The sequence below is a fragment of the Muscardinus avellanarius genome (genome assembly GCF_963383645.1).
Source record: "Muscardinus avellanarius genome assembly, chromosome: 11".
Lineage (NCBI taxonomy): Eukaryota > Metazoa > Chordata > Mammalia > Rodentia > Gliridae > Muscardinus > Muscardinus avellanarius.
In genome coordinates this window covers 106,519,349-106,663,527 of record NC_137797.1, presented here as the reverse complement: position 1 = coordinate 106,663,527, position 144,179 = coordinate 106,519,349, and the positions used below count along the sequence as shown (strand labels likewise).

Here is a 144,179-nt window from a genome sequence, read left to right as displayed (position 1 = left end):
AGTTTGGTCAGCTCTCAGTATAAGGTGAAACTTTTAATAATCTTTAATACACTTGCTCTGGTTCTAGCATTGAGGAGATGAAAATGATGAATAATCTAATCTACGCTTCATAATAAGGGATTCCTGAGGCCAATGTGTCTGGGCAGAGATCTGAGGAAATACGGCAAGGATGTAGTTGTGGGGTTGTTTTTGTTTTGTTTTGTTTCGTTTAGGAAGTTTATCAAGTAGGAAATGTTGCTACTTAATAATTTTAAAATTTTCTTCACTTGTTCCCAGAGTGAAATAAATTTGGTGATAGAGCAAAAGACCAGGGAACTTGTTGTTGTTGTTGTTGTTGTTGTTGTTGTTGTTGTTGTTGTTGTTGTTTCAGTAAAAATCAGTATTGAAAGAGCTGAGGGAAAGTGGAAGCTTTCCAAAACTGTGAGTGGGAAGATTATACAAATACATCAGCAGCTGGGGGAAGGGACAATAGGACGCTGTTTTCTTTAGATGTGAACAGTGCAAAGAAAACTCACTTTACACAATGGGCAGTTTCTCAATCACCAGGAATGTGGCTAAGCTCCCCAACCCTGTGGCTTTGGGAGACAAGCCAAGATGGGGCCTCTGATACCACAGGTTATGGGGTTTCAGAGCCACCTTCGCAGACAACATCTTTCTTTTTCTGGGTAAAAGGGGGCCATGAGTCGTAAGGACAAGAAGATTAAGAAATTGGAGTCATGACTTGAGTATCTGGCAGGCTGAAACATGAAGATTGCACGTTGGAGGTCAGCCTCTGCAACTTAGCGAGGCTCTCAGCAACTTAGTGGGACCCTGTTTCAAAATAAATTTAAAGGGGGTGGGGGGCTGAGGGTGTAGCTTAAAGGTCGATTACCTTGGGAGTTCCATCCCTAGTACAGAACAAGAGAAATGAGGGAGGAAGGAGAAAAAAAATTTGGAGTCACTGGTAGCATGAACTAGGGAGATACTGGCTGGACTTTTTTTGATCGTTTGATTTTTAAAACTAATTTGATGTTAAATTGCCATGAACCTACTCCTTAAACCTTGAGCCATTATCATGGTTAAGCACTGCAGTACAAACAAAAGTATGGAAAACTTTTTTTCCCCCCCAGGTAATGTCTCTGCAAAGGGAGAGAGCAATGGGGTAATAGAAAAAATAAGAAGGTAAAGTATTAGATGATTTAAATATTCTAGGAATGAGGAAGAATCATTTAAGTAAGCAGAGAAAAACCAGAACACTTGGTGATAAATTACATAAAACATATGGCTGCGTTGATACATTGGGATCTTCCCAGGTCTTCCCTGCCCAATCCCAGCCCATCCCGTCTTTCCCTCCCACGTATCTACCACAGAGGAATCTTCCCCGCTCAGCTGAGGACTGCTCTCTCTTACCCTTTTGGCTCTTGGCCAAAGAGAGCAAAGTCCTTTCAGTATCATTTGGCTTCTCTAAATCCATGTTGCAAAACACAGAAAATTTGGCAGACGGCCGCAGGACTATGACACTTCAGTTTTGTGCTTTCAGAAACTAATTCTACTCAACATGAGGGGTACAGAAGAAAAGTAGCTCTGTGGCCATGCTGCTGTGGGTTCTAGAGTTTTCTGAAGGGACTGTGACCGTTGCAGGCTCCGTCTCCTTTGAGGTTTCATGCACAGGAGTCTCGGAGCAGATGCCGGGGGCTCTGGGGATGTGGTGGAGTGAGCCGTTCCAGTGGACTGTGCCCATTCCCTGGCCAGCCTCAAAGATTAACAAGTTCCACCCTAAAACAAACCCTTAGAAAAATTCCACTTCTCTTCCACAGAAGGGAATATACAAACATGGAACGTTTGGTCGTTTTAAAAAATGGCCAGAAGTAGTCAGCACACAAGTCCTCTTACTTTGAAAACTACAGAGACAGCCAAGCATCATGCTGCCCGGACTCCCAGAAGGGCCTGGCGTCCAGGACACACAAAAAGGAAGGTCCAGCCTGGGCTTCACAGGTGACCGGGGCCTGAGAACGGTGGGCTTAAAGATTGTTAGCTGCGGCCTGGCGCAGTTTCCATCCAGGCCCGCAGCAACGTTTGATGAACACTCCTGTGGCACTCATTTGGAGGGAAAACAGAGAGAGGAAAATGGAAACTATAAATATAGTACTCAGGTTATCAAGAGTTATAGAAAGGAAAGGGAAAGACTGGACGGGTCATACACACCTTCTCTCTACCACCCGGCCAGAGCAGTATCTGAGGGCTTCTCTCCCAAAGAAGAATCCATTTCTCCTTTTTACCTCGGGTCAATGGCTTCTTCCTCCTCCAGAGTGGAGGTGGGTGGGCACCATGGGCTGAGGCTGGCACACCGAGACCCCAATAGGGGCTCGGTCCTCAGCTCCCCAGTCACCTGACTATAAATAACATCGCATTCACGTCTTCTTGCGCTATCAATCAATATTCCTATTTTTAAATCTCGCTGCTGCTCCTCGTGCTTATCAAAAGCGAACCAAGACAAGCAAATCCTGTCCCTCCACAGGTATGAAGACTTTAGCCCAATCAGAGACGCCGCAGGATTTTACAAGCTGTTTCCAACCCTCCGCTACTTCCCAGGACTGACAGGCACTCTTTACTCCACCCCCCAAAGATCTCGGGGACCCTTTCAGAGGAGAGGCTGTGTTGACTCACGAATGCCAAGTGAGAAAAACATCCCTTAAACTTGAAAGACTTTTTTCAAGTTTCTTTCCTAGAGTTGGAGAAACGGGAAAACTTAAGCGCCCTGGGAAAAACGGGAAGCAGAATTCATTCCCTTTCGGGAGCCCAGTGTTGAGAGCTCCGGGGCTCCGCGCATCCTCTGGGTACCTACCCCGAGTCCGCGGAGCTGCAGGCGCAGACCTGTCCCTGGCAGCGAGCGGCTGAGCTCTGCAGAGGCTTCTCCCAGGGGGCGGGACAGGCACCGCCCCTTCTCGGCTACTTTACATGTTAATTGGCTCACGTGACCAGAGCCCCGCCCCCTCCACGACCACGCCCCCTGGCCCCACTTTCTTTGGCCCAGGCGCCCTCTCTGTAGCTGCGGTGAGGAAGGGGACAGAAGCCATGCTATGGGGGAGCTTGGTATGAGCAAACATTGCAGGACTGGGATAGAGCGGAAAGAAAGGGAAAAGTCTGCCCACTTTTATGTCGCTGGAAGAACTTAAAAGCACTTCATGTCGGACTTAAAAAGCTTAGAAAAACTTTGTGGAGGATTAAAGTCTCCAGAGGGAGGGAGGAGGAAACCAGATGAGAAGTCATTGGCAGACGCCTTCCCTTGGACGTCACCTCTCCCGCAGCACCTGCCCCAGGCTTCCTCAGAAGGCTGAAGACAGACCACCAGTGAACCCCCATCTCAGGACAGCAGGCCCCGTGTTCTGTCACTCCGCCCCCCCCCCCAGGGTGTAAAGTGGAGCTGCAGGAGATTAAATTTTGTCAGTTCATTACACAAGCAGCTCAGTTAGTGTGTGTTTCACCAGCGTATTTGGAGAAGTGCTTCAGGAAGGAGAGTTATTTATCAGGATCTAGATGGGGAAGTTGCAGGCTTCCTACAATCCCGTTACCGTTAAGATTCGTCTCCAGTGGTTTATCTGAAAACTCTGACGGATTTGTGTTTTCTGACTATGTTATTTCCCTCGCAGGAATACATTTCACCCATTTCCCACATATTAGATTTTAAGGGATGTCTTCTTCGGGGACTTGCTTTCTAGGATTTGATGAGCAAGTCCATGTTCTACAGGAGGAGGAAGAAGAGGAGGAGGAAGAGGAGGAGGAGGAGGAGGAGGAGGAGGAGGAGGAGGAGGAGGGGAGAGAGAGAAGGAGTAGAAAGAGAAGAAGGAGGAAAAGAAGAAGAAGGAGGAGGAGGGGTGAAGGGGGGCGAGGAGGAGGAGGAGGAGGAGGAGGAGGAGGAGGAGGAGGAGGAGGAGGAGGAGGAGGACCTGCCAGTTTGCTGTGGGTAACAGAGATTAGTCACAGGCAGACCCAAGAACAATTTCTCCAGAACCACCGTAATCTGAGCTGGGGAATCTGGCATCTGAAGAACATGGGTGTTTTATTTTTTTTCTGTACTTTTAAAAAACTGTACTTATCCCCCTGTCTCTGTAAACTACACTGGAATCTGGCAATAACACTAACTGGAATGTAACACTAACTGGACAGAATTTGAGATGAGGTAAGCCGACTCTTCCTGACACTACAACTACTTGAACTAGTAGTTTATTCTTCATTTATTATAAGACAGTCCCAATCCTGTGAATACAATGACAGAAGAAAAAGAACTGTGTGTGTGTGTGTGTGTGTGTGTGTGTGTGTGTGTGTGTGTGTTGTTGGGGATGCAAGCCAGGGGATTCTACCTCTGAGCTATACTTCTAGCCCTATTTTATTTTATTTTTTGAAACAGGGTCTTACTAAGTTAGGGTAGACCTCATCAATTTGCTGAGGACTGGCTGCAAACCTGGCTTCCTCCTGTCTCAGACACCGCCCATGTACTAGGATTACAAGTGTGTGCACCACACCTGCCTCAGAGAGTTATTCTATAGAGAATTTCACCTGCAAAATATAAGTAGAGACGTCTAATGTGTTTTTGAAAAGAAAGGGATGGCTGCCTTTTGGAGAGATCGAATCAAATTCCTAGATGAACAAAGCATTATAAGTCCAGCAGTTTTTACTCTTAAACACACACACACACATGCACACACACACACACACACACACACACACACACACACACACAAGAACTATCAGAAAGGTTAGCCATCCCCACTAGACTAGGTCTCCTGCAAATGGGTGGAAAACAGGTGCCTAGTCCCCTTTCGATTGTCTCTTATCTTGGTGTTTCCCTAAATTCAGAGAGTTAAGTTCCCCCACAAACTCATAGTATAGATCCTACTTGGAGATTTCAGTAAAAAAAAAATGCAAGGATATTTCTTCAGCTTAAGAGAATGAAAAAGAGAACTAAAAATATAAGCATCATTCTAAATAGGCAAATGTTAGTTTAGAAGTAGAATATATCTTTAACATGTACATTGAATTGTTTATTTCTCCCAATAACCCTATAAGGAAATTGTTGCCTTGTCTGCTACGGTCATGAGAACCAGAGCAATGTGAGAGTTGTGCTAAATCCTGAAATAAACTCTGAACCTAATACTCACAAGAGGCAAGGTAGCTATAAGGAGAGCAGCAGACTAAAACACAAGACGATTCTGAAAGCTGATCAAGAGAACATGGTAAAGGTGGACACACGGGTCAAAAAGAGTAGACTGGAATCTGGAAATAGAACCACTCTTAATTGGGCAGTTGTTTTTTTAAAAAAAACTCACGAACTTTATGAAAGGTGTCAGTAAACTCAGACTAAAGGAATGATGCGTTTCCCACTTGTCACCTACTTGAACACTGGATTGGAAGTGCGGAGGGTAAATAAGTCAGAGAGGAGGCTGCGAAATCCTAGTTCATTGCCTTGTTTCTGCCTCTTCTAGGCAAACAAGAGATATTGTTGTCTATTTACTTTTTTTCCCCAGAAGGGGGATATTTTTTAGAGCAGTTATCTAGGAAGGGTTAAGCAGGGGATTATTCTTTTTATTCAAACAGTTGGCAGCCCTCAATCATGCCAGGTTGCTGATTCATTGCACCGTATTAAAAAGCCAGGAAAAAGGATAGTATCCTCCCACTACAGATCAGTCCCAAATAACACACACACACACACACACACACACACACACACACACACACACCTTTGATATGGAGCTGTAGGTGATGTAGCAGTGGCTTTAAAACACTGAATTCGCCGTGCATGGTGGTGCACGCTTGTAATCCCCGCGCTTGGGAGGCGGAGACAGGAGGATCGCGCAGGTTCGAAGCCAGCCTCGCTGGCTTAAGAGACCCTGTTTCCAAAAATAAGAAGTATAAAAATAGGTCTGGGAGTATAGCCCGGACGTAGAAGTGTTTCCAGGAACCCCAGTACCACCAAAAATAAATAAATAAATAAATAAATAAATAAATAAATAAGTAAATAAATAAATAGTGAATTCACAGAAGCAACCATGAAAGTAGTATTTTAAGTCTAGAAAACAGGCACTGCACATTATTTGTTCTCTTGATAGTCTTTGGCTTCATTGACATCCCAAAGATAACCGACTACAATTATCAGAATGTACTAATAAATATGACCATCTTTTCTCTGACAGAGTTCCTCCGAGAAAAATTACAGCCTTTCACCGATGGGGAGAAGTCACATGGTAAATCTTTATGGAACCTATGTTGTTGTTGTTGTTTTCCCCCACCAAACTTGTTTAAAATTCTTCTTTTTCTCAGTTTTGATTTAGGAGCTTTAGATCTCCGCATTATGTTGTATTTTTCCGGGGAGTTATTGACTTCAGCAAAGGAACCGTGAACGGTAATTATTTTGCATGACTAAGCACTGGTACACCATTGTCAGACAGACACTTTATGGTACCACTAGTTTTCAAAATTTAGAACATCACTGCCAACGAGCACATGCTCACACCAAAGACTTCTATTCCCAGCCACAGGCATGAGTTCTGTGATGTGCAGCAATACAGTGAATCTGTGTGTTCTGGGGAAAGCTCCTGGTTTGACAGTCCTAAAAAACAAAGCCTGTTTCTTTCCAGAACAAACACATCGGTGGTAGTGATGGGACACTGCTACCTGTTTTCAAGGACTGCTGAGGTCTGACATCAGTACAGAGACACAGAAATGATTAAATGTCACGAAGGAGAATTGTGCTTGCGAGGCACAGAGGACCCTACCTGGAGAACTTCTGATCTGGAATGCCTCAGTTTGACATCTTCCAGGCATTCAGGAGAGTTTATATGAAGTTACCAATTTATACTCTGTTGAGATTTCTATCCCAGTGCTTTGCAAAACATTTTGCAAATTTATTTCTTCCTTCCTTCCTTCCTTTCTTTTTTCTTTCTTTCTTTCTTTCTTTCTTTCTTTCTTTCTTTCTTTCTTTCTTTCTTTCTCTTTTTGTTCTTTCTTCCTCCCTCCCTCCCTCCCTCCCTCTCTCTCTCCCTTCCTTCCTTCCTTTCTTTCTTTCTTTCTTTCTTTCTTTCTTTCTTTCTTTCTTTCTTTCTTTCTTTCTTTCTTTCTTTCTTTCTTTCCAGTAATGGGGATGGAACCCCGGGGCATTCTACCTCCGAGCTACGCCCTCGGTCCTAATTTTTTATTCTTTTCTTTTCTTTTTCTTTTTTTTTTTTTTTTGGTGGTACTGGGGTTCCTGGAAGCCCTTCTACCTCTGGGCTACACTCCCAGACCTATTTTCACATTTTTTATTTGGAAACAGGGTCTCCTAAGCCAGTGCGCGCGGCTGGCTTCGAACCTGCGCGATCCTCCTGTTTCTGCCTCCCAAGCGCGGGGATTACAAGCGTGCGCCACCACACCCGGCTATTCTTTATTTTTGAAACAGGGTCTCACTGAGTTGCAAAGGGCTTCACTAAGTAGCTGAGACTGTCCGCGAACCATGATCCTCCAGTCTCTGCCTCCCAAATGCTGGGATGACAAGTGTGTGCCACCACGCCCAGCACATTTTACAAATTCTAATGCTTCACCAGATGGTAAATATTAATAGGTAGGAACATGTATCTTATAAAAGTTAAATGTCTTTTCTTTTCTGCACTGCTGGGGATGACCCACCCAGAAGCACAACGTTTAAACAATGTTTATCCTAAAGTTGACCTCGTATCCCTTTAAAATTTTAACTTTATTTTAAAAAATTTTTTGTGTGGTGTTGGGGATTGAGCCCAGGGGCATTTTACCTCTGAGCTAGACCCTCAGCCTGATTTTTTTTATTCTTTATTTAGAAATAGGGTCTCACTAAGTTGCAAAGGGCCTCACTAAGTAGCTGAGGCTGGCTGAGAACCGCGATCCTCCTGTCTCAGCCTCCCAAATGCTGGGGTTACAAGCGTGCGCAACCACCCTTCCGTAGAATAAGATGCTAAAGAACAAAGATTAAATGACCTTGAAATAACACGTGACAATTAAAAAGAAAGCGGAGGGTACCAGATGCAATAGCAAATGCCTGGGATCCCAGCACTCGGGAGAATGATAATTGCAGGTTCAAGGGCAGTCTCAGCAACTTGACAAGACTCAGCAAACTGGTGAGACCCGGTGTCAAAACAAAACAAATTTAAAGAAGGGCTGAGAGCTTACCTTGAAGGTAAAATGTCCCTAGGTTCAATCCCCAGTACAACAAAATAGAGGAGGGGGGAACGGGAATAAGCATGGCTAGTGAAGGGGCGGTGTTCCAAGCCAGATGTGGTGGCGCATGCTTGTCATCCCAGCCTCTGGGAGGCTGAGACAGGAGTATCCGTTTCGTGAACAGCCTCAGGTACTTAATGAGGCCAATTGCAACTTAGTGAGAGTGTTTCAAAATAAAGAATAAAAATCAGGCTGGGAATATAGCTCAGAGGTAGAATAGTCCTAGGTTTCATCCTCAGTACCATTATATAAATAATTACATAAATAAATAAATAAATAAATAAATAAATAAATAAATAAAGGCCCCAGCCCCCAGATAAGAGGATTATAGTTTCATGGCCAGCCTCAGCAACATAGTGAGATTCTCAGCAACCTAGAAAGACCCTGTTTAAAAAAAAAAAAAAAAAAGCCAGGCATGGTGGTACACGCTTGTAATCACCGTGCTTGGGAGGCTGAGACAGGAGGATTGCACAGGTTCGAAGCCAGTCTCAGCTTCTTAGTAAAGCTCTCAGTATCATAGTGAGACCCTGTTTCCAAATAAAATACAAAATAGGTCTGGGAGTATAGCCTGGAGGTAGAAAAGCAACTGGGTTCTACCCCAAGTACCAAAAAGAAAAAAAAAAAAAGCCAGGCATAGTGGTGCACACTTATAATCCCAGAATTTGGGAGGCTGAGACAGGAGGATTGCGGTTCAAGGGTACCCTCAGCTACTTAGTGAGGCCCTTTGCAACTCAGTGAGACCCTGTTTCAAAATAAAGAATAAAGTGCCGGGCGTGGTGATACACGCTTGTAATCCCCGCGCTTGGGAGGCGGAGACAGCCGTGCTGGCTTAAGAGACCCTGTTTCCAAATAAAAATATAAAAAATAGGTCTGGGAGTGTAGCCTGGAGGTAGAACGGCTTCCAGGAACCCAAGTACCACCAAAAAAAAAAAAAAGAGAAAAGAATAAAAAATAGGGCTGGGGTTGTAGTGCAGCTCAGGGGTAGAATGCCCCTGGGTTTCTCCTCTAGCACCACAAAAAATAAAAATAAAAATATAAAGAGGTGGTGTTCTAGAAGAATCTAGTCCCGGTGAGTGAGAACTGGCCCAAAGGTACTGTAAAACTGAAAAGGCGGACAGACAGATCCTAGATCACACAGATTACAATTTATTGGGAAACTAGTGACAGAAATGTGGCCCTGGGTGGCAGTAGGACCAGGTGGATCCTGCACTTTGGATGAGAGGGTGAGGGCTTACACAGTGGTCAGAATAAAAGTGGCATTATCCAAGCCAACTGGGTTTAGTTCCCAGTAGTGAAAGTTGAACCAAGGTGCATTCGACCACTGAGCTGTGCCCTAGTTCTTTTTAGTTTTTATCTTAAAACAGCAGTAAAACTTTATCAGAACCAAATCAGACAATATTATTTATTCTAGAGTACCTTTTTCCCAGTAGTGGAAACTGAACCAAGGTACATGTCTACCACCGGTTATGTCAAGTAGTACTAAGGAGTCAGGCACACCCCTGGCGCTGGAGTCAATTGCAAAGCTCCTCATGCCACTTGAATAGAGTAGTCTTCTTGTAGTAGCCTGCGAGACAAAGTGAGGGAAATGGGCCAAGTCTATGCGGGGCAAAGGGTCAACATGGCTACCACCACGTCAAGCTGAACTCACATAGGCAGGCAGCTGTAAATGCTGAGACTCACCGATGTCTCTGTCTTTAAACATTAAACTATCTTAAATAAGCTAGGCGTGGTGGTGCACGCTTGTAATCCTGGTATTTGGGAGCCCGAGACTGGACGATCTCAGGTTTGTAGCCAGTCTCAGCAAACTAGTGAGTCCCTCTGCAAAGGACTGAGGCCCTGTTTCCAAATTAATAATAATAATATTAATAATAATAATAATAATAATACTTAATAATAAAATAGGCATTGGAGTGTAGATCAGGGGTAGAATGTCCCTGGGTTAAAAAAAAATTAAAAGGGTTGAGGCATATAGCTCGGTGGTAGAATGCACCTTGGTTCAGTTTCCACTACTGGGAAAAAAATACTCTAGAATAAATAATATTGTCTGATTGGGTTCTGATAAAGTTATATTACTGTTTTAAAATAAAAAATAAAAAGAACTGGGGCATAGCTCAGTGGTAGAATGCACCTTGGTTCAATTTTCACTACTGGGGGAAAAAACAAATAATATTGTCTGATGGGGTGCTGATAAAGTTATGCTACTAAGTAAAATTTTTTGCAATTTAAAACAGTCTTCAAAGAATGGAGACTTCATAATAATAAAACAGCTGGACATGGTGGTACATGCCTATAATCCTAGTTACTTGGGAGGCTGAGACGGGAGGACTGTAGGTTCAAGACCAGCCTCAGCAACTTAAGATACTCAGCAACCTAGCAGAACCCTGTTTCAACAAATAAAGAAAATAAAATAAAGAAAATAAAAGGATGGTGGTGTAACTTGGAGGGAGAATGCCCCTGAGTTCAACTCCCACTACTAGAGAGAGAGAGAGAGAGAGACAGAGACAGAGACAGAGACAGAGACAGAGACAGACAGAGACAAAGAGAGAGAGAACAAGAAAGAGACAGAGAGAGAAAGAGACAGTGAGAGAGAGAACAAGAAAGAGAGAGAATGAGAAAGAGAGAGAGAGAAAGAGACAGAGAGATAGAACAAGAGACAGAGAGAGAGAGAGAGAGAGTGAGAGAGAGATGCAAGTCTCACAGTACACTGGTGCCTGAGCCACGCAGGGAAGGGCCTTCTTTGGCATCCTTCCCCCAGCTCCATACCAGTGGGTCAACATTAGAGTCGGCCCCAGTATACTCTATTCCAGGAATTTCGGGGCAGTAATCTGTTTGGAAAGAAAGAAAACAAACAAACCAAAAACCCAGGGACTGGTTCTAAAACCGGTTGCATAGTAAATACACTGTTTACTTTGATTTGTGTTAATTTGAATAAATCTTTCCAGGGGCCCTTTCGATTGCACCCCTCCCCTCCAACACTGGGTGTTACCACTGGTTGTCACACACGCCTGAATTCCTAGCCTCCTGGTCTTTCCATTCCTTCTCAAAATCCTATGCAAACAATAATAAATCCCTTCACATTCATCCGCGCTCAAAACAGCCACTATACTATGCGAACGGTTTGCTTCCAACTTGATAAGTCTCCCCGTCCCTAAATCAAAACTAATTAGCTTTGTTTTTCAAATTGCTGACGCTGAGGGTCCTCCCTCTAACAAACCCGCGTGTGATTAGTGATATAACGGCTGGTGCTGAGCTTGGGCAAATATTTATAGAGTAATCATATTGGATAGGGTTGAATAACCTCTTGGATTAAGTGTGAGCGTCTGCCAGGCGAGCTGCAAAATTGTGCTAATTTAAGGGTACAGTCCATTGTTCCGTCTGCTGATACAACCTCTGTAGACACTGACACAAATATCATCAGAGCTATCGGGGCACAGTATGGCTCCTTTATTGGCCCTCCTGGCTGCGAGGCGCCGGAAGAATCCAAATATCACTTTGGAAATATAAATGATGTGATGGGTAAATAGAAGCTCATACAGAGAGCAAATCAAATATAGACACACGGGGATGAGCCTAACGTAAGTAGTCACTGGATAAATAGCTGTTGGGTTATTAGGATATTAGCGATGAGAGGAACAGTTTTGCTTTTGTTTACTTTCAAGGAGAGTAAACAGATTTTAATTAGGCAAGTCGGTTTTAGTGTTAAGGGAGGATTTCTTCTATATCAAGCTGTATTGATAGGAACTCCAGCTTCTGCCAGAGGTGCAGAAAATAAATCTGGAAATACAGTTGAGTCTTTGTTTTGGTTTTTTGTTTTGCTTTGGTGCTAAGGAATGAACTCCAGGCCTTGCGCATGCGGGGAAGCGGCTGTACCACCGAGCCGGTACCTCAGGCTCCAGCTAGTTCTTAATATTTAGTTTTTAACCTGTAGTCACTGAGACCTTGGGGAAGAGATGAAGGCCGGCGTGTGCCCAGATCAGGCAATTATGCAATGGCCAACGGAGACAGAAATCCCATCTATGCACATCCTGCCCAGCACTTCTTCAACCAGGGGAAGGGGACCTATAAAAGGAAAATACTGTCGTATTGATATACACATGACTTTAAGAGCCTGGGTCATTTTATTATACATAGCCCTTGCTCATATTGTTATAAAATTTGTAATGTAATAAAGATTATTTATTTGATATGTATCAATAAAAGAGCTTTTTATTTTCGTTGTTTAGCTGCCATCATACCATTTTTGAAACACAGCTTAGTTATCTTTCTGAGCTACTCCAGCCAGTTAGCTATATTTAGGTATGAGGAGGAGGCAGGGTAATTCTTAAAGAGTTCTCTGTTTCTTACAACTATCTTGACTGACAGTCCTTAAGTGCTATTTCTTTCAAAGCAAATATGACTCACAGCCCTTCGGTCGAGTGTGTGCACAGGCTAGAAATATTGATCTGTCCACATCCTAGAAACATTAAAACACAATAAAAAAGAATTTTTAACTTAGTTCTAAATAATACAATAGCAAAAAAAAAATGAACAGCACACAATCGACAATGGTAATGTGCCTATAATGTTTTACAATGTCAAGGATATGATTTCACCTTGGCAAACAGGAACTGTCTTCCCAGTGCAAACCCACCTTTTTGAGCATCTCTGTGACAGTTCTAAGAACAGGAGGTGCCTGAGAAGCCTATTTAAAGATATAAATATGCATGCATTATTTAAATCAGAATACAAGGTACCCATCTTGTAGGTAACTCCAGTCATCAGCTCAAAATTTAGAAATGAGAGCAGGCAGGAGGCAGTTGGGTATGACTCCCTTTTGGAGTTGACTCCTGATAGAAAGAAGAATTGTTCCTCCCAACTCTACACCAATACCAGCCAGAGTCTGTGGAGCAGAGAAAAGACAGGTTGCAAAAGGTTGCCTAGACTCCTCTAAAGTCCTAGCGGATAGACGCTTGTGCTTGAAACGATTAAGAAACCCTTTTTCTATTTGCCCCTGGCCAGTCTTCTTGCTGCAATTAATTCCGGTTCCCATAGGAGGCAGCAGAAAATAATCAATATCGCTGTAGGTTACATTACAAAAAAAAAAAAATTTAAAAAGTAAAGTTTTCTTCATTTGGGTCCTGGTGTCTCCCACAGGCCTCCCCAGAGGTGGCTACAAATAGATTCCTCTTTCTTCCAGCAGTGGTTCAATGACAAGTTTGCTGACAACAAACTTACTTAACATGTATATTAAGAGTAAAACATATATTATGTGCACATATTATATATATATTAAGAGTAATGTGTATATCTTTTTCAAAATTTTTAGTTTTCTACAATTAGCGGTTTTCATTGATAAATGTATAGCACCCTTTTTTGGGGTGATACAGATACACTTTTTCATGATTACATTAGAGGGGGGCGGGTGAGAGTGGAGGGGAAGGAAGTGGGCGCTGGGCAGAGAGAGCTGTGGCATGAGACAGCCTGTGAGCAGGGGCCTGTCCCAGGCCTGCTCCTGTGAACCCTGCTACAGTCTCCTACCCACTCTTTTCCCCATCTCTCCAGAGCTTGCTTGGCTCCTCCATAGAGATCAGAGGATTGATTAGAAAAACATCTGTTTAGCCTCCATGTATAAGCTAAGACTTGTCCTACATGGAAAAATCAGCCTGGTCCTTAGGCACGGGTAATTTAAGGGTCCATACTCCAAAAGCTCAATCTCCATAGTAAATAAGTCTGTTCATAATGGTGACATTGTGACTCCTGTGAGCGTGTTTTCCTGAGGCTGGGTTCTGCGTTAGGAATCACCCATATTCCCTGGGATCATGGATTATGTCCAGGTCCCACTAAGATCCATACATTGAATTCTAATCTTCGATGTTCTTGCATTTAGGCTGGAGACATTTAGGTTCAAGGGGTAAGGCTCTTGTGATGGAATCAGTGCCCTTATAAAAGGAGATATAAGAAAGGTGATTTCTTGTTCCTCCATGTGAGAATTCAGCAAGAAAGCCCTCATTTGGGGACTGGGGAAAAGACCCTAACCATAACCCAAGTTAGCGGGCTCCTCAGTTTAGGACGTAGACTCAGGAACCATGAGCAATAGGTGTCTGTTGCTTAAGCCAACCAGTCCATGATACTTGTCACAGCAGCTCAACTGAGACTTCTTCCTCTTTTATTTTTTTTAAACAGTACTGGGGATTGAACCCAGGGGCATTCTACTTTCAAGCTACACCCCCAGCCCGATTTTTTATCCTTTATTTTGAAACAGCGTCTCACTGAGTTGCAAAGGGCCTCAATAAGTAGCTGAAGCTGTCCTCAAACTATAATCATCCTGTCTCAGCCTCCCGAATGCTGGGATTACAATCATGCACCACCATGCCCGGTCCAACTAAAACTTCTAATCTGTGCCCCATTTCTACCTCTGGGGTCTTGACCTCAACTGCTGAGTATCTGAATTCGTGGCAGCCAGCTTCTCACTTGGCACATTCCCAGAATGACCCACTCTGTCTCTGCCAAAGTTGACGTAGGAGATTCACTCTAATCCTGGTTTATATCTTACCTGTTCTTCCTCTTTGAGCCAATCTCTCAACTTCAGATTCTCATTTGTTATTTCCATTCTTAATCTTCCATGTTTACCTGGCTACAATCCCATTTTAGGAGCTCTGGGGGTATCTCTACACTCTTGGACCTGACCTTCTTAAGTCTGTTCAGCTCTCTGTCCCAAGTGTAACAGGTACCACAGGAGCAATAAAATAAAAATCATGAATGATCATAGTGACTGCTTCTTGTTGACTTCCTGAATTTGAGCAGTATTTTTATAGGTATAACCATATTTTCATGGATGCCGGGATGAGAATAAGCTGGCAGACATGGCTATCCTTGTTGGGAAACCAACTACTTAACCAGCTCATGAGTTGGTGAGTAGCCATGGGTGTCCCAGCTGTCACCACCCTGACTCAGAGCTTTCCAGATTCTTTTGCAGCTGCCTCGACTCCGAAAACCACCAATTTCCCCAAATAACACTCTCAGATATACTCTGCAGAACAATACACTGAATAAAGAACTTGAATGCATGGCGCTATCTGAGGGGGGCTGCTGGGGCTTTGTACCTGCACACCCCTACTGTTCTGCCATGTCTGACAATATGGCTTGTCACACAAAGTGTTTTGTGTATCTTCTCTCTCTAGATGTTTTTTTTTTTTTTCTTCCATTTCCCAATGTTTGAAAAAGCTCATCATAAGCCGGGCGTGGTGGCGCACGCTTGTAATCCCCGCTCTTGGGAGGCGGAGACAGGAGGATTGCGCTGGTTTAAAGCCAGCGTGCTGGCTTAAGAGAACCTGTTTCCAAATAAAAAATACAAAATAGATCTGGGAGTGTAACCCAGAGGTAGAAGGGTTTCCAGGAACCCCAGTACCACCAAAAAATAAAAAATGAAAAAGAAAGAAAGAAAGAAAGAAAGAACTCATTATGAAACATTAAAAAAAGTGTCCAGAAAAAGAGAAGCATCACAGATAAATTACATATAGCAGGTTTGTGATGCAGAGAAAAAAAAAAAAGAAGGATAAAAAGAGTAAATTAGAGGAGCCATTGTCTCTATCCTGGGCTTATAATGGAAACTGATCTGTTAACTCTTTCTGAGGCAGGAGGGTCCTCTAGCGCCACAGGACCTCCTGGATTCTCTTCCTGACACCTAAGCCATCCATGAGCCGGGGAGGCCTACAGCGGACTTGAATTTACTGCCCCGGGCCGTAGCCCAGGCTCTCTTCCAAATGACAGACCTTGCCAAAGCTTAAACACCTGCTGCAGTTATCCAGACACACATTCCCTTAGACAACCCAGAAATAACCCATGGGATAAACCAATAAGTAACGGACAGTGCCAAGAAACACTCTCCGCAAAGGCTGACAAAAATAAAACATTTAAATGAATTTAGTCGATGCTTCCAAATGGCACACCTGACACTGGGGCGGTGGCTCAGGACTGGGAACCTGGGGGAGGAACAGAAATCCTTCTTTTCCTATAATTCTAGAAATTTCAGCCTATCCCTCTCCGCAACAACACCCGCAAATAACGCGACTTTCTAACCCAAAGCGAAGAAAAATCAAATCAAATCAAATAGCACCAACATCGATGACAATCCCGAAAACTGCACAGGATGAGGGTCTTGGAACCCGGAACTCTGTCCACCCTTACTTATTTGGATACATTTTATTTTTTCTTCGTTTACCTGTTAGCTTTAGTTTTTTACATTTATTGTTATTTTCTTCCAGTGCTTAACACTTAGGTGAAAGTTCCTGACTTCAGAGGTAGAGCTTACTTAGCTAATGAGGTATGGCAAGAGAATTGGAAACCCATTTCCGAATGAAAATTGCCCAGTGCTGTGAGCACAATCCCTCCAGGCTGAAGAGCGCCTTTGTAAAGCGGCAGGGGCTTCGCCGGGGCTTCCTCTTGGAGAAGGGGCCTGTCGGTTACCACAGCTGGGGGAGACAGAAGTCTGACCCGAAGCCAAGGGCTAACGTGATAATTCTCCTCTAAAATGAGTCCGGTTTCTCCAGGTTACCTTCCTGATAGTGAGCAAAGGCCGCTCTAATCCCTTTCCTAATTGTAAACCAGCACCAGCCTAATTATAATCCCATTTACCCCAGATACTCGAAAATCATGGGCTTTCTGTTTGCTAATTTCTCTTATTCATGGTTTTATGACTCCAGAGGAGGCTTCGGGGAGTATGAATTGAAAAACAGCACAGTTAGTTCCACACAGACAGTAACTACGGAAAAGTAATGGCTTGGAGGAGAGAGGGGTGGAGAGAACGGATAAAAAGCTTCATAGTTAAGAGCGATTTCAGTCCGGCTTTGGAGGAGTGTTGGGAGCCTCGCCTAGGAAGCACAGCGGCAAAAGTGCGGCTTCAAGAGCACCAGGTGAGGGGTAGCCATTGCCAGCCAGCCCGCGTTCCTTACAGAGAACCCCGTCCCTCTGTCCCAGGATGCCCCTGCCCTCTACCCGAGATGATATTAAGACCCACGTCACCTCAAATGTGTTTTAGGTCCCGTCCATCAAAACTTATTGGGGGAATGCTAACGACTATTCCAACATAAAGATTTGACAAAGGGAAAAGCTCAGAGTGGCAAATAAGCTCTTGCCTGTCGCTTTAACTTGTGTGTGTTTATTTATTTATTTTCGCTCACAGTGGCAAACAAATCCATTCAAGGTTTTTTAGTTGTTTATTTTGTTACTTCACCCACAGATATTCTAGCTCTGAGCTACCCCTCCAGCCCTGTTTGTTTGTTTGTTTGTTTTCTTTTTAATTTTGAAATGAGATCTAAGTTTCCGAGGCTAGCCGCCAACCTCCGATCCTCCTGTCCCGGCCTCTGGGTCCTTTGTGACGATGTTTATCCTATGTTTCTTTCACGTATCTTTGTATTAGATGATACCCGTGGTTCTGGTCTGTGTTAAGAGAAAGATAATTTAGAAGGTGACTGTAAGAAATAAAGTGCGGCGGGTCCCATCGGCGCACAGATAAACGCGGGAGTCCGATATAAGTATGCCAAAAGCCTTTATTCGTGGAGAGTCAGCCTCCAGGCCCGCGGCCCGTGGGGGCGAGTGGGGGAGAGCACGCCTCTCTGTCTCTGTCTGTGTGTCTCTATCGGGCTTCTGTGTCTCTCTGAGGTGGCAGCATCTACCTTAAATCGAGGGGAGTGGTCTCCTCTGTGGGAATCATGGAGCTCTGCCTCCTGGCTTCCCCTCCTGCTCTGGCCAGTGGGGGGGGGGGGGCTCAGACCTTTCAGTGACATGCTGGGAGAACATTGTGTGTGTGTGTGTGTGTGTGTGTGTGTGTGTGTGTGTGTGTGTGAAAACTGCATAATTTTTTTTGTTACTGGGGATGGAACCCAGGGGCCTTCTACCTCCAGGCTACACTTCCAGACCTATTTTATATTTTATTTGGAAACAGGGTCTCTTAAACCAGCTGAGGCTGGCTTCGAACCTGCACCGATCCTCCTGTCTCCGCCTCCCAAGCGCGGGGATTACAAGCGTGCGCTACCATGCCTGGATGCATAATTCTTAATTTAAAACATATGCTCTTATTTTTGTGATCTGGGGATGGAACCCAAGGGTATTCTACCTCTGAGCTACACCCCCAGCCCTATTTTTTATTCTTTACTTTGAAACGGGGTCTCGATGAGTTGCAGAGGGCCTCACTAAGTAGCTGAGGCTGTCAGCAAACTGCGATCCTCCGTCTCAGCCTCCCGAATGCTGGGATTATAAGCGTGCGCCGCCACGCCCGGCTTCATTCATATGCACTTCATATAGGCTTAGAATGCTTTTTTGATTCTGTGGCTTTCAGGCATAAGTAAGTAATAAAAAACCCACTCCATTTATTGCTAAAATCGCAGGGCCTTTGCCTGTACATTTTCACAAAGCCACAATTTTTTTTTTTTTAAATGGAGGTTATGGTACCCGTGTTACAAAGTCACTGCCATGAAAGCCAAGTAGCATTCTCTCAGTCTTCAGCTGGGGAAATGTCCAGTGCTGGCTCACCAGGCTAGTGCCAGCGCAGGGAGAGACGGAGGAATAGCAGTCGAAGTTGAACAAGTACCAAGATACCAAGAGACCAAGAACTAGCCGGGCGCGGTGGGCACGCTTGTAATCTCAGCACTCAGGAGGCTGAGACAGGAGGATCGCGGTTCGCGGACAGCGTCAGCTACTTAGTGAGGCCCTCTGCAACTCAGTGAGACCCGGTTTCAAAATAAAGAATAAAAAATAGGGCTGGGGGTGGAGCTCGGAGGTAGAATGGCTCTGGGTTCCATCCCCAGTACCGAGAGAGAGTGTGTGTGGAGGGGGAGTGCTTTTCTAGAAAAAGTCCAGTCCTTCCTGGAAAAGCGGACCTTGCAGGTGGCAACGCATCCCACCAAAGCCGCGCCTTGAACCTCCTCTCCTACAGACTGAGGAATTAAGGGCTGCTTTTCCAACAGGAGGGCCGCATTTCACTAAAGTCCAGCGGGTGCCCCCAGGAGGACACATAAGCAGGCTGAGAACAGGGTACCGCTCCTTCCTTCTCTTGGTGGTCCTCACCAAGAGCCGGAGCCCCTGGCGTGTGGTTCCCAGGCAGCACTCCTTGACTGGGTAACAGACCGCAAATTCAATAATTTCCTACCAAAAATCTTGCTTTCTGGCAGACAGGGTTGTTTGTATTTTCTGAGTGTTTGTTTCTCGTGTGTCTTCCTTCTCCAGGTCAAGAAACATCAAGAAATTAAATTTAAATTCAAAAGTTGCTTGGCAAATATGGAGTCAGAGAAGCAGAAATTTCAGGGCCTCTGGAGACGATGCTGTCGTCAAGCAGGGAAGCCTGGTGAGTCGCTGCTCTCCACCGAAGGGCTGTGTTTGCCAATCTAATCGCGGATTTGTGCTGTCTTGTCAAGGTCCCCTCTTGCTTTTGAATGCCGCTCTTTCCCCCAAATATTCATTCTCACCCAGCTGGTTATTTTTATAGATGAAAGTGTGACACTATTATTTTCCTGTATCACCATAACCCTCATATTTTTATTTAATCTTCATCATATTTTTATTTAATCTTCATCCTTTGTTTTCCTGTCCATCTCTAGAACATTTTGCCACTCACTCTTTTTTTTTTTTTTTTTTTTTTTTTCAGTACTGGGAATGGAACCCAGGGGCATTCTACCTCCGAGCTCCACCCCCAGCCCTATTTTTTATTCTTTATTTTGAAACAGGGACTCACTGAGTTGCAGAGGGCCTCGCTAAGTAGCTGAGGCTGTCCTCAAGCCACGATCCTCCTGTCTCAGCCTCCCGAATGCTGGAATCACAAGCGCGCGTTTTGCCTGAGGACATTTCTTTCCCTGCTTACCCTCCTGCTGACATTCTCAGGGACTTGAATATCTTGTACAGTTTGATACACAGCTATCACAGGAAAGGAAACACTTGGTGCTAAGCCGATTCGGACATGGTTATACGATATGGTTCTTTCTTCGCCTAGGATTAGGGCTGCATGGATGGGTCTGCTTGGCTCCTTTGGAAGAACTGCCCAAATGCACAGGTTCTGAACACTTGGAGTCGCACCTGCCCTGACCTTGGCCAGCCGTGTGACCTTGAGTAAGAACCTAACTCCACTGTGACCATTTCCTTGTGTATAAAATAGGAAAGTTAATGATCGCCTCTTCTCGGGAGGGTTGGGTGTAGATTGAATTAACATGGTTAAATTTCTTAGACTCTCTCTCCCTTCATCTGGAGTCCCTCTTGCTTCTCTCGTGCTTCTATATGTGAGAGAAAAACGTATGACCCTTGACTTTCTGAGACTGGCCGAACTCACTTAGCAAATTAATCTCCAGTTCCATCTTTGTTCCTGCCGATATCGTCATTTTGTTCTTTATAGCTGAGTAAAACGCCATTGTGTATGGCTGCCACCGTTTCATAATCCATTAATCTCTGATGGATGCATAGGCTGGTTTCGTAATTTTTTCCAATGCGAACGGTGCTGTTCTAAACACCGATATGCCCAGCTCATGATGATATTCTGACTTCGATTATTTTGGAAAGATAACCAGAAGTGGTACAGTTGGGTCATATGGCGGGAGACATTTGGGTCGAATGATGGAGGGGGCTTGGGGGAGGGAGGTTGGGAGGAGGAAAATGAGACTTCATGAAGGAAAGAGTTCAAATACTGTTATGTAAATATATGAAATGGCCAGTCCAATCTCAATAACGTGTATGGAGAATAGGAGCAAGTGGCGGTAGGACACGGAGGGAAACACACTAAGTACTATGGGCATGCATGTCTCTATCACATCGGAACTCATTATGATATCTAATTGCTGCAGTGCACCAATAAAATAGATATTTAAAATATTGCTTGAAATAATCCTTGGCCAACAACAACAATAAAAAAAATAGAACCCAAAAGTTTTGTCTTTTTCTGTACTGCTTCTCCTATTAAATTTTCTATAATTTGAGCCTGGCGTGGTGGCGCACACTTGTAATCCCAGCATTTGGGAGGCTGAGACAGGAGGATCACGGATCGCAGACAGCCTCAGCTACTTGTTGAAGCCCTCCACCACTCAGTGAGAGCCTGTTTCAAATTAGAGAATAAAACATAGAAATGGGGGTATAGCTCAGAGGTCGAATGCTCCTGGATTCAATCCCTAACACCACACACAAAAAAAATAGATTTTCTATAATTGTATTGTGCCTTGTATTACACATCATAGTGAGACTCAAAATGACACGGTCGTGCCCGCAGCATCCATCAGTTGGTGGACTTTAATCTGCATCCCGCCCTGGTCTCCCTCCCTCCTTCCTATGCCTTTAGTGAGATTGGTAGTGTTTCTTTCATATATAGACATAGTAGTATTTGAGCTGTTTTCTTCCTTAACTCTCCTCTTCCATCTAACCACCTACTGCCCTCAACCCACATCCACTGTTCTAGTGAGACCCTTCATATTTCTATATTTACTTTTTTCTCAGTTTTTCATAGGCACAGAGATGATACCTTGTACACTGTCATTGTGGGGATGCTCTTTATCCCCGCAGTCTTTGGCTCTGTCAATCACGGGGATGTGGATACACGCTAATACTATTTATATTCACTCATTCACTCAACAAGCACAAGTGTTTTGAGTGCCTCCCCCGCCCCAGGCTCTGTTAACACGAGGGATGGAAACATGAACAAGACATCAAGATGGCGTCTGGCCTCACGTAACTCCTAGACGGAGAAGCATCTACAAATATAAGAATAAGAGCAGGTGGTTCAAAATTGTGATCCTGGAAACTACGTGCCTTTTCTCCTCTAACTCATACAACGGTGCTATAGGTGTTTACTACGATTCTACCCCATTTTAAAGATGAAGTAAGGTTGAATGTCAGTCAAAGAGCTTTTCCACGGTGACAGAGATGAAGCAGGAAACCCAGAGGTGGGATAGAATGGAGGGAAAGCCTGAATTCTTAATCACTACACAGAACACTGTTCTGTTCTGCACCATTGAGGCACCCCCTAAAACACACACACACACACACACACACACACACACACACACTCATCCCCAGTGCTGTATAGATTTCTTATGATTTACATCTCCCATTTCCACGGCAGGACCAACCACTCCCGGTGAAAACCCAGTTGAAAGGAGGCAGCAGGAGAGAGGCTTCCGAGACAGAATGGTTTTCCTGGTGTTTCCAACAGCTCGATATAGCAGGGCCCGTGGATATATGCAGCCTTAGCTGGGAAGGGATAAATGATAGATGATTTGAACGGAGTGTATGACAGGAGTGTTAAAATGGTTTAGAGCAAGGGACATTCAAATAAACGCTGTTGGATGATTTATTTTTCCAAACGGTGTTATATCCACCGCTGAAACACACCTACACGTCTGCCAGAAATGTAGCTGTAAAAAAAAATCTGTGTATAAAAAATGTACACTGGAGTGAGCTGACCCTAACCTGCCATTTTCTAAAACTCTAAGCCCCAAGCACACATTTTCAACTTCCTCCTAGGCTTCAACACCGGCTGTCCCACTGCTACCTCGGGTGGGGAGCATTTTCAAAATTCAGCTCATTACCTTTCCTCCAAACATTTAATATTTGAGATCTCAGTTCATGCATCATTTCAGCAGTGGCCAATGCTATGTGCTTTAAGTTTTCATAGCTGCTTCTGTTACCAGTCCTCTGCTCTCCAAGTCCAACCCCTCTCAATAGGAAATAGGGAAATCATTCTCTCTGACGATTCCATGCCTCTACCTCCCCTCTTGACCACCTGCGTTGTTCTCAGGCTTGAAGTTCAAATCTTTTTTTTTTATTGGTACATTGTAGTCAGACATCTTAATGGAGTACAAGATGGTAGAGGCGTACATGCACACATCGCCCAAATAGCCCTTACCCAATTCCCACCCCCATCCCTCCTTCTCATGTATAGCTTTGTGATTGATATGTTTGTGAATGTACATCACGCACATTACAGAATTTTCCTCTTCCCTCTCCCATCCCCTCAGTTAGGTCACCTTATTTGCTCATCTATGGTTTCTCCTTTATCTAGAGTTCTTCCTATGACCCGTTTTCTCCCTAGCTTCCTGTATGACCCAGCAATACCACTTCTGGGTATCTACCCAAAAGAATGGAAATCAAACTACCAAACCAATGCATGCATATGTATGTTCATAGCTGCATAATTCTCCATTGCCAAAGTATGGAACCAGCCACGGTACCCATCAACAGATGAGTGGATTACAAAACTATGGGATTTGTACACAATGGAATTTTACTCAGCCATAAAGAAGAAAAAAATTTGCAGCATTTACAGGGAAATGGATGGAGCTGGAGAAATTACGCTAAGTGAGATTAGTCAGTCACAAAAAATAAGAAATTGGATGCTCTCCTTAATATGCGAAAGCTAGGGAGTTCAAGTCTTTAATGCAAGTGTAGCATCTTAGCCAGAGCATTCTGAGAAAATCAGAGTTTCAGATAAGCTTAAGGGCTAACATTTTATAGAAGGGGAAGAGGAAGAGAAACAAGCGGGGCAGGGAAAGAGAGAAAGCAAATCCAAGATGATCTGTTAATGAACTGGCCGCAGCTTGACCGGGACACCCAAGCCATGGCTCTGTTCCACAGGCAGTATAGAGGCACTGCTAGGAAAAACCCTTATATTGTCTCCCATTGCTGCTGGGTACAATCGGGCATCTACTTCCTGTCTATCCTCTGTGCATTGCTATTTACTCCACATCTTTCACCAGTTCTGTTAATTCACCTGCTGTCTAGCCACAAGAGTTCTTACTTCCCACCTGGATGCGCAAAGCTCAGATCAGCAGGTAGATGGAGTCAGTCAAGCTAAATCTGCAGTATCCATTGTGATGCTAAAGCAGGTTTGTTATCTATCTTCCCTCTATCTTTCAACGTGTCTATTTTCTTCCTTTCCTCCCTTTGACTTTGCTCTAAAGGGTAGTCATGATGCTTTACCCACGTGCCTAAGACCTGGCCAGACACTTAGCATACCTCAGGTATTTAATAAAGTATTTTGATGAGTAAAATCTTAGCACAGAACTCAGACAAGAAAAAATATATTAGAACCTTCCCTGACCTCTGATTCAGCCTCCTGATTGTGTGCAATTAGTGAGGCTTTGGTCTGCATTTTCTAGAATAACTGCACTCTGAAATAATTTAAAATTACCTAATATGATGGGATGCAGCTGGGCGTGGTGGTGCATGCTTGTAATCCCAGCATTCTGGAGGCAGAGACCAGAGGATTGCGGTTTGTGGACAGCCTCAGCTACTTAGTGAGGCCCTTTGCAACTCAGTGAGACTCTGTTTCAAAAACAAAGAAACTATCCCCAATACTCCCTAGTTTGGGCATATTAGAGAAAACACGTGTCCCTTCTCTTTCTGTGCTTGGCTGATCTCACTTGACATGATATTCTTCAGATCTTTCCATCTTCTTGTGAAAGACATGATTTTGTTCTTCTTTATAGCTGAGTAGAATTCCATTGTTTGTATTTCCCATAATTTTGCAATCCACTCATCTGTTGAGGGGAGACCTAGGTTAGTTCCATATTCTGGATATTACGAATTGTGCTGCTATGAACATAGGTATGCATATGTTACTGTAGTTTTCTGATTTCAACCCCTTTGGACAAATACCCAGGAGTGGTATAGCCGGATCATATGGTGGATCTATTCCCAGTTTTCTAAGGAATCCCCACACACATCTCCATAGAGGCTGAACTACTTTGCACTCCCACCAACCGTGTAAAAGAGTTCCTCTTTCCCCACACCCTTGCCAGCATTTGTTGTTATTTGATTTCCTTGTGTTTGCCAATCTGATTGGAGTTAGATCAAATCTTAGCATAGTTTTGATTTGCATCTCTCTGATGGCTAATGATGTTGAACATTTTTGAGGGAAAATCTCAGCAAAGCTAGAATGGAAGGATCGGAGAGGAAGAAGGCTGAGGTTGATTAATGGAGGAGCTACATCCGAATATGTGTAAAAGTATGAATATGAGCCAAATTTAGCACATCTTTTCAATTTTCCATAGGCTTCTCATGCACAATCATGGGTATGTATAAGTGCTCTATAGATATGTGTTTATTGATTTACTAGTTAAGTGTTTCCGAAATCTCAATTATCCATGAAACTGAGGGGAAGCCCGAGTCAAGCCTCCAGCTTCCCCTTCCTTTAGGAAGTTTCTTCTTTCAGTGTTCAGGGTCACCTTGCTAAGCGCCGCGGTCCCATCAGCTTTGCTGCAAACACTTCTCACCTACGAGTCATGGTGTGAACAGTTGAGAAAGTTGTTTTTCAGGACCTTGGAGGAAGCTCAAAACTGCTTGAAGCCACCAACCCTTGACTTGGATCTGCGCAAGTGTCTAGCGGGTGACCTCAGCGTCAGAGGCCCAAACACCATCTTTGGAGCAGGCAAATGCTGCCATTTTCTGAATATATATTCTAGAAAGAGCCATAAGCCTTGATTACACAGCCACAAGCCACTAATTACTTGTCTTGGCTTCCATCTCTCACCACCCTGTATATGTGTTCCCATAAAAACCCCTAAACCCTATCCTCAGAGAGGCAGAATTGAGGCTTGTTCTCCAGTCTCCACACACTGGCCATCTCGTAAGTAAACTCTCTTTTACCAAACTCTCATTTCAGTGATTGACATCACGGGCAAAATAGGCCTGGTTCAATGAAGCCAGTAAACTCGAATTATTTTACAACATTTATCTAACATAACCACTGCACACCTACTACAGAACACTCCAGCTATAGGACTTGCCAAGGGAGCCACGCATCCCTGGACGGGACGAGGAACATTCCAGAATCCAAAAGAAATTCTTATTCCCATTTGGTCATTTGCATTTCCAAATAAAACTTAAAAATTGACCTAATGGGGTGATCTAAATGTCTCTTGAGGCTCATGTTTTTCCAAAGCTCCTTATAAAATTTTACATGAGAGACGCCCACTCTTTCGATCAAAAGTAATAAGCTAAAAACAAACTAAGAATATAAGCAATATTTAGATCACTGAAGGAAGATTTGTTCCCTCTCAGCTAACTGACTGAACCAAAAGCCTGATTAATACTACCTACAGTGTACCTTCGTGGCAGAAAGTACTCACCGTACAGTAGATAAGCGAACACAGCGCATTAAACCTACATCAGGCTCCCTATCAAGGATATCATTTTTAATGGAAACAACTCAGTTTTAGTGTTCTGTAATGGGCCATCTATTAGTATACCAGAGGGTCAAAAGAACTAATTGGAGGCGGTTTGAGCAAGTGTAAGTGATACGGTTTTCCCAAGTTGCCAATCGGGACTCCAAATCCCAGAGCAGAATACTTAGATGAAGATATAGTGTCAGACTTTACACGCCCCTGGGATTAGTTTAGTGCCCCGAAGCTCAATTTCACTACCAGGTTGTAAAAACTTGCTTCTTTAAAGCAAGTGTGAGCCGTGTTTGTCCCTTTTAGTTTTATGGGATCTGAGCATCTCCTAGCCTGCTTAGTTTAAAAAAAAAAAAAAAAAAAAAAACTGTTCCAGGGCACCTTTTTCCACTTTGTGTGCCTCAGTATAAACGTTGAGAAGCAAAACTTCTCTTTCTTTCTTTTTTTTTTTTTTAGCATCATCCAGTGTGTGTCACAGTAATTATGTGGATTGCTTAATTCCTGCGTCCTTCCTGTTTTTATGTAACACCCTGGCCAAAACTTCTTGGACCTGAGACTGCCTTAATGGGTCCTTTTTTTCAGCAGTTGTAAGGAAAGCTGTCTGAGGAGAGGAAGGAATTTTGGAATTTGATAGCGAGACCCCTGAGGATAGGAAAAAGCTCAAAATGCAAAATGCCTCCTACAGCTGCCTCAGGCAAGGAAGGTATACCCCAGCTATGAACATCTGGCTTGCTACTATTATTTACATAATGAACTCCTTCTTTCCCACCCTCAGAATTTACCTCCAGATCCTCTGCTCTCTCCCTGGGGGGGATCCCACAGCTTATAGATGAGCCATCCCAAGCCAAGCTGGGCCATCTGCTGGACCTCTGCCTGCTGGCCTGGCTGAGAGGGGTCCAGGCACCTGCATGCTGCTTATTTTCCTTTGGAAGACTTTAATTTAATTATTTCCATCTAAGCTTATTTCTGTTCTTCAGTGTATAAATATGTTCTTTAAGGACTAGGGAAAATGTCTCTCTCTTTCTCTCCTCTCTTGCTCCCTCCCTCCCTTTCTTCTTTCTCCCTCCTTTCCTCTTTCTTCTCTCCTTTCTTCCTCCCTTCTGCCCTCCTCCTCTCTCCCTCTTCTCCTCTCTCTCTTCTCCCACTTTTCCCTTCTCTTTCTTCTTTATTTCTTCCTTCCTTCCTTTCTTTCCTTTTTCTTTTCTCTTCTCTTCTCTCCTTTTTTCTTTTTTTCTTTTTTTCTTTTGTTCTTTCTCTGCCTTCTGCAGATTAAACCCAGGGTCTCACACATCCCAGACAAGGACTCTACCACAACCACTGAACTACATCTTCAGCCCTGTTCCACTGAATCCACAAACACAGTGGAGCAACATAACGATGACATTTTAAAGTAAAGCTAGAGTAGCAAAGGAAAACAATATTACTAGAACAAGCTTTAAGAAAAACAAGGAATTGAGGATTTGTCCTGTTGACACTGAATTTTAAATGAAAGCCATAATAGGGTAATGTGGTATTTGCATGGGGCCAGATAAGCAGAATAATACACAGGAAATAGTTTTAGATATAATTTGGAGCATAAAGTAGAGATCAGTGGAGGACAGTGGGAAAAAGTATTCAAATAGCAAAACTTCGATAATTAGTTATCTACAAGGAAATAAATAGATTTGATCCCTAACCTATAAAATAACCAAAAATCAGTTGCTAGTTATAGATTTAAGACAAAAAAATGAAAGGTAGAATTAGACCATAGAATAACACAGAGAATGCCTTTATAACCTCAAAGGGCAGAAGGATATCTTTAGTAAACAGATAAAGTGTTAAAAAGGCAAATCACCAAATGAGAGAGTTTGCCGAACATAGTTCTAACAAAAGGTTCATATATGGAATCAGTAAGAAAAAGACAATCCAACAGAAAGTGAGTAAAAATGTGAATGGCTATTTTAAGGCAAAGCAAACTGAATGGCCTTGTGTACATGAAAATGTCCATTCTTACTGATAATCAGAAAGAAGGGATTAAAGCCACAGAAGGAAATAATTGTTTTTATATATTTCTGTCTTTATAAAAAACTAAAGCGATAACAAATTTTAAAATAAAAAAATTCAGCCAGAAAGAAATGAAGCTTCCCAACTCTCTGCTGGTGATGGTATAAATCTTTACAGCCACATGGAAGCAGAGTCCATCCTGACATTAAGAAGGAAAACTGACCATGGGCATATCTTATGATCTAGCAATTCCACTCCTATTCATGTCCCATAGAGAAGCTGTGACCTGTGAGGGAAGGGGTCTTATACAAGGATGCTCTTAGTGGCTCTAAACAGAGAATTATCTCATTGCCCATCAACAGAACAATGAATAAACTTTGACATATTTGCATGATAAAGTAAGACACAGGAGTAAAAATTAATTCTTGTTAGTGAATTAATGAATACATTACTAGGAAAGTATATATTTCTTGGTATTCTGAGGGACAAAGGTAATTTAATAAAGATAAGGCCCTGAGGGGCTCCTAATGTACTAGTAACATGATATTTCTTTATCCTAAGTCATGGTATCATGGGTATTCATTTTGTTATTATTAAACTATCTGGATGGTGTTTACACACTTTAATGTGCATGATATATTGCACAATAATAATCAAATGCCTTTTTAAGGAATCAGTATAGTTAAATTTTTAAGCTTTTGAAATTTCCCAGAAGGCCTCTTCAAAACCCTCATTCAAATTGTTCGAACCAGGTGGAGAGTCATTTGAAATCAAGACCCCTCTGGGGTATTCCTTCTGCTCCAATGAAGTGTCCGGCAGAAACACTGACAGAGGCTGCTCATAAGCCAATTCAGAGCTAGAGGATTTCTGAGCAAAAGCATGCTGCTTCAAGGTCTCTGACACATCCCTTTTGCTTACTACTGGAGTCCTAATACTCGACCTGGTTTAAGATGCGGAGTAGGTACCCAGTGAATATTTGTTGAGTGCATAAATGGATGAAAGTGATGCAGAAAGCGATATAGAAATGTACAGGGATCTATAATGGGACCTTAAATTCTATTTAGGTAACCTTCACAGGCAAAGAGTTGAGACTATACCATCAACAGCATACCCATATGTCAGCACCTGGAAAAGGGGACTAAGAAGACTGAAAGACAAGAAATTTTCTCTAAGGAAGCAAAAGGGAAGCATGAACATCACTTTCAATTGTACACTTTGCTTAGAATTTAATCACATGACCATACATAGCTGCAAGAGATGCTGGAAAACTTGATCTATCTAGGTAACTAACAGTGCATCCTTTTAAGCTCACCTGAAACTCTTTTCCCACAGAGACAAAAGGAAGTAACACAAGATTGTATATAGAAATGTAGCTTCTTCCATCTACCTCTACCTAATTCCATTGTTCCCTCCCTGAAGATACTCTTTATGTTAAATTTAGTGTTGCCGGGCATACCCCCCCCCCCCCCCGCGCGCGCTTGGGAGGCAGAGACAGGAGGATCGCGCAGGTTCGAAGCCAGCTGCACGCGCTGGCTTAGGAGACCCTGTTTCCAAATAAAAATGTAAAAATAGGTCTGGGAGTGTAGCCCAGAGGTAGAAGGGCTTCCAGGAACCCCAGTACCACCAATAATAATAATAATAATAATAAATAATAATAAATTTAGTGTTTATCGTTTCTTGAATGGAGAGATACGTATGATATTTGTTATTTTAGTTTTAACTTTTAGATGCATGGATGGTATCATGCTATATGTATCATTTAGCAAAATTTTCCCAATCAACATTGAGCTTTTGAGATACTACTCTTTGTTAACACATGTAACTCTAGTTCATTAGACTTACCTACTCTGTATTTTTAAGCAAATATCATACAAGCTGTTTATCAATTCTTCAGTTGGTGACAAAAGTTGCTTCCAAGTTTTCTGCAAAGTCCTAAGCCCAGAGACAAAGCTGTTGGTGATAGTCTAGGATGACGATATCCCTGCTCTGAGCCAAAGTTTGTAACATGAAAACTGAGAAAACAGGGAAAAACTGAAAGAAGGGAAACTTGTTTTTAATCTTTTTTACTGAAACTTCTTAAAATTTAATTTTCCCCGAGTCTTGTCATTTTCTTGTTCTACATTCTCTCCCTGTATGACATCACCTGTTCTGATGAATCAGAGTGAGTATTCAGCTGCTGTAGCCATGCACATTCCAGTCTCCATCTTCCTGGGTCCTTCTCTCCGTCCCTCTTCCCTCCCTCTCCTCCTTCCTCTATGGATCTCTTTGGAAAGCCATTTCCTCCACTGCTTACGTACAAGAGCAATTCACCGCTCTCCACCCTTTACCTCCACATTTAATTTCGCATCTTCTTTTTTGAGTCTGGGATATTTCTAAAACCTGAGCATTAAATCTGAAAAGCAATATGTGGAGGTGTAATTAGGTTTTGGATAAAAATCCTTCTGTATCCCCAGTCTGGGTTTATTTCTTCTTATCTGTGATGACTTTTCTTTTTTTGGGTAGTAAGGGGTGGGAGTAGTGGAAGAGAAGACCACTGTTTCCAGAACCTGACAACCTCTTTGTGTGTAAGTCTGAACATTTCCCTGGTGTGTCTCCTCTAAACGTGAATAAGCATTGATGAACTACTAGTGCGTCTCAGCCACTTTTATGTTTTGAATCTCAGGTTTGACTATAGTTGATAGACGTAGCACTAATTAATTAATATTTAATCTTGCATACCTAAAGTAGGGCCTTATGGATATTAATGCAGATTTATGTAAAAATAATCAAATTAATACTGCTCTGGCACTTCTTTTAATGGGACCAGAGCCCAATTTTAGAAAGAAATAAGTGAAAATATACACCTGGGTTTAAGAACTATTTTCTTCAACCAAAGTTTATTTCTATGTTACAGAGTTGTTAAAAAAAATTAGCCATGTCTTAAAAAATAATATACAATGAAAACCCTAAGGCAACAAAAATCTTTTTTTTTTCTATTTTTGGGGAAACAAATTAGTAGAAAAGGGCTGGATTCTTCTCGAGGAATCATAACAGCTTGAAACACAATTCAGAAATCCTTGTCTCTCTCAGATATTTTTTTAATTGGGGCATTGAAGTAATGATTCGAGAGTCAAAGCGATATATCATATATGCACACAACATCTCTTGGTGCGTCTCCCTCCATTTCTAGGCAGCCTGCAAATGACTACAGCCCACACAGAGCTCCAGCTTCTCCGGGGTATCCTTCCTGCACGACCCCGCTCAAGCTGTCTTCCCACAGGCAAGACCAGAAACCCATCAAGTGTGAGGGGCTGTGGCCCTCCTGACCACACCCCCTCCTCCACAACACATCCACATTCTCAGGTGCAACACTCCCTTGACTTCTATGGGCAACAAAGAAGAATACACAGTTATACAAAAACAAAACAGAAAGCTTTCAGCAAAGCCCGGAGAATCACAGAAGCTGGGGAAACAGAATGCACCCAATGGCAGGATGTTTCTGTCATTCTCTGATCAACAGTTATAACACATCCTATTCCTGTACCAACCCTTATCTTGTTCTAAAAACTTAATATTATTGATTGATTAGTTATACATAAGAAGGGAAGGCCTCCGGAATGTGCCTTAAATAACATTTGAAAATATAGTTAGATGCACTGGGGAAAAAAGAATGTTTAAAGGGCTTTATAGGTCAAGAGGGAGTTATTGAAGGGATGTGACTGATCCGTAAGTGTATAATAATATCAGCAGTGGCAGTGGCATCTTGAACTTATATGGACCTTTCTAGCTAATGCCATTCATGAAAATTTATTAATAATTAAATATAAAGTGCACCTTGGTTTCCTCGCTCCGTAAAATGCATGCTAAATTCATCCCAGATGTTCCTTTACATTTGCCAACAGGCCCTCATCAATTTGGGCAGTAGAACGATCGTCTTAACAAAAGGAAAAGGAAAAAGAAATCTACATTTTATTGAGTGCCTACCTTGTGCCAAGACATACTACACATACGTTCCGTCATTTAATCCCCACAACAACCATAGGAGTATCGTAATACTAGTCCCAATTTATAAATGAGGGATCAGAGATTTGAAAATGCCAAATAACATTTTAATGTTTCATGACTGGAAGTTGGAAAAATCTGTATATGAATTGGAGTCCATCTGGCTTCGAATCCCAGGAAGCTTTCTTTCTTTTGTGTTAAGTCCTCCCTCATGAATGTCGCCTGCAATTGTGAAGAGGCAGAATGGGGAATTTTTTTCCTTCTGCCCTTAGTCTAACTTTAAGGAGTATTTTAATGGGGACTACTGACATCAGTCCTGGTAGCAAAGTCTGCTGGTAATGAAAGCCTTTGGGAAAACTTTGGGAAACCCAGTCCTTGTATGTAGTTAGGCAACCTGGCTTTGTCTCCTACTATTAAGTTATTCACAGGCAAAGCCTTTACTAAAATGCTGCTGATTGCAAGTGACTTCCAAATCCAAACAAGCATTTGAACTCTATTTAATAGATCAATAGAGTAATTCGCTCCTGGGCCCCTGGAATCATTTGTTTGGACCTGATGTTGGAGCAGAAGCCAGACTGAGGTGTATACATTAGCATGTGCTGGGAATTACACAAATAACTTGCATTGAGAGATGTTAAACCAATTTAGAGTGTGCAGAGGAGGGAAGAGTTAACTCGTTTCTAAGTGACTGGGATTAAATGGGTCATTACAAAGGCAATGCCTTCAACGAGCATCAGAAAAGAAAATAAACCCTTCGGCCAAAGGACGCACTCCATCATGTAGAGACACCTCAGAATTCAACTGAGCAGATTCTAGGAAGAAAACAGGAGAGAAAACCCAATATAAGTTGAAGGCGGCTTTTTTTCTTCTTTTTCTTCCTTTTTTTTTTTTTTTTAAATCACTTTGATTTGACAGTGAAAGAGACTCTCAAGGGAAATAGGAGAGGACCTGTTGCTTGGTTCACTTAAACTCGGTGGACGAAACACCAGAGGGGAACAATTTTGCCTCTATCCCAGAGGGACAGGCTCTCTATGAAACTAATAATAATTTTCCATCTCTAATTTTGATGACACGAAAACCAGAGTCATGTACTTATTTGATCCGGGGTTGGATTGGATTCTAGCGGCAACATTTCTTACCAACTGAAGTCTGCTAATTGCGTGTGCTGGGAGCCCAGCCAGGAGGCCGTTGCAATATTCCAAAGGGAATAAAATGAAAAGTTGGAGCATGGATCCTTCCACCAGGAACAGAGACTTGGCAATATAAGGAAAATTCCATTACAGCTGAGGTGCGACTCATTGGGTAGATATCAAAGTAAAAGTGGATTCTCCGTGAGAAAGACAGCAGATTAATAAATAAAAATTAAAAATATGAAAAGGATGCTTTTAAAGAGAGTAAAAAGAAGTCCTTTGTTGGTGAATGAATGATATTGAGTTTTATAGACAGTCATCTGTTCATGTATTCATTCAACCAATCGACAGATGTTGTTAATATAGAGGATTAAGACTCAGTTCGTGTGATATGTGGTTAAATAGAGAATGGTCCCTTGAAGAGCTCATAAATTAGTGTCTGGAGCTGATATAATCGAGTCAGGAGAGTTGTAATTCCAGCAGTGGATAAATGCATTGCACTGAATTTATCTGGGTGATGACCCAGGCCAATAGGGTGTAGTTGGAGGTGGGCCCTTGTGGCTGGGGCTTTGGAGATTATATATTTAATTCCTCCTCCCCTGCCCTCTCTTGCATCTGGCCTCCATCATGTGAGGAGTACAGCCCATGTACCCTCCCTCTCTCCACCTCCTCCGGTGTCTAATGGACTGAACTCGAAACTGTAGGAAAATAAATCTTCTTTCCTCTAAGTTATGTGGTCAACCATTTAGATGACAGCTATGGAAAATGTTGACCAGTAATTCACGTATGCAAAGCAGAAAGACAGAGTAGGAAACAGAGACATATAGATAATTATAATGTAGAAGTAGGAGGCACGCTGTTCCAGAAACATAAAGAAAGGACATTTTACCTAGCAAGGACTGGGGTGCAGGGACATCTTTCTGGAGGCCAGGACACTGGAAATCAGTCTTGAAATGCAAATAAAACTTAGTCAAGTGGGAAGAGGGCAGCATTGGTGAAATAGGAGGCAGTGGGAGAAAAAGGAAGGAAAAGGACCCAGAGTTGTCTTGAGATCTGCACAGTGGTTCCGTGTTGAGGACACAGAGGATGCTGAGGAAGGAGGAGACAGAGAGGACAGACAGCAGACAACAGCAGCCTCCTCCAGGAGCACGGACCTGCGCAGTGAACAGCAAACAGGAGACCATGATGGCCAAGAAGAGAAGGGCTTGGGATCCTGTAAAGCTGGGGTCAGGATGATGACGGAGAGTTTCTTCTATCACTATAGCAGAGATGATAAGGAGAGACGTGAGTAAGGAGCAGAAAGGGTAAAAGAGACAGTAGCTTGCAAAATATTCAAAGATAAAATGGACAGGACCTGCTGATCGCTTAGCTGGTGAACGAGGATGCACACTTGCAATGTCAGACATTTGAAGGAAGAAGGAGAAGAGGGACAATGGAAGGATGGGACACTATCCGACTCAGCCTGGGTGAATCATGTCACACCGTTGACCTAATGTCCTCATATGTACTTTATTAGATGCCATCTAATAACCTTGCTAGTCTATTACATTGTTTTCTGGATTCTACTTCTTTACTAGCTAACTTAGTATTTGCATGTTCTACATAAAAGCACATAAGTACATTACGGTTGACTGAATTTCAATCTAAACCTGTCAGCACTGGCCAGGCCATGCCTACTTAAACATCAGATGCCAAGCTCGTTCCACAGAGCTCTCTTTAGACCCATCTTTTCCTTCTCTCGATTTTTCTATCAGTGTCTCCAACACACTGAGGCGCCACTGAAAGTTCCCGTCCAATCTGATCGGCCCCAGCACGATTCTGATACGAATCAGCATTTTCATTACATAAATCTCAGTTTTCCTTTCTCCAGGATATATGGCATCACATTTTCTGCTATTTAGAATCTCTGACTCATTCTGAGTTTACCTGTGAGGACCAGTCAGGAAAATGATAAGAATCAAAACATCATTTTGGTGGCTCTCTGTCTGGGGGCTACAATATTAGCATGACTTTTCTATTCTCATTTTTCCTTATACATCCTGACATATATATATATATATATTTTGTTGTTGTTGTTGTTGTTTGTTTGTTTGTTTTGTTTGTTTTTCATTTACTTGACAAATATTCATTAAGTAATTTGGGGGGTCTGAGAATGTTTTTAGAAGTGGGGACGAGGAAGGGATAACAACAATTTCTACCATTAGAGAACTTGATCTGGTACAGGAAAATATTCAATTAAATATGTATGGGGAGGGGAAGGAGAATGGATTGATATGAATGAGGGCATCGATTAACGGATGAGTAGACGAATTAAAAAAAAAACTTTGGGCATAATAAAAAATATTGGACTGAGTTTAGTGAAGTTCCTGGAATGTAGAATTCTCAGTGTTTAAACCCAGAAAACCATGGCATGTTGGTAACTATGGAGTGTGGTATGGGGCGTGGTCAGCTATTTTAAAGAGTAAAATTCACCTGGGCATGGTGGCACATGCTTGTAATTCTAGTACATGAGAGGCTGAGACAGGAGGATCACAGGTTCAAAGCCAGTCTCAGCTATGTGTGGTGAGACTCCCAGTAACCCATGGAGACCCAGTTTCAAGAGAAAAATAAAGAAAATTGTGTTGGGGGTATAGCTCTGATGTATAATGCCCCTAGTTTCAATTTCCATCACCACAAAATAGAAAGAAAGAAAGAAAGAAAGAAAGAAAGAAAGAAAGAAAGAAAGAAAGAAAGAGAGAAGTTCAGTGTAAACTTTTTCTATGTGTGTTGTATTGGGCATTCTATCTCCAATCTACACCACAATCTGTTTTTATTTTGAAATAGGGTCTTCCTAATTGCTGAGGTTGACCTCCAACCCGTGACCTTCCTGTTTCAGTCTCTTAAGTGCTGGGATTACAGGTGTGTACCACTACACCCAGCTTCAGTGCAAACTTGATTGAGATGGTACTTGAATAAAGTCTCCATGAAAGTGAGGAAATTTGACTTGTGGACATTTGGGTAAGAGCATTCAGAACCCAAGGAAGAGCTAAGAAAAATGCCTCAAGTTGGAGTAAGGCATACATATTGTGTGTCTATGCACAGAGCAAGTCTGTGTCACAGACAAACTTTGTACATCACAAAGTAAAAAACAATGAGTGTAAATAGCATTTGAATCTAGGATCTGATACTACCCAATTCTTTTATATTGGACCCCTCCAAATACTTTGACTACAGTTATATATTATAAGAAATAATAAAAATAACAGATATCAATAGTGGATAAAAAGGATTAAATAAAACTATATTTGCAGTGAGTCAATAAACCAGAGGAATTTGGACCTCAGATTCATTGTACTTTTTCTTTAGTGGTCTTTGAGTCATTCAGATTTTGTCAACATAAATAAAACCCACAAGCTGGGCGTGGTAGTGTACACCTATAATCCCAGTACTTGGGAGGCTGAGAAGGAAGAATAAAAATTTTAAGGACACCTCAGCAATTTAGCAAAACTCTGTTGCAAAATAAATATTTTTTTAGCCTGGCATGGTGGTGCAGGCTTGTAATCCCAGGACTTGGGAAGCTGAGACAGGAGGATCACAGGTTTACTGTCAGCCTCAGCTACTTAGTGAGGTTCTCTGCAACTTAGTGATATATTGTTTTGAAATAAAGAATAAAAAATAGGGCTGGTGCATAGCTCGAAGGTAGAATGCCCCTGGGTTCTATTTCCAGTGCTGCAAAAAAATTTTTTAATAAAAAAATTTTTAAAAGTAAGGAGTGTATCTGAGACATGAAATGTGCCTGGGTTCAATCTTCAGTACAAAACGAATAAATAAATAATCAAGTGAGCAAATAAGCAAACAAATCCAACATGAAGCCAATGAACATAATTTTCCTTCAACGTATTTCTGGCACGTGTGGCTACCTTAATGATAAAATACAGACACCACCCCCAAAAGAGACAAATGCATTAATAAATATTTGGCATGGCTTCAGTAACCCTAGTTTTCATCTTCACCAAGACAACATCAACATTTCATAGGAAAAAGAGAAAAACTTCTATTTCCCATCATTTTAATTCTTATTGATGGCTCAGCTGAATTATTCTCACCAAAGAAAATTGTGGGCTGAAATGTAGGCTCTTAGGATCAGAGCTATTATTTCAGTAACTCAGGCAGTTACATTCAATTTCATATTCATTTCGCGTGTTGTGGACAGAGTGTACCTTCGTTTAGAGTGACTGCACCAACAGCCGGGCTTAGAAAGCCCGGATCCTGGTAGTTTTCTACTGAAGGCTACCTTTTGGCCAGACACGTACCAAGTCACAACAGAAATCCTTTTCTTTTCTTTTTTTTTTTTTATATCACATTCTAAGCAATTCCTCCAAGGACTCCCTCAGACTTATCTGCAGATGGGAAAGGCAATTCGCAATGCAATAAAATTTATAGCTCATAAAATTATGAATAAGCCAAACGTTAAAGAAGAAAAGTTAAAGTAGATTTCAAATGATTTTTATAATATCAGCCACATGAATTGACACAGAAAATGAATTGCAAACGTGAGCGAACGCAGCAACTAAATGCTCCGGGCTCTCCGGGTGTCAAGTCTGGAGGCTGTCAGTACGGGACCAAGAGCGTCGGCAGATGCTCAGAGGTTTAGCTCTGCAGAGGTGGCCGAAGGCAGGCCCGAAGCAGGCTTTTCAACCCAGATTAACATTAACAAGGTCCGACCATAACAGAGGAGGGATCAGAAAACTAGGTGATGAAATAATAGGGGTCTGCCCAAATCATCACTGTGCTTTTGATTCAAGAAGAAAAATGGAAAATGGCAAATTAAAGAACTAAATAATCGCCTGGTATGGCGGTGCACTCCTGTAATCCCACTTCTTGGGAGGCTGAGACAGGAGGGTTGCAGATGTGAAGCCAGCCTCAGCCACGTAGCAGAATTCTGTTTAAAATAAAATAAAAGGAGCCAGGTGTGGTGGCACGCACACTCGTAATCCCAGTACTTGGGAGGCTGAGACAGGAGGATGGCAGGTTCTTGGCCAGCCTGAGCTACTAAGTGAGGCCCTTTGCAACTTAGTGAGACCCGGTTTCCAAATAAAGAATAAAAAATAGGGCTGGGGATGTAGCTCAGAGGCAGAATGCCCCTGGGTTCCATCCCCAGTACCAAAGAATAAATAAAAGGGGCTAGGGGTATTCAAAGTTAGAACATCATTGAGTTCAAGACCCCTCAAAAAAAAAAAAAAGAAGAAAGAAAAAGAGAGAGAAAAAGAGAAAAAGATTAAAATCCCCTAAAATACCATTTTGCCCAGTTCCATCTCTCCCTGACCCTGCCCCCACACCCAGAGTAGCCTCAAGGAGTCCTATGGCTCCCTCTATCGTCACTAAACAGACAACTCTTTATTTCTACACCTGTGGCCCTATTTTATTTTTATTTTTAAAACAAGGTCTTGCTAAGATGATGAGAGTCTCTGTACCGGCTGAGGCCATCCTCCAGCCTGTGATCCTCTCGTCTCAGCCTCCCAAAGACTAGGATTACAAGTGTGCATCACCACACCTGGCTCAGACAACTCAGAGTCCGTATCACTGGTCCAGGTTTGCGTCCTCAGCATCGTCTGGGCATCTCTGTTTGTACGGCCCGTGGGCCCCCGGAAGCCATACGTCAACACCTCTCTCTCTCTCTCTCAAGTCCTTCTTCTCTCCCGCTACCAACCTTCTCCTTGGGGCTGTCTCAGGGAACCACACTCTGACTTTTCACCAGCCAGAAGTCCAGGAAGCAACATTAATTGTCTTAACCCCTCCCCAGCATAGACATTTAAATCAGTCAGAAATTGTTGTAATTTTTTTCTCTCCTTAATGACGCATTAGTCTTTACCCCGTTTCTATCCACACTGTTACGTCCATTAACAAGGCTCTTGTCACATATTAAGATTAGTTCTGTGCCACCCAGCGTCTATGACCTCCTATCCATTTTCCCTATTGCTGCTGGAAAAAAAAAGAAATGGTCTCTCTTTTTTTCTTCTTCTTCTTTCTCTGACACCATTACTTCTAATTTGGAAATTTCTAATGGCTTTCCACTGAGTTCGGAATAAAATCGAAACTTCTCACTGTGACGTGTAGGGCTGGCCATGGTTTTGTTCCATGGGACTCATGTCTCACCACAGCCTTTTCACGGTTCTCTGCCTGGTGCTCCCAAGAAGTGTCCCAGTAGCCGGGTATGGTGGTGCACACTTGTAATCTCAGCATTTGTGAGGCTGAGACCGGAGGATCACAGATTCGTGGCCAGCCTCGGCTACTTAGTGAAGTCCTCCACAACTTAGTGAGATCCCGTCTCAAAATAAAGAATAAAAATAGGGCCGGGAGCGTATCTCAGAGGTAGAATGCCCCTGGGTTCAATCCTCAGTACCACAAAACCAACCAAACAAACAAAATACATGTCCCAAGTTCTCAAACTTTGTCCTATGCCAAACCACTGGGCAAATCAGTCAGTGTGTCTCGAGGACCCATTTGGGGCAGGACACTGTGAAAAGCTGAAAAAATGGTAGATGTGCTGGGCGTGGTGGCGCACACTTGTAATCTCAGTACTTGGGAGGCAGAGACAGGAGGATTGTGCAGGTTCGAAGCCAGCCTCAGCTACTTAGTGAGGCTCTCAGCGACTTAGTGAGATCCTGTTTCCAAATAAAATAGAAAATAGGTCTGGGAGTGTAGCCCAGAGTAGAAAGCCCCTGGGTTCCATCCCCAGTACCACAAAAAAAAAAAAAATATATATATATATATATATGTGTGTGTGTGTGTGTGTGTGTGTGTGTGTGTGTGTGTATGTATTTATATATGGTTCAATGCTAAGTTTTTGTTCCTTCAGAATTTCAGAATTTTACAGTACAAATATACACACAAATGCATTTTTACACATACTATCAGACTCCATCATGGGCCAGACAGTATCGGCTCTTACGAGGCCTACAAGACAGGCTGCCACCTCCCCTGAGTCTTCTGGGTTTAGAGAGAACGTGACTCCCATCCATACACGCTGCTTCTTAATACAAAAACTTTGTGAAAATCTGTTGTCAAGAGGTAGAAAGAAATGAGTTAGGGAAAGGTGTCTCGCTCTAATTTCCTCATTAGTGAAAACGACATCAGCATAAAGAATATCTGCCAACAATCTGATATAAAAATGTACATGCATCATGAAAAATAATTGCTGTTCAATTACTCCTGTATTATAAAGCCATCGTACAGGTGTAATAATGCAAGCTCCTTGCAAGTATGAGAAACTGCTTAGCTCGGGTAATTACATGTCTTTGAATAAAGTCCCTGGAATAAAATTTGCAGACTTTGAAGAAACAATAAAACCAAAACTAAAGAGCTATTTATAACTTTATTTTTAAATTTTCTGGATTTTTTTTCTCCTCTTGTATAAATTTGGAAGAGCCAGGGATAATGTCTCCCTCTGTGGTCCAGGGGGGATAGATGCCATGGTTCTTCCTAGGCATTCACTGTCCCCACCTCTCAGATTGGATCCACAGGGACAGGACCACAAAGATAAAACTTTAGCTATAACTGCGGTAATTGTGCCTTTTAAAAGAGCTGAATCTTACTTATGCCCTATGCATAGTTTACATATGTGCAAAGTAAAATTTATAACACGATGGCTCCATTACTGTTATGAAAAAGATGTATTCCTCATAAATTTCCAGAGTCTTTAGCAAGGGTGATGAGACTCAAAAGTACAAGAAAGAGTCTTAAATATCATCTAATCCGAAGCCCTTAATATCTGCATAAGAAATAGATGTCCTAAGAAGTGCATGGTATATATTTCTGCAGATAGAAGAAGAATGGGCTCTCAAAGCCTTTCTACGATAGTAGAGATTTGACTAGACCTAAGCGTTACAAGTCTAGCTCCGTTTCTACTTTTTAAGATACTCAGACTTCAAAGCTCTAGTCTAGATTGCAGCACCGTGAATATGAAATTGGACTGGGAGCAAAGGAGAATGCATTTTATTGCAGGATAAGCTTTCATTAGTCGTGTTGGTTTAGACCAGTCACTAAACTGCTCAGATCTTCCATTATAATAAGGAGGATGGCCAGACATTATCTCAAACCTGTCAACCAATTTCTAAGTAAATTGGTAGTCTAAAAGTGGGGCATTAACCAGGCGCCTGTAATCCCAGTACTTGGGAGGCTAAGATGGGAGGGTCGCAGGTTTGAGAAGACTTGTAACTTTGGGAAACTCTACTCAGTCTGCATTAACTTATACCCAAGTGTAAGAATGAGAAGCGGTTTCAAAAGTGAAAAAATAGTGTCCAAAGCCAAAGGAAGGGTGTGTGAAAAAGCGTGTAAGTTCCAAGAGCGCGGCAGAGCTGGGAGCTGGGAGCGCGGGTATGGCCCTGGGGAAGCACGGCAGGCTGAGGCTCCAGGAGGCTGGAGGGTGAGCACTGAGGAGCTGATGGTCCCGGGAAGCCCATCCTGTGTTCCAAAAGACCCATTCGCAGGGTAACACATTGGACACATTCAGATTTGGAAAAACTATTTTCTGTAGGTTTAGGGCGGATTACATAGAAGAGCATTTCCCAGTATCTTGGAAAGTAAAATGGATTTAGGTGTCATGTGGTGGTGGGAGGGCATCAGGTAGTATAGGATCCTGCAGAGACAGAGGCTGTTTATACTTTCTTTCCATCACTTTTATTATATAAAAGAAAAATTGGTTAGACGTACGCTGTGGCATCAGGCCATCTAAGTTTAAGTCCCATCTCTGTGACTTAGTAATGATGTTAAATAGTTTACTTGCTTATTTAACCATGCCTTGGTTTTCGTAATAGTTATTGTGGTTCATAAAAAAATGTGACTCATAAAAAAACCATCTTCCTCATAAGATGGTTCCAATGATAAATGGCTTTACAGTTCAAACAGAGCCTGACCTCTCTTCAAGAAAAGACAATGTTAAATAGTATTTTAATTCACAATATTATATTAGTTTTACCATATATAGGGCAAATGATTGCATTTAAAGTAGTAACTTTAAAATTTCCTTTGTAATCTGGGTGTGGTTGAACACTCTTGTAATCCCAGTACCTGGGAGGCTTAGACAGGAGGATCTCAGTCAAGGACAGCCTCAGCTACTTAGTGAGGCCCTTTGCAACTCAGTGAGACCCTGTTTCAAAAATAAAATGATTGAGAAATATGACTGGGCGTGTAACTCAGAGGTACAATGTCCCTAGGTTCCATCTCCAGTGCTGCAAAAAATTTTTTTTCTTTGTTAACCAGGCCTACTTGATTTTTAAAAGTATCTTAAATAAGACTAAAAGGAGGATAATATAAGAGATGGCAAAAAAAAAAAATAATCAGGACGGTCAGAGGGACAAAGACATATACAGCTATGGAAAACTGATAAAAAGTGACTCGCAGGTAGCTAGGTTATGACATACAAAGCATCACCCTATCCGCAGAGATATAGACCAGACATGTTAAAGTGCTCAAACTAAGACCAGAGTAGAGAAGACAAAGTAAAGGCATAAATACCCTGACAGTACTCTCCTCACCCCAAAGTCCAAGACAGGTCCTGACACTTGTTAAGTATTTAAATACGTTATGGGAAAAGGTAGGTATATTAAACCAGGAAGAAATAAAGCGAGAGTCTAGGATATATCTGTCTTTTTTTGACTTGAATATTTGAGTGAGTGGTGAGGTTGTAAATCATAAAGAAAATTGGAGCAGAGGAGTAGGATGTGAAAGGAGATGAATAGTTAAGGAGCTGGGACAGAGCCGCACAGGTGAGTTCTGCCTTCTCCTCTCCCTCCCATGAATTTCTGCAAGGCACCATTTCTCCAAAACAGCAGAGCATACAGGGAGACCCCCCATGCAGCTGGTGGCACCCGCTGAGCCTTGCAAAGGGCTCATGAAGTGGGCCCATCTTGGAAATGGGTCGCCTCGCGTGACTTCCAGACCTCCCGCCTCATTTCTGTTCCTTACTCTCAAGGCCTTGAGTCCCTACCTCATGAATAAGTCATCAGTATTTAGTCCTTGTTGGGTGTCTGTTTTCTAGGTGACTTAGGGGAGTCAAGAGAGAGGAGGACAGCAGACTGGGATGGAGAAGGACAATCTCTAACCTCTGTAACTTCTCACCCCTCCCGCCTTGTCCAGGATCTGTGCCGGCTGCCCTATTCAGCCCCGCTCTTCCTGGGATGCAGGGGATACATGACAATCCCGGCCACTGAGCCAGGAAGTTTCAAATCCCATTCATAGAATCAGCCAACAGCACATTTTACTGACCAGCAAACTAAGAGTCAAAAGGGAAATTGGCCAAGCTACCAAGAGACAGGCCTGGGATTCCAACCAGGGTCTGTTTGCCCCTGAGTTGGGCCCCTTCCCTAACACCCTTTCTAGGTGTTGACCTGAGCCCACCACCAAGTAATGACTGCAAAGAGATGAAGCAGACTCGATTCCTAAGCTCAAGGGACCCCTGGGTCTGGGGCAAAAGAGTTTCACCCAGCTGCAGAGGCCACAGGGGATAGGAGACTTGAAAGAAGATCGGAAAGGCTTTCTAGAGGCGATGACCCCAGTGTCCATCAAGAGAGTGTAATTTATGGGATTCCCTCAAAAGTTGAAATCAACTGAGCAGGTGCATGAAGAGGGAAGACTCTTCCAAGAATGCTAGCAGGCTTCCACAACCCAGAGAGCCCCAGGCTACGGGATGAGGAATAGAGAGCCAACTGACAGATGTTTCGGGCAGAGGGGGCGTCCTGAGCCAACCTGACTCTATAAACAGGTGTTCCCCACACTTCAACTCTACTCAGCCCAATACAGCCCCCAGCTTCAGACTCAGGTGCAAACTGGAATGTGCAGGGGGCTCTGTGACGTTTTCCTGGGACTCATCAGTTAGCATTCCTAGAAAAAGCAGAGCATAGGAGCAAGAAATAATCCAGGCACTGTACCATGGAAGGTCCTTGACACTCCATCAGCTGTTTCTGATCCAGTTCTCAGAAGTGACCTTTGGATGCAGGCCTTACTGTTTGTACTTTACAGCTGATATAACAGGCTCACAAACAAAAAAGAATTTGCCAAAACGTAGCAAAGGTCAGGGGTATGTAAGTCAGTTCTACTATTACAACGCAGTGAATGTCCTTTTTGCTAATTATTTTGTCCTTCCCTTAATACTATTGTCAGATTTACCCACCCACGTATGACTCTACCTTTACTTCTTTTTTTTTAATTGGTGCATTGTAATCATACATCTTGATGCAGTTCAGGGTGATGGAGGCATACATGCTCACAGCTTCGTTGAGCCCTCCCCCAGTTTCCACCCCACTTTTTCTCTCTCTTTCTACCTTCCTGTGATCAATACCATGATTGGGTTTTTTTGTGTGTGTGTGGTACTGGGGTTCCTGGAAGCCCTTCTACCTCCGGGCTACACTCCCAGACCTATTTTACATTTTTATTTGGAAACAGGGTCTCCTAAGCCAGCACGCATGGCTGGCTTCGAACCTGCGCGATCCTCCTGTCTCTGCCTCCCAAGCGTGGTGATTACAAGTGTGCACCACCACGCCCGGCGATACCATGATTGGTTTTGATAATTTTGTGTGTGCACATCATGTCCATTGAGATGTTTTTTGCAGTTACTTGAAGAAGGCATAGAACCAACAGTCCAATACAAAGGCACGGGTAAAACTTTGTCCACAAGTTCTCAAAGGCATGAGAAATTAAAATGAGGACTAATAGTGGGATTGCATTAAACCGAAGAGCTTCTGTGCAATAAAGGAAACTATCAAGACCCTCAAAAAGAGAGCTGATAGGATGGGAGAAGGTCTTTGCCAGCTAGTCCTCTGATAGAGGAACAGTATCTAGAATACACAAAGAACTCAAGAAACTCACTGCCAAAAAAATAGCCCAATGAAAAAATGGTCAAGTGAATTAAATGGTCACTTTCTAAAAAAAGAAATATAAATGGCCCATAAATGTATGAAAAAATGCTCAACATCAATTAGCAATAAGAGACGCAAATAAAAACTTCCTTGAGATTTCACCCAGTTTTATTTGTAAGTGGCTCTCTTGAAGGTCAAAAAATAGCCCCTTCAAAGAAGGCAAACGTTGCTCTCACTGACTTATCTTCCCCTAAACCAGAGGCTCGAGTTACCTCTCACCCATATGTTCCACAAGAATACACAGAGAAGCCAAAACATTCAGCCATGCCACTTATCTGGCTCAGGGAAGAGCAGCACTACCCTGCTTGGAAAAATACATCTCAGGAGCATCTTTGTCCAGCCAAAGCTTTCTCAGCTAGTGATGGGCTCCTCAGAATTGGGGCAAGTAGAAGGGTCAGGTACACTTAGAGCATTTTGTAAGCCCGAGAAACCAACAAAGGCTAACTTAATCAAGTTGAAGATTGAATGAAATGATGTGGATCTTTTACAGATGGACAAACTATCTGTGTCTCCTGCAGGATGAGAACCAGGGAGGTACTGAGTTCTTCCTTGGGACTTTCTGGCATTCCCTAGTTTCTGTCACAGAGATGATTCCACATCCCCTGTAGCCATTCTTGATTCATTCTATATATGATTAAAATTGCAGAGGAGAAAGGTAAAGGAGTGTCCTAGCCCTCTGTAGATGTCCTTGGTCAAAATAAAAAGCATTCTGCTTAAAGCCTCACCAACATCTCACCAAATAGAGGAGAGTCATTTCCCAAAGGTAGGTTGACCAGATGTTGGCATCTGCCCTGGACACTCCAAGTTTGGGTCCGTTTTTTCAAGAATCACCATAAATAACATCACTTTTTATTCACTAAAGGGTCCAAGTTTGGATGGTAAATTGCATAATCATTCTATCCAAAGGAAAAGTAGGACATTATTGTCAATGCAGAAATAAGCAAGATGGAGCAGATGAATAGATAGCCACTGGCTCAAAGAGACTATGCCAAAGAGTCAAAATAGAAGGGATTGCACCAACCTCTCAGGACAAATCAGAATCTAACACCTTTATCAGCCTTCTGATTTTCACCCCAAACATGAAAAGCACATTCCTGTAACTCACATGTTGAATTGCTATTACTTTGGCCCAATAGTTCCATTTCCTTGTTTAACTACGTCCTTGTATCTAAACCCCTGAAGGTTAAGGTGACCTTTTTTTTTTTTAATGCTGCTCTTTAAGTTTAATTGGTCCCCTCCTGCTTTCCAAAATAGAATGCTGACACTCACTCACCCAGCTGGAGGGTCAGAATAATACCAGATCCAATATTCGCCAAACATGTGGAGGCTGGTTGCTCTCTCCTTGTCTACTGCTAATAATAAGGGGGTCAAACATCACCCTTTGATTCTGATTTCCTCTGAGAGGCTCTTCTACAAGTGTGGGGTCAACTTGACGGAAGTAGGGTTTTGTTTAATACTTTCCCTTTTCATTAGTGCACTCGAATTACTTTCTTGTAAACCCTGCTCGCTACCTAAACGTACTAGCACGTTTGTTACCTAATTAACTTCCTTATCAGGATTCCAACCAAAAATAACAAGGAAATGTAATAATGATAAGGTATCCTGCCCCCTCAAAATGGATTTTCTTTTGCGCGTTATCTCTTGGTACTGTTCTGGCTTGTTTAATTAAAATATCAGAAATTATTAGACTCAAATTATTTCTTGATCTGGTTGATGTTCAAATTCTCCTGAAAAACTGCTTCTTTTGCCCCAGTATTTAAGCCTTTATCACCGTGATGCAGATGAGTTTCCACATGTATGCAACTGGATTCATGTAATTCAATAGCATTTTGGAGAAAGAGCCTAATTTAGACTCTAAGTAATTAAACAAACAAATCAGACGTGGCTACACTGAACCATAAATGTTCAAATACTGCTGTCTCCTCTCTTGCACATGTGGGTGATCCGGCTGATCAACGTTAATGTGTCAAAACCTTAAAAGATTTTTAGCATGAAGATGCGAAATTCAAAGCAACCATCTTAGATCTTTTCTCATTAGAGGGAGAGGGTAAAAATTACCCAGTCCAAACCACTAACCTAAGTCATATTCAAAGAGGGAAACCATGTCTGTTACTGGTGAGAAAATAGCCTTAAACCATAGTATTGAGGCAGAGAAAACTGGAAGATGTGGTGGTTATTTTTCATCATCAAGCTCTGGGAAAAAAATCCAGGCTGGAATCTGTTTGTTCTTGGTGGAGCTGTGTGAGAGGTTCACTTTCTTTGAAGTCGTCTGCAACATGATTCCCTTCTGCACCGTCAAGCTTGGCTACCACAACTACCAGGCGGCCATTCTGAACCTGTGTTTTATTGGGACTTCCATGCTTACCCCAGTGTTTGTGGGGTGGCTTGCTGACGTCTATCTGGGAAGAAACAAACTGATATATATTTGCTTATTTCTACATTTCCTAGGTGAGTGTTCTCTTGGTGATGGGGTTGGTTTACAACTTAATGGAATAAATGTTTTCTCTCTCTCTCTCTCTCTCTCTCTCTCTCTCTCTCTCTCTCTCTCTCTCTCTCTCTCTCTCTCTCTCTCTCTCTCTCTCTCTCTCTCTCTCTGTGTGTGTGTGTGTGTGTGTGTGTGTGTGTGTGTGCGTGTGTGTGTTTTACTGACGATTGAATCCAAGAGTATTCTACCTCTGAGCTACCTACACCCCCAGACTAATTTTATTTTGGAAACAGAATTTTGCCAAATTGATGTGAGCCTTGCTAAGTTGCTGGGGCTACCTTTGAACCTGCAATCCTCCAGTCTCAGCCTTCCAAGTACTAGGATTATAGGCATGTACCACCATGCCCGTTGGAATTAATTTTTTGATAAAATTTTTAGTTCCCTGGTCTACTCTACCTATGCTTTTATTGATGCATTATTATCTCACATCATATTGTAGATCATGTTGACAGTGATATAACATACATATGGCACTTGTTGGCCCCCTCTGGCCTTTTTATTCTTCCCTTCCCAATACAGAGTACTGGGATTTACATTGGTACATTCATATATGTATATAGAGTCCATTAATGAACCCCAGTGTTCCACCTCCCCTTCCCCTAGCCCACCTCCCTGGCTCCAATGAGATTTCTCCTCCATTATCCGGAGTCCCTCTGGTATCCCAACTACTCTATAGCTTGTGCATATTAAATAAAACATACCCCTTAAAAACTTAAAAGATTCTATACTAAAAAAAATAACCCAATCAAGAAATGGGCAACTGAACTGAATAGACCCTTCACAAGAGAGGAGATACAAATGGCCAATAAATAAATGGAAAAATGCTCAGCTTCATTAGTAATCAGGAAGAGGCAAATTAAAACTGCGCCGAGATTTCATCTAACCCCAATCAGAAGGGCAATCATCAAGAAGAAAAAAAAAAATCCTGGCCAGAATGTGGAGAAATAGAAACTCATGTACACTGTTGGTGGGATTGCAAACTAGTTCAGGCACTATGAATATCAGTGTAAAGATTCCTCAGAAAACTAGGAATGGATCCACCATATGATCCAGCTCTACCCATCTTGGGTATCTTTCCAAAGGGGTTAAAACAAGAGAACTCCAGTAATATATGCATATCCATGTTTATAGCCGCACAATTCACAGTAGCCAAATTATGGAACCAACCTAGGTGTCCATCAACAGACGAATGGATTACAAAATCATGGGAAATATACACTATAGAATTCTATTCAGCAATAAAAAATTATGTGATTATCAGGAAAATAGAAGGATCTGGAGAACATTATGTTAAGTAAAATTAGCCTATTCTACTCGTAACATAAAATGTGATTGATATATGAGGAATGTTGTTTAAATTTATCTCATGTGTGTGGTACTGAGGGTTAAACTCAGAGACATTCTACCTCTAAGCTATACCCCATCCCTATTTTATTTATTGTTATGTTGCTGTATTAGGGTTTGGACCCAGGGGCCTTCTACCTCTGAACTAAAACCTCAGCCCTATTTTATTTCTTATTTTAAAGCAAGATTTCACTTAGTTGCTGAGGCTGGCCTCAAATCTGCGCTCCTACTGTCTCAGCTACTCAAGCACTGAGATTACAGGCATGCATCACCATGTCTGGCTTAATTATTTAATTTTGTGTATCAGGATGAAAATAAATGTGTGTTAAAGGATTCCTTGATACATTTATTTTATCTTTATTTATGTATTGATACTGGGGATTGAACGCAGGGGTATTCTACATTCTACCTCTAAGCCACACCTCACTCCCAGACCTTTTCTTTCAATTTGGAGACAGGGTTATGCTAAATTACTAAGTGAGGCTGATCTTGAACCTAAAATCATCTTGTCTCAGCCTCCCAAGTACTAGATGCACCATCATGCTTTGCTTATTGTTATATTTTATAAGTGATTTATTTGCACATCTATTTTCTGCTTTCCTTCGAATTTATTTGCTTTCCCTTATCTACACCAAAAAACTTAACTTTTTAACAAATTCTGTTAGACATAAAATTCATTTGCTTTACAATTAAGATGAAATGTGCTAAAAATGTTCTTAAAGTTCATGTAGAGTAATTGATAAATGTTTTTTCTTCAAAAGGTGTTCTTTTAAGAGAAACTCCCTTAATCACAGCTACTGAGGAGGCTGAGGCAGGAGGGTTGCAAGTTCAAGGACACACTTGGCAATGTAATGAAACCCTGTCTTAAAATAAAAAGGGCTGGGAATGTACCTCAGTGGTAGATGATAGAATATCCGTGGACTCAAATACTGAAAAAAAAAAAAGTGCTCTTTTGGTCATAGGGTAATTATTGTGGCATAAGTAATCACAACTGTATTTCAATTATGATTATATGCTTTAAAATGAGTGAATTAAGACACTACACTGTGCTTATTGCATAGATAAAAAATAAATATATCTAAAGAGTTTAGACATAAAGATATTGTGAGAAATTCTGAGTAAATAGACAGATATTCTGAATATTCTAAAAGTTTGTGCAGAAATGTTCAAATTATCCTTCTTAGACAAGAAATCACTGGAGACAGGATGAGAATACCATCTGAGAAATGTTTTTTCTCCAGTAAACAGCATGAAAAACCATAGTAAGAGGTTAAAACAAAGACCAAAAAAATCTCAATATGATCCTATAAACAATAAAAATTGCCAAGTCAAAAGAGAAGTGGTAAAAACCTACAAGAACTTGACAGCTAAATACAGGTATAAATCTGGTGGGAGAACCAAACTTACCTTCAAGGTTCTGAGCTGAGGAGCTTAGAAAAGTAATGTCCTGTCCACCATGTGTTGAAATGTATGTTTGCAGGAAGGGAAATGAGAAAGGGGTGTTAGGTATCAGGTACTCTCTGTGTCCCTAAATTCCAGGCCATGGCAAGTTATCACTCAGAAAGACACTGAGAGAGTGTGAAGCAAGCTTGAGAATGTCACTGGTTTTAAGTTCTGAGGAACTGAAATCAAGTTGCTGCCTGCCTTGGCAAACACACATTCAACATTCAGCATGTATTTCTTATTGACTGTCCTGGGACAGGCATTTGTCCTGGGGTCTGGGAATGCAACAGAAAGAAAGGAAAAAATAGTCTGTTTCTGCTGAAGTTGACTTCCAGGTGAGGGGAGAGGAAATTAAAAAAGTCACAGAGATTATGTCAGGTGGTAATAAGTGTTATGATAGAAAATAGAGGTGGGGAAGGGAGTAGAAGAGAACAGTGAACGGCTGCTATTTTCTATCAGGGAATTGCTTTCTGATAAGGAGACATTTAAGAAAAGACATGAATAATGTATTCTCCTTGACTTAGTAAGGGCCACAGCCATAGCTTTTGGTAACTTCCTGCTGAGCCCTGTTATTCCTATCAGTCTAAATGCCAAGAGAAGAGGTCGCCAGACCAGGACAGAAATCTTTACTTTGGAATCGGACAAAAAAAAAAAGACCTATGTCAACACCATATTCATTCATTTCCTTGTATCCTCACTCACAAATGCCATCCATTTCCAACCTGTCACTAAATAGTAGAGGTTCTTTCAGAAATGGATGGGTTTTCTCCCCACACTGCTATAAACTTGGTTCAAAAATTCAGCTTTCTTCCTCTTGGCCACAGTCTACTTACTGGACCACCGGCAGGCAGTCTGACTCTAGTGCACATACCATTCCACAAATGACGTTAACGTCCCTCCAAAAAGCAAACACACACATGAGCCGTGTTACCTAACAACTAAACCTCGACTTTGTTAATTTAGCATAGAACTATTATATTAGCGTATCATCTCTGCCACGGCCACCTCTCCAGACTTCTCTCCCAATCTGCAGCTGCAGCCATGTTCAGCTTTCTCTGCACTACTTGCCCACCTTTCTCATCTTATCCACTTTCTTCTTCCCTTTGTCTGCCACTATCAGCTGCTCTCACTTTCTGCCCATATCCAAGATTTGAAAACTCCTGCTGTCCTTTCAAGATCTATGTGGTGTTTGTTGGCAGCTTCTCTGTATTCGGCCATACCCTGATCCGAGCTGTCTGACTGCATTTACCACTTTATAAAACAACCGTCCTGTGTCATGCCTTCTCTGCTGGACTCCTATGCTTCTGCAAGAAAGATCCAGGGACCCCCATCCCCTAATAGGGGATATGACACATCACGGTGCCAAGCACCAGCGTGATCATTATGCAGGACACAAATGCACACATACAAAGAAGAGATATTTTTTATCAAATGTGTCATAGATGTCTGTATGTGACAGGTCCAGCCCGTCAGCGGTGGGGCTGAGTGGGAAGGTGGGTGCTGATGGCCCAAACAGAAACACATGTAGCCGGGAGACGTGTCAAGCAGGATCTCGTTTATTTCTCTCAGGCAACTTAAAGCAAAAAGCCGCAAGGGGGATTTCCAACAGGAAACTATTCTAACCTATCAAGCTAAAGGTCACTCTTGCATGCAAAGCACATCATCCCAGTGGTTGGGAGGCTGAGCCAGGATGAATGAGGCTAGCCTCAACAATTTAGTGAAACCCTGTTTCAAAATAAAAAATAGAAAGGGCTAGGGGTAGATCTTGGAGGTAGAATGCCTCTGTGTTCAATTCCTGGCAACTCCTCCAAACACACACACAAAAATTACCTATTTAAGAGTGATTTTCTCTTGCAGGATGAGGGGAGAAGGTAATACAGATATCTTGTTTTTTTTAAATGATACATTATGAAATTTTTAGTGACTTTTTTGCAGTAGTGAGGATGGATACCACGGGCATTCTACCTCCAAGATACATCCCCAGCCCTATTTTTCTATTATTTATTTTGAAATGGTCTCACTGAGTTGCAAAGGGCCTCACTAAGTAGCTGAGGCTATCTGTGAACCACCATCCTCCTGTCTCAGCCTGCTGAATGCTAGGATTACAAGCGTGGGCCACCACACCTGGCTGACATAGTTTGTTTATGCATGTATTCCAGTGAGCATTCTTGCAGCTATATTCTAAAAGACTGAGCATGTAACTTAGAGGAAAGAAGATTTATTTTCTTACTCTTCCAGGTTCCATCCATGTGAGGCCGGGGACCATGGATCTTGGGCATTGTGGCGGGAGGCAGAGGGAGGAAGAGCACGTGGGCTGTGCGCCTCACATCATAGAGGCCAGGAGCAAGAGAGAGCAGGGAAAGGAGGAACCATATGTAGTCCCCAAGGCCGCATCCCTAGGAACCACCTCCAGCCCCACCCTACCGGTCTGAGTCTCCACTTAGATAAATCCATCATAATTCACCATAATGGATTTATTCACTGCTGCAATTACCACCCTCATGACTCAAAAACATCAACTCCAAACGTTAACAAATGGACTCTTTAGGGGACATTTCCTATCTCACTATACAAACATTCTTAGGGGAAAGATAGTTCAAGCTGGAAGGAAGGAAGAAAGGAAGGAAGGAAGGAAGGAAAGAAGGAAGGAAGGAAGGAAACACCCGAACTCTGGATTACTTAGAACACATAATGAGTATTCCAGAAATGTCAATGGTTAACATAAATATTTTAATAAGATGTAACATAAATATTTTAATAAGATCCTGCTTTGGGAGGGAATCCCAGGTGTTGTGAGTGGTGCTTCTGTGGGTCGGTGCTATATGAATTCTTTTTCTCTACTGACAGGCAGCGCCTTGCTGTCCTCTGCTGCTTTTCCCTTGGAAGACTTCTACAAAGGCGCTTACCATGTGCCCGGCAAGGAGCGGGGCAGGCTGTTTTTAGCTGCGCTGCTGACCATCTCGCTTGGCGTGGGGGGAATAAGAGCCCTCATTTGCCCCCTGGGTGCTTATGGCCTTCAAGAGCATGGATCACGGAAGCCAGTGACTTTTTTTAACTGGTAGGTAGCACTGTTTCGGAGGGAAGGTCGTTCAGGGTGGCATCTGCTCTTTGGCTTTTCTCTTGCTTGCATCCTAAGCCCATTCTGGTAGCAGCTGCATCGTCTTCATCATTGGTTGGGTGAGTGACGCGGTGATGATTTTTATCCACCATCACGGGAACTCAAGGGTCAGATACCAACCGGTACAGCTAATCGGCACCTTCCCAAGCCCTAGTAATGTGTTTATTCTCCAAGCAAAAGGATGCAGAGAAAGTTCTTTGTTGAATAAACATGGCTTTGGAGCAAAACGGAATCAGAGACTGAATCAGAGACTGAGCTCTCCTTAATACAAGCTAGCTGACCTCATCCAAGTCCTGTATCCTCTATTTTTGTTTATTCCTTTCTTTTCTTTTTAATTTTTTTGTAGCCCTGGGGATGGAACCCAGGGGCATTCTAACTCTGAGCTCCACCCTCAGCCCTATTTTTTATTCTTTATTTTGAAACAGGGTCTCATGCGTTGCAAAGAGCCTCACTAAGTAGCTGAGGCTGTCTGTGAACCGCGATTCTCCTGTCTCAGCCTCCCAAACGCTGGGATTACAAGAGTACACCACCATGCCCAGCTTCATCTGGGACGCTGATGTTAAAACAGACCAATCTGGCAGGGACTGTCAACTCACAGGACAATTTAAAGAAGACAAGCAAAATCTGAAGAAGCATTTCACAATTGCTAAAACATCAGTCACCACCTAGGAGACTTTGTATTTCATGAAAACCCAAATGCCTTTTGGTGAATCTTTATCTCTTCCAATGAACCCCTATATCATATCTCAGTGTGTTTTTGTTTTTTGTTTTTTGTTTTTTGTTTTTTTGTAGTACCAAGGATGGAAACTCTGAGCTATACCCCCAGACCGACTTTTTATTCTTTATTTTGAAACAGGGTCTCACTGAGTTGAAAAGGACCTCACAGAGTACTAAGGCTGTCCACAAACTGCTATTCTCCAGTTTTAGCCTCCTGAATGCTGGGATTACAGGCATGCGCCACCATGCCCAGCAATGTATGGGTTTTAAAGGCACTGATTCTATTACTAAATAGAAATTTGGGGGAAAAATCCTGAGATTTAGATCTTAAGTAAGATGACCTCAGAACGTAGTGTGAACTTTTGTTTTGGTTTTATTGTTCATCGATGGATGTCAAACATGAAATACCACTAGAATTGAAACCTGAAATATCTCCTAAAGCTGCAGGGGGTAGAGGCTTGGTCCCTTGACCATGGTGCTGATGGGAGAGGAGGAAAACTTTAGGAGGCCTCCAGGGCAAGAGAAGGTCATGACGGGTGAGCCCTTGGAAGCAGATATGGGTACGCGACCCCTTTCTTGCTCCTTGTCATTAAGTGCTATCCAAAGACAGAACAGTAACACAGATTCATGAAGCCTTTCATGCCCTTTTTTAAAAAAATGAGTTGTCAACATGTGTCTAAAATATTTTGTCTATATTAGTGTCAGCAATGAATAAAAATAATGTACAAAGAGCATCAAAGAAGATACTTTAAATTTTTCACTTTAAAAGCATTAAATGAGAACACTTTCAAGTAAATATTATCTTGGCATATGTAGCTGGTCAGTTCTCTCTCTCTCTCTCTCTCTCCCTCCCCACCTCTAATTATATTAATATTACAAAGCACGCATACCTATTTGGATTAAGTCCTAATGTCAGAGAACAATGCACTTTTGCAAAGGTGGAAGGAACGCTTCACTTCCTGGTAGCAAATTCTACCTCCTTGACCTGCCCAGAGGAGAAAGAAAAATCCTTCTTTTTTATTCTATTCGGAGGTTTTAATCCTTAATTAGCAACATCATTTTGATTAAATAAGACTCTGGAGGATTAAGACTGCCGAGCGCTCAGTTGTTCTGAAAGATAGCTCTGGAGAATTTATTGTACTGTGGCCTAACTCATTCAGAGTTGTGTTTAATCAAAGTGACATTTCTCAGTGTTGATTACAAAGGAGACATTATATGAATGAAATATTTCCTTTGGGAGACAGAAGGGACTCCCAGTGGGTTTGTGCTGTAGGGCTCCAGGAGGAGGATGGGGCACACAGTGAAAATGAATTTCTGCAGCTCTGAGGAGCTGAGCCAGATTTTAGGATGAACATGTTTAGATTTAGGTTTCTTTTTATTATTTTCTAATTTTATTGCAATTTCTGTTAAAAACAACCATGCACTATTTATTTTATTTTTAAAAGCCTAAAGTTAAAGCATCTCTAAATGTATGCAAAAGATGAGAGTGTTTTTCTTTAATGAAATGAAAGACTGTTTGGATATTAAGCTCCTTGAAGGTAGAGCCTCAGTTCAGTCTATTCAGTCTTGTCATTATCGTCTCCTCCTCCTCCTCCCCCTCCTCCTGCTCCCCTTGCTCTTCTCCTCCTCCTCCTCCTCCTCCTTCTCCTCCTCATTCTCCTCCTCCTCTTCTCCTCCTCCTCCTTCTCCTCATTCTCCTCCTCCTCTTGCTCTTCCTCCTCCTTCCTCCTCCTCCTCCTCTTGCTCTTCCTCCTCATTCTCCTCCTCCTCTTGCTCTTCCTCCTCCTTCCTCCTCCTCCTTCTCCTCATTCTTCTCCTCCTCTTCTCCTCCTCCTCATTCTTCTCCTCCTTTTCCTCCTCATTCTCCTCCTCCTCTTGCTCTTCCTCCTCCTTCCTCCTCCTCCTCCTCTTCATTCTTCTCCCCTTGCTCTTCCTCCTCCTTCCTCCTTCTCCTCCTCCTCCTCCTCCTCATTCTCCTCCTCCTCTTGCTCTTCCTCCTCTTTCCTCCTCCTCCTCATTCCTCCTTCTCCTCATTCTCCTCCTCCTCTTGCTCTTCTTCTTCCTTCCTCCTTCTCCTCCTCCTCTTCCTCCTCCTCCTCCTCCTCCTCATTCTTCTCCTCCTTTTCGTCTTCCTCCTCTTCTTCTTCTCCTCTCCATTCTCCTCCTCCTCTTGCTCTTCCTCCTCCTTCCTCCTTCTCCTTCTCCTCTTCCTCCTCCTTTTCTTCTTACTCTCCTTCTTTCCCCAGTTAAGTTTTAAACTACAAGACAACCATTATTTGTGATAATTCACTTTCTGCAGTTCATAGAAATGCATGCTGCCCCAGAACAGGGTGCAGGAGTTGAGAGCAGGATGGACAAAGACGCTGCTAGGCTTCTGGGAGAATCCTGGCCCAGCTGCTTGGGAGTTTCATGGCCTCCTGCGAGTTCTTTAGCCTGTCAGATCCCCAGGTTTCTCAACCACAAAGCGAGAATGCCTTTGAGGGCTGCTGTCTTGCCTCTGTATATGGTACCATGACATTCCTTAGCTATCCCAATCATGATACTCAAGCTATCAGCTAAAGATTACTATCTTAATGCTAGGAAAAAGAAAACCCATTTACCACGAAGCCATCTTTAAAATAGGAAGTCTCTCAGCTCACGAGCTATTTCTCCAAGTCAGAAATGCCCCCAGAAATCATAAGCTTGAGAAAAAATATGTGAAAATTTTAGGAGTGCCTTTAAAAGACGACACACTGCCGGAATCTGTAACCACGAAAGGCTGTCTTCAGTACTACTTTTTAGCACAGATGTCAGCTGTTCAGAGCAGTGCAAGCTTTAACGAGAGGTGCCATTGCTCCTCCACCACCCAGTGTCCCCATGATCATGTTGCTCAGAGACTGGAAGTCTCCGGCACTCAAAACCCTGCTTCCGAGGAAGGCTGCCAAATGGAGGTGAGAACACAGGACCAAGCCAACATCACCATCTGGTACTGGATCTTCCTCAACGAAACACCTCATCGACACAATAAAGCTAAATTCCCTGACATCAAGAAGCATAATAATCTGCCAGCATCCTCGTGTCCTCATCCAGATCAGAGCCGGGCTCTTTCTGCACTTTTAAAAATCTTACGTGTACAATTAGGAGTCACCGTGCTGGCGAACATCTAAGGACCGACACCTGCGCAGATTCTCTTTTGGAAGGAAAAACATGGTGGGTAATTAAGTCTGTGCATGGCTGTCATTTAAGCTCTACCACAATTAACCCCAAATCTCACTTCACATGTCTCTGCTTTCTTCACCTCATAATTTGCATCCTATCTGCATATCATAGTCTGTTGCAAAGGGGTTACCAGAGTGAATCATAGGTGATTAAAGGCCCAAATAATTTGAGAAAAGCTTTTAAAAAGTCTGAAATAGAACTTATTCCATCCCAGAAATTGTTGACTATCTAGTACTCTAATTCACCCTGCATAATATCAATCCTAGGCAGAAATGCCTTCATTTGAATACTTTTTTACCCAAATGTCATATCCTTTATTTTATGGACAGTAGAGGTCAAGCTTTGCTAGCCCAGAGCATTTATCTAGAAGCTGTTTTAGAGGTTGCCTGAGTATTGTTGAGAACAGTGATTCTCAACCCTCCATGCACGTTAAAGCCGCCCGAGTCGTCTCAGGAAAGAGGCTTTGCCTGCAGAGCTCTTCACTGTGTTGAGGTGGGACCCAAGAAATAAAACTATTTTTTAAGCTGCCTAAGAAGTCAAAGTTGAGAACCATTTCTCTAAAATAGTGTTGCCTGGTTTTAATAATCCTTCAAAAGCCTTGTTAAAATGTTTCCCAGCCTAAACCTCCTACAACAGAATTTCCCAGGACAGTTGAGAAATGTACCTGTTTAAGTACTGTCTTAGTCTGTTCTGGCTGTGCTATAACAAATTACCAGAGACTCGATGGCTTTAAAGACACTAGTAATTTTCTTCTCACAGTTCTAGGGACCAGGATAAATCCTCCCAAAAACCCCACCTCCTAATCCATCACCTTAGTGGTTAACAGTCCAACATGTGAATTTTGGGGTGGCACAAACATTCAGACCATAGCAAGTTTTTCAGGTGATTAAGAAGATCCAGCAAAAGCTGGGCATGGTGGCACATGACTATAATCCCAGGATTTGGGAAGCTGACACAGGAGAATTGCAGGTTCAAGGCCAGTCTCAGCAACTTAGCAAGACCCTCATCAACTCAGTCAGACTGTTTTAAATGAAAAATAAAATAGGGTTGGGGGTGGAACTCAGAGGTGAAGTGCCTCCTGGGCCCAATCCCCAGCACAAAAAGAAAAAAAAGAAAAAAAAGATCAAGCAAAATTTGAAAACAATTTCATAAGGAAAAGAAATTTGAAAATTTGTTCTTGCAATAAATTTGAGGAGAAATGGAATTAAACAGTGACGGAATACAACTACTGTGTGCCAGGCTGCAATAGAAATTTTCGATGATTGGTAGTAATTTTTACATTTAGAAATCTACCTGATGAGAGAATTCTGTATCATCCTTGAGAGGAGAGCAGAGCAAAATATAAACCTACATATGTTCTTCAAAAGTAAATCACAATTTAAAAGGTATATTCCAGCCAAAGAGATTAAAGTAGTTCATAGAATAATCTTATTAATACTAAAATATCCTCTGAGTTGCATACCAAGGAGTAACCTGCAAATAGCTTTGAAAAAAAAATTGCTAGATCTTCTAAAATTCTATTTGCACTGGCGTTAGCCAAGTTTAACAAATGCTAACCTCTCACCTTAATATCACAGGCACTGGCTCATTACCTGTGCCAAAGTATAAACTCCAGGAAATGTACACTTTCTCTCTCTCTGAGCTTAAGTACCTGGAAACTAAAGAATATTGAGGGGGGGGGGAAGGAAAGAGGAAAAAATAAAGTCCTAAATTTTTTATTGTTCTTGTGGCCTCCTATTTCTTCTTAGACCTGTTTGATCTCTTAAAATCATACTTAAAATCATGGTAGATACATAACAAAACTTATTTTTATCAGTCAATCAGTAAACAGTGGTTCAAAGATCTTAAATGCAGAAAATGAGAAAATGATAAAACCAGTACAACTGCTGTACTTGGGGTGTGGGCAAAAGAAGGGGGTGCAGGACAGAAAGAATATGGAAGCAGAGAGAGAGAGAGAGAGCAAGATGCATCCCCTACGCTGCTCAATACAACTTCTACTTGAATCCACTCCTATCCACTGACGTCAATGAGCGTCTATTGAACTGTGTTTCCTCTCACAGCTCTGCTGGGGAAAAAAATCCCAGTCAAAAGGGAACAGGAATAAGATTTCTATTTGCTTCTTGCTTCTCCAGATACAGGGCTGCCAGAATATTCTTTGCAGCGCCTCAGTGGGGTCGTGTTTGTGTTGAAAGAAGCCACCACCATCCACCGTGAAATCCCCGCCCAAGTGCGTCATGAACTAACCCTTGAGTGCACTTCAGTTTCTCCCCTTGAAAAGTTGCGAATGTCCTGGGGAATCATCATCTCAATATTGTTCAATGCAGAACAAAATACTCTGAAATATTTCAATTGTCCATGAATATTTCAAAGATCAGAAGCCGGCAACAAGTTCATCTCCCTTCCTTGATATTTTTTCAGATTAGGGAGGACCATTTTAAATTTATTTATCTTATATCTGCCTAAAATGATCTGAGGCACGTCAAAATTGGTCAGCCTAAGAAATAACAAAATAATCAGGTTACTTTAAAATTACTACTGAAAGCCGGGCGTGGTGGCGCACACTTGTAATCCCTGCACTTGGGAGGCAGAGACAGGAGGATCGCGCAGGTTCGAAGCCAGCCGCGCTGGCTTAAGAGACCCTGTTTCCAAATTTAAAAAAATAAAAAATAAAATGGGTCTGAGAGTGTAGCCCGGAGGTAGAAGGGTTTCCAGGAACCCCAGTACCACGAAAAAAAAAAATTACTACTGAATAAATGAAGTGAATTTTTAAAATAAATCGAGAAAGGATTGATAAGCTTTGAAGTCAGATGTTTTTCTTCTTATTTGTATTAAACACCATATAATCATAAAGACAAAAATAATTGCCACCTGTATACCCCGTTATTTGCAGTTCCCGGTCTGTGTTTAAAAGTAGACTAAAGAAACATATTCATACTGCTGATTTCGATTTTCCTTAATCACCAGTATTTGTTTTGCCTTATTGCCTTGCTCTCTGGCTTTGTGTGTGAGAGGCACTTTCTATATTCAATTTGCTAGTGAGCTATGAGATGAAAGGAATCTTAATAGTGACTCTGAAGACTGGAGTTTTTATCCCTTTTATTATTTTTTCTACCATTGATACACATATAATTTCACCCTTAATTATCTATGGCCTGTCCTATCCATGGATCAACAAAGACATATATACAACATGCCTGTCTGGGGTAATTCTTAGAGAAAATTGCACAATCAAATAGGTGGGGTGGCATTTGTTAAGATGCCCTCAGTACTTTATGTGACGTCTCTTCGTATACCTAGATATTCGGCACCATGATTCTTTGGTTTCTAACTCCCTTTGTGAAGATTTCGCCAGGAATAATTGTAATTTTTCTTGACCTTCTTCAGAGCGATTTAGTTTATACCACCAAATGGTGAATAAAAAAGTCACACAGCGTCACCTTGGATTTTTTCAATAGCACTGGACATTAAGGGGGATCCCTGAAGACTGTGAGAACTGCCACATGCCCCTCAGTTCCCGGTGCACAGTTACAACATTCACAGCTTGCTTAGGCACAGAAGGACGACTGAGGCTGAGCCTGGAGGATTCTATGCGGTTATTCTAGCAAATTCTATTATATTATATTCTACTTATACTGTGACAAACAAATTCCTATAAGGGACCACAGTAAATCAATTGGCTCTGCAAAGGCCACATGTGACATCCTATCACTTTCCAAGGTCAATTATGGAGTATTTTTATGGTGTTCGATTGAATTCCTTTTTGTAACAGACATCCCATTACCAATCAATTGATTATTTACTATCCATTTCCTGTGGGCCTAGTTCTGCGCCAGGTGCCAAGGAGATAAAGAAATGTAGATAAAGAATAAGGCGGTGCCATCAGCAAGCTTGACCGACAATCTCCAATCACTCGTATAGAGTGACTAGAGGTGGAATGTTTGCCTCAGGAGTTCAGCGGCGAGAACAAGGAGAATTTTCTAGAAGGTACTGAACAAAAGATTAGAGATTTGTGTAGAATGTTGAAGGTGAGACACAGAAAGCCAAGGAGCTTAAAAGGTGATTAAGTCAGAAACGAGAGGGTACATTTCTGGGGCCCTGAGAAGACAGCCTAACTTTTCCAAACATCTGTCTCAGGTATCTGCACACGTTCGGCCGGTTCCTTCGCTGCCATCTTGGTCCCGTTCACCCCTGACTGTCATGTAGCCTATGATGGGCAGTGAGCCTTCTTAGCATCATAAGTTGACAGAATAACCATTTTTTTCCTTTTCTTGCTTGAAATCAGATTTTTTTAATTTTATTTATTTATCTTTTTATTGAAAGTAAATGTTATACATTTAATCTGTATTTGGTGCCCTCTCCCCCTCCTCGTCTCCTTGAAATCAGATTTTTATCAGCCCCTTACCTACTTCCTTTCAAATGTCTTCTCAATGCTCTAGGAATACAATCCAAACTCCTGAATCGAGGTCCTAAATGATCTGCGATCACTGGCTCAGCCATCTAACATTCTTTACCTCACGCACTCAGATCCAGCATCATGGCTTCTTTTGTTCCAGAAATCATCATTAGAAAAAAAAAAAATGTGCAGCAAACACACTTACTTAGCCCTGTACTGTGCCTGCATTCGATTCTTACACAGACCTTGTTTAGAAAATGTGCCCCCCCCCTGTTTGAAAAATGGCCCCGAATTCTAGACAGTGTGAGGTGACCGTTCAAAGGGTCCTCAAAATTGCAGCTGGAACTCATGTCTGCTGGCCACCATTTCGAAGAGGAGGGACAGTATTTATAATTAATGGCATATAAAATGTGATGAGAAGAATGAAAGAAAGGTAATTTCAAATGTTAAAGCCCACATTAATAAGGGAATAATAGTGCCATAAAATTGATAACTTAAGAGAACAGGACAGATAAACCAAAAGGACATCAAGTCCAGGTAGAATCACCAAGATGGATGGTTCGGTTTGATGTGTGGCTCCACAACGCAACAGCTTGACTTCGGAGGAGTCATTTCAGATCTCTATGTCTTTAGAGAAGAGGAAAATCTTTTCTGACCTTGAATTAGGCAAAGATTTCTGAGAGACGATCCGAAACAATGATCATGAAAAAAAAATGCATTTCATCAAAGTTAAGAATCTCTGCTCTTCTAAGAAGGAAAGGCAAGTCACAGACTGAGAGATAATATTTGCAAATTACACAATCGATAAAGTATTGAATCCAGAATACATCAAGAACTCTTAAACTTGAATAACAGAAAGGCAAACAGCTCAATGTTTATACGTGAGCTATAGGTTTAAACAGAAACTTCACCAACAGAGATACGCAGGTAGCCAACAAACACCCGAAAAGATATTCTTATCCACTCTAGAAATGCAAAATACAACCACGAGATGTGATATATATTTGTCACGGCAAGTATTTACCATACCAAGGACAGAGGGATTAGAACTTATACACATGTGTGTCAAAACTAATTTAAAGCCACATGGAAATTTAAAATGTTAAATATATATCTACCATAACACCCAGCGATTTCACTCTTGGTTTTTAACTAAGAAAAATGAATGTTTATATCTATAAAAGACTTGCCCAGAACAGGTGTGGTAGTGCACGCTTGTAACCCCTGTTGTTGGGAGGCTGAGACAGGGGGATCTCAGGTTCACGTGACCAACCTCAGCAACTTAGTGAGACTATGTTTCAAAATAAAAATAAAATAGGGCTGGGGTTGTAGTTCTGAGGTAGAATGCCCCTGGGCTCAATTCTCAGTGAGGGGGGGGGGAAGGGAGAGAGAGAAAGAGAGAGAGAGAGAGAGGGGGAGAGAGAGAGAGAGAGAGAGAGAGAGAGAGAGAGAGAGAGAGAGAGAGAGAAAGAAGAAAAAGAAGAAGAAGAAGAAGAAGAAGAAGAAGAAGAAGAAGAAGAAGAAGAAGAAGAAGAAGAGGAGGAGGAGGAGGAGGAGGAGGAGGAGGAGGAGGGAGAGGAGAGAGGAGAGAGGAGAGAGAAAGAAAGAAAGGAAGAAAGAAATGAAGGAAGAGAGAGAAGAGAGAGAGAGGAAAAGAAAAATAAAGGAGAGACTAAAGCAGGAAAGAAGGCAGGCAGGCCGACTTTCCCATAAACGTTCATAACAGCATTATTTGTAATGGCCATAAACTGAGAAAAAATGTCTATCATCAGATAAGTTGATAGACAAATAGGGGTATATTTACATAATAGATACTACTTAGCAGTAAAAGCCAATAAATTACTGACAAATACAACAACAGTAATAAGTCTTAAAATAATCACGTTAAGTGAAAGAAGCCAGATAAAAAATGTACGTAAGAGTCATTATTCAACTTAGCAAAAAAAAAAAAAAATCTCTGAATTGCAATCTAATTTACCATGACATAAAAAGGATCAAAAGTTGCCAGGAAATGGGGAGAGGGTAAGGAGGTACCTACAACAATCGTAATGAGATAAGAAAAAGCCTTTAGGAGGGAGGATATGTTCATTATTTTGAATGTGGTGATGATTTTTTTTTGAAGATTTAAAAAATTTCATTAAAAAGATAGAAATACAGAAGACAGTTAAAACCCCATGCCATTCAGAAATGGCACAGGGTGGCAATTCGAGCGAATTCACCCGGTGATGATATTTTGGATGCATACAGATTCAAAACTTATCAAATTCTACATTTTATTTTACTTTTTAATACTGGGGATGGAACCCAGAGGCATTCTACCTCCGAGCTACACCCCCAGCCTGAATTTTTATTCTTTATTTTAAAACAGGCTCTCACTGAGTTGCAAAAGGCCTCAGTAGCTGAGTCTGTCCTCAAACCACGATCCTCCTGTCTCAGCCTTTCAAATGCTGGGATTGCAAGAGTGTGCCACCATGCCCAGCCAAATTGTACATTTTAAAGAATGTACTTTATCTTTATATCTCAATAAATATGTTTTTAAAAAAAAAACAAAAGAAAGCAATAGTAACCAGTGCAGTATATAATGTTGGCAAAGAGATTAGTGTAACAGAATTGAGTCAGAAAACAAACCCACGTTTATATTGTCAGTTGATTTTCAATGAAGAGGTCAAAACTGTCAATGAAGACCATCTTTTCAATAAATTGTCCCAGAATATCTGAATATCCATATAGAAAAAAGTTATCTAAAAATCAATTCTAAGCCAGGCCTGGTAGCGCATGATTTTAATCCCAGTACTTGGAAGGCTGAGACAGGAGGATCACAGGTTCACCGCCAGCCTCAGCTACTTAGTGAGGCTTTCTGCAACTTAGTGAGACTCTGTTTCAAAATAAAGAATAAAAATTGGGCTGAGGGTGTAGTTCGGAGGTAGAATGCCCTTGGTTCAATTCCTAGCACCACAAAAAAAATTAATTCTAAGTGCACCACTGATTTTATATGAGATCTATAACCATAGAACTGATTTTGAAAATTATAGGAAAAAATACTGTGACCCAGGTTTAGATAGGGTTCTTTATATAAGAAAATAAGCCAAAACAATTAATGAATAGAAAAATGTTTAAATTAAAACCTTTTGCTTATCAAAAGTCATCACTGAGAAGCCAGACGTGGTGGCACGTGCCTGAATTCTCAGTACCTGGAGACTGAGACAGAAAGATTGCAGGCTGGAGGACACTAAGCAGTAACTTGGTAGTATCACACACCTGTAATCTCAGTACTTGCGACACTGAAAGAGGAGGATTGCAGGTTTGAGTCCAGCCTCAGCAACTTAGCAAGACCCTTAGCAATATAGAAAAAGATAAGTTTCAAAATAAAAAATAAAGCTGGTGTAGTGGTGCATGCTTGTAATCCCAGAATTCAAGAGGCTAAGACAGGAGGATCGTGTTTCACGGACAGCCTCAGCTACTTAGTGAGGTTCTCTACAAATCAGTGAGTCCCTGTTTCATAAATAAAGAATAAAAAATAGTGCTAGGGTGTGTGGCTCAAAGGTAGAATGCCCCTGGGTTCCATCCCCAGTACCACAAAAAATAAAAATAAAAATAAAAATAAAAAAATGGAGCCTGGGGTGTAGCTCAGAAGTAGAACACAGCTGAGTTCAATCCCTAGCACCACAAAGGGAAAAAAAAAAAAAATTCTCACTGAGTAAATGAAAAATCAAGTCACAGATTTTTTTTTTTAATTGTAGAATATGAGCCGAGCGTGGTGGCGCATGCTTATAATCCCCGCACTTGGGAGGCTGAGACAGGAGGATGGCGCAGGTTCGAAGCCAGCCTCAGCTACTTGGTGAGGCTCTCAGCAACTTAGTGAGACCCTGTTTCCAAATAAAATATAAAAAAGGTCTGGGAGTATAGTCTGGAGGTAGAAAGCCTCCGGGTTCCACCCCCAGTACCACACACAAAAAAAAATTTGTAGAATATGTATCTAATGAAAAAAATGTGTCTTGAACATGTAAAGTACTTTAACAAATCAATAATAAGATAAACTACACAAGAAAAAAACTCCTCCATCATTGTACCTCCACAGCCAAAGAAGCTGGAGAAAATTGCAAAGCCCTGTGGATAGTGTACCCATGAAGCTCAAGGCCACCCAAGTGGCCCTGACCCTGCATAGCAAGTGTATGAACTGGGTTTCCTGAGTACCTGGGGTTTCCTGTACTTTGAGCACCAGATGGTATAGGGACGCTCAATTTTTAACCTTGAGACCCTGTCCAGGTTCACAGGGGCATTTGAATGATTAGGTGTTATCTGTTCTTCTTTAGATCCAAAAGTGCATTTGCTGTAGAAATAAGTCGTTTGGCCAGAAAAGTTCAAAATAATCACTATCAGGCCCTTTGCAGAAAAAGTTGGTTGACCTTTGATCCAGATACCAGTGAACACACTCTTACCCAATCTATTCTAAACAGAAATCTAACAAAGATGTTGAAAGTGGGAAGACAGGGCTGGCATGTAGTTATTAAGAAATCTAATAAGCAATAGTTGCAAAATCTCATTCAGCTAAGAGTTCATAGGTTACATGAAATTAGCAAATGTCATCTAAAGTGTTTGCGTTTCTCTGTATCTCCAGGTTTTTCTGGCTCATGAACTTCAATGCAATGGCTGTCTTTCTTGGAATATCTTACATCCAGCACTCAGGAGCCTGGGTCCTCGTATTTGTTCCTTGTATGTCTACACTCATGGTTCTAACAACTCTTCACATGATGTACTATAATCTGATTTATCAGCCAGAAAAATGTAAGTCATGATTCGCACTAATTTGGATATATATATATACATATATATGTATATATATATATATATATATATATATATATATATATATATATATATTCTCTGCTTCTTTCAACTCAGAATTTGGAGGTTCTGCCAATTATTATCATTGTTATCAACTGACAAAAAATTAGGTCTGTGCAAAAGATGTGAAGACATGTACTAATCATTCTCTCCATAGCAATACAGTAGAAATATTTTCATCTTGTACCACTGAATTTCTGTATCCACCAGACAATAATTCCCTTTCTCATCCCTTCAGCCCTGGGCAACTCTCTTTTCCATTTCCTGTTTCTATGCTTTTAACTACCTTAGAAATTTCATATGCTGCCATTATTCAGCATGTGTCCTTCTGTGAATGACATTTTTGTGTGTGCTTAGCCCAGTATCCTCAGTTCCTTCATCTTGTAGCAAGTGACAGAATTTTCTTCGTTTTAAGGCTGCATAATATTCTCTTCCACAGTTAAACACTTTTATTTGGTCCATCCCCCTCTCCATGGACTGTGTTTGCATCTTGGCTAACGCATATAACAAGGCTGTAACAATTGTAACCCTGCAAGTAACAAGGGTGTGTGAATACTTCTTCAGTGCCCTGCTTTGAATTCTTTGGGACTCGTCATACCGTAGAGCAGAATTGCAGGTTGACATAGTGATTCTACTTTTAATGCTTTGAGAGACCTTCATCCTCTTCATCCACGATGGTTGTACCATTTTATATTCCCAGCCACAGTTCGTCACAATTCCTCCTCATCCTCGTCAATGCACGCTAATTTTTGCTCTTTTAAGAGTGTCCATCCCAAGGCATGTGAAGTGTGTGTTGTGATGGTTTTGATTTGCATTCTCCTAATGACCGGTGATGTTGCCCGTCTTCTCAAGTGCTCACTGTTCTATATCTCCATGTCCTCATGGGTTTATTATCTATTTGCATGTTTTCTATGATAGGACATCTATTCAAGTTCTTTCTCCATATTTAAAGTCAGATTACTTGGAGTGTCTTCAGTTGTTATTGTTACTGAGCTATAGAAATTCAGGATATATTCTGAATATTAACCCCATATCACAAATATAATTTGCAATTGTTTTCTCCATTGATTGTTTTTGACATGCAAAAGTTTTTACTTTTTTTGTGTGTGTGGTACTGGGTGTGGAACCCAGAGGCTTTCTACCTCTGCGCTATACTCCCAGACCTTTTTTATATTTTATTTGGAAACAGGGTCTCACTAAGTTGCTGAGAGCCTCACTAAGTAGCTGAGGCTGGCTTTGAACCTGTGCGATCCTCCTGTCTCAGCCTCCCAAGCGCGGGGATTACAAGTGTGCGCCACCACGCCTGGCAAGTTTTTACATTTGATGTAATCCTATTTGTCTATTTTCTTATTGTTTCCTGTGCTATTGGTGTCCTAGCCAAGATAGCGTTGCCAAATTCAATGTACGTTTGTTTTCTCTTAGGGGTTTAATACTTGTAGGTCTCCAAGCTATTTTGAGCTCATTATTTAAAAAAAAATGTAAAGGTAAGGTCCAACTTAGTTCTCTCTCATATGGATATCCAGTTTTCCCAACACATTTGTTAAAGTATGTTTTGGCCCTTGTGAGGTCTTGACACTCTATTGAAAATTGTTTGACATGTTTGTAAAAGTGTGTTTCTGAGCTTTTTATTCGGTTCCCTAGGCATGTATGTCTACCTTTATATCAGAACCATACATTCTTTTCTTTTGTTTGTGTGTGTGTGTGGTACTGGGGATTGAGCCCAGGGGCATTCTACCTACAAGCTACACCTTCAGCCCTATTTTTTATTCTTTATTTTGAAACAGGGTCTCACTAAGTTGCAGAGGGCCTCACTAAGTAGCTGAGACTGGCTGCAAACCTGTGATCCTCCTGTCTCAGCCTCCCAAACACTGGGATTTCAAGTATGCACCACTACGCCCAGGCTCATACACTTTTAATGACTATTGCTTTGTGGTCTTTTTTTTTGAAATCAGGGAATGTGAGACCTCAAATTGTTTTTCTGTTTCAATATTGCTTTAACTATTCAAGCTTGAGATTCCTGATGAGTTTTAGAATTTCTTTTCTCTCTGTGAAAAAAAAAATGCTGTCGATATTTTGATAGAGTCACTGAATCTGTAGAATACTTTGGGTAACGGGAACATTTTAACAACATTAAGTCATCCAATAAACAAGCATGGGAATATTTCCATCTATTGGGATCTTCTTCAATTTCTTTTAGCAAAGTTTCATAGTCTCTAGTGTAAATGTCTTTCAACTGCCTGGTTATTTCTAAGTATTGATCTTTTTTCACATTAACTGATTTTATTCATTTCAATTATGAAAAAGCTGACATATGCAAAATAATACTGAATAATATATAAAAGTCCTAAATCATCATAATGCTTACTGCAGAAACTCATCACTCCATTTAAGATTTTGATACTGTAATAAATAATGTCATATGCTTAATTTCTTTTGGAAACCAGTCATCAATAGTGAACATACACACAATTGATTTTTGACCACTGATTTCATATCCAAAGACTTTGCTGAATTCTCTTCTAAATTCTAACAATTCTTTTTTTGTAAACTTGTTAAGGTTTTGTATGTATAAGATCATATCAGCTGAGTGTAGCACACACCTGTAATCTCAGTAATTGAGTGACTGAAACAAGAGGATTGTGGGATCAAGGCCAATTTCAACAACTTAATGAGACCATTAGCAAATTGGTGAGGCCCTATTTCAAAATAAAAAACAAAAAGGGCTCCAAGTGTAGCTCAAAAATAGAACACCATTGGATTTAATCCTCAGTTGCACACATGCATGCATGCATGCACCCACACACACAAATCTTATTACCTGTAAATAGAAATGGTTATACTTATTTTTTTTTTATTTGTATAACTTTTCTCTCTTCTTCTTATCCAGCTCCTCTACTTAGAACTTCCCGCAGGATGTCCACTGATTAATCATGCCAATAGTGGGCATCTTTGGGCATCAGGAGCACCCTGCCCCTGATGTTACAGAAGATGCCTTCATTCTCCCTGATTAAGATGTTTAATGGGAGCCGGGCGTGGTGGCGCACACCTGTTATCCCAGCATTCAGGAGGCTGAGACAGGAGGATCCTGGTTCACTGACAGCCTCAGCTACTTAGTGAGGTACTTTGTAACTTAGTGAGACCCTGTTTCAAAATAAAGAATAAAAAATAGGGCTGAGGGTATAGCTCAGAGGTAGAATGCCCCTGGATTCCATCTCAGTACTGCCAAAAAAAACCCAGTAAGCTCTTCCTAGTGCCCTTTCTATATATGGTAACTTCATTCTGTCCCCAGATTGCTGAGTATTGTTATCATAAAAGGGTGTTTCAGATTGTCAAATGCTTTTCAAATTTCCTTCATGACCTTGTGCCTTTTACCCTTCATTTTCTTAATCTGCTGCATTATCTACATTGTGCAATATGTTTCCGTATGTTGAGCCATCTTTGCATTCCAGGTATAAATTCGACTTGGTTATGGCTTAAGGTCCTTTTAGTATGCTGTTATGTTTGGTTTGCTGGTATTTTGTGTAGGGTTTTTTGTATCAGTATTTAACAGGAATATTGCCCTGCAGTTTTATTGCTGTATCTCTGGTTTTGGTATCGGCGTAATGATGGGTCTCGGAATTTTCAAAATGTCTTCTCCTCTTAGACACTTTGGGAGAGTTTAAGATTGAGAATAATGCTTATTCAATGCTTGGTAGAATTTCTCCAGGGAAGCCCATTCGTCCTGAGCTTTTCTTTATTGTGATATTTTTGATTACTGATAATATTTTCTTTATAATTCAGTCTTTTTGATTGTATCATTCTAGAAATTCATCCATTTCTTTTAGGTCATACAAATTGTTGGTGTTTAATTGTTCATGGTATTCCTTTTTATTTACGTGACATCAGTTGTAGTATTTCATTTCTTTTCTTTTTTTCCTGGGGGGTGGGGAGACTTGGGATTGAACTCAGAAGCATTCTACCTCTAAGCTGTACCCCCAGCCCTATTTTATATTTTATTTTAAAACAGGATCTCCCTAAATTACTGAGAGCCTCACTAAGTTGCTGAGGCTGACCACAAAGCTGTGATCCTCCTGTCTCAGCTCCCAATTACTAGGATTAGATATGTTCCATCATGCCCAGCTGCAGTGTCTCTTCATTTCTAACTTTAGCTATTTGTGTGTTCTTTCTTAATCTAGGCAAATATAAATTTTGTTGCTCTTTTAAAAAAAACAAAGACTTAAAATTTGAGATCATTTTTTCTTTTCTAATGCAAACATTTGCTATTGTAATCTCTCTGTTGGAACTCATTGCACTTTTTTTGTAATCTCACAAGGTTTTTTAAATCTTCATATTGCTTTGGTTTTATTATTGTTTATTTTGGGTGTTGTTTCTATTTTGAACTAAGGGTCTCCTTACTTGCCCAGGCTATGATCCTCCTGCCCTTTTTTTCTTTCTTTTTTTTTTAGTACTGAGGATTGAGACAGTCTCACTAGGTTGATGAGAGTAGTTGAAAATACATTTCTGTGCTGGCTCACCCAAATTATCTTGTAAATTTTGACATATATTATTTTGTTTTCATTTGGCCTTAGATGTTTTCTAAATTCCCCTATGACTTCTTCTTTAAACAATTGGTTGTTTAAGAATGCTTCTTTATGGTCAATATTTAGGTTTCTGTGTGGGGTTATTTAACTCTTAGTCTATAATAAAAACTGTAAATATTTCATCCGCAATCATCATATACTTTTTAAGTTTTATTCTTGGTTTCTTTCCATACGCAAGATCTTTTTTTTTTTTTGTCTTTTGTTGGAGCTTATATTTTTCATAAAACTTAGCTATCTTCTCTTTTATTGTTTGTAGACTTTAATCCATGATAAAAAATGTTTTACTTATTTTTAAGCTATAAAAATCCACTAATATTTTCTTTTAGTATTTAAATTCTTTTTCTACACTTATACCTTTTAACCATTGTAAATTATATTAGAATAGGTTTTAAGAATAAACTCAACTGTATCCTTTTTTCCATACTACTATGAAATTATCCCAGTTTTGTTTGTTTAGAAAAAAATCCATCTTTGCAAAACAATAAAAATCACCCCAGACTTTACAACCCAAGTCATGGATGCTGGGAGAGACTGGTATGATATAATCCAGATTCTGAAAGAAAACAACTTCCAACCCAAACTGATACATCCAGCAAGGTTATTGTTCAGAATTGATGGAGAAACAAAAGGGTTTCAAGATAAGCAGAATCTCAAAAAATTCATGAATACAAAGTCAACACTAGAGAAAATACTTAGAGAAACCATAAAGAAGAAGAAAAAAGTAAATTTTAGAACCAGAGAAGAGATGAAGTTGATCAGCGGGGCAACTAAGCAAAAAATCCTTATTTTTTCCCAGTGATTTGACGTCTGTCTTGGTTGTATCCTTTCCTTTGCATTTCTGGAACTTCTTTTGTCCCTTGGACAATCTTTTTATTTCTCTCTTCTAACTCTGTTCTTTCGTTAGCAGTGAAGATTGAAGTCAGGTGTCTTCTACTTCTGAGCTACACACTCAGTTCCTTTTGATTTTGAAGCAGGGTCTCAGTAGGTTGTGAGGGTCTCACTGAGTTGCTGGGGCTATCCTTGAGCCCGTGATCCTCTTGTCTCAACCTCCCAAGTCCAGGGATTACAGGCGTGCACCACCACACCTGGCTTAACTCTGATCTTAGTTTCTGACTCACCTCCCATCTACAGTGGCCATTCTCTCTACTACTTCTCTGTACAACTACCAAGAACAGCCATGTGCTGTTTTATATTTTTTATGAATGTCACCTGCCAGGTTCACCTTATTTCCGCCATATATCTGTGAGGCAGGCGGGAAGGGCAGCAGGTGCGGCACTGTGCCCTTTTGCAGACCAAACTCCATCTGCCGTGCCTCTGCTCCTGCGGAACCCTGAACTTATCTTTTCTATTTCACTTCCCACATATGCTGCAATTATCTGTCTAGGAATATACTTAGAAGTCTTGTGTCTTATAAATACTTGGGTTATGAGCGCAAATTCTCTATCCATCTTTGTTATCATTAAACTGAATGCAGAAGCCGAGACAGAACTCAATCGAATGACTTGCTAAAACAAAACAAACAAACAAAAAAAGAAATTCACAGAAAAGAGCTGAACCAGAAGCTAACACTTATTTTCCTTAGGTTTGAATGTATCCTACTGTAGCATATATCCAGGCAGTGAAACACTAGGAAATGTTATCTACAGAAGCACATGACTCTGTTTCTAGAGCTCTGGGGTCTGTGGGACATGTGCTCCTAGTTATCTACACAAGAGGCCAATATGCAAAAAAGTATCTGTCTCCATTCTAAATAGTAAAATTACAAAAAAAAGTAGGCGCCTTTTATGTGTGTGTGGTACTGGGGATGGAACCCAAGGGTATTCTAGCTCCAAGCAACACCCCCCCTCCATTTTTTATTCTTTATTTTGAAACAGGGTCTCACTGAGTTGCAGAGGGCCTCACTAAGTAGCTAAGCTGGCCACAAACTGTGATCTTCCTGTTTCAGTCTCTCATTGCTGGGATTACAAGCCTGTGCCAATGTGCCTGACTAAGAAAGCATATATTTTGGGCTGAAAACAAAAATCAGTTTAATGTGATTATGGATTGCCCAATTATCAAATAATTTTTGGTTTCTGTGAATACACATGCACACATATATGTACATATGCATCATTTTTAGATTCAAATTTTTAAAGAATTTTTCCACATCCATCCATTGGCTTCCCAGTATCCTCTTTGGAAATATATTCATCTGAATAAAGAAATAAAATTCTCTTCTGAGCAATACACATGTATATAATTAACCAGTCTGTTGGAGTCCTATGATAAGGTAAACTTTCTTTGGACTTTAACAAGAAAAAAAGATAACAGTAAATAATAAAGATAACTAATAAATAAAGTTATTGGCTGCAAGTACAATTAGCATAGAAATTGTATGTCAGTGGTTTACTTTACAAAAGGCTCTATACATTGATGATCTCGAGGTGGCTGTTTTTGTTTGGTTTTGTTTGCTATTTCCAAATTATTAGACCGCCCAGCTATGATGAAGGGAAACTCAGCCTTCCCTCCAGCAAGGTATATATAATCCTTATTTTGGCTTCTTCTTCTCTGATGACTAAATTGCAAATTCCTCAAGGCTGTAATTCAAAGCCATAGGTGACCTTAAAGAAATGATTTTTTTATATGCTACCTTTTATTTTAAGGTAACTTTTCAAATGTGGACCGCACATTCCATTATGTTTAGCTGTCAAGCACGGCCTTCATTTGCATTTCTTCCCACTGCTATAATTTTGAGAACTGGCAGGTGACCAAAGGAGAAAAAATGTGCATCTACCATCTAGAGTGCAATGTAGGCTTTTTTATTATAATTAAGTAGCATAGATATTCATGATTAGATCAAGGTCAGAGGAGCAGAACATCAGAGCCAAGGACTTAAAGGTACAAAGAATAGAAAAATTGCTTTCTATAAGTTTTTTTTTTAATAGTAATAGCTACAATCTTTAAGTTTTGTAATTAAATGTTTAAAATAGCTCATCTGTTTTATTTTAAAATGTGCATGCCCTGGTGTGTTTGTCGTGAATATTTAAACCAGAGCTTAAAGTCCCTGTTGGATTTTTCATTCCCGTTTTTTTTTTTTTTCAACTACCCATTTCTGCTCCTAGTGCACAAAAGCAATTTGAGAATTATAATGACAGTGGATTTTTTTTCTAAGGGTAAGTCTATATGACACCCAAAATTATTTGTATAAAAGGCATGAGTTTTCTACTAAGTCTGATGGATTAACCCAAGAGGTGGTGTGATGTCTAAAGGTGATTCTAACAGAATACCCATCCTAACTATTAGAAATAAATTTCTATGGCATTATAAGAAAAGACACATATTTCAACGTGGCTCAGCAAGGTGAATTTTACTCTTTGCAAAAAGGGATCCAGCAACCAGCAAAGTTAGGTAATCAAGAACAACATAGCAAAAAATTGCTGGGCATTCTTCTTCAGTGTGGGGCTTCTATGCTGTGTTCCCATTGGTGGGAATGTAGCCACATAATCTTTACCATGGGCTGGAGGGGATGCCAGAGGAGGGGCTGGCGCTCATGGTTTTTAGGAAATTCTGTCTTTACAAAAAGCACAAACACTCACAAGGTCACACAATGGCAGTTCTACAAATTGGAGCCCAATTAAGCTATTCGTTTGAGAGAAAAGGTCTAGGTGTATCCTCACATAACTGTATAACCACCATCACAAGGGACATCTGCCAGGCTTCCTGGCAGAATGGCTGCTGTGGGGTTCCTTTGCTTCCATCTCTGTCTGGCTTGTTGGTGCCCCATCGTCCACGTAGCTGGTGACTTTAAGGTGGCCACTTTGCCGCTTGCTATCCCCGCTATCACCCTCTTGTCTGCCTCTTCTCAGTCTCCTAACTCACTCTCCTCCCCTGATAATTTCCTACCTGATGTGGAAGCCTAGGATTCATTCCATGGACCTACATCTCTTTTCTCCCCACTTCTCCCCGATACAGTCTCTAATCCTGTGTTTTTTTGCGGCCATCCATACACCTAATACTCAATTCCATGTGGACCTCTCTCCTCACCTTAGAAAGCACATATTCTAATTTTTATGACAAAATAAATATAGCATGAAAAGAAAAAACATATATATAAAAACTATATAAACATATATATAAAACTATATAAATATATATAAAACTATATAAATATATATAACTATATAAATATAAATATAAACATATATATAAACATATATATATAAACTATATATATATAAGCTATATATATATATAGTTGCATTTTATGTCTGTTGAATCTAATAATAAAATCTAAGGGCTTATATTTTATGTCTTTTTTATTTTTAGGTATTTCATTTTTATTGTGTTTCACAAACATATTGACTATGATACTCAAGACATTTTTAAAGAAATGATTTTTAATACCATTTGAGAAGCACTAATCTAAGTTACCTCTCTTTAGATCTAGCTTACATTAGCATAATGTCTAATTGTTTAATACGATTATACTAATTTATTATGTATTAGGAGCACACCCAATTTTATCTTGTAACAAATGGTAATTTTTTTAAACAGAAAAGAAGGGAGCCTATACTTCAAACATATTAAGTGCAACTTTATGAATTTTTTAAAAATTGTGGGGTGGGGATTGGGAAAATATTTTTGGAACTAGTAGTATTTGCGCTATTTGCAAATGGTGATCATTTAAGAATTAAGCCCATTTGAGGCCAGGCGTGGTGGCGCACGCTTGTAATTCCAGCATTTGGGAGGCTGAGACTGGAAGATTGTTGTTTGTGGACAACCTCAGCTACTTAGCGAGGCCCTTTGCAACTCACTAAGACCCTGTTTCAAAATAAAGAACAAAAAATAGGGCTGGGAGTGTAGCTCAGAAGTAGAATGCCCCTTGGCTCCACTCCCAGTACTGCAAAAAAAAAAAAAAAATTAGGCCCATTCTGGACCAGTGCCAATAATAACCCTACTATCTGTAGCACAGTTTTGCAAACTTTGAGCAGAGTAGATATTTCCTGATCAACAGAGCTGGGAGCACACGGGAAGGTCAATAAGTTACGTCTCCTGGTTCAGACCTATTAAAATTTAGTCTCTGGACTGTTCATCAACACATTCTCTGTTCCCATCTTACTTAAACCTTAAATAAAGTAATTGTAATAAGATAAGAAACTCTGATCATAGAGCAACGCTCCCTACGATATTAAAGAGCCGTCACCATTATCTCCTTTCTAAGAGACACACATCTTGACCACTGGGTTGCTTCTGTCTCCTGGCTTGATCAGTCACTGGGTCAAGTCTGTAGCTAGCAAATGAGACAAAAAACTGAGGACTGTAGAGCTTTTATCCTGCAATGGTGCCATCTGACCCAAACACACCATGAAGGCCACCAAAGAGCCACTATTCCACCCACTCTCGGTCATTACCAATTGGGGCTGGATTTCAACTCAGTGCCAGAGGTAAATGACTCTGTATTCAATTCCTACACCCCCAACTTCCTCATCCAATTGCAGACTGACTTAATGAGTCTACTACAACTCTTAAAGAAATGACCAGATCAGCCAGGTGTGGTGGCACATGCTTGTAATTCCAGTACTTGGGAAGCTGAGACAGGAGGATCGAGATTCATGGCCACCCTTAGCCACTTAGTGAGGCTGTTTGCAACTCAGTGAGACCCTGTTTCAAAATGACGAGTAAAAAATAAGGCTGGGGGTGTGGCTTGGAGGTAGAATGCCCTTGGGTTCAATCCCTAGTACTACACACACACACACACACAAAAAAAAAAAAAAAAAAAAAATAGAAATGACCAGATCAAATTGATACAACCAACTTCATAACTATAAAAGAAAATATTAATAGTCTTCTTAAGGCAAAATAACCCCACTGCTTTATGGCATTTAGATTAAGTTACTTAGAATGCATTTCACCTCGAATTTTATTATGGAAAATATAATTATTGAAATTATCAAACTATAACAGACTTTCTTGGAAAACCCAAATATGTGCACATTTATCATACAACATTTATCCACAACACAGTTCAGTGTCTAGGCAATTTATGGAGGGGTTTATCTGGCCAAAAGGAGTGCCTTGCAAACTGTACCAATAATGGTGGCATAGCAGAACAGTTAGCTAACCACAGGGGTCATTCTTATCTGATGGTGTATCAGGAATTTCTAATAAAGTCAAATAAACGGTGGACTCTGAAAGATCATAAAAGAATCAACTATGAGATTACAAATCTCCAGCAATCAGTGACTGTTACCATCTGCAAGCAATAAAATGCTTCTGACTCTACAGTGACAGCCATGTAAACCCAGGGGAAACTACTGGAAAGGTCTAAAGCCACCGAATCCTATCTCAACCTTTAGTAACACTATCAGCGCTCATAAAGTCATTTAAACAGCTCAACGTTTAACCTTAGGCCTGATATTTACCGGTAAAGTCAAAACAAAGGATACGTTTCCTTTTCTCTGTATGTCAAAATAAGAAACCACCCTTGCCCTGCCAAGTAGAGAAGAGTGTATAATGAAGTTTATTTGAAAAATAGTCCTTCTTTGTGGCAAAGAAGGAAGAAAGTAAATCTCATCTTGTCCATTAATGAGTTGAGGTTTGAGACTTGGGAGAGAATGGGAAATCCTTGACTTTATCACCCTTCTTCCCTCTCTAGCAATCTTCCCATTGGTCTTACCCTTTTTCATTTTTTACATCCGCTGTCAGGCGCCATCCTGGGCTGGTCACGGGATGTCTGAATTCTTGTCAGGAGCTTGTTTCTGTGCACCAAGCCCCTTAGTTGCTAAGAAGTTCTTAGTCACGTTGTCCTGCATGCTCCTAACTGTCAGCTTTCTGACTGACATCTGGAAAGTGAAGGCTGATTCCTATACTAATACATATTATCCCTAATTAATTCCAGGCTACTCCCACCTGGCAATATTGGGGCTGTTTGCTAGTGTCCTGAAAAGGTACTGCCTGCGATGTCGCCATCTTGGCCAAGATGGGACGCATTGGATAGACCTGTCCAAGGAACGAAATGGGAGCTGCTACAGTGACCTCCACATGGAAGACAAAAAGTTCCTCTTGCCCCTTCTCCCTCTCTTCTTGTTTCAGCTCCTCTACAGGATGTGTATTATGCAGGTAAAGAAGGACAGTCCATACTACCCCAGCTCTGAGAGTTTGACTGCTTATTAACTACGTTCACCCCAACAAAAGCTTTTCCTACGCGTCATCAAGGAGAATCCCACAAAAGTTTCTAATCACTGCAGGCTCTGGTTTCAAGAGCTCAGCCGGGTCAGGCAGAGGCATCCCTGATCCCCAGACCTGTGCGTCTTTTGTGGAGACATAAATGTCTGGCAGTATGCAGACAATACAGAGAGCAGAGTCATAAAGTGTAAGAGCAGTGCTTAAAAACACCAGATTCACAGGCAATTACCAAACCTCCCGTTAGCCAAAGGTTTAATTGTCCTCCCTCATTAAATCCTTAAAATGTGATACTAACAAGTGTCTAAACTGGCTGGTTTGGGTTCCCATCCACGTTCCTTTAAGTGCAAGGAATAATGAGGAAGAGATCTTCCCTGCCCGCCCCATTATTTCTCTGGGGAATTGATATTAGTGCTGTGAAGAAATTAAAGGGGGAAAAAATCCCAAGGATCTTTTATAGATATACATATTCCTTTTTAATTTAAGCCAGACATGATAGTGCTCTCTAGCAATCCCAGTACTTGGGAGACTGAGACATGAGGATCATGCCACCCTCAGCTACTTAGTGAAACCTTCGGCAACTCAGTGAGATCTTGTTTCACAATAAAGAATAATATCTAGGGCTGAGGTTAGAGCTGGAAGGTAGACTACCCCTGGGTTCTGTCTCCAGTACCAACAAATTAAATTTACATATAGTCATGGTTAAAGACTAAGTTATTTATTTATTTATGGAGAAAAATAGGCAATTAATAGGGTATAGTGACAGAAGCCTGTAATCCCAGTACTTGGGAGGCTGAGACAGGAAGATCACAAGTCCACACCCACTCTCATTGAGACCACTTAATGAGAACCAGTTTCAAAAATTTTAAATAAATTAAGGCTAGTGAAGTAGCTTGGAGGCAGAGGACCTCTGGATTCAATCTCTGGTACCACAAAAATAAATATTAATTAATTAATAAATAGAAAGGTCTAGAAGTTTAAATTAAAGGAATAATGCCCCAAATTAAATTTACAATACAAAAAAATGACTATAAAGGTTTTTGAACACACTTGAGCTTCCGATCTGGAGTTTTGAAAGACTCAGAATGAGCTATAGTCATCAATCACAGAATGGTAGAGCAGTAAGAAACTTAGAGATTAACTTACTAACCTATTTGTTAAAGGGAAAATAAGGTTCATAAAAATTAAGTGGTTCTGAGGGGAGATGGGTGACAGTTAATAATCGTGAATGGTAGAACAGAAGGAATCAGCTTGTTCTCCACACTCTACCTGACCCTCTAAGCCAGGGTCAGCAACTCCTGCCTGGGGCCAAGTGCAGTCCACTGCTTAGATTTGTATGTCCTGCAAGCTAGAAAGGCTTTAGACTTTGATGTGGTTGGAAAAGACCAGAAGGAATGTTTTGTGTCACGTGAAAATTATATGCAACTTAAATGTCACTATTAGTAAATAAAGTTTTATCGGAATGTAAGTTAGTTTGATTTGGGAAGTCAAATTTTTTTCTTGATTCTACAATAACAGCATGCAGAAAAAGAAAATAAAACAGAAATATGTGTGTGTGTGTGTGTGTATGTGTGTGTGTGTGACATTGATATAATAAATGAGCATATCCCATCTAATATATAGTATTAGATATCATAATAGAGGAGCATTAACATCATAAAAACCTCTGAGAAATTCATACGTACAAAATTACTAAGTGATCTACAGCTAGCCTGAAAACATTTTGTGTAACTCTAAATGCGGTGATAACTAATATTTTTTCTACTGTTTGAGCCTTCTCTGTTAACAGTTATAGATTTTTTTTTTTTTTTTTTTGCAGTACTGGGGATGAAACCCAGGGACATTCTACCTCTGAGCGCCATTCCCAGCCCTACTTTTTCATTTTTTATATTGAAACAGGGTCTCACTGAGTTGCAAAGGGCCTCACTAAGTACCTAAGGCTGTCTGTGAAATGGCAATCCTCCTGTCTCAGCCTCCCAAATGCTGGGATTACAACCATATGTCACTAGCCCGGCTCAGTTATAGAATTTTTAATAGACATAACACAATAAATTCTGATTAATTAATTTTAAGCATTTCACTAAATCCAGATGCCTAATTAATTTTAAGCATTTCACTAAATCCAGATGCCTGGTTTGTTGCAAAAAAACAAACAGTAATATTTATTAATTACCTATTATGCCATGGCTTCTAAATAATGGCCTATTGTATCTATTTAATCCTCACAGACAGCCTATGTAGCTAAAATTATTATCATAAATCTGAGGCTCAGAGCCATCAGTAGCTTGTAACTTGATAGGCTATGCAGGATGTCCATCCGCTCCTAGGTATCATTTACAATGACCCTTAATGCCTCTCTTGGCTTTGAGGTGAACAATCCCCGCTATGAACTACATAAGGTGCAAAATTGTATACGGTAATGTTCAACTAGAATATTCAAGGGCAAGGTGAGAGCAAACTTCTCCAAAGAAGGGAAGACTCCTACCAGTACAGACTTGAGTCTAGATTTTTGCCCCTGAAACAAAAGCAATCAAAGTTCCAAGAATAAACTCCACAGAATCCCATATTTTAAATTTAGTAGCCATTATCGACCTTCAGTTCCAAGGCGTACATTTGAAACGTGTCGCTATGAAGGCCAACGAGGTCCCTATATGACATTCCCGGCCACTCAAAAGGTGAGAATGAATCTCTATTGACAGTGATTATTTCTGCGCACTCAGAGGCTTGCGTGAAATAAAAGTATTTAAATTTTTAAAAAGGGAATGATTTCAGAACTTGAAGCCGAGGCAGAAATGATTTCAAGCTTTCAAGCCTTCCCTTAGATCAGGCAATATATTAATATCGCTTCACTAAAGATTAATAGTACATTTGCCACATTATTAAGTTAACAGGTTTCTGCGTCTGTGATTCATGCCGATAATAACTTTATTCCTATTAACAATAATTCTCATTTGAAATCGGTAACAGAAACTTCCAAGCGGTGCTGGGAGCCTCTTAGTCTTAGAGTTGTTCAGCTACCCGCATTTAAAAAAAATACATCATTCATTTCTCTCTGATTGGAGGACACATGCTTAATAATTCTCTTGAAAGAAGGGAGAACTAGCTAATGTTCCCTTCCTTCTTGTCATCTGTACCCAACCCAAACAGTCCCTGTTTATCATCCTTAGCGACCAAATAAAGGATTAGAAGATAAATGACCGCCAGGATATGTTTTCTGTAGACAGAAAGAAGCTCAGAGAAAGAAGCCCGGGCTCTTGCCCGCAGCCACGGGGACTCTACACTCGGGCTCTCTTTACCCTTCTCACAATGTGCCGCTGACCAGACAGCAGGACTGAGTGCACGCTCCCACTGCCAAGTTATGAGCTGGATGTTTGAGTGGGGTTGATCTCCCAGGATGGCGGCCCCGCAGGAATCCTAATATGGCTCTTGTGCTGTACGAAAAACAGTGTGGAGAATCCATTGCTCTAGGAAAAGACCTGGTTCCTTTTCTCCATGCCACTCCAGAGCTTTGGGTGGCACCGGGAAGTTAGGGTACACTAAGTACCACTAATAATGGTGATGAGGTGATGGTTGTAAGAAAGCTCATGAACTACAAGAGGGGTGAGAGTTCCCGCTCACTTGACAGAGTACCTCAGGTCCGATCGTACAGCCTACCCCGAAGCTTAGTATATGTGAAGGGGTGCTAAGTGTTAGGAATTTAGTTAGCATTGGGATTGCTTCAAAAATGAAGAGAAAAAAACAATCCCAAACAAAACCAAACCCTCACAACACATTAAGGGTTTGAAGTTGAGCACAAGGGGTTTTGTTGCTATTGGTTTTAAGTTTATCTGTTACTTTCTTTTCAGATCTTTCTCACATAGTCCCCCTTTGCTGGTCTGCTAGTATTGTGCAATTAGTTTAAAAGGAGATCACGAAGCCGGGCATAGTGGTGCACACTTGTAATCCCAGTGCTTGTGAGGCTGAGACAGGAGGATCGTGGGTTCATGGCCAGCCTCAGTGAGGCCCTCTGCAACTTAGTGAGACCCTGTTTCAAAATAAAGAATAAAAGTAATGCTTGGAGGTAGTATGCCCCTGGGCTCAATCCCTAGTATCACAAAAAAATTAAAAATAAATAAAAATAAATAAATAAGTAAAAGTGACCACAAATGCAGAAAGGTTGTCTTTCTTTTCTTTTTTCTTTTTTTTTTTTTTCATCTCAGCTTGGCCCACATTAGAAACAAAGCCAATTTAGACAGGCCACAACACCTAACGTGTATCCACATTGCCCCCCTCTTTTGGAGGAAAACCATTCCTGTCTATTTTGCCAACAAAGTAAATGGCATTCAGTGAATCTACTCTAGCCTCCTTTTTTTTATCGAGGTAAAAATAGACTGTGTTCATCACTTTTGTGTAGATCACTGGTAGCATGCCTGGGGGTGGCAGCATCTTCTCTCAGGCTACCCTGCCTCGCTCGCCCCTCTTTTCCCTCTCTCCTCTCCCTCCTCTTCCTCTCTCCTCTCCTCTCCTCTTCTCTTCTCTTCTCTCCTCTCCTCTTCTCTCCTCTCCTCTCCTCTCCTCTCCTCCTCTCTTCTTCCTCTCTTCTCTTCTCCTCCTTTTTCTTCTTCTTCTTCTTCTTCTTCTTCTTCTTCTTCTTCTTCTTCTTCTTCTTCTTCTTCTTCTTCATCTCCTCTTCCTCCTCCTCCTTCTTCCTTCTCTCTCTCTCCCTCTCTCTCTCCCCCTCCCCTCTTCTCTTCTCCTCTCCTCTCCTCTTCTCTCCCCCCCCCGCTCTCTCTCTTTCTCTCTCTCTCCTTATTGGCTGTCTTGAGCTGATCAGCTCTCCTCTTTCATTACCTTCCTCAGTGATACTCCGCCTCATCCCAGACCTAGATCAATGGATCCAGCCCACCCTGGACTGAACCTCCAAAACTGTAGCCCAAATAAGCCTTCCCTTCTCAAAGCTGCTTTTCACAAGTGTTTGCCACCACTGTGCTGCCTCCCAATGGTCCATGAGCTCTTATAACCCAGTGACTTTCAAAGCCCCACCTCTGATCATAGGAGACTTTGGGGGAAATTCCAGATCCAAAATCATAGCATATACGCTCTTTATGCTTTCTACTGATGTCCTCGATGTTAGTGGGAAAAAGTCCTCTTGCTTAGGTGCAGAACTTAAGTGACTCGATTTCTTCTATGTTATCCTGAGCTCAAAATGAGGACCACTCATGCTTTCTAGAGGAAAACTAAGGAAGTAAAAGAAACGGCAAAAGAGTCCGCTGTAAAGAACCAATAGCACTGTCAGTAGACTAAACAGAGCTCTCGGTGCTACCAGTGAAGACCTTAAAGGGCTGGGCAGCATCGACTCATCCGCCACAAACTATGTACAAGGAGGAAGGTGTCCGACAAAGCAGACATTCTCCAAAGTTAAACACTCCCTTGATGCATATGGCTGCTTCTTTCTGCAAATGCAGATTCCTTCAGGATATTACCTGCAGACCATGAATTCCAACCTGCATCTGGATGGGATTCTTCTCCCAGTTGCCGTAATGAATGTCATCAGCATCCTGCCCACCCTGGCCCTGGCTCCTTTTATGGAGTACGTCAGCACCTGCCTGCCTCCCTCCAAGAGAGAGGGACCATTTCTGTCTGCATGCATTAGTAAGTACAACTTTTTATTTCACATGAATTGCTTGCAACTTTATTCATTCATTCATTCATTCATTCATTTATATGTGGTAGTAGAGATTAAGCCTAGTGGCATTCTAGCTTTGAGCACCCCTAGACCTATTTTTTACTTTTACTTTGAAACAGAGTCTCACTAGATTGAGAAGAGTCTTACTACTTGTGGAGACCGTCCTGGAACCTGTGATTCTCCTGTTTCAGCCTCCCAAGTACTGAGATTATAAGCATGGGCCACCATGCCCAGCTTGTAAGTTCTTTTAAAAAACAGAACACTCTTCTAAGTTCTAAACTAGCTACGTGCTCCTGAGCAGGGTCAGGTTTCTGCAAATCAGAAAGAAGGCAAAGTTGTGAATGATAACATCTAGCTTCCCAAAACTCTATTCCAGCACCCACATCTCACCTCCTAACCATCCTTTTCTGCTTCCTCAATTCGGTTTTGATATACAGATGACGAAATGTCCAGAATCACTAAGTGGCCATCCTTCTTTAATAAGGCAGTCTTACTCCCAGTCAAAGCCAAATATATATTTATCTAATATGTTCAAGCTAGGGATACCAGAGGGACTCCAGATAACGGAGGGGAAACCTCAGCAAAGCCCGGAAGGAAGGGGTAGGGGAGGAAGAAGGCTGAGGTTCATTAATGAGAAAGCTATATGAGGCTATGTGCACACTTGCGAATATGACACGGTGAATCTGGACACTCAGTATCAGGAGGGAGGGAAATGGGGAATTGGGGGGAAGAACCAAGTGCTGTATAAATATATACCATTGTCAACATGGTCCATATTATGATGTGAGACATCAATTTTAAAAAGTAATAAGTAACCCAGATAGTGAATCCTTCCCAAATAATTTAATTTCTGAGCCAGTAGCAAAATTTATTAAAAATCAGAAATGCAGGGCTGGGAATATAGATCAGTGGTAGAGCACTTGCCTAGCATGCCCAAGTCCCTGGGTTCATCCCCAGCAACCACACAAAGAAAATGGATATTGTGATCCTGTGATTCTCAGCTTCAGCAGAGTACATCTCCCAACAGTAAGGTGAACAGCAATGATATCCAAACATTTTTATGTAAACTGAAACAATTTAGGATGGGATATCTAACTTAGGACCCGATCAATACATCCTAAAATAGCAATTTTTCTAATGAAAGACCTGCAGCCTCTTCTGATCACACAGTCCTCTGCCTCACCATGTTCTCTGAAATACTGGCAGAAAACCAGTAGACAAGGGCCACTGTGGTCAAACCAATATCAGGGATCTGAGTATAAGGCCCTGTGTGGCCATGGATCAGCCACTAGCAACGCTGAGGAAAAATCTTGACCTCTCCTTCCTTTGATTTGCTACTTTTTTTCTTTATAAGCCATAACCTAGACAGATCTTGGGTCCTTTTGTTCTGCAAAACTTTTAAAGTTACCTACATTAGTGCCTAGAACTAATAGTGTTGACACACTGAAAACTCTAAAAATGTTAGCTCTTGTTATGATCCATCATTTGCAAGTTATGGTGTTTCCTCTTGAGAAGTAATTTCATTGAAATAGTCAGGGTCAAATACAAAGACTTTCTTCTTCAGGATGACCTTTTTGTCATCTCCTTTTTAAAGATCTGTAGAGCCCATACTACCTCCAGCTTGGGCGCACTCCTTGCTATTTCTGTTTACAGAAGCTATATCTTAGTGTATATCTTCCTGTATCTGTTATATATATATATATATATATATATATATATATATATATATATATATCAGAGCTATCAGCAAGATTAATCCATATCACACCAAAAAGATGGGTTTGAATTTAGCTAGAATTCAAAGTGACTAAACTCACCTAATTCCTTTAGTATATTCAGTTATAGATACTAAATAACAGATGCTAATTATAGATACTAATATATATATTTTAAAATTTCTACTTGGCCAGTGGGCACAGTGCACATACCTGTAATCCTAGTATATGGGAGGCTGAGACAAGAGGATCACAGATTTGAAGCCAACCTCAGTGACTTTAGTGAGACCCTGTTTCAAATTTAAAAAAAAATAAAATGGGCCTACAGGTGCTGCTGGGTTCAATACCTAGTACCACAAAAAAATTACTTATCTTGTAACCTGTATGTATGTATGTATGTATGTATGTATGTATGTATGTATTTAGCAAGTCCACTATAGAAACAGAATAAGGTCAGGACAAAATGGTGAATATTTATATTGCAAAATATCAAAAATCTTGGAAATCTTGTACAGTACCATTAAACATCCCAGTCTGAACTTCCATATTATGCATAATTACTAAAAATTTAAAAATCTGGCTACGTTAGGAAAATAAACTACAAAGCATGGCTACAAGAACTACATTAGAAATTTTTCCTGTAAAATACAAAATCTTTAATTTGCTTTAAATCGGAGCCACTTTTGCTTGGATAGCTCTCTATCTCTGCATATTTGAAACCATGTTTATCTTTAAAGAAAGGTATGTTCTTTCTCAGTAACATTAGGCAGAGTTATCTAGCAAATTGTTCCATGCTGTTGATGAACTAAATATTTTCCTTTAAAATTGGTAAGGAGACTATTGCATAGGAACAAGGTAATTAGACTCACAGCAAATGAAATAAGGTGTGTTCACCTGGGCATAGAACACTAAGTTCAGTTGTTCCTAAGCCAGACTCCTCTCATTTATCATTTGATATGTATTCATTTATCTGCTTCATATTTTGTGATGGGAGCATAAAAATGGAATAATCTACATCTTCTAAACTAGATATTTGCTTTAAGTTTTCCATATTCTTTTATTTATTTATTTATTTATTTATTTATTTATTTTTGCAGTACTTGGGATGGGACCCAGGGGCATTCTACCTCTAAGCTACACCCCCAACCCAATTTTTTTTCTTTATTTTGAAACAGGGTCTCACTGAGTTGCAAAGGGCCTCACTAAGTAGCTGAGGCCAGCTGTGAACCGTGATCCTCCTGTCTCAGCCTCCCAAATGCTGGGATTACAAGCATACATGACCATGCCCAGGTCCATATTCTGATTATGATATAGAAGATTTACAAGTCTCATCAAGACATGAAAGTACAAACCTAGGAAATTTTTTATACTAATTTATATCATCGAATTAATCTAATGTTAAAATTTCCTTTCCCTTTGAACTCAAGGCCCCGAACATGTGGGAGATGTATATAAATATACAAATTATGATGGACATATATCTATGAGTTTCTAGTTTGAACCGAGATACCTTCATATTACTTTTAATTTGATGATATCACATTTAACTTGATATTACATTTAATTTGATGATGTTACATTTAACTTGATAATATTATAGTTAACTTGAGGATAAGCCAACACTTAATATACACTAAGAGCCATGAGGATAGTGACATGTGGACTCAGGTTGTCAATTCTAGTGCTGTCACATCATCACAATTATTATAACCACTGGCATTGTTACTCTCATTCCACTCACTAGCTCTACGTCTCTGGTACAGTAGAGAAGTTACCATCGTTAACTTGAAATCTTTGGTGCTATTTGCCATCAGCACCACCAAGTAGGTGACATCCTCCTTTTGCCACCACAATGGGTGGTTGCTCCTAACAGTTCATTCCGCTCCCCTCTCAGGTCTGCCTATCACAGAGAAGAGAGGCAGGAGGTCAAGACAGGCCAATGGTGCTCATCTTCACGGATGATCACAGCCCAGACCGGGCCTGAGAGGGGAGGAAGTCTCCCCTCTTGGTCAAACTAGAAACTTCACAACCTAAAATGAAAAACTTGATGTCTTTACCTAGCTCATAAATAATGCAATGGATGAGAGGTCTCTGATTCAGGGCATGACATTCCTGAGGTCTTCACCTAATGAATCAAGACGTGTGTCATGGAAGCAACTATTTTATAAAATCTCTAAAACTTACAGGACTGTGAAAAAGTCTTTTGTCCAGACTATATTTTCTTAATAACACACTTGTACAGAATTAGTGTGTGTGGAGAGAGACAAAGAGAGAGGGAGAGAGAGAGAAGTCCCTTTCTGTTCTCTGGCTTGTTAGGTTTGTTGTTGCATTTCAGTTCTGGAGTCACATTTTTTTTTTTTTTTTTTTTTTTTTGGTGGTACTGGGGGTGGAACCCAGAGGCTTTCTACCTCCGGGCTATACTCCCAGACCCATTTTATATTTTATTTGGAAACAGGGTCTCACTAAGTTTCTGAGAGCCTCACTAAGTAGCTGAGGCTGGCTTTGAACCTGTGCGACCCTCCTGTCTCAGCCTCCCAAGCGCGGGGGATTACAAGCGTGCACCACCACGCCTGGCTTTGGAGTCACATCTTATAAGAGTATTTATTATACTATGTGTTCTGTGTTCAAATATAATTTAAGAAAAAAAAGGAAAAAAAAGATGAAATGGATTGATTTGAAAAAAAGAATGTGTGTGTGTGTGTGTGTGTGTGTGTGTGTGTACATTAGTAGGAATTAAACCCAAGTGCATTCTATCTCTGAACTGTACTCCTAGCCCTATTTTATATTTTATTTTTTCAACAAGGTCTCACCAAGTTGTTGAGGTTGACTTCCAACCTGTGATCCTCCTGTTTTAGCTTTCCAAGTACAGGGATTACAGGCATGTACCACCATACCTGTCTACATAGAATCATCTCTAGATTTAGTGATCTCATTGTGACTTATTCTCTGCTATAGTTGATCATAATTCATTTTAGCCTTTTTCAGTTCAAAAATGTTTACATCATGAGCATTTCCTTTTCTCAGTGTTAATTAAAACTCTGAGGCATGTGGCATGCGGCAGTTAGTGCCGACACACACAAGTATTAATCTAATTAAGATTGTTATTAAGTCTTATACAAAGCAGAAGTGTACACCACAGTAGGTAGCAATTATGTTGGCTTTTAAATATCATTAAATTGAAATGCAGGTGAAATATATTCAACTATCTCAACACCTTCTTTGGAATAACCTGAAATGTCCTATTTTAGCTAAAAAGCATTTATGATTCAGGTTATCTAAGGTGTTAGTCCATTTGGACATAACCAATACCTTCTGTTCAGTAATTGGCTGTCACGTGAAGTTCCATTTGGGGTTGGAACCAAAGTGATCGGTAAACTAAACACTGAGTCAGGAGTAAAGCCGCTTTCATTGAAAGTAGAATTATCTCAGGCAAAATTACCTGTCACTATATAGTTTTCAAACGGATAAAATTTCTGAAGAAACATCACGGTTTATACCCATTGGGAAATACTTTTTAGAAGAAACTATTAGAACAGCAAAAGAAATAACTTATAGATATCTAGCCTTTCCCAGAGTTACTGGACTCAAATTGTTTCTTATTTAATAAAAACATATTGATGTTCTTGGCTCTTAACATCAAATTGGAATTAACTTTGAAGTCAAGTAGTGATCTAATAATTATTCGTGGTAAAACTTGATGCCTGATAAAGACGGTTTTGTGTATCTAATCTCTACATAAATGAGTTACCTGTTCTATTTTCAGAAACTAAAACACAAAGTGAAGCAAAATTTTCTGAAATAAGTTCCAATGGTCTAGAAAAGAAAATAACAACGAGAAGTATCTAGTTCAGATCAAATACAGGAATCCACCACTAATAGGAAAAGCAATCAAAATCAGAAAGATAGGCCATTCCAATAGTGAGTAAAATATCTTCCCCAAGGGCAGCAAAAACGTATGACATACAAGAAAACCCTAGAGTGACTGGTGGACACCAGCCTGTTCTCACACAAGCAAATTTCCTCTCCTGAAAATTGGCCAAGATCAGATCCAAGGGGAATTTCTCAATGACTTAATAGAATTTTGCGAGCTTGTCTATCATTGACTCATACATCAGACTACCCACAGAAACCTCAGAGTTTTCTTAGTGAATAAATTTAGCCAATACCTAAAGTCTTAATATATCAATTTTTTCAGTATTAGATTTTACCTCAGTATAAAATGGCAAGCGCACACTTAATGTTGGAATGAATTCTGACTTTCTTTTATTTCATTGTGGTCCAATTTGGAAAATTATTGCATGGTAGGGTAATAAGCCAGGAGAGATTTAAGACTCTTACAGACGTGTCTACAACCACATGGAAAATATTAAAACATACATTATTTATCTGAATATAATATCTCCTTTGGAAACATTGTGTTTTATCTTGTAAATACAGATTTGTAAGCGGTTTAAAATGTGTGCATTTCTGATAAACTGCTCTCTGCTTTCGATGTATTGTGGTCACATAAAAGTTGAGAATTAAAAATGGAGTGCATTAAATTTAGGTCCGAATCAAACTTTGCCTTGAATTTTAAAAGAGTCATTTTTCACTTGCACCAGACCGCAATAGCAAATGAAAAGCAAGCATAGTTACCCAGGTCCTTCAGGTACACTGTGCTTTGCCCTAAAATATCTGAGTAAGGGAGTGCTACCATTTGAATCTTTATGTTCCTTCCAAAATTTCTGTTGAAACTTAATCCCAAGTACCGAGATATTGGGAAGTGTGGTCCTAGGGGAGTGATGAGTCATAAATTGGATTAGGTGCCCTTATGAAAGGGCTTGATGGAGGGAGTTTGTTCCTATTACCCTTCATCTTCTGCTGCTTGAGGAGAGAGTGGTCCTCCTATCTGGAGGATGTAGAATCCGTGGCACCATCTTGGAAACAAGCTATAGCCCTCACCAAACTGAGCCCACCGGAGTCATGACCTGAACTATGCATCCTGAAAAATTATGAGAAAAAAATTCTGTTCTTTATAAATTCCTCACTGTTTTTTTTATTATTATTTTAGCAGCACATACGGCTAAACTAATGAGTCAAAATGCATGCTTTGCTTGACATTGTCTGGAGAACCATCTTTCATTGGGTTTTGCTAGGTGGAGCCCGATAGCTCTTGATGCTACGGCAGTGCTTCTCAAAGCTGAGTGGGTGCAGGCATCATCTAGGGATCTAGTTTAAATACAGGTTCTGGTGGCCTTCATGGGGAGAGGGAAACTGAGATCACACACGTCTAGGAAGATCCTGGTGACTCCCACAGGGCTGGGCAGTCACAACACAGAGTATCAAGGGCAGAGGAAGAGACCAAAGAACAAATCACTAGTGTTTCATGTGTGGGTACAGACAGCAGGGGCCCGGGTGAAAAGCCACCATGTATTACCAGGCCGGAGTTAAATGCAGGAATAATCAATAAAATTTGATGATGACGAAGCCAGAAGTTAGTCGATCACAGCAGTTCACTGACCAAAGCTGGTTCACCATCTGCTTTTGTATGACCTGTAGGCCAGGAACAACTTTTTCCAACAAATATATCCAATTTACTTGATAATAGGAAACACTGAACCCCAATTAAGTAAGACTGCACTGCCCGCTCGAAGAAAATATTAGTCTGAAAAGAACCCATGAACAAATATGTAGAAATGTATTTTCTCCTGCTGCATGAACACCTGCATTCCTCAATTTTGTTGTCTTTTGGCACACAAAGTCCAAAATATTTATTTCATTTGCAGAAACCAAAAAGTGCAGGCCTTGGTCTAAACTTTTACTAAAAATCCTATATAAGTGTTCTTGGATAAAATGTAAGCCTTATTACATAGCATTTGCAATGATCAAAAAACCAAAAGTGGGCAGCATTCCATCTTCTGTTTTATATCTCCCTCACATGTCCCTGTGGCAGAAGTCTCCACTGGGATACAAGCCCCCAGGAAACCTTCCCAGACTATTCTCAGCACTTTCTCCTCCCACCTCCAGTGGCCTTCTTCTAGAGCCATTTCCATTTTTTGCACAAGCACGTGACCTTGGGCAGCAGCACCCTAAATGGCAATGCTAATCATTCCACTTGTGCCTAAAATATCCAATGATTCTATTGTCTTCAGAGCCCTTTTAAAGAATGTCCTCAGTGTCTCTGATGCTCTGACCTCAGCCTACCTTCTCTCCATTGGAACATCCCCATTTTTTTGGTGTGTGTGTGGTACTGGGGATGGAACCCAGGGGCATCCTCCCTCCACGCTACACCCCCAGCCCTATTTTTTACTCTTTATTTTGAAACAGGGTCTCACTGAGTTGCAAAGGGCCTCACTAAGAACCTGAGGCTGTCCATGAATTGCAATCCTCCAGTCTCAGCCTCCCAAATGCTGGGATTACAAGCGTGCGCCACCATACCCGGTTTATGAGCATCCCCCATTTTGAAGATGTGATGCTCTTTCTGCTCTCTGCCTTTGCTGGTGCCATCCACACGGTCTCCACCATTCACGCTCAACCCTTCTTTCTCTAAAGCAAAATGATGTCTCTCACTTCTCCAACTAGGAACAGGCTCCTTTTCTTTTCGTCTTCTTCCAGAGATTGTGAGTCTATAATACTGAGAACAGACCTCCATCTCATGCCCTCCATTGTGTTCATATATTACCTTGCATGAAGCAGGAGCAAATACTAAATTGAATTTATATATTAGTCCTATCCCTGATAAATTTATAACATGCTGAGTAATCTCGATAAGTGCAATTTTGTGATGAATTTTTCTTAGATGTAGACAACACACGAAACTCATAATTTTTAGGAGCTGTTTACAGAAAAATTTCTACTTCCCTTTATATAACTTATAATGGGTCTTTATATAACTTAATTTAAAATAGTAACAAATATTTTGAAAAGCCTTCAATGTTTTGAATGGTTGTTCAAATTTCCTCTTTTTTTAAGTACTTTCCATTTCTTGGGGACCCAGTAAAGAACAGTCTTCATAGAACATTTAAATGCTGAGATAGAATCAAAAAAATTTACCTACCAGTTTCTCTATCAACCAAAACAAACATGAAACTATTTAAACATTAGATTGATTTTTCTGAATTGAAAGCTTTGCCTTATCTAAAATTTTATGCAAGTTAGCAAAATGTGACTATCTCTAAATTTGAAGTCAATTCCATCAAGCCAGAGTTTGCCTCTGCTCCAATGATAGGATTAAGGCCAGTAATATGAATGATAAATTGAGAAATTGAATGTTCACAGTAAATACAAAGTCGGTAACAAAATCCCTCCTCATTTGCAAACCCAAATGTCCTAGGTAATTCTTCAAAGAAAAGGGAAGACAAAAGCTTGACCATCATTGGAATAATTTGATATCTTTGCAACCAGTACTTCATGGATTCTCCTCTTTGGAAGAATTTCTCCCCAAAAAATGTTTTCAGTTCTTCGTTTTGAAATATCTACTTTATGTTTTTGGCAAAGATCAGAAAAATGAAGCCAGCTGGATACTAGTTATGCCTTCTAGTTCTTTTGAAAGCTTGTATATGTGTGTGTGTGTGTGTGTGTGTGTGTGTGTGTGTGTGCGCGCGCGCGCGCGCGCGTGCTGAGTTTAATTCAGGGGTATTCTACCTCTGAGCTATACCCCCAGCCCTATTTTATTTTTTTATTTTGAAACAGGGCCTCGGTAAGTTGCTGAGGCTGGCCATAAACCTGCAACCCTCTTGTCTCAGCCTCCCAAGTACTGGGATTACAAGCATGCACTACCACACCCAAATCAAAAGCATTTTTAAATAAGAAAACCATATGTAGAGACCATTTTATCTTAAAATTCTCCAAGTCATTTTTCTTTGTATAAATCTATTTTAACATTACCTACTGTGATATATTTTATCTGAGAATAAAAGTTCAAAACCAGTGCCTTATTTTCAAATAATAGTTGCCACAAAGTGTGATCAGGAACCTTATGACAATACCAGAACAATACCAGAAGCCCTAAAGCAATATCTCACAACCAGCCAGGTGTGGTGGCACACATCTGTAATCCTAGTAGTTGGGAGGCTGAGACAGGAGGACCACACATTCCTGGCCAGCCTCAGCAACTGAGCAAGGACCTCAGCAATTTAGAAAGACCTAGTTTCAAAAGTAAAATTAAATAAGGAAGGAAGGAAAGAAGGAAAGAAGGAAGGAAGCAAGCTGGGGGTATAGCTCAGAGGTAGAAAGCCCTTGGATCCAATCCTCAGTGCCAGAAAAGGAATCAATCAATCAATAAGTAAATCTATCTCACAACCACCCCATAAATGGTCCATTTTACAGCTGAAAACTGATAATGACCTTCAGTAATTGGCCAAGGTCATGCAAACACCAAGTCAAGCAGCCCCAAGTCAATTCAGCCCCTTCTGAGCTTAAGCCTTCGTGGCCCACAACACCAGCAGCTGATGCCTGAACATCCCTGGGGCAAGTAAGTGCTGAGAAAACACCCCTAGTGTCCAGGCGGAGGAAATGTGCAGCCAGCGACACGCCAGGCGTCCTTTAATCTTCTATCTCCCATCTTCTCTTCCTTCAGTTGCTGGACATCTGGCCGCGGCGCTGTCTGTGATGGTGGCAGGCTCGTCTGAAATACACAGGAAGCACTTCCCACCCACGGAGCAGCCTCTGGCTGGCAAAGTTTTCACCGTGTCCTCCATGTCCTGTGTCCACCTGGTTTTTCAGTATGTTTTACTCGGAGTAGCTGAAACGCTGGTAAACCCAGCCCGTGAGTAACCCCATATTATCAACTAATGTTAGAAGCCACGGAGTCTTCACACAACTAAAACAGTGGTGGGTGATGTCTGTTTTTTTCTTTTTGCGGTGCTGGGGATGGAACCCAGGGGCCTTCTACCTCCGGGCTACACTTCCAGACCTATTTTATATTATTATTTGGAAACAGGCTCTCACTAAGGTGCTGAGGGCCTCAATAAGTAGCTACGACTGTCTTAAAACTCATGGGATCCTCCTGTCTCAGCCTCCCAAGTACCGGGATTACAAGCATCCACCACCAGCCCGGCCTGAGGGTGATGTCTTCACGCTGGAGGTTGCCCTAGGTGCTTCAAGCAGCCCACTTAACATCCTCTTTTTTTTAAAAGTGTGGGGGTTTTTTCCATCTTGCGCTGAACATGGTGGTATATACCTATAATCCCAGTACTTGGGACCATGAGAAAGGAGGATCACGGTCCTGAGATCAGGTTCAGCAATTTAGCAAGACGCTCAGCAACTTAGCAAGACCCTATCTCAAAATAAAGTAAAATAAAATTGGCTTGAGGTGTAGCTCAGAGGTAGAATGCCTCTAAGTCCAATTGCTAGCAACACACACACACACACACACACACACACACACACACACACACACACATATACACACGTTTCATTTTTCATTTATCTTCATTCTTCTACCATATAAATAAAAATTATTAATCCTGTCTGGATATAGATGATATATATATATATATATATATATATATATATATATATATATATATAATTTTTTTTACCTGATTCAAGGTAATAATCATTTGGTCAGATATAGGATAGTAAGAAAAAAAAGGTCTGCTAAAACCTAAAATACAACTCCAACACACTTAGATGAAAGCTCTTAAACTTTCTCTTCCCCTCCTCCTCCCAACTCCCTCTCTCTCACTCACAAATAAACTCATAAGCATGCTCCCTCCAAAACTGACACTTCACCTACGTTGAGAGTGTATAAACATGCAAATGAAATGAAAATTTGACCCAATTTTCCTGATAGCTCAATGGCTTTAAATTAAATTACACTAGATTAAATGTGATCACTAGTATTTCAGAAGACAGGTTTAAAATAAGTTTATTAAACATCAAGAGCTTCTGGATTAGCTAGCTTGCTTACATTAATTAAACTAGCCGCCTTAAAATGTACCACAGTAGTTCAGTAACTTCCTGTAAGGCAGAGGTGTGCACACATGCACAACTTAGGTTCCCTTCTCCTTTTACTTGCATGGATTCAGAGCACTTAGTATAACTTGAGCCCCAGTTTCACTTTACCAAGAATATTTTTATACCCTCCACATTCCCACTCCTGCATTTTCTCAACCTGAGTTTACAGAGATGCACCAGCATGACGAGCACATAACCCCCAGAGAAAGCATGCATTGCAGTAGCGATCATCTCCTTTGTGTCTAGCCCTCCACGATTATTCCTTCAAAATGATTTCCAAATTTTTCAAATATGTCTCACCTCTCCTTTTATCCTCCTGGTCTCCAGCACCATGGTCTCCAGCCCTGTTTCTACCAGAACCTTCTAACCTGCCCCCCTCCCCCGCTTCCTCTCTTGCCCCCCCCCCCGCCCCGTTCTTTCTTTTCCAAACCACTACAGTGGCATTTCCCAAACACATTCTATTCATCCCCCTGCTTGCAACTCACAGTGGGATTTTAGAGATAAATTCCCTACCATGATGAATAAGACTCCACATGATTTAATCTCTACAAGCTACTTTCTTACATTCCGCCCCATGAATTCTTTGCTAAAAATGACTATTTATTTATTTATTTATCTATTTATTTATTTGTTTGTTCATGATAGGAACTAGACCCAAAGATATTCTACCTCTGAGCTACACCCTCAGCCCTTTTTATTTTTTAGATTTTTTTAATTGGTGTATTGTAGTCATACATCTTAATGAGATACAGGATGGTAGAGGCATACATGCACACATCACTCATTTAGCCCTTCCCCAATTCCTGCTCCATCCTCTCCCCCTCACTCCTTCTCGTGTTTGGCTTAGTGATTGGCTTTGAGATGTTTGTGAATGTACATCATGTGCTTTAGAGTTTCCCTCTTCCTCCTCCCATCCCCTCAGTTAGGTCGCCTTATTTGCTCAGCTATAGAATTTCCTTCTTCTTCTGGAGTTTCTCCTATGACCTATTTTCTCCCTAGCTTCTGCATATTAAGGAGAGCATCAGATTTCTTATCTTATGTGACTGACTAATCTCACTTGGTATAATGTCCTCCAGTTCCATCCATTTTCCTATGAATGAAATAATTCTGTTTTTCTTTATGGCTGAGTAAAATTCCATTGTGTACATATCCCATAGTTTTGTAATCCATTCAGCTGTTGATGGACATCTTGGCTGCTTCCATAGTTTGGTTATGGTGAATTGTGCAGCTATGAACATAGATTTGTATGCATTAGTTTGGTAGTTTGGTTTCCTTTCTTTTGGGTAGATACCCAGAAGTGGTATTGCTGGATCAAATGGTAAGTTCATTCTCATTCTTCTGAGGATCCTCCATACTGTTTTCCAAAGTATTTGCACTGATTTGCAATCTCACAAACAATGTATTAGAGTTCCCACTTCTCTACACCCTCACCATCATTTGCGGTTTGTGTTTTGACTGTTTGCCATTCTAGTTGGAGTTAGGTGAAATCTCATGGTAATTTTGATTTTTATCTCTCTGCTAATGATGTTGAGCATTATAAGAAGACCCAGAAAAACCACATGAACATGTGGAGACTGAATACCACACTGCTGAATGAAGAATGGATCATAGAAGAAGTAAGGCGTGAAATCAAGAAATTTCTAGAAACAAACGAAAATAAAAATACAACATATCAAAACCTCTGGGACACTTTGAAGGCAGTATTAAGAGGAATAGCACTGATTTCTCACCTAAGAAGAACAGAAAATCACCAGATAAATAACCTAATGACACACCACAAAGCCCTTAAAAAACAGGAACAATCTAACTCCAAAGCCAGTAGAAGACAAAAAATTATTAAAGTCAGAGCAAAATTTAATGAAGTAGAGAACAAAAAAAAAAAATACAGAAAATCTATAAAAACAAGAGCTGGTTTCTCAAAAAAAAAAAATAAGACAGATAAACCACTAGCCAACCTAAGCAAAAAGGGAGAGAATCAACCCAAATTAAGAAGATAAGAGATGAAAAAGGAGATATTACTACTGACAGTGTAGAAATCCAGAGGATTATAAGAAACTACTTTGAAAAACTATACCCCAACAAAATGGAAAGTCTGGAAGAAACTGACAATTTTCTAGATAAAATACAACCTGCCTAAACTGAGTCAAGAAGATATAGAAAATTTAAACCAACCAATAGCAATCAAAGAGATTGAAACAGCAATAGAGCCTGCCATCAAAGAAAAGCCCAGGACCAGATGGCTTCCCAAGTGAATTTTATAAAACCTTTATAGAAGAACAAATCATGGTACTCCTCAATCTTTTTTTTTTAATTTTGAAACAGGGTCTTACTGAGTTGCTGAGGGTCTTGTTAAGTGGCAGAGGCTGGCTCTAACCTCCCATCTTCCTTTCTCACCCTCCAAAGATTACAGGTGGGCACCACCACAGCCGGCTTTTATTCTGTTGTTCTATTCGCTTTATGCCTATCCAACACTTGTCACATTTTGAAATTACGTGATTTACATTTGTCTGTGTACTGCCTGCCTCTCACCAGGAAATGTATGGAGCAATTCTGAAATCAGGATTTTTGTCCTTTATTCTTATATTCCTCTGTGCTCCTCCTTCCTGAAAAATCTGCATACAGACTAGGTTATCAATATAAATGTTTGTATTAAGCCAGACATGAAGCCACACACTTGTGAAACCCAGTACTTGGGAGGCTGAGAACAGGAAGATCACAAGTTCCAGGCCAGCCTCAGCAACGTAGCAAGACCCTTGGCAACTTAGCAAGACTCTGTTTCAAATTTTAAAAATAATATAGGGTTAGGGGTGTTGCTCAAAGGTAGATTGCTCCTGGGTTCAATCTCCAGTGATTAAATAAACAAAGAGTATTTCCATAAGGCACAATAAGAATATCTTTTTCAAATTATTTTTTTGTGGTACTGGGGTGGAACCCAGAGTCTTTCTACCTTCATGCTACACCCCCACCCCTATTTTTATAATTTATTTGGAAACAGGGTCTCACTAAGTTGCTGAGAGCCTCACTAAGTAGCTGAGGCTGGCTTCGAACCTGTGCGATCCTCCTGTCTCAGCCTCCCAAGAGCTGGGATTACAAGCTTGCGCCACCACGCCCGGCTTTTTCAAATTATTGACAATGCCCTCCGCTGATGGCTCTGAATGAGGGACCATAGTGGGTCACTCCACCAATACCAGCAGACACCTTGTACCTCCCTGAACCATGTGTATATGGGAGATGAGCGGCAAGAAAAAGAAGGAAAAAGCAGAAAATGTTTCAAATTATGTTTATTTTTAAATTGTAGTGTCTACTCCAGCTGTCCCATAACCCATGTTTGTTTATTTAAAACAGACTGTGTGGGTGTCTACCATGTGCCTAACGCTGCTCTGGGGGCTTTACATATGTCAGTAAACGCACAACAAAACAAAAGATAAAGCCACTGATGAAAGTGGCTGGTATGGTAGAGCTGATGGTGTTGCTGGGGCTGAGTTCTGGAGAATAGACGGGAAAGGTAGAAATCAGAGAAGGCACGACGGTGAAGTGACGGAGCCGTCGCAGGTACTCATTGAAGGCATGAGGGTGGCAATCTCAAGTATCAGACAGAAAATAGGGTTTCCAGCCAATTACTACTAGGAAACTATTAGGAACTGTTATTCTATTAGGGAGCTTTTCTTTTGTTCTGTTTTAATTCCGTTACATTATTTTGGTGCAAAAGCATGCATCAACACGGGATCATAAATGAGGATTGTTGGGTTCCAGTAAAACTTGGTGAAAATAGTGTGATTGAATCCCAGTGCCTGCCCCAATTTGCACAATCAAATAATTGGGAAGAAGGAAAAAGAAGCGTATTGAATTGCTAGCAAAAAGGAGAAATCAGTGAACTTAAGAATTCAAGAACAAGCCCTGGATTATCTCCAAACAAAGGAATAGAGTTCCTTTTAAGAGTTAGCTCAAGCTGGTCACAGTGGTGTACACTGGTAATCCCAGCATTCGGGAGGCTGAGACGGGAGGATCCCAGTTTGCTGACGCCCTCAGCTACTTAGTGAGGCCCTTTACAACTCAGTGAGACCATGTTTCAAAATAAAGAATAAAAATAGAGCTGGGGGTATAGCTCGAAGGTAGAATGCTCCTGGGTGCCATCCCCAGTACTGCAAAAAAAAAAAAAAAAAAAGAGTTACCTCTTCTGGATCATGCTACATTCTTATCAGAAGAAACAGTCCGGCTGTAACATCTTCTCTGAGTTGGTTCTCATTCAGATCCACAGTCTGGGGTCTTGCTCTCACGTCTATTAGAACAGACACGATTCACGTCTAAGTCTTCCTTGAGTAAGTTCTTATTCAGATCCGCAGGTGCCAAGCCCCCTTTGGTCAGTTAACAGATGAGTGCAAGTTATGTGTTAACAGGAGGTGAAGGAAAAGGGAGAGGACAAAGGAGGGAACACGCCAGCTTTGAAACAGGCCATGTGATAGCTGCCAGGGTCAGAAGCCGCCCCTCACCCATTGCAGTAGGTGGTTGGGATGGACATTTACCGACCACAGCTGGCTGCTCCTGAGCTGGGACAGAAGACACGGTCTGGGATTGCGGGCATAAAGGAAGCAGAAGAAAGAGATACGGGGAAGGAAGACTCGAAAGGGTGGGAGTTTGAGAGGGCCAGTCTATATGGATGTTAAAATTGCCAAGAATTAAACCGGGCGTACACTTGTAATCCCAGCATTTGGGAGGCTGACACAGGAGGATCACGGTTCGCAGACAGCCTCAGCTACTTAGTGAGGCCCTTTGCAACTCAGTGAGACCCTGCTTCAAAGCTGAGGGTATAGCTCGGAGGTAGAATGCCCCTGGGTTTCATCCCCAGTACTGCAGGGGGAAAAAAATTGCCAAGAATTAATGCAGAGCAATACTGGAGGATGTGGGAAAAGAAAGGAGCTGCCACCTTTGAGAAATGGTGGCAACTGTCCTAGGTCAACAGGTGACAGCCCAAAAGGAAGGTAATGAATAATCCATTCTGACAAGGCCAGCTCCCACGCTGAAGGTCCTTGGGGGCAAGACAGGCATCGTGGTTTGAAAGGGACGAGATAGAACAAAGTTCTGTTTTCTGGGAGATTGTGCTTCTTTTTCCTCTGCGCGTTCAAAACAGCTTCCCACCAAACCCAATAAACATCTTTTTTACTGCTTAAGAACAACTGGAGTGGAAAGAATTCCGGCAATGGGTCCCTGGTAGCAGGTGCTTCGGGAAGGTGGTAACGGCCCTACATTTTGCAGCCCGTGCACAGGCACGCTGTGCTGTGGTATCCTGCAGACAGTCACCAGCCACTGCCCGGGAGCACTTCAGCAGCTCTCCTTGGCAGGAATGGCTGCTGCCTGCACTTGAATATTCCTTATTGCGTTTCCACTGTAGAATGGGAGTTTTAGAACAACCGCTGACTTGTTGAACACAGCTATGCTATCCGGGCTCCGAGAACTTTTCCAGAACAATCAAGTTGATCACTCACGTTGGAAAAGATAAAGATTTGCGAGTAGATGCCTGGAAATGGAGATTTGAAAAGCGAAGACTCATAAAAGGGACCTGGAGACTCTCAAGAATGACTGAAAAGACACCAAACAGAGATTAACCAGCAGGCAGTGCGCTGGCAAAGCGCACTCATGAATTATACACCCGCCGCACCCGAAGCTCTAGCAAGAGAAAAGCCGGGATTAATAATTAACCAGCAGAGTGATAATGGCCTTGTACATTCTGCTTTTTCCCAGAGAAAGAAATAGGCCCACTCGGTCTTTCTGCCTACTGTTTGTCTCCTCCTCATATTTATGGAGAGGAAAGTTCAGACGCCAAGTCCTTTCAAGCACCGTGAATCGATTCTTCCCAAAGTCTCTTTCCTGTGATTCTCTTTGTTTTATCTGGACTTTCCTAAAAGGACTCCACCTTGGGCTCGGGCTCCTCTGCTGATTTGCGCTCCACAAAAGAGCAAGAGCATTTTGCCGCAGTATTTTATTTATCACCATTATTATCTCTGCCTGCAACTGGTAGTTGTGACGCAGAAGGCCTGTTTCGCACCGCCTGGTATAACACGTGTATTTCCCCTCTCTGCTCCACCGGGGTTTACAATCTAGGAAAGAGTGCATGTGGAGGAGGCCCAGAAAGCAAAACAGAGATGTCATTTTAATAAGGGAACATTAATACCTTTCCATATTAGAAATTCATTCTACTTATTTATATATTTTTTGTGGGACTGGGGATTGAACCCAGGGGCATTCTACCACCGAGCTATACCCTCAGCCTTATTTTTTGTTGTTGTTGTTCTTTATGTTTTTTATTCTTTATTTTGAACCAGGGTCTCACTGAGTTCCAGAGGGCCTCACTAAGTAGCTGAGGCTGGCCGTGAACCTGGATCCTCTTGTTTCAGCCTTCTAAGTACTGGGGTTACAAACGACTTCCACCATGCCTGACATATTTTATTTATTTATAGTGTGCGCACGTGTGCGTGCGTGCGTGCGTGCATGCGTGTGCGTGTGTGTCTTATGGTACTAAAGATAGAATACAGGGGCTTTCTACCTCTGAGCTACACCTCCAGCCTGATTTTATTTCTTACATGAAGGCAGGATTTCACTAGGTTGATGGGAATCTCACCACTTGTTGAAGCTGTCCTCAAACCCGCGATCTTCTTTGTCTCAACCTCTCAAGTTTTAGGATTACAGGCATGTGCCACCACACCCAGCTTGAAAGTTTATGTTAAAAGTTCTGGGCAAGCCGGGCGTGGTGGCACACACTTGTTCCCAGTACTTGTGTGGATGAGACAGGAGGATTGCAGGTTTGTGGCCAGCCTCAGCTACTTAGTGAGGCCCTGTACAACTCAGTGTGACCCTGGTTCAAAATAAAGAATAAAAAATAGGGCTGAGGGAGGAGCTCACAGGTAGAATGCCCCTGAGTTCAATCTCTAGTATCACAACAAACAAGTTCTGGGCAAAAACAAAGTTTTTCTGGGACAAAATACAAGTAAAGCAGGAATGGGATATTTCTGAGCCGCAAGGGAGTTGGGAGATAGGATTTCTTTCTTCTTGCAGACAAGAAAACAAAAGGTTGAGTGTTTGTAGTACATGTATTTACTTTATCTTTACTTTATAAAATGAACCTTAATGTTTATGACCTCATTGTAGAAAAGTTTTCAAAGCACAAGAGTAAGAAAAAATGTGTGATGCAATAATTCAATCCCTAAAAACTAAGACGATTAGTTCTATTTAATATATTTTTACAAAATTTTACTATATATACAAATATATATTATATATACACAATATATATACACAATATATATATTTATATACACACATATATATACACAATATATATATTTATATACACACATATATATACACAATATATATATTTATATACACATATATACACTATATATATTTATTGTGTATATATATATATATATATATACACACACACAATAAAAAGAAACTGGTAAAATAAGTTCTATGTATCTTTCTCCCACTATCAACAATCTTCTACTCATTTCCAAATTTGTTTCATCCTTTCCGTCATTTTACAAATCCCTTCCGCCCCGGGGTGTTATTTTGAAGTAATTCTCAGATATCAGCATATAATAAATATCAGACATTTTAATTCATATCCCTAGGATTATCATGCATATTTTAGTTGAGTTATATTATAGTGATGTATACGATATCATATATACTTTTTTCTGATTTCAAAAAAAACTGATTTTAGTTAAAATTTAAAAAATTTCCCATGATTTTCTTTCAACTCATTGCTACCATCATTGCTATTGCCCCCAAAACTATTTGAGAAGAGGAGATGGCCATTTTGGAAACCCAAAGCTTAAGCTGTCATTTCTCTCTGGGTCCCCTCTCCTTCAAAGAGGTAACACATATAAAGGGCTTTACACAGTGCCTGGAACAGGCAGGAGCTCTTTGATTTGGTAAGATTAAGGTTGTTAAAATAGTTAATCTTGATTCAGTGCCTCTAAGTCAGCACTGTGCCCAGCACTTTATACATTTGTAGCTGGTGTCGCTGCAATAATAGTGAAGTGATTCACAGAGGAAGGCCTTGAGGCTTGGAAAATGTAATCAACTTATCTAGAATCACGGAGGTACTGATGGTCGGCGTGAGATTTTAGTTCAATCTTGTCAAACACCAGAAACCATGTGCTCAAGCCCTATGCAAATCGTATATGGTAAGTTCAAGTTTTCCTAATGATTGGCATCGGAGCACAGAATCACAGGCCTCACTGATAGACAACCATCTCTTATCTAGATCAGACCTCACCTGATTTACCAGAAATATTCATATTAGACTGAAGTTGGGTGATGGAATTAAGACACTCAAGTGCCAAGAAATTAAATTCTCCTCGTGGCTGTAGAAGGGTATATTTCTCCATATTTTATTCCTTGAAGACGTCTGTAAATTATATCATCCCGTATCTTAGCGAAGCGCACCCCGCGCTTTGATCGTGTTAGCTCATTGTCTTTCATGTACGATCGCTATGAATTTGAACTGTGTCTATGAAAGTGTTTCAGGGAGAATGTTCTCAATTCTGACCTTTTCTTTCTCAGTCTCCGTAACAGCATACAGATCGGTCCCGAGCACCCTCCGAGGAGCATCTATGAATCTGCTGACCCTGTTCAATGGATTTGGTTGCTTCGCAGGGGCGCTACTGATGGAGTTGGTTTATCTCATCTCAGAAGGTAAAAACGGGTTCACGGCAAGCTTCTCTACACTGATTTAACAACTAGGGAACCGGGAGACAAATCTTAAGGGAGGGGATTTGCCAGGGTAGTCTTTTTTTTAATTGATCCACTTTTGTAATTAAGATAGAATTAAGATAGGAAATAGACTCTTGCCGTATTCATTAATTTCTGGGAATTGTTTTGCGTTTGATAGGAGGAGGTAATTACAAAATCACTTCCCACGAGACCCTGTGTGCTGTCTTTAGTGTATTTTAGAACAAACTGGTCATCATATTTGGTCTTTTAATTAGGCTGTATCCAAGGGTGACTCATGGAGGGTTCAGGCAACCTGTAGAAATGTTAGCACCTGTTTACACGGAAGAAGAGGAAGCCTACCTGGATGATCTGTCTTCCTTGTGATTGACCACAAATCTTGTTCGTGCCACCAAAGAGAAAGCATGAGTAGAAAAACAATCTTTGAAAAAATTTTTTCAGTAGAGATTTTAGACAGAGAAACAATCAATTTTAAAAACTCACGTGCAAATATTAAAGCACTGCTCTTATCTGGGCTTGGTGGCGCATCACCTGTAATCCCAGTACTAGGGAGGCGGAGATAGAAGGATTACGGTCCAAGACCAGTCTCAGCAACTTAGCCAGAACTTGTTTCAAAATAAAAGTGTGTGTGTGTGTGTGTGTGTGTGTGTGTGTGTGTGTGCACGTGCATCTTGCTGGAGATGGAACTAAAGGGCATTCTTCCTCTGAGCTACACCTCCAACCCTCTTTTTTTTTAACTTTAAAACAGGGTCTCACTAAGTTGCCGAGAGCCTCACTAAGTAGCTGAGGCTAGCCACGATGCGCCACCATGCCTGGCCTTTGTTTTTTTAAGTACTAATTTTGACTTACATTGTGGATGAAAAACTCTGCCAAGATTACAATGCTGGTTAGTGTTAACAGAAAAATGCCTTTGTCTATATTTTGAATTCACAGATTTGGCTTTAATTTGTTCTAAAAAGACGCTGTAGCTTAAATGTTATTTTCACTTACTTTTGCTTACTTATGAAAAAGATCGCACGCTTCTTTGCTTCTACTTTCAAAAATGCGTATGCGTGTGGGCCTAAAACAACGTAATGGAAGTGTTGAAGCCTGGCACAGTTGTGCACAGCTGTAATCCCAAAATTTGGAAGCCTGAAACAGGAACGTCGCAGGTTCAAGGCCTGTTTCGTCCACTCGGTGAGACACTGAGCATCTTAGTGAGACGCTATTTCCAAATAAAGAATCGAAAGAGCTGGGGGTAGAAAGCCCCTGAGTTTAGTCCCTGGTACCAAAAAAAAAAAAAAAAAAAGCGTTCACTTACAACAAACAAATTTAATGTATCTGCTTTCAAACTCTGAAGTCATTTTATGATTGAAAAACTCTTAACACTAAGTCTTCATTTTAGAAAATATTTATCAGGTATTCTCTCTGTTTCAGACACCATCTCGGGCACTAGAAAGACGCACCGAGCAAAATAAGCTCTCCTCAACAATTCTGAAATTCCCGAGGCGGGGGAGGGGAGGGCAGGGAAGGGGAAAAATTATTTATGATGAATATGGTAGCTACAGGAAATTTCTTAGGAAGAAACCTACCGATTTTGATTGATGGTTGGCAAGAGCAAACCCTGTCTTTTTACTAGTTATCTGAGAAATGTAAATACAAGTGTGTAGTGCCCAGTCCTATGCTACACAGAATTGTGTGAGATGTTGTTGTAATTCTCAAAGACCCCAAACTCAAACAGCCATAACAAACCGTGTAAACTGCAGAAAGTTACTGATCTCTGGTGATCAGCTCCTTTACACCTAGACAAGAGACAACGCACTGGTGTTAAGCCGGTGTAAAATAACCTGGAAGAGTCTCACCTGTACCTGTATCTAAAACATTTCAGGCTTCAGAGATTCCTTCCCATTAGTCTATGGGGATGTTTCTAAAAATTTGCTTACAATTTTTCTAGACTCAAATCACACTTGACATAGACCACAGGAAATGCAAAGTCAGATGTTACAATCAGTTTGTTTTTTTTTGTATCTATCTACATTTTCCATGTGCATTCTGGAGCAACTTACCCAGAGCCAGACCACATTTCATAGACTAAATTCTCCCCCAAAACTATCCTCACTTTAGCCATAAGTTTGGAGGTTCCCAGTGTTGCTAAAACTAAGTTAATTTACTCACGGTTCTAAAATGGCCCAAAGGATAGAGGATAAATGGTCAAGGGAAGGGAAAAGGTCTATTTGATAAGCCAGCAAGACTGAGAAGAATAGTGGATCAGCTTCCTGAAAAAAAACTTTTAATACATCTTTCAAGCTCCCTTTATCCTGGTAGAAATAACAAAGGAAATCTGGTGGCTGGTAATTCACATCAGTCTTGAATTAAGAGGGAGCGATCAGGGAAGTCTAGGGCCAATCAACCTCGTGATGCCAGTGTAAAAGTTGAATAAGGCACAGGCTCTTTTCCAGCAAAGGAGAACATGTCTTCATTGGTGCTGTTATCACTGCCAATCTGAGGAAGTTTGGGGCTTCTTCACAGACTCTTTCAGACTCGATAACTTGCTGGAATAATTCACAGAACTCAGGAAAGCCCAATAATTATGGTGATCGCTTTGTTATAGCCAAATCATATAAATTGGAAGAAGCCGCAGGGTGCAAAATCTGGAAAGGTTCCAGAACTAAACTTTCCTGTATTTTCAGGGCTGTGATTCCTTCTGCACATGGTGTGTGACAATACAGAGAACATTACTACCCGGGAGGGCTCACGGAGCCTCAGAGTCTAGTGATTTTTCTTGGAGGTTTATTAAAGAGGCGCCATTAATTGAATCATTGGTGCCTTGTGGTTGAACTCAGTCTCCAGCCTCCCTTCCTTCCCTGGAAGGACACAGAGTGAGGCCACCTTATCGAAAGTAAATGCCTTTGAAATTATTACTAATTAATTTACTTCTTCTTTTAGGACTCTTGTTTCCTATTCATAATAAAATTGTGCCACATCGAATCATCTTCCAGGAAGTTAGAATCTTGATGTGGGATGCTGATTTAGAGTTTGTCTAGTCTCACACTGCACCAAAAAATAGATGCGCCATCATCTTCTAGTGCCCAAACAATTCTCCATGTCGAGTTCGCCACATACCAACTCTTCAGAGAAAGAAGGTGACTAGTGGTTAAAAGGAGCCAGAAGACCCCAACTATACTCAAAACGATCCACCTTTATATTCTCTATTTCCACATCAGTAATGACAATAAGTAATTCATCAGGGTTTTCTGAGAATTAAGTAAATAATGCCCACAGTAATTGCTCAATAAATTTCAATCCGGATTCCTTTTGTTTTACAGACAAATCATCCCCAGGCTTTTTCTTTATTTTTCTCATGACATGATTCTCCAATTTGTCACTAGCAAGGCCCCTCTGTCCACTAGACAGATAAACCACAAGTTGTCCATATCTTTTTTAAAATTTATTTTCCAAAATCAAACACAATACTAAAGATAGGGACAGACAGGATATATTACTTTTATCAGCCTGAACACATTCATCCTCTCTCTCTCTCTCTCTCTCTCTCTCTCTCTCTCTCTCTCTCTCTCTCTCTCTCTCTTTCTCTCTCTCTCTCCCTCTCTCCCTCTCTCCCTCTCCCTCCCTCTCCCTCTCTCTCAATGGCAACAAAAACTGTGTTGACTCAGTAGCTGCAATGTGCTCATGGTCGACTGGAGCTGGAAACTTTTATTATTTTTATTTTGTTTGCAGTTGCTCCCAGTTCAATTCATCACAGTATTTTTTTTCTAATTAAATGCAGGACTTTACCTTTCTCCTTAATAAATGTCAACCCATCATCCTCAATAACAGACATTTTTTGAAACTGGAGTCTGTCATCCAGTGAATTGCTAATCTTTATTTCTATGCCAGCTTCATATCATTTGCAAATTTAGTAAGCAAGAGCCTAGCTCCTTGCAGGTAATTGATAATATTGTTGAATTGGACAGGACCGAAAATAGAGCCTTGTCGAAAATTCCTACAGACCTCACTGCAAGTTGACAACAATCAATTAACTCTTTCCTTTTGGATGTAATCAGCTCCCAGTTCTCCTAATTACTCTCCTTCAGCCCACACACTCCTCGGTCATTCTCTAAGTTACATCACAGGAGACTTTGTCAGATGATTTTTGAAAGTAGGAGAGATCTGGGTTTGTGACAGTTCCATTAAGCCATCGAAACATCATTTCTCAAAACAGGAAATAAGATTTGTTTGAATGATGATTGGGTTCTTATAATACTATATTGGTATATTTTGACTAATTAGAGGCCCTAAGAGAGAGTGACCCTTTGACCAGAAGATTCGTTTTGGGTAGATGGTTATCTCTCAAAGACTATTTCCTCTTAATTAAAAAGGAGGACAGTGCATTTCACTTTTCTCGGAGAGGATGAGAGGATAAAGTATTCCAAAATTTCAACACCAGTGATTATTTTTAAATATAAAATTAAGTCATGTGTGCTATTGGCCCATTCAGCTAAAAACCACATAAGTGCGTTGTTCAGTTAAATAAGAAGGTCAAAAAAAATGTTTTATCACAGCAAGAACAACACTCCAATTCTATATCTGGGTACCCTGCCCTTCTCAGCACTGCATTTTGCATTTAGGGTATTTTCAACCTTTAAGGATTGGTGTCAGCTGAGCGTGTATGTGAGTGTGAGTGTTCAATTGGGAAAGAAGATGGGTTATCACAGTCCCCCCCCCCAGTCTCCAAGTCTCAGTAGTCATTTTTAGTACCATGATGGAGACTAAGTGTGAATACGGTAAATTCAAAAGATTTCTCGAAACTTGATGGCGCAGACAGATAACTGTTAGAGTGACATTTTCAGTACAAGTGAGAAAACTGATCCTTCTGGGATCTCTAACTCTGAGTGCTTTAAAGGAGAAGCTACAAGACTAAGCCCATCATCCTACACTAATCATTTCAGGAATAGTTTATCTAAAAGTAGCAATGCTAATAGCAGGAAGCGAACAAGTCAGTCAAACTGCTTATTTCTACTCTATACCATTAGCAACAAGATCTCTTCTCTCACACTGATGACTTCAAACTTACCTTTGACAAAAAAAAAATAACAAAACAGAACTCAGTGAAGACTGACATCTTAGTTATGGACGCGTTTGGCAATGAAAAGCTCCTAAGCTAAATGGCTAAAAAAAAGAGGATAATTAGGCATAATCAAGGGGTCAAGCTCTGGCCTTCTCATCCTCATCCGCTGCTCCTCCTCAGAGAGGTACAAAGAATGTAGCTGTTTAATTCAAGCCAAGATCATTTTAAATTAAAAATGAGAGCTTTTAAAAGTCTCATTTAAATATATTTGGGTACTGAGGCCGCTGACAGCCATATCAGCAGGAATCACTGTCGCTCTTGAAGCAGAAGTCTGCAGTTGAGGTAAACTTGAAAAAAAAAATATTTATGGAAAAATATTCAACTGGATTTCACGGGCCCCTGCCTAGTCTCCAAGAGAAATATTTTTTTCAACTCAAATTTACGACTTGAGTCCAAATTATGGGTTTGAAATTTATAGATGTTTAGATCCCCAGAGAGAAAATAAATGACCTGCAATCTCATAATCTGCCCTTAGCCAGTATCTACAGGACTTGATTCTGAACTGGGTTAGTACTAATGTCTCTGTTTTATTAGCTGGACAGGGCCCCAACAGCTCCCACTGGCTCTCCTCAGTTGGAATTAGAGGCAAGACCCTCCTTACGCAATGCTGTTAGGAATCCCAGGCACAATTAAGTCTGTACCCTCACCCTTTGCCTCTGCAGAAACTCTTGGCGCTGCACGCCTCTGTGCATCTGGGTTCACAGCAGCATCGCAACAGAGTCCATATTTCCTATTAGACTATGGAAAGGGGGATGTCCATAATTGTTGGCTCCCAAGAGGTAGAGGGGGCAGGTGTTTGAGTGAGAGGAACCTAAGTTCAAATGCAACTTTGTTGTCAGTGAGCAATGGCGTCTTGCTTGTCTCTTTCTGACTGTTTCTCCTTCTCCAAAATGGGGTCACTAGTAACTGGCCTACCAAGATTTTTTTTTATAAGAACTAGAAGAAGTAGGAATAAATTGCTAGATGATTGTGCTGTGGTTGCAGCAATCAGAATGTGAGGTCAACGTCTTCCAAGTGGGCAAGGAGCATCACAGATATATTTTGTGATGATGCTGTAATACTTCTTTCAAAAAGAATGTATTCCAAAAACCCAAAGCTCAGATGTCTGGCTTCACTTCAATTCCAGGTCTGGACTGAGATAAGATGAAATTAAAAGGTGTTCTGAGACCTTTCATGATCTCACGAACCCTCATTATAAGTGAAACTTTCAGTTCATGGCAAATACTTATAGGTAGAGTTAGAGACGTGTACTTACTTACCCTCCGAATATCTGGAAATGGAACTCTCTGAAACCAGAAGGATGCCTGGTATGTAGTTTGGTGGACAGAGGCATCGTGAGTTTCTGGTTGATAGCACAGATACAAAGACCCAGAAGTAGAGGACTGCGGGGTGCAGAAGAGAGACCCTGAGAAGTAGTCTAACAACTTCAGAAGAGGAGAGCATGGTGTAAAGTCAAGTCGGGGAGACAAAGGCAAAATTATGTGGGATTTCTGGCTTATAGAAATTTTTTGTAAAAACTCGAATGCTAGAAGAAACCATAAAAGCTATCCAGTGGGTGGCATGCTCCATTGGTTTTTAGGATCACTGCAATGCATTAGGATTTGGAAGGGGAAATGCATGGTTTGGGAGAAGCAGAATGGTGTGATTGAAGGGATCAAGGGATCCAGTCAGATCTAAGATGGTGTGATTGAAGGGATCAAGGGATCCAGTCAGATCTAAGATGGTGTGGCTGAAGGGATCAAGGGATCCAGTCAGATCTAAGATGGTGTGGCTGAAGGGATCAAGGGATCCAGTCAGATCTAAGATGGTGTGACTGAAGGGATCAAGGGATCCAGTCAGATCTAAGATGGTGTGGCTGAAGGGATCAAGGGATCCAGTCAGATCTAAGATGGTGTGACTGAAGGGATCAAGGGATCCAGTCAGATCTAAGATGGTGTGACTGAAGGGATCAAGGGATCCAGTCAGATCTAAGATGGTGTGACTGAAGGGATCAAGGGATCCAGTCAGATCTAAGATGGTGTGACTGAAGGGATCAAGGGATCCAGTCAGATCTAAGATGGTGTGATTGAAGGGATCAAGGGATCCAGTCAGATCTAAGACAGTGATGAACTAGAGATGAAGTGGGCAGGTGAAGCCAAGTAGATGGAGATAGGCTGTGTTTCTGGGGTAGAATCAACAGTGCTTACTGATGGTTTTGTTGGTTAGAAGGCAATAGGATGCAGGAGGGAGGATGTGGTACCAAGGAAATATGCCAGCCGCCACGAACAGCTGACAGGGTGGGCAAAGACTTCATTTACTAAAGGAAGACTGGAAAAGGAACTGAGTGTGTGTGTGGTGTGTGTGTGTGTGTGGTTACTGGGGGTGGAACCCAAGGGCTTTTCTACCTCTGGGCTGTACTCACAGACCTATTTTATACTTTATTTGGAAACAGGGTCACTAAGTTGCTGACAGCCTCACTAAGCAGCTGAGGCTGGCTTCAAACCTGCGCGATCCTCCTGTCTCCACCTCCAAAGAACTGGGATTACGAGAGTGTGCCATCATGCTCGGCAAGGAACTGATTTTTAAGTTGGTCATTTATTCACTTTTTAACATGTCAAGCTTGGCACAAACATCAGATATCTAAAGAGAAGTATCTGGAGCTGAGAAAAAAAGAGACTTTGGTTAGATATATAAATATGAAAATCTTTGGAACAAAACATAATGTTTGATACCATAAAACAAAATAAAATTACCCGGTGCAAATATTAAAAATGAAGTCAGAAGCCAGGTGTGGTGTGCATGCCTGTAATCCCAGCATTTGGGAGGCTGAGACAGGAGGATCGTGGTTCACGGACAGCCTCAGCTACTTAGCTAGGCCCTTTCCAACTCAGTGAGACCCTGTTTCAAAATAAAGAATATAAAATAGGACTGAGGGTTTAGCTCAGAGGCAGAATGCCCTAGGTTCCATCCCCAGTATTGCAAAAGAAGAAGAGGGAAAAAGGAGGAGGAGGAGGAAGAGGAGGAGGAGGAAGAGGAGGAGGAGGAGGAGGAGGAGGAGGAGGAGAAGAAGGAGGAGGAGGAGGAGGAGGAGGAGGAGGAGGAGGAGGAGAAGGAGAAGAAGAAGAAGAAGAAGAAGAAGAAGAAGAAGAAGAAGAAGAAAGAAAGAAAGAAAAGAAGGAGGAGGAGAAGGAGGAAGAAGGAGGAGGAGGAGAAGGAGCCAGGCATGGTGGTGCATGCCTATAATCTCAGTACTCAAGAGGCTGAGTCAAGAGGATTTTAAGTTCGAGATGAATCCCACCAACTTAGGAAGACTCTGTTAACTTAACAAGACCCTGTTGCAAAATTTAAAAAGGTAAAAAGGTAAACTAGGGGTATAACTCATAGGTTGACTGCTCCTGAGTTCAATGTCCAGTACCACTAAAATGGAAGGAAGGAAGGAAAGAAGGAAGGAAGGAAGGAGATGAATGAGTGAGGGAGAAAGGTTGGAGCCAGCCTAGCAATGTTGACTTCTATACTTCTTTCCGGCACTGAAACAGAAGACAAAGGAGAAGCTGGCGTTCGTGTAGCTCTGGTGTTGCAAGATGCTGGAGCCTCCCTTTGAAGCCCCCCTCCTCCGATTTTCCTTATGAAGTATGCAACAAGCTGCCCATGAGAACAGTTAGGACAAGAGCAGGAGCTGTGGGCTCCTTCCTGTAAAAGCAAGAAAAGAAGACTTAGAAGCCAAGTGCTAAGATGCTGGCGGTGCTGAAAGACCAGCTGAGGCTGGTGATCCTGAACAGTGATTCCAAAGTACTGAAAGCATGACTGTACAGGGGCTCCACGCAGGCAAGATGCTTGCTAGAATTTACAATAGTCTAAGGACCACGGACACAGGATGAAAGGTGTTGACACTATGCTTAAAGTAATTCGGGGTAAAAGACTATTTCCCTCCAAAATTACAAAAGACAAGAAAGGCTTTCTTCTGAAATTAGTAGTCTCTGCTATTGGCTAACTAGAGCTGCAAAAGAAGCAGCTGGACAAATAAGCAGGTACTGGGGAAAAATAAAAAATCAATTATTGCTATATCTACAAAGTTACTTAAGTTTACTATTTTACTGTTTTAAACGACTGCACTTGAAGCTGGATTTGTTAATTCAGTCCACAAATACATATTAGGTTCCTACTATGTGCACGCAGGAACTGGCTAGAGACTGAATTAATAATGCCAAGGCTGATGTTTAATTAACAAGAAGAACCTTATAGAAATATTTGACACTCAAATTAATATCAGATATATTCATTTGACTAATGCTATTACAATTACAGTTCGTAGCTAATGGCATTATCGGGCTATTATCACAAAGCATTACCTCTCTTCCCAAACTCATTTCCATGATAATTCATTGAAATCGTCATGAGAACACACTATCTTGATGGGTTTTTTCCCTCCCAATGCTCTTCAAAAGAATGAACTCAGCCTTACAAGAAAGCTTGTTATGCCAAATATCACCCGGGCTCCTTCTCTCTGCAGTTTCAGGTGAACAATGCCTAGTGATGTCTCTACAATTTTGAAAGACACAGTGTCCCTTCCTGAAAACAGCAACCTGGCTTCATTTTGATCCCCAATTCCCAGGAACTGGAAATGCAAATTGAAGTCGTGATGCCAGCATTAGACCCCGAGCGACGTGTTAAGCATATGTAGGTCTGGAGTTCAAGTTCAGTTCATCCATTCATTCAACAAATATTTATTCTGTCTCCTTTATACGACTTTAGACAAACAGTTCATCTGCTCTGTGCCCGTTTCCTCATCTTTAAAATAAAGGTACTCATAACTCGAGTTCCTAGTAGACAAATATGAAAAAAATGTAGAAAAGTCCAAGTTAGAATACAGTTGTTAGGTATTATTTCCTTCAGGTATCATGAAAATTAATGTGTTTTAAAAATTAACTCAGGTAGGAGAGCTATGAATCTCAAATAAAGCATTTAAATCAGGTTACTGAGAGGAGGAAGGAAAGAAATTAACATTTATGAAGTGTCAGTTCTATGCAGACCTTCCTTGCTATATGCATTTCACAAAGATATTATTTCATTAAATCTTCACAATTCTTTGGGGGTTGAGACTTGTTGCCCCAACATACAGAAAAGTGAGCTCAGAGCGTGATATAAGTTGCCACGATCATCAGCAGTGTTGGGTCCCTGATTCCAAAGCTCTTCTCTCTACCCTGGGTTTATTTCCCGTGGTACAGAAGTATATCCACCCAGGAGAATGGCTGGTACGTCTTTTGAATTGCATCCTTCTCTCCCAAGCAAAGAGCGACGGTGAAATGAAAGCAGAGTATAAAACACACTTCAGTTTAGTCTCGACAACTGTGTGCGTTTGCTAGGTGACCCAGCGCTGCAAAATCACTTTTTCTTAAAACAACCTAATGAAGTCTGAGGGCAGTAACTGCTCGCCGCGTCTGACTGGCATTGGAAGAGATCCCCAAAACGTACCTTAAGATTTTTTTTCAAAGTTCGATTACACCCAAAAGGAAAGAGTAGCTGCTAAAAAGGAGAGATATTGCAGCTCCCTACAAAGAGAGAGAGCTAAAATCTATTTTGAATCAAGATCAATTTGATGAAGCCTTTGAAATAACGCCACGGGTCCTTGAGGTGTTTGGTAAATTGGTGATTTCCGGAGATCGATGTATCTCAAGTTGACGCATGACAGAGCTCGCCATCAACTAGTGCTTGCCACTTGAGGTTTTACGGTTTCTGGAATACTATCTTAGAACCGTTTTCTAACTAGTGCCGAACTTTCAAGTTATAGCATCGAGGTGGCTAATTATGGGCCCGTTTCATAGCACTGCAACTGCCGAAGACAAAAAACGGTGACTGGGAGAACACCCAGACTCGCCATCATTTTATAATGAATCAGAAGGGATTTGGGAGAAGTCAGATTTTTCCAGTATGTTCACCGATTGGCTTTAAAATGTTGTTTTTGCTGTACAGGTGCTATCAGATTAAAAGTACTCATATGGTAAAGGAGGAGGGAAAAGACTTTGGAAAGATGATGGCCAAATTATTACTGCGGTCCATTTTTTAAATTTGCATGCATTTGCATATGTGTAGGCATTACATCTATATCTGCCTAGACAGATTTTATGCTACATCAGGGTCTAAATAAACCCAGCTGAATGTTTATTCGACAATCGTGTATCAAATCTCCACCTTTTCTTTCTGTTCCTTAATAATATGGTGAATCAGTCATTCTACTGCCATTCAGGATTGCAAAAGGAAGCTTATGTTCATAATTATTTTACTATTAAATTAATAGTTAATTGCTTTAATAATAAGTTATTTTTATTAATATTAGATTTAGTGATTTTAATAATTGTGTATAAGGTATATATGCATATATATATATCTTCCTCTTATGCAGTGCTTCCAATTTCTACTGCTATCAATATATGATTAAGGTGATTTTTTGTGTGTGTAGTCTTTAAGATGCTTCGCTTATTTTCTCCTTAAAATAGAATACAAGAAGTGATTTATTTCATGAAGATAAGTGTTTCAGACTATTGAGAAGTAGTGCCAAACTGTTTTCTAAAAGGCTGCATCGATTTTGTTACCATTGTGATGTGATAATACTTGTTCTGAGGTATTAATTTCAGCTGAACAGAATAATAATACTTTGATCTTCATCAGTCTGACTGGCAAAAAATGATGTTCTATTGTTATCTTAATTGGTGATTTGGGGAATGTAAAGTTGATATTCCTAATGTTCATATATTTTTATCTTTATTCCTTCATGAAATGTCCGTCATGCCCCTTGCCTATTTTTCTTTTGAAGTATTCATATTTTTTCTTATTGTCTTTTATATGTGCCTTATGTCATATTTATTGCTAATAGCGTCCTAGCTTGGGCTCAACAGTTTAATTTGGATATGAGTGTGTTTTGCACAAGTTTTGCTGATATATGTAACCAAATCTCTCAATCTTTTTCATTGTGATTAATTTTATTGTCTTTATTAATGGCTGTGGAATGTTCTTGGAATAACATGTTCGATTTAATTTTCTCATTCAAGTAAATGTTATTTTGATGTTAAGTCAAGAAAATAATTATTTGCTTCAAATGACAAGTTTTCATAGTGTGACTCGATAGAAGTTGAGAAATGTTGATTAAACCATAAATAGCCCCCTATAACTTATTATTATCTTCTTATAACCACAGGATACATGGAATTAAGCTAATCGATTAGTGGTATATATTTTTTTTACCATGTTCTTAATTCTTAGGTGTTATTGGAATTATTTCATTGCTATCTTCCTGTCTTATTCCTTTCAGCTATCTCCAAATTTTATCTCAGCATCACAGTAATCCTTTAAGAATTACAATTTAAAATATATATTTCATGTTAAGTATTACTGATCACATTTCTCTTTATGATTATTCTTCATTTATTGATAATTATATGGTCTATAATTCCAGGTGAATTTTACAATTATTTTATCAGTTTTACCCAATCCTAAAATCAAAGTTTATTTTAGAAAGACTAAAATTTAATTTTTACCTAATTTTGTGTGTGTGTGTGTGTGTGTGTCCCTTCAAAGTATATAACATAGGTTTTTTTTCTTTTCTTTTCTTTTTTTTTCTTTTCTTTTTTGTTTTTTTAGGTGCTAGGAATCGAGCCCAGGGCCTGGGACATGAGTCCACTCATTTACTCACCACCCAACATAGCTTTTTATTTATTCAGTATCCTAAAATTTGATTCAGTAAGATCTTTTTTTCTTCATATAGATCTGAAACATCTTCTGAAGTTATTTTTAGAAATTGTATGCTACTTTCCCTCTGTGATTATGAATTTTTCTCCTCATTACAACTTGATGAGATTACCAGTATTATATAGTGAGATTCATACCATTTATGTCTTCGTCTGAACATTTTTTTAACTTTCTCAATAACTTTTAAGGGTATCTCAGTTGATCCCTTTAAGTTTTCTGCAAAATGTTTTTATCTTTGAATAAATATAATTTTTATTATTATTTGCAAGATTTACTCTTCTACCTGCATCTTGATCAGGATGCAGAATTCCCAGGGCAACATTAACACCGGTCACATTTTATCATTTTCTTCACATTAATAGGGATCACTGAAATTTTTCTATGAAATAGAGGATTACAAAGAAAATCTAAAGTATGTGTTTCAAAAGACAAATTTTGTTTTCTTGTTTTCTAATATTTAAATAAATCAGATTAAATTTTATTGGATGCTTCTTAAGCAGATCTTGAGTTCACCTTATGATTTTCTGACTGGATCTAACATTACTATATATTTAACTGATATGGTTTTCAATATCAAATCATCTTTGCATTTATGTAATAAACAATACTTGGTAGCAATGATAATCCTGTTGCTGTGTTCTGGAAAAATCCAGGGGAAAGATCTGTTTCTTCCAAGAAAATTAAGAGATTCATTCAGGGCCTGATACTTCCTTACCTTATTTTTGGCAATAATAGTTGTATATATTCATGAGATACAGTGATGTTTCAATACATGTAGATATTGTAGAAGATCAAACCAAGCTAACTGACATATCTACTACCTCACATATTTATGTCTTTGTGGTAAGATTATTTGAAATTCACTCTTTGAGCATCTTTTAAATACATTATTATTAACTATAGCACTCTTTGGGGGAACTTTCAACAAGGCCAAATATTTTGTATTTTGTGAGTTATCTTTTGCTAACTAGCTGATAATCGCTGTGAGCATGAACAAATGGCTTATAATTAATGAGCCACCAAACCCATTTGGGGGTGGGGGAAGAACACTTGGAATTGAACCCAGGGATGTTTTACCTTCAAACTACACCCTAGCCCTCTGTTTCTATTTTTATTTTGAAACAGGGTCTCGTTAGATTGCTGAGAGTTTCACTACATTGCCGAGGCTTTTCTTGATCCTGTGACCTGCCTAGCTCTGCCTCCCAAGTCCCGGGATTACAGGCGTGGGCTGCCACAGCCTTAGCTTTCCTGTCCATGTGAGCCGAGTTCTGGAGAAGTTTAGTTAGGCCCGCCCTCGACCTCAAGTCTCCACTTTGTCTCCTTTTGCAAGGATGCCCCTGACTTCAATCAGCTGCTCGAAATGTCAGATGAAAAATGGCACAAATGTGAATTACGACAATAAAAGTTTATAAGCTACTAAAATAAAGTTATAGTACCTAAGAGCTGAGTCAACTGACGGTGTTAAATGGGACATTTTACAGCCAGTCCTGGGATGATGATTAAAAAAAAAAAAAAAAAAGCAGAGTGAACATGAGAAATATCTGACAGGAAGTGCGCCCAGACCAAGCTGGGGCCGCCTGAGATTTGGTGCGAGCTAATTCTAGACAGATCAGGATGACGATGTCATGTTTATGACATGACTTCTCTCTGCCCAGCCCTTGGCGGCCATAATCTCTTTTGCAGAATAATTACGTGAGGAAGGTATTGCCGTCATCATTTGACAGGAGAAACGGAGGCTCGGATGTTCCCGTTATTTCCCCAATAACAAAGGTTTGACTTTTAAGAGTCTATCTGAGCTGGATGTGATGGCGCATGCCTGTAATCCTAGTACATAGGAGGCTAAAACAGGAGGATCGCGGGATCAAGGACAGCTTCAGCAAATAGTGAGACTCTCAACAACCTAACGCGACCTTGTTTCAAAATTAAAATTAAAAAATATAGGTCTGGGGGTGTGGCTCGAAGGTACAATGTCCCTGGGTTCAATTCCCAGTACCACCAACAAAAAAAAAGAATCTGCTTCAAAGCCCGTGTTTTTTCCTGCATCTCCTTATATCAAATGTTCCTCTTTGCATAGATCATCTCTATGTAGATAAAGCTAATTTTAGGTTTCAAGAAGAAACTCTGTCCAGCTCAATACTAGTGTGTGTTCCATGCTGTCAATTCAAGATAGGGCTTTCTTTGTCACAGAGCTCACCATATAAGCTAGCTATATGGAGAATGTGAAATTATAGCTAAGCAAATAAAAAATACGTGACTAAAATGAAATTCATAACTACCAAGAAAGCTGAACATCAAAAATGGTATTTAAGAAGAAATACAAAGCTGGGCATGGTGGCACACATCTGCAATACCAGTACTGGGAAGCTGAGACAGGAGGACTGCAGGTTTGAGGTAGCCTCAGCAACTAACAAGACCCTCAGCAACTCAGTGAGACCCCGCTTCAAATGCAGAAAAGGGCTGGAGGTGTAGTTTGGAGGCAAAGAAGTAGAATGCCCCTGTGTTCAATCCCTAGTAGAAAGAAAGAAAGAAAGAAAAAAAGAAAGAAAGAAAGAAAGAAAGAAAGAAAGAAAGAAAGAAAGAAAAGAAGAAGAGGAGGAGGAGGAAGGAAGAGGGAAGGAAGAAGGAAGGAAGGAAGGAAGGAGGAGGAGGAAGGGGAGGAGAAGGTAGAGGAGAAGGAAGAAAAGGAAAAGGAAGAAATAATAACACAGGAGCATTATCAGAAACTTGAACAGGTGATAGAACAATCTTCCATTTTGTTTTTAAAATAACACCACTCACAAAATGTGTTGTGTATACCTCTGCACTTCTGTTACATTTTTCTAACCTTTCTATCATGACATCCCAGTGCCCAGTCACCCCAAGTCCCCATGCCCCAAGTCACAGAGCTTCTCATCCACGCCTTCAGGCGTCCTGGATGACAGATGCCGGGAAGCCGGCATGCCCGGGGTCTGCTGCTGTCTCCTGAAAGCCTGTACTCGCTATCATTGCACAATCTCTTAGAAATATTATGTTTTACCTTTAAAGATCTTACAAATTTATATTCCTCTCCCTCCCCTGACTTTGTTATAATAAAACGATAGTCTCTTCAATTACTTATTATGGACCCAAATTCATGCTCCAAGTGGAATTAATGTCATGTTAATTCCGGGGCTTCTCACACTCCGTACAAGCTCCTCTTAACCCAGCCAGAGAAACACGGTGATAAAACAGTATAATCGCGTGACGTGCAAAGTGCTGGTGTAAAATGGCAAAGACAGAAATATGATGGGCTATTAATTTAAGAGAAAGAGAAAAATAGGACCATCTGAAGAGGCTTAGCAGGGTGGCTGTGTTCTTCCAGAAAATAAGTGGATATTACTTCATCGTATCTTCACCTCAGACTCCTCCCATTCAAGCACCGAAGTATCACCAAATGCTTAGTTCACACTCGCACACACGCACACACACGCACACACACAAGGCTACACGATATTCAATATACACACATATAGGTGAAGACACCGTGAAGCTACTCCCGTAGGCACCAGATGAAGGCATCATGTCAATACAGCAAGAAAGCCATAAATCTCCTTTACAGTGGTGCACAAATTAGTAGAATGGGAAACTTACAAAATAATGCTAAACTCTGCACCAACTTTTACTTATGGGTCAAAGACTCTAATGGACACAAGCTAATATGTGTGGTTGATCCACACGAATGGCCATTGGGAAGGTAAAGGACAGAAGAGAAACAGCTTTAAATGGAAACAGGCACAATTAATCACCGCTGTTGTGCTTATGGGCTTGCTGACTATCGACCTTGAACAGGACATTTAGTTCAAATCCCCCTAAAAAGTCTGCACTGTCCAGGGAAAGGCTGAGAGACACTTTCTAGTGTGAATAGCAACCCACAACCCATTTGCCGAAGACAGTTCTGGGGATCAGTGCTGGTCTGTATGTAGAATGACCCTTTGCTGCTGTTGGAGTTAGTCCTTTAAAAGACAGTAAAATGATAAAAACTGGCACCTGTATGTTCAAGGATGCTTACTTCTTGCTCTCATAATGCTAAGATTTTTTTAAATACTGTACTCAATCAGATCTCTATTGAAATTAAGTTTTCTTGGTAAAGATAATTTTTTTCTTTTAAATATTTTATAATGCTAAATACCCACAACATGTTTGGCCATAGGAGATCCCATTGTTGTTTTTGAAGTATTGCTTAAAAATAGGGGTTGAAGACTGGCATGGTGCCATACACCTAGAATCCCAGTACATGGGAGGCTGAGACTAGAGGATCATAGGTTTGAGATCAGCCTACGGAGATGCTGTTTCAAAACAAAATACAAAAATGGATTGGATACAACTTGGAGGTATAATGCCCCTGGGTCCAATCCCCATTACTTCAAAAATAATAAATAAATATTGCATATTTAACATATTCTATATTATACAATAGATTGAATAATAATACCCCAAAAACCACTGAAGGTAGATAAGTATAATTATATATCTTTTTAATTTATATATAAATATATATGTTCCTATTTATTTTATATATATATATTATATATATTATATATATATTTAAATAGAGAAAGGTATAGCAGAGATTTTAATAAATTGCCTTGAATCCTAAATAAGTTCAGATATGCTCAGTCTGACATCATAAGCAAGAGAGATTCTGCATTTGAGAGTATGGAACTGAAGAAATTATTCCATTCATCGGGTCAAAAGAAATGCTCCATATCAATCAAAGACCTCAGTAATCAGACCATTAGGGGATTGCCGTAAGAGAGAGCCCTGGACCTGTATACCTGTATTATCTATATCTACAGCATCCCGTGCATCTTTTTTTTTTTTTTTTTTTTTTTTGGTGGTACTGGGGTTCCTGGAAGCCCTTCTACCTCCGTGCTACACTTCCAGACCTACTTTTACATTTTTTAAAATTTGGAAACAGGGTCTCCTAAGCCAGCACGCAGGGCTGGCTTCGAACCTGTGCGATCCTCCTGTCTCCGCCTCCCAAGCGCGGGGATTACAAGCGTGCGCCACCACGCCCGGGCCGTGTCGTGCATCTTATAGTTAGCAAATGCAGTAGTCTACCTGATCATGGAAAATATTTTCCATTCATGCAACACATATTTACCAAACAATCCTCATGAGCTCAGCACTGTTTTAGAGTCTAAAAATGAAAGAATAAATAAGAAAAATGCTGTCCCTGCAGATTAATAGGACTTCTTTTGCAACCCAGTTAGGGTTATTCTCACCTCAAAATATCTGGGGTGCTTTGCTTCTCTTATGCCGTTAAAAAAAGAGTTAAATAAATTTTGACAATGAAGTTTTAGATGAGCTTTTTTGCTTTGCAGATATTACTGAAGCGAATGTTCCCTATGAATTGTAGAATGATAAAATATTCACAGAAATGTACCGACTCTGCAGCTGAATAACAATTACATTTGTTCCAAACAGGCAATTGGTTTCCAAACTCATTAAACAAAGGCAATTTAGAAAGCTTCTTTTTCTTGCTGGCATCATTAACGTTGTTGAACGTCCTGGGATTCTGGAGTGTTTCACAAAGGTAAGTAAGTGTGGGGTGAGACGAACAATCTCCGAGTCCATGAAATATTGGTCTAGGAACCTCCTGTGTGCCAGCGCGGATCCAGTATGCCATGACTGGACGCATTAGCATATTACAGAAATTTAACGGGGTTCTTCAGACCAAGAAATCCCACGTTAGACTCTGCTTCTCCATTGATCCTCATAATAAAACAGTGCTTTACTCAATTCTGAAACATATTATAAAACAAGACTCCCCCCCCACTCTCCAGCCCACCACTTTAGAATCTGAACCAGCCATATTGATAATAAGAATGAATGAGTCATCACCATTCAAAGTAAATTTCATTAAACCAATAGCTAGGAATCTAATGGTGCTTGGGAATCCCACCCGGGCTTTCCAATCAGCAGGGACCATTTCAAGGTCAGTAGGAAACTGCAGAATTCCCTCCATCACCAGAGACCATTCAGTGGCTTCATATGTGTAACCTCTAACACCCACCCATTACCATCTTATATTGTGTGTCCCCCCCCCTCTCTCTCTCTGCTGAGGCAATGGTTTATACCTGTAATCCTAGTACTTGAGAGGCTGAGACAGGAGGATCACAGGTTCAAGGCCAGCCTCAGCAACTTGTTGGAACCTTGTTTCAAAATAAACAAATAAACCAGGGCTGCAGGTGTAGCTCAGAGGCTAGACATTCCTGAGTTCACTCCCCATCGCCACAAAAATAAATCAATACGCTAAAGTGCAAAGGTAGTTCATTAAACAGGCCACATTTATGTGGTTAAAATTCAATCTTAAATTTGTCTCCAAAGCTTATATTTTCATACCGTGCTGCTTCTGAATACCAGGTAAGAACTCCGCCCGCTGTATGGCATTCCTTGGGCTTTTGGCAAAAATTAGTCCCTTCAGTTAAAATAAAAATACTGATTACATGTTGATGACCAGCCAAACAGAAAAAGAAGAGGTGTCATATAACAGAAGAAAGGAGAGTTTAGGAAATTCTCTTGGGAAGATAAAGTAGCTCAAACCAGCGATATCAGTATAAAGGCAAGCATCACTTGGAAAGCTATTGGGATTGGATAAGCCCGGAATTAGCCAAGAGCCCCACATATCCAAAGTGATTAGGTCAGGGCTAGAGGAGGGAGTGATTCCAACTTGATTCTAAACTGATTATTACTGTCAGGCACAAATATATAGGAAGTATGAAAAAATAGGAGAATGTACCCATGTCCCAGGGACAGTATTTTTGAAGCATTTTAAAGTCAGATAAAATTTCATCTCAGCGCACATTCTATCACCATCCGCTTATTATCAAACCTACACGTGCATCTGTTCGGAGCCAGGTATTTGTGGCAAAACTGTCAAAAATGGGTTAGTCCTGATTTATTCTTGTCCCCAAGATTTGGAAGGGAGTAAATTAATTATCAAACAACATCCTGACTAATATAGAGGCGCGAAGGGTACCCTAGCAGCAAGCTTGTATTCGTGGGATGTAAGTCCTGGCATAAATTTTAGAAGCAAAGTAACCTTGTCAGAATCACTGGGACTTTGTCTCAAATCCCCAGCTGAATATTCTTAGGAATTATCTGTGAATATCAGACCAAATATACCTATTCTATGTATCAGAAAGAAAACCCCAAAGAGCTCCCGCCTCTGTCCATATTGGAGTTCTTTCTCCTCGATCAAGCCTAACTAGGGCAATGAGGATGCCATACTGGAGTCTATCCAACTCTCCAATTTAAGGGGAAAGGGAAGAAACAGACAAAATCTCTCCCTCTGAAAAATAAGATTAGGTCATGCATCTACAGTGCTCAATGTAAAGACATGGGCCACATTGAGTATTAAAGTAAAAAGAAATTATAGGTGTTTCAGGAGGAAGGGGCAAGAGAGCACCAGGTTTTATGACTTAAGGCCACTGTCCCTCCACAGGGCTGTAAAACACAGCTTGTCAAGTGATGCTTGCCTTAGCTATTTTGTCAAAGATACCGGTAATCTTTTGTGCATAAGCTCTAACAATTATTGAAAGCCTCATAAATCAGAGACAAACGGCCAGAGATATTCAGGCACTATCTGTTCTCAGATAGTTACTAAGAAGCAAAAAAAAGTAATATTAGCTTTTGAAACCCTCAACAAATCAAAAATAGATGGCTACTGGGACTTGATCTTAGTAAACACCCCCAGAAACTTACGTGTATTTGATAAAATCCAACTTAGAGCCGCTATCCCTTTTTTAATGGCCAGTATCTGCTGCTTATAAGTCTGAGATGCCTGCCTTTCTGAAACTTACCCGAAAGTGGTAAAGAAAGTTGTTGTTTTTTTTTTTTTTTTTTTAATTTTCAGCATAGTGTAATGGGAAAAGGCCAAGATTCAGAAAATCGAGCTCCAGTTTCAAAGCAAGACTCTGCCAACTACTGTTTATATGAGTTTTTCTGGAGGTCCAGAGGGTGAACATTCTAGAAAAACAGTATTGGGTTCCATCCCATCACCAAATTTACAAATCCCTGGTGCATGGGATAAGCCATTCCGGATCTGAGTGGCCTTCACATCACAAGGTCACAGGATTGGAGTCTCCGCAGACTATAGAAGAGCGCCACCTACAGGTCCCCACGAGCACCTTCCAAGATACCAAGTCTCCTTTTGTCCTTTTATAAGGACTACTGTGGTTGAACAGCGCTCTTAAATAATCATGGCTGTTGTGCCACTATCTATGGCCCCATCAAAAAAGGTAGACAAGCACAGGAGGAGAGCAAATGATTTATCAAGCCATCTACATCTGGCCCTAAGAAAAGCTTTCTTTCTTTCTCTTTTAGATATTGTAATCTAAATCATTTTAACGCCCAGAACATCAGTGGAAGTAATCTTGAAGAAACACTTCTCCTCCATGGAGAGTCTCTGAAGTTTTATGGCAGCGTACAGGAAATTTCTTCAAGTATTGATCTGTGGGAGACAGCCCTGTGAAACTGTATTTGACTCTACCTGTCTCGAGAACGCAGTATTCATTGCTTTCTTGCTGAGTTGAACAGTTTATTCATTTTAGTGTAAGAGTTAATATAGTGTACTTTATTCACAAAAACCCACTATGACCCTTCTAGTAAACCGTAGAACTTTTGCAATGATAGGTTATGATTTAGAGTTAATAAAGTAATTTCAAAGTCTAGGTGATTACTCTGTGGCCAGAAAAAAAAAATGACAATTTCCTATCCCTGAATAGTATTTTACAACTTTTATAATGGATCAGCCACTAAAAGTAAAATGGACGATATTTTTGTTTTAATGAGTCATTAGAAGTAAATTAACAGCATATCGATATTCTTTCAATACATTTTTTGAGCCTTTATGGCATTTTGGGCATTGAGACCATATAGTGTATGTGTCTGAGCCAGTAATAGATGTATGTTTCTGCTATATTTGACCTTATACTTCTCTATGCCTTTCAAGCATTGGGAATTGAACTCCGGTGCACTCTCCCACTGAGATGCACTCCAGTCGCTTGGAGACAGGATCTCACTAAGTTGCTTACACTAGCATCCAACCTGTGAACCTGGTCCTCCTGCCTCAGCCTCTAGTGGAACCAAGATCGCAGGTATGAACTGCTGCTCCCAGACCACGTGTGATCTTGCTATTATACTCTCAAGATACGATCTGATCGCCATAAGTAACTTCTCTCAATTCCAAAACATCACTGCTGAAATAGAGGTCTTTAACAGAGTATCCACATGGTGAGGAAGTTGAAAAACCCATGTCAATGGTAGAATTATTAGAATTAAGGGAAGGAAGAATCATAGGAGGTCAAATGGGTACTGAGAGAAGGGGAGATAACCAAGCCCTGTAGCGATACCTCGAGAGAGTCTCTAACTGAGTAGATAGCACTCAGTCTCCGCTGTTACCAATTCAGATATATTTGGGGGAAAAAATGTCTTCCAAAAGGATTTCTCCCTTTATATGCAAAGAAACATGGAGATTCATTTTTTATACTTTTATTGCTGTGTTGTCATTGAAAACTCATTCTTAACCTAAGTATATTTCTGGATTGGGGTCCAGGAATTGGCTTTCAACAGGCATCCCCACCTCATTCTCTTGCTCCCTAAAGTACGAGAGCCCTTGCTTTCAAGGACAGTTCGTGCTGGAGAGAGTAGGAGGGTTTATCTGCTGATTGCAAATGATTCTGCAATTAAGCGCCTCCCTTGTGTATACATAAACCATTTTATATCTGCAGAATAAAAGATTTATTCAACTTGATTAGGTGTGATATGCATTTTTAATTGCAAAAGAGCAGCTGTAAAGCACCAGGTGTTTCTCTTATTCAAACTATTTTTTGTTTGTTTGCTTGTTTGTTTTGAAGACAAATAAAAGACTTAACTCTTATTGATATCCATTCTTGCATGCAACTTTTTCTAAGTCTTCTTTGTTTGGCATTCCTTCTCCTGGCAAGACAGTGAGGCAGACCTCTGATAGGCCTCGGAAGCTTTCTTTGCTGCAAAAGGTTATATGCCAAGTTTGCAATTTGGGTTTAATGAATACCCTAAAGATCAAGAAACCTCTAAACACCTCATCTTCCTCCAAATGGGAAGCGCCAACAGTCTCGTTCCCTGTTAGAAAAGGATCTTGCCTTATTCTGCTGCAACTCCCCAGCCCCAATTTACCTTCATCTCCTTAATCTCCGCCTTATAATAGAAAAAAAAAGGAGCTCATTATGTTCCTCCTCACCCTTTGAGATGAAAGATCTACAGAATTAGAAAGTTGACCCAAATCAAACACCAAAAGACCTCAGAATTCGCACACTGGGCTTGACGCTCGTGATTAGCTAAATTGCAGTAACTACGCAGGCTTCCATTCGGAACAGGATGCGTTCGCACAGCAGTTTCTTCCCCCGCGCCTAGCAACATTATCATTGAGCACCTGGAATAGTTTAGGCATTAAGTGTAATTGGTTTTGCTTTCCATAAATCTGTAGCTTTGTAAATAAGCGGAGCATTTCAGCTTCTATATAACACCAATTAACTTAAAGGGACGCGTTGTTTGCAGAGGCCTGCTGGGTTCCGTACTGCTGTTCTCTGGTAATGTACTTAGGGGCGGCCAAGTCCTGTGTCCCTGCGGTGTTCTATTTGGTCCGGCCTCTTGGTGCCAAGGGCTTGTACCAGTCACTCATGGCTCCAGCTCGTAGTGGTGGTTAAAGGCTGGAGTAGGCAGTCTCTCCTAAGAAGCGCCTTCTGTGTTCTATTTCTGTCCGTGAGCACGATCAGAACAGTAAGGTATTAGAAAATGTTTTCTGTGACCCGTGGAGCACAGGTCTGACCCCATCTGATCCTGCCTACAGGTGACAGTGACATCTCTTTCCTCTTCCATTCTATTTTTTTCTTCTGGTAATATACTTCAGTATAGGCAAATGCCTCTTCGTTGAGCCTGTGTACACAATTACAAGCAATGTATTCTCACTACATGAATTTATGAGTGAAAATGTTTCTGTCAGTGTGACTTTTTTCTTACGAGCACAAATTGTTTTTTCGAGCTCTTTGAATATTTCTTCTTATTATCTCTTTATTTGGTGAAATCTCTTATCGCTCAGATCCCCTTCAGGAACCTTGATTTATAGCATTCTTCCCACCCTGACCAACCTCTAATTCTCTTGGTTTCTCAAAGTAACTATCTCATCGAATAACAGCTCATGATTCCAGTAAGTTGCCTAGTAATATCGTGCTATTTATGAATTGAAGGAGAAGATTAACCCCTTCTGAAAACCATCTTGAGATCCCTTGTTCTATGAGAGCAGAGCTTCTGTATTAGTACCCTGGATCTGTCTGGCAAAAGTGGTGTACCATCTTCACTGCAAGGGAAGCCAGGGTCTAGATACTGACCCTGGGCTTAGGAGTAAATCTCTTAAATAAAATCATCAGCCAAGAGATAACAACACGCTGGTGTTCCTACGATTCAGATTTGCTGGGAGAGAGCACAGAAGTTAGAGGAAGAACTGATGATAACAACTTGTATCTCCGTCACCCATCACCCTTTACAAGTTGCTGTCGCACACAGATTACCATGTATGATTAACACCAGCACTTGGAGAGGTAGGTGACTGCTAGGGTGGCCATTTTGTAAATGAGAGATTGCAACTCTGAGACATTAAGGGATACATTAAGAGTTACAGACAGAGGGAGTAGGGGGCTCACACAAGACTTAAAACTTGGTCTGTCTGTCTGTGTCTAAAGTGCCAGCTCCTTTTAGAAATAACACCCATCCCCTACTGCGTATGAAGGAGGGTTTCCAGTTCAAAGTCCTTTCCTCGAAATAAATCAAGTGTGCTACAGTTATTTCCAAACTGCCTTGGAAAAGAACTACTTGAAAGAGAGTTATTGCAAAGAATAATTGATAATTGTAAAATTTCCATACTATGTATAGGATGCTGTTCTGGTCCTTGGATCTATTGGCTCATTTAACCATGACTTATGAGTTGGATCAATTGCTAGCCCATCCTCCAGGTAAAAAAACAGGAGCATGGAGGCATTAATACTGTTCCACAGACTACACAGGCAATGTGAACAAAAGCAAGATGTGGATACAAAGCTGGGAGCTTTCTCTCAACAAGCTGCCTTTCAGGAGAGCTGTCGCCTACCGTAGGTTTTTATATATTCTCAGTGGGATCCCAAGAAAGCCAAAGCCTTGGCCAAATGGATCCCAGTTTTCTCCAGACACATAAGATTATGACTTATTTTATCAATGACCGGATCGAAAGTATGATGATTCTCAACACCCCTCGGCTGTGCCCTCCTTCCTGTTTCATAAGGAATGATTGTCTCTTGCTTACAAAGAAACGATGCCGATGCCGGAATTACAAACGGCATTGAGTGGGTATTTTTCCAGTGCCCTGCAAATCAACGTCAACCATCTGTTCCTCGTATAAATGGTCATTGGTAGATCAAGATGGGATCCAGAAGTTACCGGAGCTTTCTGTTGCTTTAGTATTCACCCAGGCCCTCCCTGGAATTCCTCCAGGCCTGTTCTTCATTGTCAAATAATCAAGGATGACAAGACTGACTGTGTGTGTCTGTCTGTCTGGCTGTCTCTCTCTGTCTCTGTCTCTCTATATCTCTCTATCTATCTCTATCTCTATCTCTTCTCTCTCTCCCTCTCTTCCAGCCCCTCTGTCTGACTGTGTACTCCTCTCAGGTCATCTACAGTAGAATGAATGCTAATTGACAGCCAGAATCATTTCCCCGGGGATACCCTGTCATTAACCCACTCCAAGACTTTACTAACTATGAAATGATAGTAGCAGGCAAACTCTAATCTATCATCCATCCCAGACAGGTTTGAATCTATTTGCTGGCTGGGAAGCAGGTTGTTCTTAAGCCTGCTAAGCCACAAGTGACCAGCTCTCATATAAATACAGTAATGAGTCAATAGCCTATGACAAGTGTCTATTACCATGGCAGCAGCAAGTCGGGAACACATTTAATGACATTTATGCAAAGAGCAAGAAAATGATTCTAGGATCTACCAGGGAAATAAAGATAGAGAAGGATAGAATCAATGAGAAGCAGAGATTTGGCAAAAGTCAGGGAGAAGGAGTCACACCGGCCAAGATATCTCCAGGAAGGCATATATGCCATCAAACTTTTCATTCCCCCGAAAGCAATCGATTAAAGTAAAATGAGAAAGAGAATGGAGAGGTCATACTGAATTTTAAAATAAAGGGAAGAGCTCTTGATCATAAATGACAAAGGAGACAGTGCAACTCACACCTAGGAGCAGGGGTGGCCATCTGGAGGTGCAGGTTTTAGTTGTGGCTTTGGTGCCTTGCACATAGTAGAGGCCTCAATCTTCTGCAGGAATTGATGTTGACCCCCATGAGCCTGCCAGAGTGCTGTGTACCATCCTCAAGCCCCTCATTCACAAGGCAAATATTCCTGACTCATTTCTATGCAGACTTTTGTTCCTCGCCCGTTCTTCCTGATCTCGTTGCAGCCAGCCGAGGCTGAAAGACAGGAGTGAACGAGATGGACAAGGGTGGCAGTGAATGAACCGTTTTACTGCAATTAGAAGTTCACAGAGAATAAATTATCTTCCAGTCCAAGCTGTCCAGCAGTAATTCTCATTAATAATAGCACTTAGATGACAGTCTGCTTCCCCCAGCAACAGGGAGCACTAGAAACTTCGCCACAACTCTTGACATCAGAGTCGCATCCCAGACGGCTGGGGCAGATTGCCTTGTATAACACACAGGGAAAAGTTTAAGTACCAAGGAGCCCGAATGCATAACCAGCCACACAGCTCGCTGGCTACATGAGCAGGTGAAGAAAAAAAATACTCCAAGGAATTCTCTCCTGAAAGCTTACTTTCTCAATTCTTGCTAAATAGGAACTGAACATCTCCTTACTTAGTGAACAGGTCTACCAGGATGCTTTTCCCCAAGGCCTCTCCTCTTGCCTAGTTACAGACATCTCTTCTACTACAATATTTTTATTTCCTATTTATGATCTTGATGTTTAAAAGAATTTGGGCCACAGAAAGGCAGAATTTTTTTGTGATGATATATAGAGATACAGACTGAAAGAGAGCTAAAGATAAAAATTTACACTACACACATATAATATATATATACACATATATATTTTATGTTTCCATATATGTACATGTGCATGGACGATCCCCAAACAACAATATATATACATATGTATATGTATACACACATGTGTATATAATATAGGTGTTGTCTATAATCGTCTTACATATATCTATACATACATATATAAAAATATATTTATATTTATATGTCTATTTCACGTCTATATGAGAGAGAGAGAGAGTCCAGGCCAGCTGACTAGATTGGCCGTCTATTGGGAGACTCTCTGTGGGACTCTTCCTACTGCTTCTCTACATAAACAATGTCAAAGTTCTTCAGAGCTTGGTGGCTGGTAGTCATGGACCAACAACCCAAGAATAAAAGCAAGCCATGTAGAAAATCTGTTGTTTTCCATGCCTGATTCAGAAAAACACAGCATAGCTTCCCTGTGGTTTTTTTTTTTTTTTTTTTTTTTTTTTTTGTCAATCAGGAAGCTCTCTCTAGACTGAAAGGGAAGAAAAAATGCTCCATTTCTTGAGAAGAAGTAGCAAGATTCTTGCATTTCTGCTGATACCAGAAATGATGCTGCATGTATTTAAGTTTAAAGGCGCATGGGTATTCATGAGACAGATGAGGGCAGGGATAGAAGCATCCCAGATGACCCTAGGCAGCAACCAAAGCAAAACACCAAAGTTTGAAACAACCAGCAGGTTATCTTGGAATGGCAGGCCATTTGGCGTGGCTCAGGGCAGAGAAGCATGGGCGATTTGAGTTTTGTGAAGATCACTCCTCCATCAGAAATGCAAAGGATAAATCAGAAAAGACTGGACAAGAGTTAGAGAGTTATCCATCAGCATTCTTGCAGCCATAATCTAAAAGATGGACCATGTAACTTAGAGAAAAGAACAATTCTTTTCTTATGGTTTTGAGTTCAGTTCATGTGAGGCCGGAGATTGCAGCTCATGCATGGAGGCAGAAAACAGAAAGAAGGAGAGCACGTTGCCTGTGCTTCTCACATAATGGAGGCCGGAACCAGGAGAGAGGGAAGGAGAGGAGGAACCATGTATAATCTCTAAAACCACAGGGATCCCCCGGCTCCAGCCACATCCTACCAGCCTACCAGGGACCACGCATGCAAATCCATTACTGCAGATTTATCCACTGTAATGCTGTGATTGCAATCCTCATGATTCCACTGTATCAACCCAGAATAATAATAAATGGGCATTTTAGAGGACATTTTATATCTAACTATAACAGAGAGCCTAGTTGAGTGACAAGAGCAGTATCAGAGATAATGAGTTGTTCTAGGGTTAGGATGATAGCTCTTAGAATAGAAACGAGAGGCAAAACATAAAAGGCTAAAGCTAGAATAATGACAATAAAACATTTACTGGATTTCCATCGCTCATTTAGCTATCTCAGTTTTCATAAGAAGTCCATGGTACTGGAATTCTTCTTCTCATATTTTATGTAAGAGCACCGAAACACAGAGATATCAAGCTCGTTGCCCAAGTAGAGCCAGTTCTCATTGGGGTGAACACTGAAGCCCACACATGTAAACACAAAACTATATTGATTGAATGTGTTGGTAACAAAGGAAAAGGTGTCCAAGAACATTAAAACTAAAAGACTAAAACGCTACATTACAAGCAAAAGTTACTTAATAGTGACTTTACCCAAGAGAATACACAAGGATGGGGAAGTGAAAAGTCTAAGGATATGTTTGGATTTTCTATCCCCTAATGGTGATCTATACAAAGCATAATGAAACATGCTATCATATAGAAATGAAATCATCAAGAATTTTTACTTTAAAAAGGTACTTAGGGAACATCTAGCCAAATTTTTATTTTATAAGTGAGGAAATCCAGGTTCAGATTGGTGGTGTGACTCATCCATTGGTAAACACCTACGTAGGTGTTAAACTTGGAGGACTTCTTTTGGTCCAGCTCAGTAAAATATGCGCTTTTCAAATAATTACTATCACAGAAGAAAGGCATCAGTAGTCGACTACTGAATTTAACAGATTGAATTTGATTGCCGTAGGACCTTTCAGAAACTGTACTATGTGCATTGTAAATTGCTGAGAAAATAAAAGCTTTGGTATTCAGAGTTCTCTAAATTCATGGACCACTTCTCAGCACTGCTTTCACCACTATGGAAATGCTGGAAGGATAAAGAGAGCCTAGGCCTGACTATCCGACAGGACTGAATTTAAGTGAAGTCTCTTCAGGATGAGAGCTGAGCTTTACAGGGTAATAGCTCTCTACACTCAGCTTTAATTGCCACATGTGCAAAAGAGGATTAGGAATACATTTTCACAGTATTTTGGACATCAACACATATAGTAACACATTAGAAAAACACCCTCAGACACATTGATGCTCAATGCAAGTGAGTCACCTACTATTTTTCTCTCCTCAATCAGCAAATATATATTAGATATCTGTTACGTTCCCAGATTCTTTGTGGATATATATTATTCATTGTTGTTTTAGGAAAACTACAAACATTTGTCTTTCCCTTTTACTTTACTCCAAACAAAATTTTTATCTACCAATATTAATCACCATGATATCAGACCCTAAATTAATTCAATTTTCAGACTGGAAGAGAGGAGAAAGCAAAAATGTCATTTATCAGGACAAAATGTCCCCGTTGATTCTTCCTAACAAGTCTTCACTCCATGGAATTTGGAATTTCTCCAGACGTGTAATTAGCAGGTCTCCTCTCTCTTCCTACTCATAATTGAATTGTTGATGGAGTTAAAGCCTCACACAGATACTCTTCAAATAGGAAGTAAATAAATAAATAAGGTCTCAATTGCACATAAAATGTTAATGTGAGGGTTGTTTTTTAAAGAATGTAATCCTAGGAGGAAAGAGAGGAGAAAAATGAGAGATATGGGGTAGAAAAAATGCCAAATAAGTACATAAGAAGAAATCACTATGAAACACAGTATCATGTAAAATTACAATGCATCGATAAAAATAGTAAAAATAAACAAATAAATAAATGGCAGACCTAGGTAAAGTTTGCTTATTTTTACATCATCATCTATGATGTAGATTATCTTCTACCTCAAGATCTAATTACCAATTTATTGAAAACACAGGGATGTAGGAATATGTTAAATGACACCACAGAGATGCAATAAACAAATTCAAGACCCAGGGAGACACAGGCACAAAGGGTAAAAAATTCAACTTCTGTAAGAAATATAGTGAGAGAGAAAAAAGAAACAGGCTATCTTTAGACTATAAGAAAGTTAAAAATCATGTCAATTGGTTTTGATATTTGGTATTACTTAGATCTTGACTCAACAAATGAATGTTTAAAATGGGGAAAATTTGAATACTGAAATATTTGATGATATTAAGGGATTACTGTTAGTTTTTAGGTGCAATAATGATAACACAGTTCTGTTTCCTAAAGATCCTTTCAGATGTCCACATGGAAATACTAATGGATAAAATGCAATGAGGCCTGGGATTTGCTTGAAATAATTTGGCATGTGATTAAAAGGATGAGAGTTTAGATAAAAACTGGCTTTGAGTTGATAAATGTCAAAAGCTGGACTTTGAGTGCATAATAGTTCATTATGCCTTCAGCATGTTTGGAATGTTCCATAATATAAACTTTTAAAATCTGTATAAATGCCATCAGCATGTGCCCATGGCATATGCAATTAGTTTCTTAACAAATGATTTTATTTATTTAGTTAGTTAGTTTGGGTGGTACTGGGGTTCTTGGAAGCCCTTCTACCTCTGGGCTACACTTCCAGACCTATTTTATACTTTTTTATTTTTAGAAACAGGGTCTCTTAAGCCAGCGCAGCTGGCTTCGAACCTGCGCGATCCTCCTGCCTCCGCCTCCCAAGTGCGGGGATTACAAGCGTGTGCCACCACATCTGGCAACAAATGCTTTTTGATAATCCAGTTTTCTCATCTTAGGTTTAGAAGACCCAATGTCAAAACTAAGACAAGGGAAATAAGATATAAAAAAAACTGAATGTATATGTTTGCATACTTGTACAAAAATTCCAAGATTTCAAAACTATAGTTAAGAAAATCTGCTCCACATATAAAATAAACAATTCTATTTATTATTTATTTGTGTGTGTTTGTTTTGTTTTGTAGAGTACATGAAAATTGAACCCAGGAGTGGCATTCTACTTCTAAGATATATCCTCCAGCCCTTTTATTTAAAAAATATATTTTAAAGCTGGGTGTGGTGGCGCATGCTTGTAATCCCAGCATTTGGGAGGCTGAGACCAGAGGATCACGGTTCGCGGACAGCCTCAGCTACTTAGTGAGGCCCTTTGCAACTCAGTGAGACCCGGTTTCAAAATAAAGAATAAGAAATAGGGCAGGAGGTATAGCTTGGAGGTCGGATGCCCCTGGGTTCCATCCCCAGACCCGCAAAAAATAAATAAATAAATAAATAAATAAATAAATAAATAAATAAATAAAATTTAAAAAATATATATTTAAAAAATAATTTGCCAGGTGTGGTGGCACATGCTTGTAATCTCCGTGCTTGGGAGGAAGAGACAGGAGGATGGTGCAGGTTTGAAGCCAGCTGCGCTGGCTTAAGAGACCCTGTTTCTAAAAATAAAAAAGTATAAAATAGGTCTGGGAGTGTAGCCCGGAGGGAGAAGGGCTTCCAGGAACCCCAGGACCACCAAAAAAAGAAAATTGAAACAGGGAATTGCTAATTTGCTAAGGGTCCCACCAACTGGCCTGAGCTGGCCTTGACCTTCCATCCTCCTGCCTTGGCCTCCCTAGTACTGAGAAAACAGGCTCCACCACCGCAGCCCACCAAGAACAGTATCTCTAACACTCAGCCTTCCCATTGCCAATGCTGCCTAACTGTAACAAACCCAAGTCAATAAAGATGAATACTTCAGGCACCTGATGAGACCTGATCTGATTCTGAGGGTGTATGGTAACTTTCTGTCCTTTGGGAACTGATTTAAATTTTATTCTTTATCCCCTCCCCCCAAAAAGAAAAAAATAGCTCCTATATACAGTTGAATGAATAAGAATAATGTTTAAGCCACTATAAATAAGCATTCTTCTTACTCTTTTACATGCCAGTCATAAGTACAGTTACTTAGTGCAAATCTACTTAACTAGATTAAAGAAGTACTGTCTAGAAGTGTGATAGAAGGAAGGAAGGAAAGGAGAGAGGGAGGGAAGGAGGAAGGAAAGGAAGGAGGGAAGAAATGAGAGAAGTTAACCATTCTCAGAAGAATGCAGAACATTTCGATTTAGTAAGTTTTATGCAGCTGCTCCCATAAACCCATGAAGAATGGAACGAATTGTCCATGAAAGATTTACCATCCATTCTTAATCTTCACTGTGCACGGTGCACATTGGAGATGTCCCCGTACTGGCTGGTAAAGAGGACCCTTCCTTTCAAAGTCATTTAGGGCCACCGAGTGGGAACTGGAAGGAATGGATTGTTGAAACTGAAACCAAAATTTTACATATGATTACTTGTTTTATCTCTCAAGTTGTCACAAAGCACTTGAATATATATATATAATAAAAACCATCAGAAAAGTTAGATAAAAGCAGATCAGCTCTCTAACTTTTGGACTATGTGAGGGATGAGGGATGTTTACTTGGAAATTGTAACCTTTCCTCTTAACCTATTATCTCCAGGTTTACAAAGAGGTTGCTCATGCTAAAACAACATTGCCGTTCTTCTGAGATAACTGGACCAGTAAAATCTAGAAAACACCAGTAGTGCTCAGAAATGACAAAACAGCCCATCTTGAATCGTTCCATTAATCCTATTCACATTAATTATTCTAGAGATGTTCATGATGGTCTGATATGCCGAGTACAATACCCAGCAACACAAAAATAATTAGGTCAAGAAAGACATCAGGGAGCAGTCTTGAGAGGAGCCAAGGAGCACATCTCTGACACCTGTAAGATGAGTGTCATTTAGCCAAACAAAGAGGGGGACACTTCGTAGCTTTCTCCAGTGACTGCATTGCTACAGGATATCCTCTTCTGCCTCTGCCCTCTCTTCCAGCCTCCATAATGTGAGAACAGCCCACGTCATCTTCTCCCCACCTTTCGCCACCATGTCCTGAGATCTGTGGTCTCGGCCTCACATAGACTGAATGGGAAATCATAAAAAAATAATTAATCTTCTTTTCTCTAAGTTATGTGATCAGTCTTTTAGACTATAGCTGCAAGAATGAAGATCAGAACAGGGAGGGAAGAAGAAAGAGAAGACAAGGAATGGGAGCTGCATTATAGACGTTGCTGTCTGTAATTATGTGTCACCTTTGCACGTGATATAATTGAAGTCACAGCTACAAAGATCCCAGTTTAGACAACAGCGTTTCTAAAGGAGGGACGGAAAGAGAAAAGGAGGGAAGGTGTTACGGAGGTCATATACTAAATCACGGCTTTGTCTACCGAACTTGGCACTTACTGGCAATTTCTGGAACTCAACTGGCGAATGTTCATCAGCTCCAAATATTAAAAGAATAAAAGCAAAAATGTTTTAAGCAATGGCCTCTGTGTTGCAATACCTGCCTTGTCAAGGTGACTATTTTTAGGGAAAACATCCATTTGGCTGTGTTATTCCACTTTTTGAAAACAATAAGCCACTGGAAACAGGTTAATTTTGTGTCATGTGTGTTTAGGGCAATGACAAACATCTCATCTCCAACTGAGCAGTCGCTTCCCTCGGAGTCCCAGGCTATCTGTCACTGCCTTGATCTCCATGGCCATTTGTATTTCTCTGTTCTTTGAAAAGAGCCCTTTTAAACAAGGGGGCCACAGCATTGGTACTGTCAGGAAAGGAAAAAGAAGAGCTTAAGAGAGCCTGCGTCATGCAGCCTCCACGGTGTCTCAAGCAGGTACCTTTGCATTTTTACAAACATTACTCTTAATCTCATTTTTCATTCCCATCTTGCAACTTTATGCCTTCCTATTGATCTTCGTTCTGCTGCTTAGAGACACCAATGAGAAATGCTGAAGACATTCAATAAATAAAAAATATCCATCCACCCCGTACGTGATTCTTCTTTAGAAAACTGTGCAAGTGAAGTAGAACGTCTATTCCCTGTTAGTTCTTGACACCCAAAGTTTATTTCCTGCATGTGGAATAAATTCCAGAGGATGAGTGGAGAGTATTCTAAATTTTAAATCTCAGTCCTGATTATGAGCCCATTATTACCCAAGAGAAGGTGCCTTTTATAATAATCAATCAACTCATACATTTTGCAATCGTAGTCACATTTATGAAGATCTCAGTTTAGGTTGTAGCATTTGAGATTTTTTTCTGAATAATAAATGCCTTTATTTGCATTATTTCTATTTTTACCAAGTTGTTTTAGTGAGAAAGAAAACTTCTCTAGTACTTATTTTGCTGGCTTGAACTTAGTCAGTTAGTCAGTGGTCTTACATATTGAGGCATGCTTTATGCAAATAATTCTTTGTTTAAAAAATACACAAATACCACCTGAAAGATGAGTTTTGATCAAATGGGTGAACCAACTCAAGGATTAGAATTAAACACTTCAAGACAGGCATGGTGGCACACACCTATAATCCCAGTACTTGGAAGGCTGAGACAAGAGGATCACAGGTTTGAGGACAGCTCAGCAAGTAGTGAGACTCATCATCAACCTAACAAGGCCCTATTTCAAAAATATCTTGAAGGTAGAATGCACCTGGGTTCAAGTCCCAGGAAAGCATACACACACACACACACACACACACACACACACACACACACACACTTAAACCCTTCATTTCTGTACTATGGGAAATCGAGGTACATCCCATGAAATAGGCCAGTAAGAATTCTGACACATTCATCTGAGACTATGCGTTTTTGTATTTGCTTTTCCAATTCTGTGGATTGACTGTGACCTCTCAGATTCTTCCCTTATTGAATAATCTATGAATACAAAAGATTTTATACCATGATCTCTACTAGCCTGGGTGTTTTCTGATGTGTAGAGATATATTTTCACAAGCATCTGGTTCTAACTCATTACAATTTTAGTTGTCTATTTCCCCTCATTTTAAGGTCACTCTAGAGCAGAAAAAATATTCTGTCCATTGGTAGCAAAATACTGAGTCAATGCTGATAAAATGTCTCAGTTGGACTCGGTTGAATTCCACGTACATGGGATAGACTTTGAGTCTCAAGTACTAAGAGAGAACAGAAGTACTAGTTCACTCGCACAATTTCCTAAAGAGGGATCACATACAGGCTGGATGGATATTTTTTATTCATTGAATATCTTCAGCATTTCTCATTGGTGTCTAAGCAGCAGAACTAAGATCAATAGTCTCAGCTGAGTCTCAGATGGACTCCCAGGTCTGAGTGATAGAAAAAAAATCTCAACTAACTTGATATAAAGAAAAGAAGAACTCACCGGTTCATACGTTTGAAAAGTGCTCTACCACAGTGGAGCCTGTGTGTGAGGTCTGTATAGTGGTTGCACTACATCTCACAGCTCTACACAGGCGTGTGTGCATACATGTATCATTCTTCCCACAATAGTAGAAACTCTGCAAAAGCTAGCTCAACTCACTTTACTTCCAGCCTGATACATGCGCAAGTTACTGATGAGTAAGGAAAGGCTGAAAGGAATAGCAATGATGGGTTATTCTTTCTTTGTTGTTCTTTCTAGGTCACTATTTTTTTTTTTTTAGTGAAAATGGTTGGTTAGTATGAGATGTGTTACGTGAGAAAGATCTGACTGAGTTCTTTGATCACTGGTGACTTTCAGAACATCACTCCCTTCTTTCCGCTTTGGAAGCAGGTTCTGACTTAGAGGAAAAGCCGGCTCTTGGGAAGTCAGCATTCCATTTACTCCAGTGTAGACCTAACGGGCTTAAATCAGACTCACTTTGAGTCTCGCTGCCTCTGGACACAGTGTGGGGCTCAGTGGAGTTCAGTGCTCATGGGTCATTAGGCTGTATGCCAATGATACAGCAAGGAATGGCAGACACGCGGACTATACATCCCTCACACACAGGCTCCACTGTGCTGGATCCTACTTGGCACACACAAGTTCAAAGATAAAATGTATTAAGATTTTCAGCACAGCAACAGTGGAACATTAATGCTAGAACACTGATGCATACACAGGGCCATTCTGCTCACCGGGCAGCTCGGGAGGCATGGCCCTGAAGCCGGTCCTGCTTGCTGGAGATGGTGTTATAGGAAGCTCATGGCGACCTCTTTATCTACTGTCTGTTTCTGCTCTCGTCCATGTTGGCCTGACTCTCAGTCAGAATTTAGTTCCAGGGCTGCATGAGACATGCTAGACACGGCTCTTTTCTCAGAAGCTGCAGTGACTGTCTTAGTGCATCTCATCGACTCTAACAGGCCAGCTACTTATTTCTAAAATAACCACACTCTGACCAAAGCAGTGGAATCCTCTAGCTGTCCAGGACCCTGTCCTACGGCCCATCCTGGAAGCTGCAGATAAAAACAACTCGAGGGACAAAGAGCAGGAGTACAAAGATGGGAATGGAGTAGTCTACCATGGACAAAAGTGGGGTAAATGGATACCGGGACACAAAATAAAATAAGTGCTGGGGAGCCTTAGAGGAGGACCCTGCCTGGCACGTCAGGGTAGACAGCTTAACGCAATGTAGAAATTGTACTAAATTTTGGAGCTGGAAAAGTCATAGGACTTATGTTGGTTATTTATGTCACACCAAGCTAGGGGCACCAGGTAAGGCAGTGTAGCACACAGTATGCTGTGTAGAATCTCCCTCCAAAATATCCCATTGGGATGTTTCTTTGGTGTTTTCTCTGTATCTTGGTAATCATCCCAAGTTTGGTAATCATCCCAAATTATCATCCCAAATTTGCCATCAAATTATCCTGTCCCATCTCCCCCATTGCTTCTATTTGTAACTTATCTGTAGGAACGGCTTTTAAACACTTCAGTACGAGCCCCGAGAGTGCTTGGTTCTATTTAGACTTCCCATGAGACTTCTTCCCCAGCTGTGTGATTTGTAGGATATCCACACTGGGGCAGAGTGGTTTTCAGAAGGAGAATGGACAGGAAGCGCCGGGGCTAGAGGAGGAAAACTATAAACAAGGATTGCTTTTACACTTGCACGTCGGCCGGGTTTTGCCCTGGACCTGCTGTGCTGAGAGGTGATGTCTGACTTGCCTTTCTCTCAGAGTGTCTTGTGTTTACAGAGGAGCCTCCCCGCTTATGCCATGTGTCACCCCCACAACACACACACTCCCCCTAAGGCCACTCAAGATAGCACAGCTGCAGTATGTATTCATGATGAGACCACAGACCAGCAGGGTCCTGCTTCCTGGGGCTCCCGAGAACACCCAGGTACCACCATTGCCAGACACCCAGGTCAAAGCCCGGGACATCTTGACTACCCTAGGCCTTGTTCTTCTGCTAGAAAGTTCTGGACTCCGTACTCTGGAACCTTCAGCCTGCCAATAGCCACACTTTTGTTCCCTGTGAAAGAGTTTCCTTATATTGTACTTCACTCTGCCACACAAATACCAAGCAGAGTGGCCAGAACTTGTGAAGGTAGTACTAGAAACAAAGAAGAAAGAAAATATGGACACCCCCATGTATTCAAAACAAGTAGTTAGCACAAGCTTGGGAGCCTGGCACTGTCTTCTCTAGAAATTTCTTCCCTGGACAAAGAATGCAGAGTTGATGGGGCTCTTATGCAAATAGGTATCTGGGGGACATCCTCTCCAGCCTGGTGTTGCCAGAAAGAGAAGATGCTGAGGTAACACCACTGTCTGCCCAAGCTTGGAAGTCATGAGCGGCAAGTTAATTGTGGTGGTGAGTTTGTCCGAGATAAGATCTGAGCTTCGGATGTCATTCAGGATGGGGGATTTCGGATTTTCAGATCACAGGAGCTTCTATCACAGGGTGTTTGTCTTAGATTAAATTGCATGGTGTGGAATCTCACAGAGCTGCATTTACAGAAACAGCTTGGAATAGAAAGCTTAAATATCATCTGTCTAATCCCTTTCTTTTGGCATATGAAGGATCCTTTTTTCTTTCTTCTTTCTCCCTCTCTCTTTTTATTTTTTCAGGTAATTTGTACAAATCTGGAACTAGAATCCTGAAAAGTTTTTCTTCTCTCTCTCTTTATGGAAAAATCCCAAGAAAAACAGGGCAAAAGTCACTGCCACCCTTTATGGCTCTTTCACCCATCGCAATTTTTCAGGGTTGTTGGAAATTTACATACAACCCAGGTCACTTGCTCTTCTCTGCTCTCAGGAAAAAGATTAGAAAGAAGCCGTCAAAATCCAGTGGACTTTGATTGGCATCTATTCCTGAGGTCGACACAATGAAGTCTTACCAAACCACATCTTATTTTTCCACAGCAGAAAAATAAGAAAAATGACTTCTTCTTTTCACCGCTCCATTTATCCCACGAACTAGACTATAACTCCAGAAAGCTAACGAACTTGAAACTCTTTATGTTTCGGGGCTCTCTCTGATGTCAGCCTTCCCTCCAAATGCAGATCTCCAGAGGGATGGGAGGTCTTCCACAGAACAGAAAACGATAAAGGTTTAGGTCACGTAAATAATGGAGAAACTGAAGAGAAGTTAAGTGAGAGTCACCCACAGACACGCCTGGGACGTAACAGGCACATCTGTGATCTTGTCCCCAGGCTACGAGACAGAACCATATATTATTCAGAGAATAATGTGGCTGGCCTTATAATCTCTGTTCATTATTAGGTAGAGATCAGATCCCCTTCGTGAGGTGTGTGTGTGTGTGTGTGTGTGTGTGTGTGTGTGTGTGTGTGATTTGTGGCATTCATCCCAAAGAAATATTTGGCTAGTTGATTATAGCAACTATAATGCTTCCTGCAAACTAACTTAACGCATGTCGTCCATTCAGTTCTGCTGCCTCCTTCTTCATGTACATGAGGAAGTGAGGACCTGTGAGCCTGGTCCTTCAGGTCATCGCCAAGACTGATTCAGTTATCAGCCGTCCCACTTCAGCTGCCTACCTGGATCCCAATTAGCGCTAATTATTAGAGAGACTCCAGTGCCCCCGTGAGGAAATGTCTCCCTTGATAAAGCCTACATGGCAGAAAAAGAAATTTAAATGTACCTGCTTCTGAATCAAACCTCTAAATTATAAGCGAGCCTGATCCCTGACCTATGAAGGGGAGGAGACCCAGCAAGGTAGCAAGGCGCCCAAAGCGAGCGAGCGTGGGTAAGAGTGTCTCCTACCTGTATGCCAATTGCTCCTGTTATTATAAAGAAAAGTCCAGGGGAAAAAAAGAAATGTCCATTTCCCTTTCTCAGGCATCTCTCCCCAGAAAGTTCCCAGCTCCCCCAAACCCGCCTCCTGCCTCTGGTAGGTTTGCTGATGTTGCTACGAACCGCTACCCAGCAAGAAGACATGGAGAGTCAGTCTAGACAGATAAAGTCGAGCCTATTACTAAAGCTGCAAAACTAAATTTAACTGCACCAGTTTTATTTCCTGTGGACAAAATTCTTTCCGTGGGCCATTATTGCTCTAAGACAGGGTTTCTGGACCTCAACATTGCCGGCATTTCAGACTGGAGAGTTCTCTGCTCAGGATGGACGCCCTGTGTA

At 40.8% G+C, this 144,179-nt stretch overlaps 1 protein-coding gene across 1 annotated transcript; it reads left to right on the top strand.

Moving 5' to 3' along the window:
- Positions 1-47,414: 47,414 nt before the first annotated feature.
- Positions 47,415-125,971, top strand: SLC15A5 (solute carrier family 15 member 5; the record flags this gene model as incomplete). The annotated part of the gene is made up of 9 exons (XM_080705281.1): positions 47,415-47,764; positions 53,436-53,642; positions 66,629-66,795; positions 78,313-78,533; positions 84,041-84,227; positions 94,534-94,722; positions 104,484-104,615; positions 122,923-123,031; positions 125,824-125,971. 9 exons carry the CDS (start codon positions 47,415-47,417, stop codon positions 125,969-125,971), a joined length of 1,710 nt encoding a protein of 569 aa, XP_080561407.1.
- Positions 125,972-144,179: the final 18,208 nt, after the last annotated feature.